The sequence below is a fragment of the Chrysemys picta genome, chromosome 1 (genome assembly GCF_011386835.1).
Source record: "Chrysemys picta bellii isolate R12L10 chromosome 1, ASM1138683v2, whole genome shotgun sequence".
NCBI classification, from domain to species: domain Eukaryota; kingdom Metazoa; phylum Chordata; order Testudines; family Emydidae; genus Chrysemys; species Chrysemys picta.
Genome location: NC_088791.1, coordinates 123,574,464 through 123,718,642, shown reverse-complemented (window position 1 = coordinate 123,718,642; position 144,179 = coordinate 123,574,464). Strand labels below are relative to the sequence as shown.

Sequence of the window (144,179 nt, the reverse complement as noted above, 5' to 3'; positions counted from 1 at the left end):
ATAACGGGCAGGGTAGGTAGCTCGGATTAGCTAACGGTCAGAGAGTAGGTTGCCTTTGGGGAGTTTGCAGAGACACATGGATTTTTATCTGTGTTCTACAGGTAAGTCTCTGTAGTCCCTTACCAGGCACCCGAGCAAACGAGCAAGACATGCCAATATACTGTTAGTGATGTTTTATTTTTAATTCTTTTCTAGTATGAAGCTAGAGCTCGTCTAGAGAGACTTTCTGCAAGTTCCTCCATAAGTTCAGCCGACTTGTTTGAAGAGCAAAAGAAGCAACCAGCAGGTACTAAAAGAAGGCAATGAGAAAAACTCCATTGTATAAATGTACTAAGAGTATTAAGTATCAGAGGGGTAGCCGTGTTAGTCTGAATCTGTAAAAAGCAACAGAGGGTCCTGTGGCACCTTTGAGACTAACAGAAGTATTGGGAGCATAAGCTTTCGTGGGTAAGAACCTCACTTCTTAGTGAGAAGTGAGGTTCTTACCCACGAAAGCTTATGCTCCCAATACTTCTGTTAGTCTCAAAGGTGCCACAGAACCCTCTGTTGCTTTCTAAGAGTATTAGTTTCCAGTTGCACTGTATCAGAAATCTAGCTCTCCCAGTTCCCCACAAGATGAAGTATATAAACTGCATTCTGTGCTTAGCACTTATTACAATAATTTTATGCCATGTGTCTATGCAAAAGATAGGCTACGACTTGTAAAGGTAAAGTCTTTTATCAATGGGAAATGATAATCTGAACAAAATAAGATTAGGAAGTCAAGTGGTCCAGTATTTTCTGATATATCAGGTAGGTTTATATGGCACATAAGTCGTACTAAGTAGATTTTAATCTTTACATTTGGTAAAAGTCATAAACATAAAATCATTATTGAGGGAGTAAGTGACTCAGGAAGACCCAGAACACTTAGATAGAGTAGTTACTAGATTTGAAATTCTTCTTCCTTAAATGCCTTGGGGCATATGTGTGTTTAACAAATACTTACTACTAGGCAATATTACTTGGCTAGTTGGGCTTCTGTGAAGAAAGCTATGCAAAAGCCTACTCTATATTATCTCAGCACTGCCCCACTTGCATTAGCAGGATGCAATAGCAGGTGGGGTTTGTCATAGGTAGGATTGGGGGAGGAGGAGAGAGGATAAAAGGGAAGGTATTGGATTGGCTGAAATTTAGGCTGGGACATAGTTGCAGCCTTAGTACGTTGTCATTCTAGTCCAGTTATTTATTTGACCAGTCAGTAGCATGGCATGAAGCTATAAAAGACAATGAGACATCAGAGCATTTTAGTGCTCGAATTAGTTGGGTTTCAGTTCTGTAGCCAGTGGGGAAAGGGAGGTAATTTAAAAAAAATTGTTTGAAGAATAGTTAAAAATCTGTAAGTTATTATAAATATAGTCTAGAAAAGTGAGATACCCAACATCCCAATTTCACTTTAAAAAACAACCACACAATTCAGTTTCAATATCTTAGTTAATTGTGGAAAATTAAAAAAAAAAAAATCATTGTTTTCATTTTGGCTCCAGTGAAAACACATTTGATATTGCATTGGCCTCACTGAATAAGATATGCACTGTTAATTTACTGGCTAATGCAGCAGTGTCACTTAGCACGAATTCTCAAATTGAATTTTAGTCAAAAGCACCTAAATTCAAGCAACTTGGAAGACTCTTGATAGGAAGGAAGCCACAGTGACTAACTTAGAACTGTGGCAGTTCACTAATATCCTCAGTAGTGTGTGTGTGTGTGTGTGTGTGTGTGCATATTTTTATATATATATAAAAATAAATAAAGGGGGACACTAGTTTAAAAACCAATTTTTTTTCCTGAATTTTTAACCTACGTATTAGTGTTACAGTTTATATCTACAATTACTATAGCAATTGGAAGGAGAAATATTTTTTTTTCAGTTTGTTTATTTTGTGCATTTAACCACACTTTGTGGAGACAATTTCATGTTTCCCCCTCTTGTCAGTTCTCTGTGTGGTTTATGTGAGCTCTCATACAGCAATGGAGGGAGGGGATGGGAAGGAAATAGAAAAATATGATTGTAAAACAAGGATTGGGGGAGGTGTACTATCTGAAACTACTTTTAACTTATATTTTAAAAATAGATTCAAATTCAGGTTGAAGCCATCCCTTTAAATATACTATCTTGTTTTAAAATGTCTTGTAGGTACCAATATTTGAGTACAGTACAAAGTATTACATCTCATGAAGACACTATATGTACTGTGAGTGCATTCATTACTGACCATTTGAAAAATCCATATGGTTTATGGTGCTCAAGGAAGTGCATCAAATAAAGATAGAATTTTGTTGCCAAAGATGAGAGACTTTTACAAACTCTTTTTGGCTGGTATCACTAAGAAAATAATAAAGGGAGGAAGATACTGTAACAAGGTAGTAGCTTTTCCTCTGCCCACAATGGATCCCCTGCCATGCCACAGTCTCTGAGGCAGCTTTATTGTGACAACAAAACAGTTCCTCTACCCACTCTGGGTTACAGTTCCTGGGGAATTTTCCCCTTTGCCTTTCAGGTGCCCACTGCCTTCCCTCCCAGGGGACTCTGGCAGTTCTACTGTGCCCAATTACTGCTTCTGTGTCCTGTTCCCTGAACACTGCCATCCAGGCTTTTCTCCCTGGAGGCCCCTTTTCAGAACAGTTCCTCTCAGGTTCCCACTTCCTCCCCTCCCAGGGGACTCTGGCAGTCCTAGCTCTCCAGGGGTCCCTATTCCCATGGAGCAGGCAGTATGAGAGCCCCATGTCTGTCCTCTCTGCCTCTTTCCTGACTGGCATTCAGCCTGACTCACACAGACTCCCTTTCAAAGGTGTCTCTCCTTCTTTCTAGTCCCAGGTGCTCTCTTTTAAAGCTCATTTGGGTCAGCAGATGAGACAGAGTGCACTGGCCCTGCACCCTCTTAAAGGGCCAGTATCACCCTGTGGTATACTGTAGTGATTTGAACTGCCATTTTTAATTCACACAGTAGTCAGTCTGTTACACACACACACCCTTCAACTATGGTGGAGAGGTAGTGTCCTTATCTTTTGAAAATTGCCTAACTTTGAAAAGCACACAGACAGTGATTCTCTATAAAATGAAGGTTTCATGAACAGCACTTAAGGTTTATCGTAAAACACTTCCAAAGTGTTTGTTCTTGTAAAAAATCTCAGGTTAAATATCTGCATCTTTTAAAAAAACAAAAAACAAATACAAAAATAAGAGCTAGGAAAGGCTACAAAAACAGTCTCTAGTGTAATTAATTTCAAGGTTATTGATTGTCAATAGCACTAACTGGTCAAGTTTTACTGACAAAAATGCAAGATGCTTCCCAGAAAGCCATGAGAAAAATTAAGTTGCTTAAGATATTAATTTACATTATTTCTGAAGTATTTATATTCTTTGGGATTTTCATTTTTATTAATTTGATTTTCAAAATTAGAAGACCAAAGGAAATCTGAAGTGACAAAGTTCATAAGAAAGTAAAAATTGCAGTTCAGAAACTTGGTTGTGTCTTTGCTACTGTTGTTTCAGATGGGTCTCACAGGTATAAGTGAAACTTGAATCCATATCACAATGTTGATTTGACTAAAGAATCTGTGGAACTCAGGTCTGGTGATACCACTGTAGAAATAGCCAATACTGACCTTAAGGGCAGTGCGGAAAACGTATTATTGAAAATGACTTTGCATCTTTCACTACAAATAAGTTCTGCTATCCTGAACAGTTTTTAATATTAAATACCAACTTGCATCACTAGTGTCTTAGAAATTATGGGTGGGAAGGTACCAATTCAAATTATGGTTGGTCACTAAAACAGCCATGTTGTAGACTTGCCATTAGAGATGACAAAGCCGTTATAATAGGAAGTTTGGCATCTTTTGCCATTTAAGAGTCTAAAATAGTGACAAATTCTTGCTGAAAAAAAAGGAGCAAGAATTTTTGCAAGTGGTCAAAATAGTTGTTTTGATTGTGGTTGTAGGAAAAAAGCTCTTCTCTTAAGGAAAGAATATAAAAAATTGGAGGGACGATATCTGACCACATTACCCGTAATGGTCTGAAAGTTTCTCTTCTAGGACTACACCTTTTTCCTTATTGCCCACAAGGTATCATTTCACTGTAGTGGAAAAGTGAGAAAAGAGTATGTTTTGCAGCCATAGGAAAAAGATAAGGAATGATTATGAGGCATGAGCCACAGATCAAGGAAATTTAAAATTGCACTTTGGCATATAACTTAATGTGCATTTACCTTAAAAAGCAACAGAGAGTCCTGTGGCACCTTTAAGACTAACAGATGTATTGGAGCATAAGCTTTCGTGGGTGAATGCCCACTTGCTCCAATACATCTGTTAGTCTTAAAGGTGCCACAGGACTCTGTTGCTTTTTACAGATCCAGACTAACACGGCTACCCCTCTGATACTTATTTACCTTATAAGTTACATGCCACAGTAGCAAGCAGATTTTTTTTGTATTTTGAGCCATGTTAGTGTATTGTGAAGCACATAACTGAAGTACCATAAAAATATTTTTAAAAGCTCAATTTGAGTTTGATATTATGCACTGAATTTACAGATTGTTCAAAAATTTTGAGTGTTCGCCCTCAGTGTTTCTAAAGTATGTTTCTGCCACTGTTTGTTTAATCACTAGGATTCTCAGTGTGACCTTTTGTAACACTATGGGTCTGACCATTAGGTTTTCTATACCAGCATCAACCCATTAATTTCTGATTGAGCTACCTGATTGTCTTGTCCCTATAACTTCTAACCTTTCCTATAAAAGGAACAGTTGTAGAAAAATTATGCCTTCTGAAGAAGCAGAGTTCAGCTCTTTGTATTGAGCACCATATGGAGCTGCCAACATCTAGAAAAGTCTTGTAATGGATGTCACATTCTGAGGTGCAGTCCAGACCAATGAAGAATTGTCACATCTTACCATGTAACCCTGAGTGCCTCACAATGCCTTGCTACCGTGGTTTTCTGCCTGGGACACTCACAGTTAGCAACAAGTATGCACTCTGTCTATGTATTGGGCAACCCTGGTCCAATACTTTGGATCCTGGAGCCTGCCTACAATGTCAGACTTCCACTGATCTCCACCAGTCTTGGTTAACAAGTAGTAAGGAAACTCCACGCTCTCCGCAGCCCCAATTTTCCCCCAAAATGTGTGTTCTGAAACTTCCAACCTGACCTTGGAACAATCAGAGGAATGTTAAGGTCCATTGCTCCTTTAAAGAGTCAGTATTCAAGAGTTTGTTACTTTAACTGGAGTTAACAAAGAGTTGAGTTTAAACACAGCACTGGACTGGTTGACATTAAAAATAAAACAAGTTTAGTTACAGTGATAGATCTTAAGTGAGTATAAGAATTAAAGTAAGAAATGGTTATAAGAGAAATAAAGATAAAATACTTTCTAGTAACTAAAATTTAAGCTAGAATAGGTACAAGGTAAAATCCTCGTCCCATGTTTCCATCAAGATTCCTGACCAAACTCCTGGGTCATGATCCTATCCCCCAAAGTCAAAGGCACCTTTTTCATCTTGGGGGAAAGACAGATAACATGGGGTTCTTCGAGGAGTGTCCCTGTGGGTGCTCCACTTTAGGTGTCTTGGCCCCCTGCATTTGTAATCGGAGATTTGTAGTAGCAGTACCCCGGTTGGCCATGCACGTGTGGCATCTGTCTTGCACCACTCCGAGTGGCCATTTAGCGTGCGCAGCCAACCGTCTCTCAGTTCCTTCTCTACCATCTTTGGCTTGAGTCGGAGCGACAGCAGCGTCTGTCTATCTTGTAAAATTGCTTATATTCCCATCTCTGTTTATCCCCTTTGCCGGTTTTCTTTTGTTTTCCCGTCCTTATTTACCGATTAAAAAAAAATTATTATTTTGTTTGCCCCCCCACCACCACCGGCGGGTCTCCGCTGATGTTGATTGAACCATGACCTTCACCTTAGGCATGCCTGGTTCCCCCCGGCTTTAAACGTTGTCTGATCTGCAGGCTATCTGTTACTGTATCGGATGGTCACACTGTCTCTGGGAAACCCATATACCACAGAAGTGTCCACCTTGCAAGAAATTATCTGCCAGGTCACTGAAAGCCAGGGACCTCCAACAAAAACTATTAATGGTGGAGAAATCCCTCAGGCCAGCCTCCGACCCAGAGTCCAGGACTCCTCCTGGCCTACGGTCTCTAGCAGCAGCCTCAGACAAGGGCTCCACACAAACCGTGTCTAAGGACCCTGCATCTAAGAAGTGAGATGAAGGATTCCCTCAAGCGGGGGATACAACCGCAAAACATTTGTTCAGGGGTCCCATTCCAACAAAAAGCTCCCACTATAACAATCACCACAGATGCCTCCCTAGTGGGATGGGGAGCCCATCTGGACAACACCACCATCCAGGGATGCTGGTCCCCAGCAGAAACCAACCTACATATATACATTCTAGAGCTCCGAGCAGTCAGAAAAGCATGCGAACACTTCCTTCCGCTTATCTGCAACAATACCGTCAAAGTCCTCATGGACAACTTAGCCCGCATGTTTTATATAAACCAACAGGGTGAAGCTCAATCATACCCTTTCTGCATCGAGGCACTCCACCTATGGCAATATAGACATTTCTGCAGCTTACCTGCCAGGACTTGAGAATACCACGGAAGACCATCTGAGCAGACACTTCTCACAAACCCACGAGTGGGAGATGGACTACCAGACCCTCGTGACCATATTCAACCAGTGGGGTTCCCTACTACAGACTTATTCGCAACAGCTCACAATACGAAATGCCCTCAATATTGCTCCCGAGCGGGGCTCGGGCACCACTTATTGGGCGATGCCCTCCTCACAAAATGGGAAGCACCACTAATGTACATGTTCCCCCTGATCCCTCTACTAAACCGGGTGCTACACAAAATCAGACAGGACAAGGCAAGGGTCATACTCATTGCACCCACATGGCCCAGACAGACATGGTTCCCATACCTAACACAGATGGTGGTGAAACCTCCTTGAACCCTTCCACAACTTCCTCACCTCCTGTCACAGGAGGCCGGCCGTGTCATTCACCCCAACCTAGCGGTTCTCCATCTCAAGGCCTGGTTACTTCATAGCTAATGGGGCTGGATCATGATTACTCTGAAGAAGTTAAAGATTTTCTCTTGAATAGTCACAAGCTGAGCACACACAAGACTTACGCTCATAAATGAATACGTTTCTGCACCAGTCTTCTCATTCTGCCCCTCTAGCCAGAGTCCTGGACTATATTCTAGGTCTTAAAAAGGCAGGCCTTTCCAATCGCTCCATAAAGGTACACTTAGCAGCAATCGCCTCACTACATGAGGTTAGATGGAACCACGATCTTTGCTCATCCAATCACTAAACGATTCTTAAAGAGCATGACCAACATCTACCTTCCCCTATATGGGACTGTGACGGAGTTCGACTCACCATCGCTGGCACCCCCTGCCGGTTGCTCTGGGAATTAGTTCTTGACCGCTCCAGGGCGTCCTTGCCATGTGGTAGCTCGCCCATTGTCTCCATTCTGCTGCCCTGTGACCCATGTTGCTCCCTGTTCGGCGGTGTCCTCTTCATCTGCTTCAGGACACTGCCCTGCGGCAGTGCCCACTACTCTGGTCTCACCCCCTTCTGGGGGTGGGGAGGGGAGGAATTGTTAACAGCAGTCCTTCTGTTTGCCCCTGCCTCGGTGGCCAACCACAACCTTAGAGTCTAGCCCCTCGTCTCAGGGGCAGGTCACGGTCTGTCTCGGCCCCTCTCCTCGGTGGCCAGGGGCGGGGGAAGGGGGGAACCCGCTACTCTGGGTCCCGACTCAGGGACCCTCTAGCGGCAGCCTCCCTCTCTCCTCCTTCTCTCCCCTCTCGTCTGCCTAGTTTCCCTGGGCCACTTCCCCTTTGGCCCTATGCACCTTCACGACCCCTTCTAGCAAGGGCCGCAGCCTGGCAGGTCTCCGCTCTACTCCCCCAAGCTTGCCCAGCACTGCTCTGTCCAAGGTGCTGCTCCATAGCTCAGGAGCCAGTCCTTCTCCCTCACTAGTCAGGGAGTGACCCCCCCTCTCCTCTGGTAGGCAGCCTTTATATAGGACCTAGCCTGGCCCTGATTGGCTGCCTCTTTCCCTGCCCTGATTGGCTCTCCCCAAGCATTGGCTGATTGGCTGCTGGTCTGCGCAGCCTCTCAGGCCTGGTTCAGCCCTTTTCCTCAGGGGGTGGGGCACCGCCCCACCACAGGGACCTTAACCTCGTGCTACGCATTCTCATGGACAAGCCATTCGAACCCCTTGCAACTTGCTCACTGCTACATCCATCAATGAAGGTCTCCTTCCTTATTGCGATCACTTCCACAAGAAGAGTAGGGGAGCAAGGGGTCCTAATGGCACACCCGCCGTATACCATAGTCTATAAAGACAAAGTCATCCTAAGACCCCACCCTAAATTTATACCTAAAGTAGCCTCTTCATTTCATTTAAACCAACCCATTTACTTACCTGTGTTTTTTTCCGAAACCTCACGCCAGTGCCGGGGAGGCATCCCTTTACACACTCGATGTCCGTAGAGCTGTGGCCTTCTACCTAGAAAGAACAAAGACATTTAGAAAATCATCACATCTCTTTCTCTCAGTCACAGAGCAATCAAAGGGTGAGGCCATCTCTAAACAAAGACTAAGTGGATTTCTGGCTGTATCCACCTATGCTATCATCAGAACAACACCCCTGCTCCACCTGGGATTCGTACGCACTCCACCAGAACACTATCCACGTCTGTTGCGTTCCTCAACAAGGTACCCATCGTAGACATTTGCAGGGCAGCTATCTGGGCCTTGGCCCACATGTTTACCAAACACTATGCCCTGGAACTTCAAACTGAGTGTTGGGAGAGGAATGAACTCTCAGTGCTATCCACAGTCAACAAAGATACTCCGAAGCCCCTCCTTCCATCAAGGGGTACTGCTCCATAGTCACCTAAAGTGGAGCACCCACAGGGACACTCCTCGAAGAAGAAGAAAAGGTTACTGCGCACGCTAAGTGATCACTCGGAGTGGCGCAGGATGGCCAACCGGGGCACCGCTACTGCAAATCTCTGATTACAAGCGCAGGGTGCCAAGACATCTAAAGTGGAGCACCCACAGTGACAACCATCTCGAAGAACCTCAGTTACTGCACAAGGTGAATAACCTTTTTTCTTGGCCCCCTTCTCTTTTATAGTCCAATGAATCTTTGAAATGGATTCTTCTGAAGGGTATCTCCAGATAAATCTATTTCCAACAGTGAAGTAGTGTAAAGGAATACACTCCTGTATTCACATGCTACACACTATTGTAATAATCTTTTGTACAAAGTATGCCTTATAAGGTATCATTTGAAAACTCATTATTTGCTGGTCCGTATTGTCCTGGTAAAATATGGATGGCAAGATTGTTTGTGAAGTTATGGGATTCCCCCTATGATGTTGTTAACACATGTTCCAAACCCTACAGTCCTGCCCAGGCAGAAGTCAGGTCTGTCCTAAACAAAGGAAGCAATGTGTGCTTGCCTTAATTTGCCTTTCCGCAGTAAACAGAGTCATCAAGTAGGAAGGGAAAACAAAAGGAAGTTCAAACAGGTGAAAAAAACATATCCTTGTCTTCCTGGGTCTCAGTTAGAAATATTTTTCAAGTGGGGGACTGAAACTATTAAAAAAAGGAGGGACAAACGCCCCAAGGGACACCCCCCCCCTCTCTCTCTCCCTGTCCACTTCATTCTCCACAACTGAGAAGACAAAAGGAGACAGCCATTGGACTCTAGGGCAGGGGTCCTGACCTGCAAGTTTGGTCAGTAATCTACTGGAACCTGTGGTGAGAAAGTTTGCAACTAAGCTAGTTTCATAAGTAGATACTAGTGAGAGTTTTCTCTTTCTTTATTTTTCTTGTAACCGTTTCTAACTTTTGTACCTCATTACTTATCCTCACTTAAAATCTCTCTTTGTTGTTAATAAGCTTGTTTTACTGTTTTATCTAATCCAGTGTTTTTAAATTGAAGTGTCTGGATAGCTATTTAAGGTACTAAACTGGCATATTATTTCTATAAAAGAATAATGGATTTAATATATTTGTATTGGCCAAGAGAGGGCTGGGCAGTACAGGACAAAGATTTCTGGGGGAAGATCTGGGACTGGGGTGGTGTTGGGGTCATCCTGCAGTATAACCAAGGCTGGTGAGAGACCAGGTGTACCTGGAAGGCTGCAGTTACACACAGACACTCCAGGTGTGGCTTGCATGCTGGAAGGCTGTTTGTGAGCAGCCCAGGTGGGAGCTACTGTAAGGCACACAAGATTGCAAGACAGGTGACACCACTACTCATTTCCCTCTGGAGTTGTCTGCTAAAATGCAAATTGTTTAGTTCTTCACGTGATGGTACCTATGTGTATTCCACATGTGGGTGTGCATGCATGCTATGAATCTGAGTCTGAAAGAAGTGTCCATTGACCCGCACATGCGTGGTGCGTCCCCTTGTGCTTCAAGCCAAGGGTATAATAGATAGCGTTGGTCAACAGCTTTTCGGTTCCCTTTTACCACCGCACGGCCTGAGTCAGAACCCCTGTTCCTTCACTCTCAGTTTTGCTAAGAGAGTGACCACTCCTTGTTCTGTGTATATAGTTGCAGATAATTGGATTTTGTTGTTTTAGTGATATATACGTTAGTGTAGTTCTTTCCCTCTTTGTTGCTACCCTCTGGAATAAATCCTGGTACTGACAATGATCATCCAGCAGAGAGAGTGAGAGAGGAATAAGTGCCTTGCCTGGCAATAATGAAGCAGCAGCGGGGACCAGCAGAGCCAGCAGAAACCGTTCAATGTCTTCCTCTTCCTCACAGACCAATAGTGTCATTGGGCGAATGTGAGACGATTGATAAGAGGCCTGCAACAGTGCCAGGGTGCCCAATGTGGCCAAAAACAAGGGTTCCTGAGATGTGGCGGGTCCCACAAGTAACAGTACCAGGCCTCCGCTCCTGGATCATATGTTTGGGAGGGTGGGGGTGGTAAAGGCAGTCTAGACCATGAGTCCGAACTTCAGCGGGACATGAGAGAAAATGAGGGTTCCAGCTCTGAGAACTCTGAAGATTGTTCCAGCAATGTGGGGGGACTGTCAGTACCAGAGGTCTGCAATGCAGCAAGCTTCTCTGGCAGCTGCAGCAGAGGTACATCCTCCTGGTTCACGGACCTCCTCAGACTCTCCACCTGCACACTGCTCTGTCTTTGAACACTCCCAGATCTACTCTCACAAGATCAGGGGAGAATCTGGCATTCCAATCCGGGCCCTCTTCACCTCACAGACTGGTATTTGGATAGGGGTTGAGGGTAGACTGGACATGCTTCACCCTGGTATGACAGATCCTTACTCAGAGCAGTAGAGAATCCACTAGGTCATGCCACCGATCAAAATGGAGTTTAGGGAAGGAAATTAGTAATATTGTATCCAATTGAAACTGCAGGAGGAATCTTATATGTTGTCAGAGTTTAATTACCCAACTTGGCATATGGAGTGTACAGTTTTAGAAAATACAGTGAAACCCCGCTATACCGCGATGTTTGGGGTCCAAAAAATTACATCGCGCTAAATGCGGGGTCGCGGTATAGCGGGGTTTCAAGCTCATCAGTGGTCCCCAAGGCGGTGCATTGATGTGCGCCGCCTAGTGCCCAGCAGGGGAGAGAAGCTGCGGCCCTGCGTCTGCCGGGGACAGTGAACACCGGCGCCGACAGCCCTGTTGTTCTCTGTCCGGGGCAGGCGCGGGGCCGCGGCTTCTCTCTGGCTTCAAGAGGAGCCGCGGCCCCACGCCTGCCGGGGACAGAGAGCTCCAGGGCTGCGGGCGCCGGTGCTCTCTGTCCCCGGCAGGCGCGGGGCCACAGCTTCTCTCCCCTGCCTGGCACTAGGCGGGGGCACATCATGGCGTTGGGGACCACTGGTACAGTACATACAGTACTGTATTACTGTGTGTCTTAAAGGGGGGCCAAATTATGATCGCGTTATATGCGATTTCGCGTTATGGCGCAGCGCCTTATTGCGGGGTTTGACTGTAGCATGTTTGGTAGGAATATGTACCAATTCTCAAATGGAAATTTGAAAATATAAAGCAAAATGAGTCTGAGTAATTTGATTAATGGTTTTAGATCTAAAGATTTCTTTTAATTTTTAGAACTTTAGTTGGTATGGACATTCAGACATTCATGGGATTGGTGTTCAATGTAGTAGATAATAGCTCTAAAAACACGCTATTTTTAATACAGTATCACTACAATGTTTTTTTATCCCCTATATAGGAAATTATAGTATTGCAAATGTCTTGCCTTCAGCTCCTGATATGGCTCAGTTTAAACAAGGAGTGAAATCAGTGGCTGGAAAACTTTCTGTTCTTGCTAATGGAGTCATGACTTCTATACAGGTTAGTAAATTAGGAAAGTAAGAAATATTAAAAAAAACAGGATAGATATTGAAGTTTTGTCATGAGGATTTAGTCACATGATTCCTGTTAATTAACTCCTTTGGGAGGAAAAGTTTATCATTTTTATGTAACGTAGCTGAACTGTCCGAGAACTTTCATAACAGATGATAAAATATTTAAGGCTTTTTATGACTTTCCAATTAATAATTCATTTTTCTTAGAGAAGTTTCCATGTGTACATTTGAGACTCTTAAAAATGACTAAAGTGTTCCTTTTCTTATAGTAATTGAATGTGCATTCTATCAAGCAAATTTGTTGCTCATATCCTATTTGAGTAACTAGTAGCAATTTAACTGTTAGGCTTTTGTCTCTGTAACTGTTGTGATAGAAAAATGTACTACAGAGTCCCTGCATGGAAGGACCAGTATTTTAAAAAATAGATGCTGAAATTTAAAATCCTAAATTCATAATTAGGCACCTAAGTAAGAGGCCTGGTTTTCAAAAGTACCAAATGCCTGTCAATTTCCATTGAGCTCAGATTAAATCAGTGAGAGCTGTTGGGTGTTTGACATTTTTGAAATTCAAGAGCCCAATATTAAGCTCTTATTTTTGAAAATCTTGGCCAATTTTCTAAATGTGGTGGCTTTAAAAAATAAACTTCACTTACTTTTAATGAATATTACCGTATTTAATTTATCTTGCTGTGGAAGACATGCCCATGAGTATTTTGTTCTTTTCCTTTTTTCTAGGATCGATATAGTTCTTAACCAATTGCATATCATCATAATTAAGTACACTAAAGAAGAATTTCTCTCCAGATATGCCAGTGATCGCATTGCTGATTGAAATGAAGGCTGCCTTAAGGCTCTAGAATATTTTGCAAGTTGTTTTGCCATTTTTGTTTACCGTGTTACTTTCTGGTTCTTGGAATTTTTTGACTGTCACTTTATTTTTATGTAGCAAAAACCTTGTAGTAACTTGTTACATCACTTATGCTTTTGTTCCTTTATAGTGTTGTATCTTCCACTGTCATTAGTGTAACATACAATACATCTTTTTTTTTTTCTCCCTCCTCCTCCCCCCCCCCAAGTTGGCTGTGGGGCAGGAAAGAAAGAGGTGGCTAGGTGGACGCTTTACATGGAAAGATGAGATTACTGATCTGAATCTCTGCATCTGTAGTCATAAACCTCAGGTGCCACATGTATACAGAGTTTGGCTGCTGACATTTTTTTGTGGCCTGTAGAAACGAAATCTTAATTTAAAAAAATCATTCATTGAGATGATATTTAGTGTATTATAGCAAAATATAGGATTTGATTTGGACCTTTGCTTGTCAGGAAATAGAAGCTCTTAAAATTCATGTTGTTCAGCATTAAAATGACAAGGGAATATTACCTTTAGAACATTATTTCCTCTAGAAAATATTTTGTTTAGGGTGAGGTATGAGATATATATAAATACTCAGAGTATGTAAGGTAACAAACTTAATTTTGTCATGGGATCTATCTATTTATTCATAACTTTGAGAATTATTAAAAAATTGCAATATAGTCTCCTTAAGTGCTTTTAAACAATCAGTATCGTGTACAAAATGAACAAAATTCAAGTATACATAATTATAGGGACAAATAGAGTAGTTTAATTGACTATTTAGTTTTGTTAAGTATTTTTAGAACAATCTTAGTTTTTTGATAAATTACGAAATATGTGAATAAGAAAATATAGTGGGGCTGTGTTTTAGACAGCCTGCAATTTGCCATTGACAAAGTATATTGCAAATTTTGTGGATCTAAAAAACCCCCCCCCCAAATGCGTTTCCAACTGATTCTGTTCTATAGCTTTATTTCTTAAACAAATCTCAAATTTGTAAACTGCTAAAACCTAATAAAAACAATTGAAATCAGTTGTATTTTTCTTACATACACGTATGCAGGAGGCCAGTCTTTAGTTTTTAACCCACCATGCATGTTTGGTCTCTTTACTAATGCTGTGCTTGCTGTTTGGAATTAGTCTTTAATTAAAATACACCAAAGTGGCCATTTCATATCAATTTGCTATATTTGTAAAGAACACCGCTGATTTGGGGTAGGGGAAGGAACCTACAGTGCCAGTAGCTTTGTATATTAAGATTTTAATGTAGTGTTCAGATGTATCTACATTTCCATCTAACTGACCAAATTTGATTCACGTTCTTCTTTAAATGTAATCTTTACTTGCTGCTATGTCTGATGCATCCTGATTTATTAATCCAAAAATCCTTTATTTTTTATAAGAGCTGTACAAAGCTGGGCTTTTGTCCTGGTTAACTACACAGCTTTACTTTATTAGACAGTGTCGTCGTCGTTGTTTCAGCCCTAATATCTAGATACAGAAGACTTGAACTGCTTCTCTAAATTCCGCCTCATGTTGTATAAGGAAATGCCATATTAGAAACATCCATGCATAAATATTGGTATTGACGAGATGTCATTTCAGAATGAGGTGATTATTCACAGTCTTGGTTCTATGGAAAGACTGGTATGTATATTGTGAGGAACATTGTTTTTCTCGCAGGTGCTCTGTTGAAAGAACAAATCACAAGTGGAAAAGGCTGATAAATTATAAATAAGCATAAATGTAGCCATAACAAATTGCAGGTAATGTCTGTCAGAATAAAACCCCTCAGTTATCTTAAAAGCAAACATACCATAGAAAAAAATCTGATTTACAGGCTTCCTGATAGTTTAAAAAAGCAAAACAAAAAAACAGTAATGTTGTGGAGGGAATATAACAGGGGTGGCCAAACTTACTGACCTGAACCACAAACATAATCTTCAGAAGTTTGAGAGCCACAAGACACACACAACCTTTATGCATGCATTTAAAAAAAAAATTAACATCCTACTTACTGTATCACGGCTAGGTACTGCTAAAGCTAGAGGTCTTGTGGGTCTCCATCCGTCATTAGGTTTGTCTTCAAGATCCAGCTCTTTGATTACATTTTTGAACTGTAGACGAGTCTTCCTATTTGAATGGATGAAATTGACAATTTCTAGGACCGTTTTTGTAACATTTTCATACTTGGAGTATCTGCCTGCGAGATGTTCATGATGGATGATACAATGAACAGGGAAAAACTCCGGATATTTGGGATCATTTTTCAAGAGTCTGATAAGGACTACTTTTTTCCCCTCACCATTGCAGGTGCTCCATCTGTTGCAACACTGACAAGTTTATCCAGCAGTACGTCAGCATTTGTCAATGCTTTGTCAAGTGCGCTCTTTACGTCAACACTGTAGGTTGTTTCTTTTAGCCCCACTAAGACCAACATTTCTTCTTTCACAATTACATCCGTAGAAACACAGCGAACAAATATTGCTAGTTGTGGTTTATCTTGTATATCTGTGGATTTGTTGACAGCTAGGCTGTATGGTGAGAATTCTTTAGATTGTTTTACATCTTGCTTGCAACATCAGCACTGATCTGGGGAGATGCGCCTTTCCAGAGTGGTGTGAAATTGGAATTTGCTTTATTTGTCATTGAAGTTTTTTGTTACTTGGATCTAAAAGTGCAACCACTTCTGCAATATTCTTCTTAACAAAGTCTTCCTCACAATATGGACGTTTAGCATGAGTGATATTCCATGACATAACAAAACTGTCTTCGGTCATTGTGTCAGCTTCCTTACTGAATGCTGAAAGTAATGTCTGTTGACTGTTTAGGCATAATTTTAATGTGGTTAGCTTGTTTTTCCTTAATTCTGTTTCAGGAGGGTATTTAGATGAAAAGTTATTGTTTCATTTCATAGTGACGTTTCAAGTTGCTCGCTTTGTTGTGAGTGAATGATGCATTGCAGATAAGGCGCCGGGGTTTGCCATCTTTAACACTGAATGCAAATTCTTCCTCCCATTCTGGCTTAGTACTGTGGTTTTCTCTTTCATACTTGCCTTTCTTACAATTTGAAGATGTCATTGTCATCCACAAAATTAACGTAAGATTAACACTTAAAGCTAAAATTATTCAAATGTGACTTATGAACAGTAAACACAGCCTGTATTCTGTGGAATGCAGGGAGATCATGAGCACACAAGGTCCGCACAGCACAACGTCTGAATACAGAATGATGTAAGTTCCTGAAATAATGTGCATGTGCGAGCTTCTCTTTCTATCAGTCTCACTCTCACACCATTTGGTTCACCAGGGCTTAAATTCTCTTGAAGTACTTCCTGGAGCCCCCCCATGCACACCCCCCTCCCATTCTCCGCCTTCCAGACTGAAGTGCCAGGGTGCAGAAGCCCTGAACCCCAGTGTGCTCCCCCCACGCAGGGCTAAAGCCCTGAGCCCCATCACACACACACACAAACACACCATGTGTAGGGCTAAAGCTCTGAGACCCTCCTTCTCATAGGGCAAAAGCCCCTACCCACACCACCCTGCCACAGGGCAGAAGCCCCAAGCTCCCCCCCAGTCTGGTAAGCAGAGAATGTGTGGGAGGGGACCCACGGGGGATTCCGTGAGCCACACTTTAACTGTAAAAGAGCTGCAGTTTGGCCATACCTGGAATATAAGCCTAGAATTTTACCAAAACCTTGTCTAATGGGCTGATAAATAGATTTAGTATTTTTAGAGAATCTTTGTCCAACTCAGTGTGTTCCAGACAGGAAGGCTTGTGTTTTTCTTTTACACATTTTGACAATTTCTGTGTATTTAAAAAAAAAAAAATCACCGCCACAACGTGTTGCAGTACACTGCACTCTGAAGACTGCCATTAATTTTTACTATCATTAGTGAGTGCAGAAACTATATGGGGATGGTATCAGGCTGGCCTTTCTCAGTTAATCAAAAAGGGCAAGTAGTAGAGACTTTCAGTTTTTCTCCTGAGAAGAGACTCAAGGATTCGGAGCAATTAAACACTTTGCTACAGGGCAATGATACATTTTTTTCCTAGATGGAGAGCGACTAGGAATTCAGGTCCTGGCACAAAAGCATGGAAGGTAATTGATGTAAGACTGAGATAAATACATTAGCATGATATTTATGCTAAAATCAGAAGTTAGGCTTAACTCCTATTGAAGTCAATGGGATTTAATCACAGAAATGTAGGGCTGGAAAGGACCTCTTTAGGTCAGCACTGGGGGCAGGAATAGATGAGGCAGAACCAAGTAAACCTGCACTATCCCTGACAGGTGTTTATCATTGGAGTTTTTTTAAGAACAGGGTAGATAGGGATTCCACAACCTCCTTTGGAAATCTATTCCAGTGCTTAACTACCCTTATAGGTAGAAAGTTTTTTCCTCATATCCAACGTAAATCTCCCTTTACTACTTGTTCTACCTTCAGTGCACATGAAGAAAAATTGATCTCCCTTCTCTTTATAACAGCCCTTAGTATACCTGAAGATTATCAGGGCCTCTCTGTCTCCTTTTCTCAAGACTAAACACACCCAGTTTTTTAAACCTTTCCTCATAGCTTACTTTTCTAAATCTTTTATCATTTTTGTTGCTGTCCTCTGGACTCTTTCCAGTTTGCCTACATCTTTCCTAAAGGGTGGCACCCAGAACTGTTCACAATACTCTAGATGATGCCTCACCAGTGCTGAGTAGAGCAGAACCATTACTTCCCTTCTCTTGCATACAACATTACTCCTGTTAATGCACCTCAGATTGACAGTTGCCTTTGTTGCACCTTCATCATGCATATTCTTGATGTCTAATGCAACATATCCTTCCCTTTTTCCTTGCCTGTCTTTCCTGAACAAGCAGTACCCCTCTGTACCAATATTCCAGTCATGAGATTTATTCCACAAAGTCTCAGTGATGCCAATTAAGTCATAATTTAGCTTATTTACTAATATGTCCAGTTCTTCCCCTTTATTCCCCATTCTCCTTGCATTTGTGTACAGTCATCTGAGATGTTGAGCAGATTCCTCCAGGGTTTTTCCCTCTTGTTGACCCTATTATAACTTTCCTGCTCCCTCCCTCCCACTCAATATTTAGCCTTCTGTTAAAGTCACCTTTTTTTTTATACTTTTGTCACTTGTCCCCCTTGAAACCTAGATTAAAGCCCTCTTCACTAAACTGGTAAGTTGGTGTGCAAAGTTGTCTTCCCCTTCTTGGTCAGGTGGACCCCATCTCTCCCCAGCAGTCTTCCTTCCTGGAGACAGCATATGCTTAAGTGCTTTCCTGAATCAGGGCCTTGAGTACTGACACAAATTGTTATCTTTAGGTTTGAGTTCATTTAGTGAAATAAGTGAAGCAGTTAACGTTTCTAAGCTATTGTTCTATACTATGCAGAGTCACTAGACAGCATTGCATCAGTTTACAATGGGGTCACATTTTTAAAATTTTCTTTACAACCTTGTAGGATAGAAAAAATTATGGATTAACAGAAATTTAGATACAGGAGCCAAACGCTGTCACAAAGGATAGATTCTGCAGCAAATTCCATAGTAAGAGAATCATAGAATACTTGGAGTTCTGTCTTTCAGAGGTTCACTAACTGTAAAAATTCTCATTTTCATTTCCCTCTGCTCAGTAGAATTCTGAGTTAATTCACAACCTTACAATATACAAATCTGTAGGATTTTTTTCAGCACCACACTTGTCTCTGTTATCCCAAGGTTGAGCCATAAACTGGCTATACGAGAAGCTGAAATATCTGAGATTTTTCTCCTCAGCACTATTCCTTCCTCTCCTCATGCCTGCCTCCATCCACCCCAAATTCTATACTATTTTGGGGGGGGAAATTCACAAAAATTAATTTCAAGTGGGGGGGGAGGGAAGGCCCCTCTATTATAGGAATCCAGCCACTGATGTATTGTCCAAAGTCACAAGAGTCCAACAGCCTGTTTCATAAACAATTTTATATAAGTCAGCAAAAGTTGAAGACAGACAGACTGATGCAAACCTGCATGTTTAACTTACTAGAACTTTAATTAGGGGTCTTCGAGGCTCCATGTATAACAAGGAGATGAAAGGTTCTAGAAATCAGAGGAGGTTTACAGTTGAAATCACTGAAATGTGCTTTGATTGGTCATTGTTAATGAAAAAAGATTGCCACCCTATTTTTTTGGATATTCGCTTGGTGGGCAGGGCATGGACTGGAAGGAGTCAGCTTTACGATCATGGCTGCCACTCCTACCATCTCCTGGAACCATGAGCTCCATTAGCCCTTCATTGGGTGCTCCTGCTCCTAAGTTACGAGCTTGACTGGATCAGGTTGGAGACCTTGCCGCCTCCAGCTGGAATGTGAGATTTGCATTTCTGCTGTAATCCCCTGTGTTGAGTGTCATTTTCACCCTCCATTCCCCTTATTTCTTTTATGCATTCTTTATAAAAAGAGTCTGGCTTAGCTAGCCAAGACAGCTCCATCTTTTGCAACACTGCTGTGAGCCTATGTTCAGAGAGGCAGCTAAGAACAATGCCTGAAACAGCCTGATGCTGGTTCAAGTTTGCTGCATTTTGGAATGGGTGATCAGACCACGTTCTGACTTGTGTTTCTCCAGCAGCAAGGTTGCAAGTGAAAGTTAACACCAGAGACAGAAGCTGTGTTTTCTGTCTTTGCAGTTCTTTTCTCTCCCCTTTGATGTGTTTGTCTTCAAGGAAGCAGGATTAAATTAAGTATCAACAAATCCCAACTACCTAAACTAACCTTTTCATTCTTCACCATGAAGGATAGTAAATACCATCTTTAATACTATCTAAAAGACTGTCAAATGAGTGTTTCTCTCTATAAAAGACTATACAGCTAAAGGGGAAAAATATTGTTAAAATAAATCCTTAATACTTAACATTTCAAATAATTTCATTTTTGTTGGTTTTTATTTCTGTCTTTAATAAAAGATTTTTAATGGTGGTAAGCCATTTTCAGCAATAACTTGATATCAAGCTCTGGACCATTCTTAACTGTCTAATGTTGTAATAGTGAACAAGGGTTTTAGTTACATTTTAGTCCATGTTGGGCCTGAGACATCCCCTTTTCAACACAACAGGTGACACTAAGAACTATCTATCTTGCCTACACTCTGTAACTCCCTCTTACCAATGCAGTTCCATGGTTTTGGCGGCAACAGTATAGCACTTCTAACTACCCAAAGGCCCAACATTTTAGAGGCCATTCTGAAGGCTTGCAAGATTTTCCAAAAGCAAATATGCACGGAGTGTAGTTGTCCCCAGGAATTTATCAACATTGCAGCCTGCTCCCTGTGCCCCCTAGCACTGCTCCATCCTACTCTTCACTAGAAGGTAAAGGGTGGGGGGAATAATGCTATAGATCAGCCTAATCTCAGCTCTGCACCTATTTTCCTTCTCCTGCCAATAAGAAGCAGAAGGGGCAAGGCTGGGGACACAGGGTTCCTCTCAGAAGGAGCTGGTAGCATCTTACAGGCTCCTGGGGCAGCAGTAAAGTCAGGTCTGAGGGTGGTGTCACCTCCTAAGGAGAGGGAGTCATTGGAGAAGGGGAACAAAGGAGGGATGATTTGGAGAAGACCCGCCACAGAGGATAGAGAAGGAATGAGGAAAGAACCAGATTGGGGGAACCACCACAATGAATTGAAAAGGAAAGAAGTGTGGGGATACTCAGTGGGAAGTGGGAGAAGGCAGAAGAAACTGGAAGGAAGATATGCTCCCATTTAGATGTAAGATGAGAGAGCAGGGCCCCCCGAAAGCTGCCTACCAAAGCTACTTACCAAAGGTGCACTAGAGCTGGTAGGCACCCATTTGGTCTGCCCAGGAATATAACTGGTATAAGGAAAGTTATGGTCCTGTTAGGCAAAAGGTTATGGTCCCTTTAGGCAAAAGGGGGAATGGTGGTTGTTGGGGAGTCATGCCATGGGGCATACTTGGCTTTAGATAAATATCTAAGATTACAGCTGGTCAAAAAAAATTCAAAATTTTTTCCATTTTACAGGATTCAAAATAGACTGGATTTCTATTTTCGGGGAAATTTTCCACATTTTAGTAGATATTTTTATTGAAAAATTATCATTAGTTTTTGAAATTGTTAAATTTTCCATTTCCCAGTTTTCTTACTGAAAACGGAGTTTTGTTAAACAATTTTTTTGATTTTGAAAACAATATTGATAAAGTCAAGGAACATTTTACAAAAGGTGTGTAACTATGAGTTGCTTTTTTTTTTTTTTAAAGGCCATTTTTCAAAACAAAAACTCTGTGGGCAAAGTATTTTGACCAGTTCTACTTAGGATCCTTCTTGGAACCAGCTGATTTGTGATCTTTTGGGATTCTCCTACCCATGACTTTACATGTATGTAACTTTGGTGCGGTTTGCATGCTGGGGCATGTTTTGCAATCCATCTGTTGTGATGGAAAACTGTAGTGCAATACAGGAGTCTGAAGGCACCGAGTACTGATTTGACAACTGGTAAGAGAGAAAGTCTTTAAGAACAGGCTGGAAACTAGTGATTTTGAAGTTGAGTTAATTTAAATGTATTAAATAATCAAGGCTGCACTTGAATTCCCCACTAATGAGGCCTAGCACAGGGAAGCCCAGCCATTATCCGATCTCTGGAGCAAGGAGGGTTCCATTTCAGGGAGGGATCTGGGGCCTGTTACTAAAGGTAAGAGACAGGGAGAGTTGGAGGATACCAGGGGTCTCACAAAAGATTTGATAAATTTGAATAAACTGGAAGCATCCAACTTTGGGAGGTTCATTGATTGCTAAATTAAGCCATCCCTCAATCAGTTAGGCGATGTGTTTGGTATGTGGTAAGTATTTTTAACTGTGTGCAACAGTTTGTAGTTGTTTGATAATTTGATTTGCTATGTACACTAGCTGCCAAATGAAAATGAACATGTTTTTCTTCTCTGTTCCCATCATGTTGATTGTTATCTATTTTGGCTTCTTTTTCTGGTAATATATAATCTATTTATAACATTTACTGTTTTCCTTGCATGTCTTTTCCTCCTGATTGTATCAAATTTACCTGAAGTTGCAATAACTCTTGAATTAATAAAAACACACACGTCAGTGCATGAAGGTCCAAAAACCCTTGGTAAAATCTGTGGTCTTTCTGATATACAGGTCAGAAATTTGATAGAATGGAAGTGAATAGAATGCATTTTGTGTGTGACAGTGGCTAATTCAGAATTCTCTATTTACCTTATAATAGTAAGCTGCATATGCTATCTTTTTATTTTCAGCAGCTGATTTTTCTAATGTTTAATGGTACCGCCCCATTCCGTCTTTTAAAAAAAAATAATCAGGAAATGCATGAAAGTAAAGCAGCAATGGAAATCAGTAACTAAAGGGTAAATTCAGACCTTTTTATAAACAGGTGCAACTCTGATAGGGTTGCAAAGGGAGTATTAATTTTCAGCATCTGATCCTGCATCAGTAAACAGCTGCTGCAGAGCGTAACACATTGAACACTTGCCTACATACAGAGGTGTACTAACCCATTCCTTAGTTTTTGGGAAGTGTAAATGCAACTTCAACTCACATAGGAAATAATCTGACAGTTTCTCAAACTTTTGGAAGGTGAGCCCCTCATCAGGAAAATGAAACCAATTCTTCCCGCTCACCTTTCCAACTTCGGATGAGTGAAATCCTGAGTCCACTGAAGTCAATGGCAAAACTGATTGATTTCAGTGGGGACAGGATTTCTCTCCAGATGATGTTAAAGGCCTATATTTTAGATCTTCGTAATATACTTCCTCTCCTTTCATATATGTTTTGCTGTGCAGTGGAATAAGTAACAGTGTTAACACAAAGTATCAGCAGTGACATCTGACTTAGAACTTATCAAAATAAATGGGAGAGTTCACACCCCAGAGATATTTTTGGGCTCTCTGCAAACTCAGGAAGATGTTGCAGTGAATATACACCCATCATGATTTTGAAGATTTTTGTCACACCCATAACAGATATAGACTTATATCTATATATATATAAAGGAAGCAGAAGTTCTAGAGAACAATTTGAGAGCTCTGTTCAGAATCTTTGAACACACTTCGAGAAATGCTAATCTAACCCAATGGATTATATACATGTATCAATAGGGCTGACTGCACTTCTGGTGCTCAAACAATAATACTCATTTGCCCAGTGGAGTTGATAGAATCTGAACGTCACTGTCCCATTTTTATAAATACATGTGAAAGTCAGATTCTCTGGTATTAAGAGTTCCCTTGGAATGCAGAGAAGATTGTACAATATCTCACTCTAAAATCATGCTGGAAGAGTTTAAAAAGGCACTGAGAGGTAGCTTATGCCCAAAATAGAAGTTCTTTGAGTGCTTGCCCACACAGATTCCAGGCTTGGTGCATATGTGCCCCACACATGCAAGATTGAATTTGTTTTGAATAGCAATGTCTGCAGGGGCCACGTCTAGGCTGTGGGAGCTTTCACAAGTGCATAAGGGTGGGAACCTCAACCACCTCTTTGTTCCTTATTACCCGTGGTGCAAGACAGAACCCCCACTGTATCCGTGTCTCTTTTCCTACAGAGAGGTTAGTTAGAGTTGTTGTTATTTAGATACGTTTAGTTAATACCTTTTAATAAAATTTTTTTTTACTTAGGTTTAGGACTTTGAAAGGGTTACTTGCCCTCTCCCCCTGTCCACAGGCTTAAATGGCCAAAGTCAAGTCTACAGGATTCAACACGGAAATGCCTATCAATGCCAGACATTCAATATGCCTCTTATGCCTAGAGAAGGACGTATACACTGCCCAGTGTACAAATCTTTCTCAAAGTGCACCCAGAAAGCTAGAGAAAAGGCAGACTTACCCTCACAGATGTCTCTAGGGGATATCTTCAGATCCTGGCAAGTAAGTTGACTGACCCAGTCACTCACACTCCTCTGGTGCCCCAGCAATCTTTTATGTCATCCCAAGCTCATGAAACACTCAGAAGTCCTGCTCCGTGCCGCTCTGGCCTCAACTCAGGAAGTGGGCCATAAGGAGCACTGCCCCAGAGGCCAGGGAATGCACAGATATCCCTCAATCAGGAGACAAAGTCCTCCTCTAGGGCTCCGTGTATATCTAACGCGAAATTGGCAGTGATGATCACTTCCACACTGCTCCGGTACTCTCATGGGGCAGACTGCTCTCTGCTACTGCATTGGATAACTTCTTACTATTGACATAGAGAAAACCAGTGTCAGGTAGCATATAAAAGTGATGTTTTTTCGTGTTAAATAGAAATGTGCTAAAATGTAAGTAGAGAACCAGTTTGGGAGCCTAAATTTAGTCTTGACAATAATGAGGCCTGTTAAGTTGTGGGTGAAATAACGTAAGACAGAGGCAAGTTAGAGATATATTAGGCTATAACCCCAGACCATTGTAAACATATTTGGGCCTAACCGGTTTTAACAGGAGTTCTAGAGGAAATGTGTATGTTTTGGAAGAACGCTTTCTATATTGATAGTTATTGAAATGGTATTTACGTGGTTAATTAAGACAATGTTTAATATAGCCAGTGAGGGAGTAGAAGGTTTTTAAATTATGGCAGGACAAGTATAGTTATGGTAAAAGTCAGCCTTAATTAATTAAGAGGTGTTATTGTAAGTGATTATAAAAAGGGTAGCATACTAATTTTAGTAGATTAGCACGCTCATCCACCATGAAGGTATCAGAAAAAGGATTACGAAGGATTATATATCCATTCTTGTCATTTGGGGACTGATCACCCCTGGCTGCACCATTTCATCTTGGAAAGAGAATATGAAATGTAGGTCATGCTTATACTGTGGTGCCTTTTTGTTTTAATTATTTTAAATAGTCTTTTGAGTGACACAATGAGTGATATAATTACAGTTCTCCACTAAAACTAAATTTATCTGTAACCGCCCTGAGGCTCAAATCTCAAGCATTTAATTTGGTTATTGGTATTATTATTCAAATTTAAAATACTAATTGAAAATATTTAAATCAAAGGTTACAATCAGCACAAACCACCATGATGTCAGTGACTCATATGGCACTGATGTACTCATTAGTACGGATGCACGCTTCTTTGGCACTGAAACAATTCTTGGCCCCAGCTATCATACCAATGAGACCAAGACTGGAATCTCTGCTATTGGACAGCCTTAGTGACGGTGTTACACAGATGATTTCTCTATAATGGCCAGAGACTTAACTAGAGAGAGGAGTCCAGACTAGTGTGCTCCGCCAATGGAAAAGGAATGCCACTTCTCAGCCTTTTCAGGGGAATGTAGCAGACCCTCTTCACCAGAAGGTGACCCATCCGCACCATGACTAACCCAGTGGGACATGGACAGACAATAGAGGAAGGAATCCCTATGAAGCACTCAAGTCTTCTGGACTGAGAACAGAACCCCTATCCTGGAACCCTCCCATATGCCCTCCTCCCCATCCGTACCCCTTCCAACCCAGCCCCTGTTAGTCTCAAGGGATATCAACCCTTTTTATCAAGAAACCAGCTCTCCAGACCAAGATCACCCTTGTCTAAACAGCAGATCCAGCCACTGGAATACTGTGTCCAGTTTTGGGCCCCACACTACAAGAAGGATGTGGAAAAATTGGAAAGAGTCCAGCGGAGGGCAACAAAAATGATTAGGGGTCTGGAGCACATGACTTATGAGGAGAGGCTGAGAGAACTGGGATTGTTTAGTCTCCAGAAGAGAAGAATGAGGGGGGATTTGATAGCAGCCTTCAACTACCTGAAGGGGAGTTCCAAAGAGGATGGAGCTCGGCTGTTCTCAGTGGTGGCAGAGGACAGAACAAGGAGCAATGGTCTCAAGTTGCGGTGGGGGAGGTCCAGGTTGGATATCAGGAAAAACTATTTCACTAGGAGGGTGGTGAAACACTGGAATGCGTTACCTAGGGAGGTGGTGGAGTCTCCTTCCTTGGAGGTTTTTAAGGCCCGGCTTGACAAAGCCCTGGCTGGGATGATTTAGCTGGGAATTGGTCCTGCTTTGAGCAGGGGGTTGGACTAGATGACCTCTTGAGGTCCCTTCCAACTCTGATATTCTATGATTCTATGACTTCTAGCACTTGCTCTGACACATCATCAACTGGTGGCAGGAGAGCAAGAGCTCTATTTGCTTTTCCTCATCCCCTGATGAGGCAGTCAACCTTTCTAGAGTCACCTCAGTTGTCAGGATCTGATGAGATTAGTGGGAACTTGGGTATCCCTTTAAAGCTAATCCAAGAAAAGCAACATAAACAATTATTTACAGTGTTGTTTTAGCCTTGTTGGTTCCAAGGTAGATGACGTAATATCTTTCATTGAACCAACTTCTGTTGGTGGAAGGGACAAGCTTTCAAGCTTCATAGACCTACTAGTCAGGTCTGGAGAAAGTAACCAGAGAGTCTGAGCTAAATACAAGTTGGGACAGATTGTTATGCATAAGGAGTTCACAAATGCTGTCGGATGCCACTTAAAATGAAGTGGGCAATTAAGGGTTTAGCAGGCAATGGGTTGTGTTACAAACTGTAATGTGCCATACAACCAGAATCTCTATTTAAGTCCATGGTTTTTAGTGTTCAGCAAAGTTATGAATTTAAGTTCCAGGCTCGTCTTTTGAAGGCCTGCAGGTTTCCTTTGCAGATGACGACTAAGAGACCAGATATGGAATGATCGTTTTGTGAAAAGTGTTCACCCATAGGTGATAGGATATTTTTGTCTTATCATTTTTCTGTGCGAGTCACACCGGCTCACTACCCACTGGTGCTTGGGTACTTCGTCCGGCTGCAGGGTCTCCCTCGGCAGCCCCTGCGGTCCTGGAAGACACAGTAAGCCCGACCCTGGCTCAGGGCGGGGCAACAATGCTACGTCAGGGGCTCAGGCCCTCAGTCAGGGCTGAGCAACCAGCAGGAGTATTTAGCCCAGGCCCTAGGTCAGGGCGGGGCAACAAACGCTGAGTCAGGAGCTCAGGTCCTCAGTCAGGGCTGAGCAACAATAGTAGGCCCAAGCCTCAAAAGGCCTGGGAGAGAGGGAGACTGCCACCCACGGGTTGGGTGGCAGGGGGGACGCAGGCCCTCCCACTCCACTGCGTCCCAGCCCGGGGCCCTAGCAGCAGCAGAACACCCGCTGCTGTCAGTGGGGATCCTGGCCGCAACACACTGACATAGGCTCTGGCAGTGCTGCAGCCAGACTGGGGTCGGCTGCCCCCGGGCTACTTCCACACTCCCCCTCGGGGCCTACCTGGGTCCTGGTGTCAGCCTCTGGGGGATCCAGGACCATGGGTTCGTCAGGGCAGGAATTGATCGGCAGGTCCGGCGGCTCCTCTGGATAGCGGGCGCAGGGCAGTCCAGCAGCTCCTCCAGATAGCGGGCGCAGGGCAGGCTTGGCCAGGCCAGTCCTGGCAGCCGCCTTGGGCCGCGGGGTCTTCGCAGTCATGAGCTAGGCTGGAGACATCTGGTCTCTCCGGCAGCTGGGGCCTGACTGAGCTGTGAGAGCGAGCTTTTATACTTCCGCCTGACCCTCTGAGAGGTGGGCTCAGAGCTCCCTAGCTCCGCCCACTCCAGGCTCTTCCCCCTCCAGGGTGGCAGAGAGCCACACCGCCTCACTACACACCCACATAATTATTGTTGACACATTTAATGCACTGGTTGAGATACACCATATGTTGTGATAGGCATATGTAGGACCCATAGATCTTGAAAGTTGCATAGTGGGGAGTACTGACCATCATAGCAGGGGAAGTTATATCTGCCCATTTTGCATCTGTTGTTCTGGCAGGGTTTGGTGCCACTTTGAGCTGATGTGCCCTGGTCTGTGGGGAGTTTGCTTCTGATGATGAGGTTGGAGGGTTGTTTGAAGGCCAGAAGAGGGGATTTGGGAAAGATTTCTTTCAGGATGTGATCCCCATTCAGTATGAGTTGTAATTGTTTAATGATACCCTGCATAGGGTCTAGTGTTGTGTGGTAAGTGGTGTGTGGTCAGTGTGGTGTGTTTTGTTTTTCTTTTTTTTTTCTGAATTGAAACAGAGTCTCTTGGGGTATTTGGGTGGCCCATTCCATGATGTGATCTACTTCTCTGTTGGAGTGTCCTTTATTTAATGAAAGTGGTCTTAAGTGTCTTTAGATGTGCATCCCAGACTTTCTCCTTGGAGCAAATTCTGTGGTATCTGAGTGCCTGGATGTGTAACAGATTTCTTGATGTGTCTAGAGTGGTTGATGGATCTGTGGAGGTAAGTGTGGTGAGACGTGGGTTTTTTTTCATATAGTCATTTGTAGGGTTCCATTGTTAAAGATAATTGTGGTGTCCAGGAAGTTGATGCTGGTGTTGGAAGCCTACATCACGTGTGAACCACTTATACTTACTAATCTGTTCTATCTTGTATTTAGCTCAGACACTCTGCTTATCTTCTCTAGACCTGAGGAAAAGCTCTGTTAAGCTCAAAAGCTTATTCCTTCCACAAGCAGAAGTTGGTCCAATAAAAGATATTACCTCACCTACCGGGTACCTTGTCCCTTACTTAAATTATTAGACATTCTCCAACCCTCATCTTAAGGCAGAATTGCCTACCTATTAATGAGGGCCTTCTGGAACTAGCAAATATCCTATGGTGAACTCCTGCATCTATCCCAGTGACTTCCAAGCATGCACACAAGAGATGCCAGGTGCTGGCTACAAATATTCCTTTCAGGAGCCCACTCCAGGTACTCTGGTTGTCCAAGATGTTCATGTGAGAGCGATAGCCCAAATCCACTCACAGAGAGAAAGATCCAAAGAGATTAGATCTTTTGGGATGAAAAGTATACTCCTCAGTGAGACTCCTACTAAGAGTTACCAAGTGGCAAGAACTTCTTTCAAAGTATGATTTCCTGCTGTGGCACAGACTCGCCACCTTGATGGACAAGCACCCCAGTGAATAGTAGGATGAGTTAAGGTCAGCTATGACAGACTGGCAGCTCACTGCTAGAACAGCACACCAGGCAGCGCTTGATGCATCAGATATGGTAGCTAGGACGATGGCTCCAGCTGTAACAATGAGGTTGTCCCCATCCTGGCTACATATGTCTGGCATCCCTCGTGAAGCCCAAGTGATCACAGAGGATCTACTCTTTCAGCGTAATAAACTGTTCCAGAGTGGCATGAACGGGGCATTGCACTCAATAAAAGTTTTGAGAGTGACCTTTTGCTCACTGGATCTATATGTTCCAGCTCTGAGACAACAACAGTCCTCGTACAGATACAGGCTGCAGTAGTAATGCTACCCTCAACAGTGTGCTTCAGGGCCACCAAGGAGCAGGAAACATTCTCACCAGTGATATTCTTTGGCCTCTTCCTTGGCTGCCATGCACCAGGGACAGACAACCAGAAAACAGCTTTGACGGGAATGTTCAAAGTCCGGCTGGATGACCTGTTGATCCATTCCCTTCTATTCAGTTTGGCAACAGCCTGTTTTATTTCAGAGAAGCCTAAGTTGCAATTGCCTCAGACCAGTCTCACTACCCAGTATACAGTCCTGCCCTTTACCACAGCATTACGTGTATTTAACCAAGGGTTTTGTTGCAGTGACAGTTCACCTAAGGAAACTGGGGGTCTAGGGTTACCCTTATCTGGACAACTGGGTAATTCAGGAATTGTCCCTGCATCAAGTCACAGACTCTATACAAAAGACTCTAGTGCTCTTCACTTCTCTGGGCCTCAGAGTCAACAAAGACAAATCCACACTAATGCTGATGCAAAGCACTGAATATATAATGGTAGTGTTACATTCCAGGCTACCAAAGGCATACCTACCTCAGAGATTCCAGATTCCAGAACCCAGACAATGACAAATGTCTTACGACAGCTCCACGCCTGTTCCACAATGCAAGTGTGAACCTGCCTCAGTCTTCTGGAACACATGGTGGTGTGCATGCCTGTCACGTAGCATGCCAGACTTCAACTTTTTCCACAGCAAGGGTGGCTGAAATCTGAGTATCTGCTCAACAGACACACCATGGACAAGGTATCCTTCCCCATAGAAGTTCTGTCATTGTTAGATTAGTTGACATAACCAAAAAAAATATGCGGAGGACTTCCATTCTCCAACATCCCTTCCATTAAAGACACTAATTATGAGTGCCTCCACTCAAAGGTGGAGACAGCGCCGTATTATTGCCTAGGCTGACAAGGCCTAGGCCTAGGGCGGCAAATTTTCAGGGACGGAAGCTCCCCTCCGCGCCCCGCCCCCCTGGTCCAGCTCACCTCCGCCTCCTCTGCAAGCGCGCTGCGGCGTCCTGTTTCTCTCCCCTCCCAGCGCTTGCACCGCGAAACAGCTGGGGAAGAGGCGGGGCCGGGGGCAGGGATTGGGGAAGGGATCCAATAGGGGAAGGGAGGGGGCGGAGTTGGGGCAGGGACTTTGGGGAGGGGGTTGGAATGGGGGCGGGAAAAGGGCAGAGTCGGGGCGGGACCAGGGTGGCAATTATTTCCCAGCCTAGGGGCGGCAACATTATTAATCCACCACTGGGTGGCGAGCAACACAGATCAACTTCAGACTCATGGAAAATGGCTGGTTCCTGACACCGCCCTCCACACCAACATGCTAGAACTCAGAGCAATTTGCATGGGAAGCATTTCTGCCTCTCCTTTGGTGGCCTCACAGTGCAAATGCTTACAGATAACACCGCGGTGATGCATTGCATCAACTGGAGGAGCCAGGACTTATCTGCTATGGTCAGTAAGCCATACGCCTAATGATTTGAAGGATTCACCATAACATCCCACCATAGCTCTCCATCTCCCAGAGCTTCAGAACTCCCAGGCTGATTGCCTCAACAGAAACGTCTCAGAGAATCACAAGTAGTCCTCAAACTCTCGGTCCCCTGCACTCTCTTCCACAGATGGGGTTGAAGGAGCCTCAGGAGGGTGGGTTATTGTTTTCATTTTCCTGAAATGGGACTTGACTTTCAAAAATTTGGGAGACAGTGTGTTAGTATATGTGAGCCAGAATGTGAAACCAGTCTCTTTCATGATCAAAGTGAGTGAAATGCAAAGAAGCAAACAAATGGTATAAAAAGGGTTAAATAAGTTAGATGTTTCTCTTGTGTCAGGTTTAATCTAAGATGCTATTACTAACACAACTAAGAATAAATGTTTTAAAATATATTGAGGAAAATGAATTCCTGGTATGACTCCATTGAATGGAGTTACAAATTTGACCCATTAACTATAGTCTCTTCTGTATCACTTTAAAATTGGTGGTAGGGTCTGTGTGAAACATGGCAAATAATCCAGACGGGCTACAAGTGGTTTGTTAGAAATAATTCATTATTATGACATGTCTGTGTCAATTTATGAGCTCCATTTTTGTTTCTGAACACCTGCTGTATTTCAACCTTCTTTTCAAGTGTAACCTTTAGTGTGGCTTCAAGCATTCATTCCGAACCAGAAACTTGGCACCATGAAAAGACTGTATCTGGGGATTAGCGACAGAGCCATCCGCATTGGACAGCTCTCCCCTTGTGGTACAGTGGGGTTGCTACAGGCGGGGCTATTGACTTTGAATGACTGCCCAGAAGCCAGTGAAGGGGTTGGAGCATGGAAAATGCCCAGCTGAAGAGCAGGAAAACGAAAGGTGTCAGAAGCTGTTTTAAAAAGAGAAACGCTCTAAGTAATTAATTTAATTACCAAAACCAGACCATCCAAAAGGAGGAGTGGAGGTAGGAGGAACTTTGCCTCCTTTAAGGACTTGGACCAAACGCAGAGACTTACAAAAGGGGGTAAGATCAGACTGAGGGGAGTTTGTAATTTATTCATGGATCTGTAACTCTTATGCTTCTCAAGAGTAAAGTGGTGGTGTATAAGATATTCCTTGGCTAAGCCTATGTTGCCACATTTCCCCTGAAGGGTGTAACTAGGAAACCAGAGCTCCAGCAGCCAGGTGGAACCTAGTTGGAATGTGTCTAAGCAACTGGGGGGCTTAGGCGCACTAAGGCACCGGTTCCACTGTGTAGGTGGCAGACTGTTTTGTTCCACGACCCAAGAAGGGTGGTGGACACAGAGTCTGCACCTGGGAGTGTGCCTTAAAAGAGTGGGCAGTCACTACCTGGATCCAGGGGGGTTAAAAGCTTACGGCCTTCAGTGGGTGAATCTACTCACGACAGACTGTCTGTTCTGAGAGCTATGTATGTAAATGGGAAACGCAATAGAAACATATTATGTGGAAAGGAAGTTCCAGTTAAAGAAAAACATCTCAGGAAAACAGGAAATGTTATTCTGGAAGAAAGATGCCTATTAATAGAGGGAAAATGTACACAATGTACTTTGCAATCAAGTCTTTACTTGATAATGTGAGGCAGAAAATCTATAGTAAATGAGGGTATCTCAGACCTGAGGTGATGGAAAAATCCCATGTTAAATGGAGCGTGCAAATAACACCCCGCCTACAAGATGACTCATTGGACAGTTGCATAATTCTTAGGAAAGCCTATGGAGGTGGCTATACCATCAGGCTTTCAGTTAAGGGCTGGATAATTTATGAGAATAATTATGGAATAATGTCCATATCATTGGCTTGAATTCAACCTGGGTTGATGGTGACTGAAAGCTCTTACTATTTGAAGGCAACACAATGGCTTACATGAAAGTAACTGAATCATCAACCTAGGTTTTTATACCACAGCCATTTCCATTGTACTTGAGTGCTTCATCTGTAGGTTGCATACTTGTTGGCAGTCTCAGTGGAGAGGGCTGAATGGAAGTGGAGACAGAATTCCCCTCTCTCTCTGAAAGGTAGCCCCTGATCTTCAGGGCTGAGCAAGTTGATGAGGGACGTTTGCATGGAGGCTACCTGTACACTGTGAATGATTATTGGAAGCTGGGAGTGGGCGATGGGAAGCTGGGAATGGGCAACAGTGGATGGATCACCAGGTGATTACCTGTTCTGTTCATTCCCTCTGGGGCACCTGGCATTAGCCACTGTCGGGAGACAGGATACTGGGCTCGATGGACCGTTGGTCTGACCCAGTATGGCCATTAGGTTCTAGAGCCAGAAAGACAGCCCCACCTAAATTTTCCCTCCCCTGCATTCCTTGGACAGCCAGGAATTACTAACATCAATGGCGTTTAGGAGGCTGTGTTAATCTCCATACTTGCAAAAGTTCAGGGCTGCCAACTGTCACGCACTCTCACATTCCTGCATGTCTCACCCATCCAGCAGAGCTGTCGGAGGGCAATGGGCTTTGCCTACAGTTCTGTCTTTTAACCAGCAGAGGCCCCAGTGGCGCATCCTCCTCTTGCTCCCCCCTCTCCCCCGCTAATGGATCAGAGCTAGAAGCAAGCAGCTGGGCCTGAGAGCAGGCAGCTGGTGCAGCAGCAGAAGACAAAGCCTGATGTTGGCCCCAGGCTCCCTCCTTGCCCAGTCCACCTGCACTAGACAAAATCCCCAGCTGCCGCAGTAAACATCCAGCCCCAGGAACCTCCTGCCCCTCAGGAGCTGCAGCACCTTCTTCTCTGAGAAGATTCAGCATCCCCTAATCTATAGGCGCCCCCACTGCTGCCCAAACACCTCCTCCCCTCACCCCGGAGTTCTGTGCTAGCTCTCATTGATACCAACAGTCCAGAAGCCACCCCACAGCTTCCTACTCCGATTCCTCCACAGACACCTTCAGGCATTCATTCAACTGCAGCAGCTTCCCCTGCCACTGCCGGGGCAGGGTGTCTTGACAGTAAGCTTAATTTATGGGGATATGCAAATTATTTGCAGATATTCAAATGATCTCTTTACATAATTTACATAAAACATCACCGCTGGAGCAGAACACAATTAGGTACAAAAGTCCTGTGTTGGATGGTTCCACTCAAGAAGCCTGCTGCGCTCTCCACATCATGGTGCATCATGACAGAAAACAGGTCACTTCGTTTTGTTTGTGTCAAAATCATTGGCTTTCTCTCTCTCCTAATCATGCCTTGTCTTCTAACACCAGGTCACTCCTGCACACACAAAGCCAGAGTACATACAGAAGTGGCCACATCAACACTTCCAATGTAGGCCTCTATATTTGCATGAATAAAAGCTCAAAAAATATGGCCACCCAAATGTTCATGGAAAATCAACATAAAAAGAGCTCTGACTGCAGATGGTTTAAATTGCTTGTTGGATTTAAGGAGCCTATTTGTAAATCAGTGATTTCACTATGTACCCAGCTCTTCTGTGGTTTGGCACAATACCTGTTTGCAGTCAGTAGAGATGGCCAGACTCCATGCATGTTGTGTTTTTAATTTTGTTCCTTTAAGGCTCTTTTTTGATCTGCTTCTAAAAAGCTTTTCCCCACCCCCACCCCTAAGGCATTGATTACAAAGGCCCAAAAGCTACCAGTGAACTAGGTCAGGTTTGCAAAGGTAGTAGGTTTAAGGGGACAGAAAATTATAATTTTTTTGTCATGGCCGCAATTAGCACCTATTTCTCTTACTGGAGTGTTGAAAACTGTATTAAAATTGTAAACTATCACTTTAAGTGCTCAGGGCTTTTTTCCCTGCTCCTGCTCAAAGGCTGCGAGGCTCAGTGGGGAAATGTGTGATCTGGGCCCAGCAGCAGTCAGTCTGCAGAAAGCCAGCCTCTAGTAAGCTAGGATGAGTTGTGCCTCTCTGCTTTAGGGAGTTTTGTGGAATGTTCTGTGGATCCCCTGCAAAGCGTGAGTGTGAACAAACAGACAGACCATGTCCAGCAGAGTGACAGTAGGGTTACCATATTTAAAAAATAAAAAAAGAGGACACTCCACAGGGCCCTGGCCCCGCCCCTTTCCCACCCCTGGCCCTGCCCCAACTCCGCCCATTCCCCAAAGTCCCCGCCCTAACTCCCCCTCCTCCTTCCCGGCCACGCGAAAAGGGCTGCCCAAGCGCTACCGGCTTCACAGTTTGCCGGGCAGGCTCCAGACCCTGCGCCCCCGGCCGGTGCTTCCCCAGCACAGCTGGAGCCCGGGAGGGGAAGAGCCCAGTCGGGGGCACAGGGTATGGAGGCTGCCTGGCAAACCATGAAGCCGGTAGCGCTCGGGCTTCGGGCAGCCCCTATGCCTCTGGACCCTGCGCCCCTGGCTGGGCACTTCCTCTCCCGGGCTCCGGCTGCTCTGCTCCTCCCCTGACTCTTCGGCTCTGTTTAAGAGCCAAGCTGCCCAAGCCAGCGCTACCGGCTTCGGGCAGCCCCCTTGCCTCCGGACCCTGCACCGCCGGAGCAGAGCAGCTGGAGCCGGGGAGGGGAAGTGCCCGGCCGGCAGCTCGGGGTCCGGAGGCAAGAGGGCTGCCCGAAGCCGGTAGCGCTGGCTCGGGCAGCTTGGCTATTAAACAGAGCCGAAGTCTGGGTCAGGGGAGGAGCAGAGCAGCCGCGGGAGAGGAAGTGCCCGTCCGTATTTTTCCCAGACATGTTCGGCTTTTTGGCAATTCCCCCCGGACGGGGGTCTGATTGCTGAAAAGCCGGACATGTCCGGGAAAAAACGGATGTAGGGTAACCCTAAGTGACAGTGAAGAGTCACAGGATGTGACTGCCACAAGGAAAAAACGGGAGAAAACAGGAAGCAAGTGAGTTTCCCTAAAATTGTAACGGTCATATGCTCACTGAAAAGTGAGAGCAAGCCCTGGAAACTAATATAAACCCTGTCTGGAAAGTCCAAGTGCAAGAAAAGTTCTTGTTAGGTATAATGGCAGTGCTACATGAAGCTCCAAAATGGCCCTGGAAAGGATCTGTAAACTCCAAACAGGAGGGAGAGGCCTGAGAATATTTTAGAGTTGGAGGAAAAAAAACCTACAGTACACTGTGTGCTATTCTGGAAAATTAATATAGAACTGTGATTTGATCAAATGTAATTGCACAGTCATTTCCTATGCCTCTGCTGAGTTACTACAGACAAATCCATAGTGAATGATCAGCAGTAGCTTGCTATCTAAAGAAAGGACCAACTCATTGTGGCTTATTTTACTTTTCTAAACATAGAAGATCCATGTAAAAATAAGGCTCAATTCTGCAAGGCGCTGAGTGCTCTCTGCTCCCATTCTCCTTCAGTGAAAGCTGGGATGTGTGGTTTTCCACCTCCTGCTGCAAAGGGCTCAAAATACCTCACATGGCAGCACCTGTCACAGGATGCCACAATGTGTAGTTGGCATGTGCGGATAGCACACAGCCACTCATCTTCCCCAGCAAGATTTTCATGGTTTGTGGCTCTTTGAGTTTTCCTACCTATGCTACTACTGGTCACTGCCACTTTTTCATCTGACCAAGGACCTGTATAAAGGACATGATGACTTCAAAGGGGCTCAGTGCAGGCATAAGGGTCTACACACTTGAGTGTGATTGCAGATGTGAGTCTAATTTTTGAAGTACACTTATGTGGATCTGCATGTCCATTTTTACTATTAAATGCAGCAGATAGCACTATATATAATTAAATGACTGCTGCTGGCTTGTGTCTAGGAGCAGCGTACAGCTGAACCAAATGCTTGTGCAGCACCTACCATGATGAAATCCTGCCCTGGTTAGCCTCTAGGTGCTATCAAAATATTAATGTTAAATTCTAATAAATATGATAATATAGTTAGTGACACAGGCCCCAACTGAGATTGGGACACCATTGAGCTACTCAGTACATACACAAATAACTAACAGTCCCTGTGTGATGGGTTGGATCACAGAAACCCCCTTGGCAGCTGCCACCTAATGTACCAAGACTACTTTTATTCCTGTTTTCCCTACCAGCTCAGGACTCCAGCACCCTGTCTTGCTGAGCCAGACACTCCCGTCTGCTCCAACACAGACCCAGGGTTTGAATCACTTGTCCCAAAGCTGCAAGTTTACCTGAAAACAGCTCACAGAAGTGTGCTTGTCTTTAGCACTCAGATGCCCAACTCCTAATGGGGTCTAAACCCAAATAAATCCGTTTTACCCTGCATAAAGCTTATGCAGGGCAAACTCACAAATTGTTCGCCCTCTATAACACTGATATGCACAGTTGTTTGCTCCCCCAGGTATTAATACATACTCTGAGTTAATGAATAAAAAGTGATTTTATTAAATACAGAAAGTAGGATTTAAGTAGTTCCAAGTAGTAACAGACCAAACAAAGTAAGTCAACAAACAAAATAAAATAAAATGCGCAAATCTATGTCTAATCAAACTAAATACAGATAAGTTCCTCACCAGTTCCAGAATGCTCCCTTTTACAGACTACTCTCCTTTTAGCCTGGGTCCAGCAATCACTCACACCCCCTGTAGTTACTGTCCTTTGTTCCAGTTTCCTTCCTTCCAGTTCCTGGGAGGGGGGGGGGAAGGCTCCTTCTTTAGCCAGCTGAAGACAAAATGGAGGGGTCTCCCACAGGTTTAAATAGACTTTCTCTTGTGGGTGGAAACCCCCCCCCTTCACTCCTATGCAAAGTCCAGCTCCAAGATGGAGTTCTGGAGTCACCTGGCAAGTCACATGTCCCTGCATGACTCAGTCTTTACAGGCCGAAGCCATTGTCCACATGGTATCTTGTATGTCTCCAGGAAGACTTCTTATGTGGATTGGAGCATTCCAAGATGCATTGTTCCTCAAGTGCTTCCTGATCAGGTTCTTAACCTTGCGAATTCCTTCCTAAAGAAGCTGACCAAATGCCTCACAAAGCTCACTTAGAAATCAAGCAAGCATACAGCCCATAGTCTTAACCTCAAGTAGAAAATGATATATATGTACAAATAGGATGAATAGATATAGTAGACCATAACCTTTATGGGGATATGTTACATGGCACAGGCAGCACAAAACATATTCCAGTTATGTCATACATACATTTATAAGCACCCCCCATAAAGCCTTTGGGGCAGGGTGTGACAGTGTACCCCATAACTACTTACAATCTACATAGCCAGAACTAATGGTGGAGAAAGGAAACATTATTCCCATTTTGTAGAACTGAGATTAAGGGTTTGATCTGAAGCCAATGGAAAAGCTCTCATTGACTTCAGTGGGCTTTGGATCAGGCCCAGTGTCAAACAAGAAGTCTGTGGCAGAGCCAATAGTCTGATGCATTTATGCAAAGTTAGTATGTGACAATCCTGCTGAAATAGAAGAAACAATTTAATCTAACATGACAAAGATGAAAGAAGAACATAGCTCTTTCTCTAATGAATGAAAACAGTGCCAAGTAACTTGTAATGGAAGATCAGTGCAATAAGTAAAAAAGCAAAACAAAACTCCACCCCGGCTTGCAAAAATCACTTCTCATCTTTTTGGATCAACATTTGTCTTACAGACTAAATAGAAATTCCCATCCCCTTATCCAAACAAATCCTTAATGTAATTAGAAAAGAAGTTTAAAAGACAACTCCAGAGATAAAAGACAGATTAAATGTATTAGCAATATACAGAGCCCAGAAAATGTATTTATGTTGGAGTCCAATTCCTGTGATTCAAACAACTCAGCTCTCTGATCCCCACGTACATTTTAGTAATTTGAAGAGAGATTTTTCTGAAGCAAAGCACCAAAGCCAGTAAAAAGAGAATAAAAGTAAAGAACAGAATGATGTGATTTTGCAGAAATTATTAGACAGATGGAGGAGTGAGGGGTGAATACTACTATAAGGGAAGTGTGAGGACCAGCTGGTAAATTTAATGTTGTTGTGAAGAGGCAAATTGGATCCTACAGTTTTCAGTACAAATTAGATTTAAAAGCAAAATTGACTTAAGCCAGATGTACGCTAGAAACTTTTGCTGGTGTACTAATATCAATTTAGGGGTGTGATTATTTTGGTGACACTTTTGTACTGGCAAAAGCCCTAGTGTAGATGCAGTTATAATGGCACAAATGTGCTTTCCCCCAATAACTTACTTAGCTTGCCAAATCAATATAAACAATACCAGCAAGAGCCCCCGCCCATTTTATTGGCCAGGATAAGTTGCATCTACGTACACTAGGAGGCTTTGCTGCTATGTTGGTTTAGCTATACTGGCAAATCTTTTCTACCACAGATGTGACCGTAGTTAAGAGAGAACCAAATCATGAGCAGGTAGAGGAATTTTATGCTGGCCACGCCTCTGTTGAAACCAGGAATAGCTTTGTTTAATGGAACTGAGCCCACGGCTCCTGAGATTCAATCTGAAGTTCTGGGAAAACTAGACCAGTGCTTTATACACTGAGAGGCTGCAAATTAGCTCCGAAAGGGGCTAATAATGAAGGCCTGATTTTCTTTGCGGTTCAGTGTGAACAAGCCACATCCACTCTGTGTGTGTACATACACGCGTTCTTGTATATGGAGACGTATGAATCTGTGGCGCTTATAAAGTAATGACTATCCTTATTTAGACATATATCAATATCCAGGTCCTAAAATTCTGGTTTGTTTTCAGCATTAACGGGCTGAAAGACACTTTCAAACTGAGATTTGACACTAGGTTCAACAGCAGGTGACACTATAGAGTAAATCTAAAAAGTATCCTGTCAAATAAAACGAAATGCTTATTCCAGTATAGTCAATTATCCAATGGTGTAGCTAGAGCATTGGTGTTTTTCAACATGTTATGGGCCAGCTTTACAGCTGTGGCTGCTGTATTTCAAGGCATAAAGCTTATCTGGATTAATTACATGTAAATTCAGACCTGTTGTTGGGTAACTCCAAAGTGATAAAAAGGAGATTTCAAGATGATAAATTGAGAATAAAGAAAACAGGAATGTTTCTGATTTTAAAGCACCATAATATAAGTCACAGAATTCATGCTGGAGGAATTCACCCCAGTTAAAAAAAAAAAAAAAAAGTAGAAGCTACAGTGCAAGAGTGTAAACATGGTCTACGACCCAGATCCAACTCCATAATGTATTTAGTTGGCCTGCAAGACACATTCCAGTTCTCCTTAATCTAAGCTTTCATTTAAAAAAATAAATACATTGCTGTCATTCATGGCTGCAGAGACTTTCCAACCGTGAACTGTGTGTAACCAATGCCATGATGTCTTCCTGAGGCTGCAGAGAACCTGAATGTATGTCTACACTGGGGCTGGAAGGTACAATTTCCAACTCAAATAGACATAGCTGTGCCAGCTCTGATCAAGCCAGCATGCTAAAAATAGAAGTATAGCCATGGCAGCATGAGTGTTGGGAGGGACTAGCTGCCCTGAGTACAATCCCATCCAAGACTGTTGGTATGTACTCGGGTGGCTAGCCCTTCTTGCTGCTCACACTGCTGTGTCTACACTACTCAATCAGAGCTAGTGCGGGTATCTCTGCTCGAGCTGGAAATTATACAAGTATAGACATGCCCTGAAACGACAGCACAGAGAGGTGAACTTCCCTGTGCTTTATTAATCTCATTGGCATTTAAACTTTTAATATGGAAGCTGTTATGAAGGCAGTTTAGAGAATGTGCTTTAATGTGCAAACTATGCTTCTTAATGATGACAAAGGGAAGAAGAGAGAGAGGAACTTGATTATAAAGGAAGGCTTTTCAAAAAACGTTCTTTGTGAGGCAACATGCTTGGTGGAAGTAAATGGAGAGAGTGTAAGAACTCATGGCTCAGATGTTAGCTAGCCATTTGGAAGACTCTGAAGGGATCTGGACAGACAGACGTGACAGAGTGAAATCTGGCCCTGTTGAAATTAATGGGAGTTTTGTCATTTACTTCAGTGGGGCCAGAACTTTACCCAAATGTCTAGTTGGGAAGTTCAAACCTTTCCAATAATAACACAAATGCAACAGGATGTGCTGTTGCTGAACACATGGTAAAACAGGCAGTGCTTAATTTGTAATGAAAGAGGCACAAATTAAGCACTGAAAACAGGACTCAGAGCATCCAGACATTAATCCCTCGTATAACTCCATTGACAAGGACCAAATTTGTCCCATGATTATTGATGATGTTATTTATGGTAGTACCTAGGGACCAACTGAGATCAGGCGCTGTTCAAAGATAGACTAGTAGACAGTCCCTACCCCCAAAGAGTTCACAATCTGAATAGACAAGACAGACACAGTCTTGCAGTTCCTCCTTCCTCTGGCTCAGCAGCTCCAGGTCAAAACTGAGGGTATGTCTACACTACGGGATTAATCCGAATTTACAGAATTCGATTTTTGGCAACTGATTGTGTAAAGTCAAGTGTATGCGGCCACACTAAGCACATTAATTCAGCGGTGTGCGTTCATGTACCGGGGCTAGCGTTGACTTCCGGAGTGATGCACTGTGGGTAGCTATCCCGTAGCTATCCCATAGTTCCCGCAGTCTCCCGCGCCCATTGGAATTCTGGGTTGAGATCCCAATGCCTGATGAGGCCAAAAACATTGTCGCGCGTGGTTCTGGGTACATCCTCCCCCTCCCTCCGGGAAAGCAACGGCAGACAACCTTTTTGCGCCTTTTTCCTGGGTGAACAGTGCAGACGCCATACCGCGGCAAGCATGGAGCCCGCTCAGCTCAAGACAGCAGTCATGACCATTGTAAACACCTTGCGCATTATCGTGAAGTTTATGCTGAACCTGAACCTGCAAAACCAGGCGACGAGGAGTAGGCTACGGCAGCGCGGCAACGAGAGTGATGAGGACATGGAATTCTATCAAACCGCGGGCCCCGGCGCTTTGGTGATCATGCTGTTAATGGAGCAGGATATAGCCGTGGAACGCCGATTCTGGGCCTGGGAAACAAGCACAGACTGGGGGGACTGCATGGTGTTGCAGGTGTGGGACGATTCCCAGTGGCTGCGAAACTTTCGCATGCGTAAGGGCACTTTCATGGAACTTTGTGACTTGCTTTCCCCTGCCCTGAAACGCCAGAATACCAGGATGAGAGCAGCCCTCACAGTTGAGAAGCGAGTGGCCCTGTGGAAGCTTGCAACGCCAGACAGCTACCGGTCAGTCGGGAATCAATTTGGAGTGGGCAAATCTACTGTGGGGGCTGCTGTGAAGCAAGTAGCCAAAGCAATCACTGAGCTGCTGCCCAGAAACCTTGTGGAGAGGCTTTTGGAGTACCTCCAGGAGAGCTTCATGGAGATGTCCCTGGAGGATTTCCGCTCCATCCCCAGACACATTAACAGACTTTTCAAGTAGCTGTACTGGCCGCGAATGCATCCCAAGTCCTCAGGGCAAATTAATCATTAAAAAAACGCTTGCTTTTAAACCATGCTTTATATTTACAAAAGTACACTCACCGGAGGTCCCTTCCATGGCCTCATTGTCTGGGGGTTGAGAGGGTACTTCAGTCAGGCTGAGAAAAAGATCCTGGCTGTTGGGGAGAACGGAGTGCTGTGTGCTCTCCGCAAGCTCATCGTCATCCTCCTCCTCCTCCTCATCTTCCCCGTCCGCAGAATCCTCAGGCATGGCTGAGATTACCCCCGCCTCGGAATCCACAGTCAGTGGTGGCGGCCTCCCGTAGAATTGCATGCAGCTCAGCGTAGAAGCGGCATGTCTGTGGCTCTGACCCGGAGCAACCGTTTGCCTCCTTTGTTTTTTGATAGGCTTGTCTGAGCTCCTTAACTTTCACGCAGCACTGATCTGAGTCCCTATTGTGGCCTCTCTCCATCATGCCCTTGGAGATTTTTTCAAAAGTTTTGGCATTTCGTCTTTTGGAATTAAGTTCTGCTAGCACTGAATCCTCTCCCCATATAGCGATCAGATCCAGTACCTCCCATACGGTCCATGCTGGTGCTCTTTTTCGATTCTCGGACTGCATGGTTACCTGTGCTGATGAGCTCTGTGTGATCACCTGTGCTCTCCACGCTGGGCAAACAGGAAATGTAATTCAAAAGTTCGCGGGGCTTTTCCTGTCTACCTGGCCAGTGCATCTGAGTTCATATTTGCTGTCCAGAGCGGTCACAATGGTGCACTGTGGGATAGGTCCCGGAGACCAATACCATCGAATTGTGGCCACACTAACCCTAATTCAAAATGGCAATGTCGATTTCAGTGCTACTCCCCTCATCGGGGAGGAGTACAGAAATTGATTTTGAGAGCACTTTATTTCGAAGTAAATGGCTCTGTTGTGTGGACAGGTACAGGGTTAATTTGATTTAACGCTGCTAAATTCGAACTAAACTCATAGTGTAGACCAGACCTGAGGCACATTAGCAGGATGCCAGGGAGTTTGCATTGGCGTCTGCTGCTGCCTGTGCTCTAGTTGTTACATGGATAAATATAGAACTTCAAACTCCAGAGCTGTCAGTCGGCTGCCTCTCCGATTTCTACACTAGTCCCCCCTCTCTGGCCAGCAATTAAAAAGAAAAAAAAAGGGGGTGGGTGGGAATCTTAAATTGACACTTTTATGTCGACAAACTGAGTGTGTCAGTGTAGCCAAAAAATTAACAGCTTAAGTCTAGATTTTATATCACACTGGGATGGGAAACCTGCTTGTTGCAGGGACAGAAGGAGGAGGGGCCCTTAAAGAAAAACTTGACACCATGTACAGTTCCCAAGGCAGCTGGGGGTACTCAGGCCATTGTTTTCACTGAGTTTGGAATTATCCTCTCTGCCAACCTGTTTCTCCAGTTTAGCTTATAACCTTCCAAGTAAACGGACGGTCAAGCTGTTCCTGTAATGCGAGACCAAGGTGGAAAAGCAGGTAAGATTTCCCTCCTCTCCTCCCCCCCCTCTCCCGCCCCCCCCCCCGGCCCGGTTTTCATGAGTTTGCTTTGGTTGTGTGGACTTGGTGTGGCACAGTTAAAAAGAACAGCTTTGGCTCTGATATTCTTGCTTGATTTTTTGATTCGATGTGGTGCCTCTTCACTTCAATGTCATTGGGGAACCTATCCAGTCAGATGTGTGTGATGAAATTTCTTGGGAGTCCCCTGGCAAGCTGCCTTTTGCAATAATTTGCAAATAAGAATTTGGAACCCCTCCCTTTTTTTCTTAACAGAGTTGCTTTTTTAAATGATCCTTTACCATACATAGCACTGTAATGTACACGGCAATTAACAGAATATTTCCCTGCCCCAAAGAGCATATACAATCAACATTCAGAGAGGAGTTTGCATATTTCTGCCTAACAGTGGGCCAAATTCTCTGCTGATGTAAATTGTCACAGACTTATCAAAGTCGATGGAGTGGCTCCAATTTGCATCAGGTGGGCTTTCCCACCAGTTTTCCTTTTCCAGTCAATCCTCAATTTGTTTAACAACATATGCACCCGTTCTTTGATCACAGAATTGGAAACAGCCTTCTTTCTCTTAGTATTTTTTTAATTTGCCACCATAAATACAAGAAACATAACAGAAGAAATATAGACAAGTAGAGAACTGGGAACTAAGACTCCTTGGTTCTGTTCCTGGCTCTGTCACTGACACTGTGAGAGGTTGTGCAGACTCCACATCTGCAGTCCTGTAAAAGTTAATAGAAAATAATATCCTTTCCATATCAGCTTAATACCTGATACAAGATACAGAATCTTGATACTGTTTAGCTAATGCTAGCTAGATGGCATTAATAACTAGCCATATAGATTGTAGGCCTGATCCCATTGTGGGTATTGGGCATGCTGGCAATGTAGAACTAGAGGGTCTATAACTAAAGCTGTATAGAACTAGGGCAGTTGTGCTTTACAGGGGTTCAAACTAGTATTTTGCTCAATCCATGTGTGTTACACACTCCACCCCCTTTTTGTTTTAAAAATGTACAAAATCATGAATTTTGATTCAATACAGTGAATTGTCCCAGATTGTACAAAAGATGTATGAAATGGAGCCAGTCTTTCAGTGAACTTGCTCTGAGTCTTGAGTTTAAAATGAAATCCTAAACCGGGTGAGTTTTGAAGTGGCTTTGCATTGCTTAGTGACTATTTCCTATTACTCAAAACTTGTTTAATTTTTAGATGAAATTTTGCAGCTCTTTAATTCATTATATCAAGTGAACTTATGGGAGAATTGCACACACAAAACAAAACTGTCACAGTTTTTCAAAGAGACATTATTAAGGACATTCTACAAATACATTAGATGCAAGAGGAAGACCCAGGACAGGGTAGGCCTGTTACTCAGTTGAGGGAAGCAATAATAGAAAATGTGGAAATGGCAGAAGTGGTAACTGACTTTTTTGTTTTTCACCAAAAATTTTAGTAGCAATTGGACGTTTAACTTAATGAACACCAGTGAAGATGAAGTAGGATCAGAGGCTAAAATAGGCAACGAACAAGTTAAAAATATCTTCTTCAATGATTTAGATATAGAGAGTACAATTATAAAGTTTGCAGATTATACTGCAAGCTGGGAGGGGTTGCAAGTGCTTTGGAGGATATGATTAAAATTCAAAATGATCTGGACAAACTGGAGAAATGGTCTGAAATAAATAGGATGAAATTCAATAAGGACACATGCAAAGTGCTCCACTTAGGAAGGGACAATCAGTTGCACACATACAAATGGGAAATGACAGCCTAGGAAGGAGTACTGTGGAAAGGGATTTAGGGGTCATAGTGGATCACAAGCTAAATATGAGTCAACAGTGTAACACTGCGTAGTGGGGCAGTTGCCCCACTCCTGGAGAACAGAGATTAAAAGCAGCCAAGCTAGGCTGATTGGGGAAGCAGCCACAGCTGGAGCCACACTCAAACAGGCCCCAGCTGGCCCTGATAAGAGGGCTGGGAGTCAGAATAGGGTTACCATACGTCCGGTTTTTCCCAGACATGTCCGGCTTTTTGGCAATCAAACCCCCGTCCAGGGGGAATTGCCAAAAAGCCGAACATGTCCGGGAAAATGCCGGCTGGGCACTTCCCCTCCCGCGGCTGCTCTGCTCCTCCCCTGACTCTTCGGCTCTGTTTAAGCCCCCATGCCTCCGGCAGCCCCCATGCCTCCGGACCCTGCGCCGCCGGAGCCCGGGAGGGGAAGTGCCCGGCCGGGGGCGCAGGATCCGGAGGCAAGGGGGCTGCCTGAAGCCCAAGTGCTACCGGCTTCACGATTTGCCGGGCAGCCTCCAGACCCTGCGCCCCCAGCTGGGCGCTTCCCCTCCCGGGCTCCAGCTGCACTGGGGAAGCGCCGGCCAGGGGCGCAGGGTCTGGAGGCTGCCCGGCAAACCGTGAAGCCGGTAGCGCTCAGGCAGCCCTTTTCGTGTGGCTGGGAGTGGGAGGGAGGAGGGGGCGGAGTTAGGGCGGAGAAGGGGGCGGAGTTGGGCGGGGCTGGGTTGGGAAATGGGCGGGGCCAGGGCCCCGTGGAGGGTCCTCTTTTTTTATTTGTTAAATATGGTAACCCTAAGTCAGAAGCTAGAGGAGTCTCACTCTAGCCCTGGAGTGGGAAGGGCTAACTGTTTGGGAGCAAGGTACCTGAGGTGGAGCAGTGCTGGGGAAGGGCAAGAGGAGCTGGGGAGCTCCAGCCTGGGAAATCCCCAGGCTGCAGGCCCTGATAAAGGCCAAAGCTGGTACAGGGGTTGCAGAGGTGCAGCCTGGGCTTAGGCAGAGGCAGCTGGTCTGACTCCCATGCTGGTGATGAGTGGTTTACAGACTGCCGTCTGCCCCAGGGAGTGGGGGCTAGATGATGTCTGGCAGTAGCCACTGAGGCAAGGTGGGTTTAGAGGGCTGGGGGGTTCCCCAGGGAGCGGAGACCCAGAGTGTGGGGTACTGCTGGGGCAGAACCCCTAGGGTAAAGAGCACTGGGGTCCGGGAGGGACACGGGGGCCAGTGGTAGGTGAGACACCGGCCTGCAGAGGGCGCTCCAGAGGCTGGCGAACTAATTCCCGAGACAACCAGCAGGAGGCGTCGCGCCGGTGAGCCATTGCCCTGCCACACACTTGCAAAAAAAGCAAACATCATTCTAGGACAGAGGTTCTCAAACTGTGGTCCGCAAGCTCCATTCAGGTGGTCCACGGAGAGTTCTCTGTAAGGTGCACGCCTTCCTCACTGTCAAGGTGGTTAAGCACTTGGAATAAATTGCCTAGGAAGGTTGTGGAATCTCCATCATTGGAGATTTTTAAGAGCAGGTTAGACAGACACCTGTCAGGGATGGTCTAGATAATACTTAGTCCTGCCATGAGTGCAGGGGACTGGACTAAAAGATCTCTCAAAGTCCCTTCCAGTCCTACGATTCTGTGGTTCCCAAAGCAAATACGTGCACGCTGAAATATGACTAGTAGACATGCAAAATAACATTTTATCAGTATTGTTGCCATGCCCTAGAGTGAAACTGTGTGAATCATGTATGTAAGTGGTGTCCCCTCTGGAACTTGAGAGAGTGGATATATTTTAGTGACATGCTGCCTTGAGTTGTTCTGTTTGTGTGACCCCTTTCTTTGTTCTTGTTATGGGGTTTGATGATGGATTGATTGCCTCTGTTATTAATAAAGACAGCTCTAGAATGCCTACAGGTAAACCTAGATCACTTGAAGACTCTCCAGTAATGGGCATACTTTGCTCACTAGTTATGCCCCACAAAAATTTAACAACAATGAGGCACCTGGTGTGCTGAGACCACTGCCTGCTATGTTGACCAATATTGTCTTTGTTTCTTTGTATTCCGCCTCCCCTCTATCTCTGTCTTCATGTGTTCTCTCTCATCTTATATAGTGATTGTGAGGGATAGGGATAGGGGCAGACTTTTTGTTCTGTGTTTGTACAGCTCCTGCTATGATGGGTGTGGAACCTCTAGGTGCTGAAATCAAAGAAACAGATAATAATGTGACCATTTCCAGATGTGGTGATGTCCTCATTGGGTAGCTGATCCATGCCTGTCAGGGCTACAGCTGAATTCCTTTGGAAAAATCTTCCTTCTGAACAGAGGTCTGGCACTTACAGATCAGGAATTCTGTGGGAGAAGTGTGTGAGGAAATAACAGGACAATCTGGTGCACTTTATACCATAGGATTGATACAACGGCTTCTTCCACTCGGTCCTGTAAGGATCCACAGATCTTGACCCTGATTCTGTGGGTCCCCAGACAACCCTCACATCCCAGCTGCCATCCAGCAGCTTGCTAGTAAGTGGTAGGCTGAGCAGCTAATGGAACTTTAGCACCACCTGTGGGGACCTGATTGGCAGAATGCCCAGCCCCAATGATCCAGCGGTGCTGTTTAAGCCTGAAGCCGGCACAAAAAGTTGTCAGTGCAATTGGGTGAATTCTTGGCTGGCTGCTACATTGGACCCTACCTTCTCACCTGAGACCTGCTTGCCTAAAACGTCTCTGGTTCTAACTTCCCTGTCTTGTTTTGGGTTCCTTCCTTGTTCCTGGCCCCGGCCACTGATCTCTGCTCTGATTCTGGCCCTCGGCTTGGCTTCCAGCTGTGGCCTTGGCTCTGCGCCTAACTCCAGCTCCGACCACTAGGTACGACTGCCCTAGCCCCAGTCATCACATTCTTTTGTATCCCTGCTTGTTAGTATTGCTATATTACTATTGTGTGCACCTTCTATTCAAAGCTAGAGATCTAAATAGTTAAAGAACCATCCTGTTTCTACAGGACCTATCCTTATATAACTCATCTCAGTTATGACATCATGATTTACTTTTGTTATGCATATCTTCTTTGCATTGGAAAGAATCCATTGGATGACATTTTTCCAGATGGTTTAATGTTCAGTGGAAGGAGGCTCACTTGGAAAGATTAGAAGCAGAAAGAAATGCAATTTGTGAACCCACACATGAATTTTCGAAATTATTTTAAAATTGTTCTGCATTGATCTTCATTAACTGGACATATGGGTGAGAGAGCAGAACGCTATTCAGCTAGTTGCCATTCCAGAAATATCATGATGCCTTAAATCAAACAGCTCTTGAGACACGTGTATTGTGAAAGTACTCTTAATGCTTCCCATGCAGCACAAAACATAGACAAAGAAAGAAATGATCACAGTCCTTGAGAAAGTACAAGCGGCACTTCAAACATATAGGGTTAGCTATTTAGATGGCTGGTGAGTCATTTTGCCTGACTTGTACAAATTATGTATGTGCATCCCTGGGAAACCAAAACAAGTTGTGTTTGAAGACTACAGTGGGTCACAGTCAGGGCCACCCAGAGGATTCAGGGGGTCTGGGGTCTTCGGCGGCGGGGGGCCAGAGCGGAAGGACCCCCCCTGCTGCCGAATTGCCGCCAAAGACCCGGAGCGGAAGAAGCTCTGAGGGCCCGGGCCCCGTGAGAGTTTTCCGGGGCCCCTGGAGCAACTGAAGGACCCTGCTCCAGGGGCCCCGAAAAACACTCGTGGGGGCCCCTGTGGGGCTTGGGGCCTAGGGCAAATTGCCCCACTTGCTCCCCCCGGGCGGCCCTGGTCACAGTGAATGTTTTAAATCTGCCTGCTTCTAAGAAGTCACTCTATTTGTCAGCTATATACTGCCAAAGGTTTCTGTGGGACTTTCTGAAGATCAGTGAGGAGTCCAGTGGCACCTTAAAGACTAACAGATTTATTTGGGCATAAATTTATGCCCAAATAAATCTGTTAGTCTTTAAGGTGCCACTGGACTCCTCGTTGTTTTTGTGGATACAGACGAACATGGCTACCCCTCTGATTTTTGAAGATCTATTACAGTCAAACATCCTCTTAACTCTTGGTCATACACTGCTTACAGGGAAGTTATTTACTAATATAATCCCGTCTTGTTGTTTTATAGAGTCTATTAGCGTACTTTGTAAAGTATGTAATCCCTAATACGAAAAACAACCAAATCACTTATGTACAGTAATTAGAGCAGTTTGGAAAATGTTCCCCCCAATATCCCATGGAAAATTTCAACATTTAATTAAAAAAAAATGTTGGTGAAAATACCTGAAAGTCAAAACATTTTGGCTGAAAACCATCAGGTAACCACCCAAAGTCATTAAAGAGGTACCGTGAGCCTAATGACCCAGGTTTACCTGGTCAGCCATGCAGCCACAAGTTAAGGATTATAAGGAATTTTCCCAGAGATCCCATATTAGGTGTTGCTTCTACGCTTTTTGAGTGGGCAGAAGCAGTTGCAGTTGCAGTGTGATTTTGAACAGAACCAGAGGCAGATAGATGATGCTTCTCAGGATGGCTGGAGTGGCTTATTTGGTTTTTAACTGAGCAAAGAAATACATCCTTGGTGTTTTTGTTTCTACCATATTCAGGGAAACAGGACTTCTTCTTTGAGTGCTGTCCCTGTGGGTGCTCCACTCCAGGTGACGGTGTGTCCTGGCGCCATTGATTGGAGATGCTGCTGTCTTGCGGTCTCGTTAGAGTCTGCCTGAGCGCGCACGTCCCACGCCCCCCTCAGTTCCTTCTCAACCATCCTTGGCTGAAGATGAGACTCGGGGCAGTGCTGATCCTCTTCCCTGGTCTCTGAAGGAAACAATTACAAAGAATATAGAAATAGTTAGTTAGTAACACCCCAGTTGTTTCCCTTCCCTTAGAATAGTTACTTAGTTTAAAAAAAAAAAAACTTTTTTCCTCAAGCTTGTGTCCTGCGAAGACACTCTCCCCCGGCATTCCTAGTTCAATAATGCCGGGGCTTCAGGATTCAAGAAATGTGCTTCCTGTCAGGACTCTATGCCAAGGTCCAATGGACCCTCATGTTGTGTGAAGTGCCTCGGCGAGACACACATCCCTGCCAAGTGTGTCCATTGCACGAGCCTCAAAACCAGGGCTCGTCGTGACAGGGACCTGCGGCTGAAAATGCTTATCATGCAGAAATCCCTGCAGCCGCCTCTCCCTCATGTTCCCCGGCCAAGTCCAAACCAATTGGGAGCATGGCTTTACCCTCTCAGGCGAAGAGGCAAGAAGCCCAACTGTCTCCAAGCAGAGACTTTCACAAGGGTAAAGGGTCTCCTGAGAGATCCTTCCCCTCAGTACTGACAGCGCCAAAAGCAGGTGCCTCCAACCATCCCAGCACCTCAGCCACGGCTCCCGTGCAGCACAGAGGCAGGGACCCAACTTCCCGTGCCAGGAAGGTCTCCTCGGCACCGGTCCCCTCGGCACAGAAAATAGACCCGGTGCTGACAGCGCGCTCTGCCCCAGTGCTGAAAAGAATGTCAGCACCGAGCCTGCCTGCCGCTCCGATAGCAGCAGCAGACCTCCCGCAGGGTGCCTCCAAGAAACCCACAGCACTGGGAAAAGCCAAACAAAAGTCTGTGCACGCCTCTGAGCACAGACCACACGCAGCGGAGTCAGAGCCTAGGGAACAGGAACAACAGTTCCTAAGTCAGGATGACCTTTCAGTGGCACCTTAGCCTAACTCTCCGCTCCTGGACACACAGTGCTCACTCTTTCACCAGCTGCTCTCCCCACCTGACCTGGCTACCTTTACTGACAGCGAGCCTGATATGCAGCAGCAGGCGGAGTTCTCCCCATCTCCCTCTCCTCCTCCACTGGAACCTTTTGCACCTCAGGTCACGGCTGACAACCACCAGCCTCAGTTTCCCTACTTTGCCCCTCCATGGGCGGCACCTAACTTTTCTTATCTGATGCCTTGGCCTCATTGGTACCCTGGGGCAGCTCCTACTGCCATTCGCCCTCATGCTTCTTCCACCAGACCACAAGCTCCTTCTGCACCTCTATCTCCAGCTCCGTCTACTTCTAGAGCGCCTGAACTCCCCTCTGAAGAGGTGGGCTATGGACCATACCCTGATTCACCGACTCCTAACTCTCCATCAGCTCCAGACGGAGCCCTCATGCCTCCACCTCCACAGAATGTGTATGACTTCAAACAGTTCCAGGAACTTTTCAACAGGGTGGCACTCAGCCAAGACATCCCTTTAGAGGAGGTCCAGGAGACACAACACAAATGCCTCAAAATCCTCCAACCCTCTGTGCCCTCAAAGATCACGCTTCTCATAAATGAAGCACTCCTAGAACCGGCTGACACACTCTGGCAGACCCCACCCTCTATCTTACCAACTTGCAAAAAGGCAGAACGTAAATATTATGTTCCTGCTAAGGACATAGACTTCTTATTGTCCCATTCACAACCAAATTCTCTTGTAGTGGATGCAGCAACTCACAGGACGAAACAGCCACGCTACCGGCCCACCCCGCAAGACAGGGACCTCAAACACCTAGACATCTTGGGCCACAAGGTTTATACCTCCTCTACTCTGCAATTCAGAATTGCAAACTATTCCACCCTACTTGCAAGCTATGACTTTGATAACTACAATAAACTCTTTGATTTTTACCTCCCATATTCCAGAGCACAGGAGAGGAGACTTTAAGTCAGTCCTTGTCGAGGGCCAGTTGGTCTCCAGAATGGCCCTACAAGCATCTCTGGACATGGCGGATAAAGCTGCCCGCATTACTGCAACTGCACTGGTTATGCGCAGAACTTCCTGGCTCTCTGCACCCGGTATCCCCAAAGACCTGCAGACCAAAGTAGAGGACCTCTCCTTTGATAAAGACAAACTCTTTTCCAAGAAAACCGACGAAGTCCTTCACACCATGAAAGACTCAAGAGCGACCCTGCGTACCCTGGGCATCTACCCATCCCTTCCCAGGAGACAACGGCCAGAGGCCACGCACACAACAGTATCACTGGCCTCAGAACAGACCATACAATATATCCAGGAATCGCCTTAGACCTCCTAGGTGCAGACAAAACCAAGCACAAACAGCTCCTCCCACCCATCGGGAAATAAACGCCAATTTTGAAGCAGGATACCAAGGGAGGAAAAATAACTTTTGAAGTGGTAAGAGAGTGGCCCGTTACAGACAGTTGACAAGAAGACTGGGAGTGATTGGGTCATTACAAAACCTAAACTTAATTTTCCCATTACTCATTTTTCCCTACTGTTACTCACACCTTCTTGTCAACTGTCTGTAATGGCCACTCTCTTACCCTTCAGAAGTTATTTTTCCTCCCTTAGTATCCTGCTGTCAATTGATTTATCTCGTTAGACTGACCTCACACTTAGTAAAGCAACCCCCATCCTTTCGTGTATTTATACCTGCTCCTGTATTTTTCCCTTCATGCATCTGATGAAGTGGGTTCTAGCCCACAAAAGCTTATGCCCAAATAAATTTGTTAGTCTCTAAGGTGCCACAAAGACTCCTTGTTGTTTTTCCTAGAAGCGAGGTATGGTGACAGATGTGGGGCTGCTGTGTAATAACTTTATGAATACTGTGTATAGCATGGTTATCGAGATGTTTACTGTATAAATATGTTGGACTAGTTTAAGAGCAGATTGATGGAAAAACGAGCAGGAAGTCAAATAATAGCTCAAGGTAAGCTACCTCCTGGTAAACAGTTCATGGTGGTTAAGAGACAATGCTATTAACTGTGAAGATCCTGTCTCCAAGTTACAAGGCTGGTTTGGCCAGTGCTGGGGGCCAGCTGATCAAAAGGACTATAAACAGTTTGTGTCCAAAGATCAAGCATTTGTTGATAAGCTGTTCAAACTGACACACACACAGATGCCATTGGGATGTCTGAAGAAGTTAGGCCTTTTTAGACGTCCATCAGGAGTCAAGAAGCTTCTAGGTAAGATAGACACAGGTATAGACTGTTTTATTATTGTTACATTTTTTTCCCCTCTCATGTTGTGCTTTGTTCCCATTGTTAAGATTAAACAATACTTTGGTTTAAGAAGGCTGTCTGGTCATTCCATCCACTGGTCACAGACTCCTGAGGGGAAAAACCCCAGGTACAAAACGCAGTCAGAGCGACAGTGTGAGCATAGTCAATACACAGGGTACTATAGCTCAGGGTGTGGTCTGAGAATGGTGAGAGACCCCAGGAGATGTGAAGGCACTAGGCATGAAACCTGAAGGGTGCACCCAGAGAGGATGCAGCTAGCTCCGTAACGGTTACAAATATTTTTTTCAACTGTTGTTCTTTAAAGCAGATCATAGGCCCCAATCGTATAAGCTATTGCAGGCAATTGGGCCTCTGCGTCCACATGAACCCCATCAAAGTCAGTGAAGTTCCCTGAGCATACACGGGTCCAATTGGCCAGGCACAGGGATCTGCCTGTAGAATCGGGACCATAAACAGAACATATTGCCCATGGGGACATATCAATGATACAGTGTCTTGTGGAGGATTGTTTGACAATATTGATTTATATACCCAAAGCTAGACATATTAAACATGTCAGGGCTGAAATATGCTATCTTTGCACCCTTGACTTCTGCGTCAATGAACTGAAGTATCCCGAGACTGCTAGCAAAATGCGGCATTCCTACTGAGTGGTTTAAAGACTGAGTTTCTGCTCCCATTTGAAGTCAATACAACAAGAGGACTGGAAAATAATATGCTTGTTAAAACTGCATCTGTCAGTGTTTGACATGTGTAAACACCTCTTCACAGGTTAGCTCTCCCCAAACAGATCAGGTTGCTGACACGGCTGCGGCATTGTAGCTGCATGTTGCTTTAATTAATTCCGCTGGCTACTCTTTGCTATGAAGCCAGGAAAAGTGAATGTTTGGAATCATTATTGAGATTGTTCTTTTAATTTCTGTGTCTTTTCAAGTGAATTGTGAGTTAGCACAGGACTGGCAGCTTCTTCAGCTTTATAAGACGCATCTGATGTGAGAGCCATGGATTGATCAGGGAGAACAGGTCAAGCTTTTAGACTGACCGGTTGATGTCCACAAAGGTCCTAAAAGATTCTGGACTCATGTTGCTTATTAAAAGAAACATGATTCAATATGAATTTTATAAGTTTAATAAAACATTTAAACAAACAAAAAATAAAGTCAAGAAAAGTCATATAATCATAGACTCGTAGGACTGGAAGGGACCTCAAGAGGTCATCTAGTCCAGTCCCCTGTACTCAAGTCACCAAAGTGAAGCTATTCTTACTAATGTTAAGCTGAGTAAAGAAATATAACTCTGAAATCAAGGTTAAATCAACAAGTTAGCATCAGTTTTGGATTAGAATTAAATGATAAACTGAATTTAATCATATTAGTTCTAAAAATAATCCTTATATATTCTCAAGAGGATTCTACGAAGGTGACTGCCCATTTAGATATAAAGCCTCATGAATGAATTTTACCAAAGTCAGTCAAATCTATAACTTGCAGCTGATTAGGGGTCTTAATATTGAAGCACAATTATTTTTGTTGTGTTCTGTGAAGGCTCTTATATTGCACTCTGTGACGTTGCACTCTGTGTTTATGGAAATATGCTTATGAGTGTAAATATGACATAACTGGAATATGCTTTATGTGCAATATGCCATGTGACATCTTTACAAAGGTTATGATCTACTGAACATATTCATCCTATTTGTATGCATGTATCAATTTGATATCTGAAGTTATGAGCATTGGCTCTGTTTGTATTTGAAGTGTTCTCTGCAGGAAACACATAAGGGAGGTTTGGCCAATATATTGCGAAGGGGCTATTCAAGTAATTGGGAGTACTTAACTAACAATGGACTTTGGCAGATGCCAATCCGCATCTGAGCTTTCCTGGGAACATTCAAACTAACATGTAAACCATGGCGTCGGCCTGCAAAAAGCTGAATCATTCATGGACACGTGACTTGCCCAGGTGGCTACAAACTCCATCTTGTTGCTGTGATTTTGCACAGAAGAACAAAGGGGTTTCTGCCACAAGAGAGGGAATATAAAAGGCCCTGGCAGCCCCTCCATTTTGTCTTCAGTTAGCTCAGAGATGGTCTCTCCCCCCCGAAGAGATGCCTGAAAGAAACTGGAACAAAGGACTGTAACTACAGGGGTGGGAGTGATTGCTGGACCCAGGCCATAAACTACAATGTTGGTCTGAAAAGGATTGTACCTGAGATAACATCTAGGGTGAGACATTAGTATTTGTAACTAGATCAGGGGTTCTCAAACTGGGGGTTGGGACCCCTCAGGGGGTCGCAAGGTTATGACCTGGGGGGTCGTGAGCTGTCAGCCTCCACTCCAAACCCCACTTCACCTCCAGCATTTATAACGTGTTTAAATATATATTAAAAAAGTGCTTTTAATTTATAAGGGGGGGTTGCATCTAGAGGCTTGCTATGTGAAAGGGGTCACCAGTACAAAAGTTTAAGAACCACTGAACTGGATCCTTAGTGTATTAAGTTAGTCTTGCGTATTTTGTTTTATTTTGCTTGGTAACTTACTTTGTTCTATCTGTTATTACTTGAAACTACTTAAATCCTACTTTTTATACTTAATAAAATCATTTTTGTTTATTAATTTACCCAGAATAAGTGATTAATACAGATTAATACATAGAGAGATATGCACAGCTGATTGCTTTGAGACACTGGTAGTGATTTTAAGTGAGTTTTAAGTGTGGTGGCTGGAGAACAGACAAAGTGGTTACTGGTTTGTTATTTTCTGTTTGTTTATTTTGGGTTAGGGAAATAAGCACAAGAAAGCAGGAAAATGGCTACTAGTGAGGCAGCTACAAAACTAGAGCTGGCCAGACTGGAAGCAGAAGAAAAGGCAAAGGACCCCAAGTTTCAAATTTGGCAGAGAGAAACGAGGCTCAAAGAAGTAGCTGCGGCCAGGGAAACCATGGAGGCTCCGACTCAGGCTCAAATTGAAACACAAAAAGCTGCTCACGAAAGAGCCATGGAAGCCCAGAGGTTAGCCCAATAAGCTACTCAAGAGAGGCAGCTAGCCCTGGAATTAAAAGACAGAGAAATACAGGCCCAAACTGAGACCCAGAAGCATGAACTGGCTGTTACAGAGTGGAAGAGACAAAACCCTTCAGCAGCTGGCTCCACTTCCCCAAAAATGCATAAATGGGAGCGATTATGCCCGCAGTATGATGAATCCAGTGATATTGTGGAATATTTCATCACCTTTGAGAGACTGTGTACTCTCCATGTGATTCCTGAAGATCAAGAAATGACTACTTTAGTTGCAAAATTGACTGGGAGAGCTCTGGACATATTTAATAAGATGCCTATTGCTGATGCTTCAAACTATGGTAAATTTAAGGAACTGGTTTTGAAACATTTTCAGATTACACCTGAAACCTACAGGGTTAGATTCAGGAGTCTTAAGAGGGGATCTGCATTGAGTAATGTGGTTTATGTAAATGAAATGAAAGATTTGTTAGACAAGTGGGTGAGGGGAAAAAGGTATTACAAACTTTGAAGAAATGTGTGATTTGGTTACTCAGGAACAGTTCCTGAATATGTGCAGTGATATAAAACAGTATTTGTGGGACAAAAAGGTGAATGCAGTGGGGGCATTAGCTGGGTTTGCAGTCTCTTACGAGCAGTCACAAGCTGCAATTAAACATAAACCACTGGCAGAGGGGTACAGAGTTGGTGGAAAGCAGAATCACCATTTTACCCCTGCGAAAAAGGAGGTGGGGTGTTCACCTCCTCATTCCCCTGTTACTCTTCCCAAATTTCCTGTAGAAGCACAGGAGCCCCAAAGGTGCTATCATTGTAAATCCACTGAGCACCTGAGGAATAAATGCACTTGGCTGAGTGGGAACAAGCAGCAGGTAACACATGAAGCTGCCGTTTCTCAGAGCACAGGGGTATTTCAGGCTACTGCCTCTTACCACACAGGATTTGTAACGGTTGCGTCTACACAACCAAGCAGTGAGCATATGCATGCTGTTAAACTTAATGGCAAAGTGCTCCAAGGTTTAAGGGACACGGCTGCAGAAATTTCTGTGGCCAGGAGAGACCTGATCCAGGAGAGAGATTTGTTACCAGGAAAAATGGTACAATTAGAATTGGTGGGAGATTGCGAAGTCCTTGCACCTTTAGCTAAGGTGCACATGGAAACTGGTGATTTGCAGGCTGAAGTAACTGTTGCAGCAGTGGCACACAATTTTGCACCATTTCTATTGGGGAACGATTTCTTCGATGTGGCAGACTCTGTCCCAGGGTTTGTTAGCAGCAAGAAGGAATCTTGTGCTAAAAGCCCCAGGGGGGAGGCTGAAGTCCAGTGGCTTCCCCAGGAATTGAAATGGGGGGGGGATGTTTGAATTTACAAGGGGGCGGGGGTTGTCAGGGCCGATGAGGGGTGAGGGGTGAAGGCGTGCTGTATGGCACCATAGTAAAAACTGAAAAATGTTTCATGACCATTTTATTAGATTTAACTCATGTTTTAAAATCATCACACAAATTAAAGTTGGCTACTCAAGCCTTCTATGAAGCACTGCATCTACATCCTTCTTGGTTTCTTGTTATAATTTTGCACAACTCTGTTAATGAACTTCTTGAATGCAATGCGTTCATCTTTGGTGGCTTCTCGTGTGTCCGGTACTTCCATTCTTTCAGTTGATATGCTCATTAGTTCATTCACATGATCAGGCAGAAGGCAACTTCTTTCAGAGCACAAAATTCTATTCAATGATTAAAAAAAACGCTCAACTGTAGCTGTTGTGACTGGGAGTAGCAAGAGATGAATTCCTACTTCTTTCATCCCAGGAAATAGAATACAAAGATCGGGTCGAGCCACTAGTGATGATAAAAAAGAAGTTGAAGTCAAATCATTCATTCATTCGTCGTATGATATTCCACTCTGTGTTCAAATTCTCAGTTCTGTCCTAATCACACGGCAGCCCCATTGCTGGTAGTGCCTCATTCCACTCAACTGTTAATGTTTTATAGGACAGGCATCTGTAAAACCTACGTAGAGGTTGAGTAGAATCTAGAAGTCGCTGTTGTAGATTTTAAAGAATCAAGTCTGTGTACTTTTTCAGTTATCTTAACAAACACTTCTTGTCCTCTTCACTTAAGGATTCAATATAAATGCCTTCATTAGTCAACTTCTGGACTGAAGTCTTTGCTTCTTCCAGTACTTTTTCAATGGATAGATCTGATTGATCCAAATGTAGCTTCTATTGCTGGACAAAGATCTACTACTGTTGTAGAGATGCCTGGATGGCATTGTTTAATGACCCAAGTGGTTTCAAGAGTAGACTTACAAGAGAGAGAATGGCAATAGTCTTCTCTGAACATAATAGCAAAAGTAATCCACCAGCCTCACTACTTAGATCCATCCCATCTTGGTAGATACTTTCCAAAGCCAGTAATAATGGCTGGAGTAATTTTAAGACAACAGCCAAGGATTGCTCATGAGAAAGCCAGCGGGTTTTCCCAGGTTGGACTAATTTGAACTTCAGTCCCAGTGTATCTTCTATATTTTCCAAGATATTCAGTCTTTTTGGACTCTTGCTGAAAAAAGAATATAACGAAGACATTAAATGTATGGCTTTTTAAATGTCTTTTGAAGATTCTGCAGCTCGTACTAGTGCTAGTTGGAGTAGATGGCCTCTGCAGTGTGTATAGGAGAGATTAGGGTTACACTTTTCTCTGAGCAAAGCTTGTACTCTACCATGTCTTCCGGAGAAGTTTGCAGCTCCATCAAATGCAAGCCATCTGTTTGGGGTCCAATTGACAAGCATTTAACTCTTCTAAGATGTGGGTTGTCACAGATGTGGCCAATGTGTCTTCTATAACTTGAACATCTAGAAATGCATCTACTGGCCTACCCCTGACATCAAGATAACGTACACAATGACTTAATACTTGATGCCCATTTGCATCGGTGCATTCATCAGCCATGTATGCAAATTTTCCAAGAGAACTTGGAGTCATTCGGGATAGTTCTCTGAAAACATCCACTCAATGTGCAGCGGCAGTCAAAAAAGCAAACAAAATGTTGGGAATCATTAAGAAAGGGATAGGTAATAAGACAGAAAATATCATATTGCCTCTATGTAAATCCATGGTACATGCACACCTTGAATACTGTGTGCAGATCTGGTCACCCCATCCCCCAAAAAGATATATTGGAATTGGAAAAGGTACAGAGATGGGCAACTAAAATGATTTGGGGTATGAAACAGGAAGAGAGATTAAAATGACTGGGAATTTTCAGTTTAGAAAAGAGACGACTAAGGGGGGATATGATAGAGGTCTATAAAATCTTGACTGGTGTGAAGAAAGTGAATAAGGAAATGTTATTTAATCCTTCACATAACACAAGAACTATCAGTCACCCAATGAAATTAATAGGCAGCGGGTTTTAAAAAAACAAAAGGAAGTACTACTTCACACAACATAAGTCAATCCGTGGAACTCCTTGCCAGGGGATGCTGTGAAGACCAAAACTATAACAGGGTTAAAAAAAAGAACTAGATAAATTCTTGGAGAATAGGTCCATCAGTGACTATTAGCCAGGATGGGGAGGGATGCAACACCATGCTCTGAGTGTCCCTAGCCTGTTTGCCAGAAGCTGGGAATGGGCAACAGGGGATGGATCACTTGATGATTACCTGTTCTGTTCATTCCCTCTGAAGCACCTGGCATTGATCACTGTCAGAAGACAGGATACTGGGCTATATGGACCATTGGTCTGACCCAGTTTGACCATTCTTATGTAAAAATTAATTATAATAATAAAAATGTTTAGTACAGAAACTCCCCAACATAATGTCAAGTATCAGGGGGTAGCCGTGTTAGTCTGTATCTACAAAAACAACAAAGAGTCTGGTGGCACCTTAAAGACTAACAGATTTATTTGGGCATAAGCTTTCGTGAGTAAAAACCTCACTGCATCCGAAGAAGTGAGGTTTTTACTCACGAAAGCTTATGCCCAAATAAATCTGTTAGTCTTTAAGGTGCCACCAGACTCTTTGTTGTTTCCCCAACATAATGATCTCTCAAGATAGCAACGACGTGAGATAACAATCTTGGCAAATAATACATTTTAAAAATCTTGGCCTACTAGGAAACGTATTTATATAAGTTTCCATTCCCAGTCACAAATCTAGCATTCTGGAGCAAAGTCACTAAAATATAGTCCAACAAACAAATGTTTATTTAACGTGCCCCTCACTTTTCCCTCCACCGCACCCCACTCACCAGTGTTGTCCTTGGTCAGTGGAACTCAGAGTTCAGAGGTGCTTTCATGTGAGTACACCTCCCAGGTGGGGGGGCAAGAAGGCACCTTGCTCGTTCCTCCAGCTGCTCACTGTTTGCTCTGGCCACTGCTGTTCGCTGTGCCACCGTTCACTCCACCACTCTGTTGCCAATGGCCCTGCGCAGTCACCTTCTGCTGCCACCTGCGACTGTGACCTTTGCGGGTTGGTCTCTTGAGGTTCCACCCAGCTCTCAGTAATTTCAGCTGAGCTCTCAGTGGGGGGAACCTCGCTGCTGGTGAAGTCCGGGCCGTCTCTTCTACAGAAACACTGGCCCCACAGCAAGACTAAGCACTTAGACCTGATTGTCAGTGATTTCAGCTGCAGCGATCCCTTAACAGAACAAAAGACTATCTATGGAGCCTAATCAGCTCTGTCTTTAAACAGTGGAGAGGGACAGGTCCCCACCCTCTCTCTTGATGCCCTCAATCAGCACAGGCTAAGTACAGTTCTACTGCCCTTTACTCATACAATAAGAACAACAATTTCACTCCCCCCCCCCTTGCATTCAAGTGATTTGTAACCCAACCCCAACCAAAATCTATCACTTGGGCAACACAGCTCTGTTTGCTGGATACCTAGTAGATTAGGTGTGAATGTAAATACAATCTGGTCCTGAAGCCTTTTTCCCCCAGCCCCAGCTCATCACTAGCTGTCAGGGAGAGCTCATTTAGACTTCGCTTACAAATCATCATTTGAAATTATTAGGTTGGCCAACATCACCAAAATGAATGCACTGACATGGTCATAAAAAACAACAGCTGTATAAGGAAGCTAGTCTATGTTCATACTTTTCAAGTCTATTATACTTTTTCAGATACACGTATTTTATCATACACTGTATATGCTTTTAAAGTGTGTATTAATGTTTCAATTTCAATTCAAATTTCCAAATGGTCACTAAATTGGCATGTAACTAGTTCACAAAACTGGGGTGGGGTGTGTGTGTAGGGAAATCACTGCTGAAGTCACGTGCTGCTGGGGGAATAGGAGAGTGTCTCTTTAATTCCTCTGTAGCAGTGGAGAATGCAGTAAATGTCTGTTTCATTGTACACATACAGACTGACAAGAAATATTTCTATCAATGATAATAGAATTTTTTAAAAAGCAAATTAAAAAATGCTGTTTGAGAATTTACGAAAGTTTGACGTAAGACAACTTGCTTTGTATATTTTAACAGTGATCTTTACAATTGGTGTTTTTAATGGTTATAAAGCTTTAACTTTTTGAATCCCAACAGCTATTATCATAATCATCTAACCCACTCCCATAATTTTGATAAAAATTGAACTACATATTGATATTAGCCATCAAACTTATTTTTAAAAATTGAATTCTGTGAAGTCTAATGATAACACTTCCTTCTTAGAATTCTTGGGTGGTCACTAACCCTTTTCTCTCCCTCCTAACACAGATATTGTATACAGACTGTAGCAGAACACTCTTGATAAGCAGAAGTTTGACAATTCTTGTTTACCAGAAATTACAAATGGCTATTTCGAGCTTCTGAGGCCTTTTAAACATAAGCACAGAACATACTTGAAAGAGTAATTTTATGAAACAATTCTAAGAGCTGTTTAAATCTGAGGAGGCCTTCCCTGTATGGACTTTATGGGAGCTCATGCACACAGCCACACTTTTACCACCTAAAAATAAAAACTCTAAAAAGGCAGGGACATCTCCAATGAGAGAGACAAATAGAAAAAATAAGTTACTTAAGGTACCAGGGAGTTAGCAAATTCTTCAGTTCTCACCGTCTTCTGGGCTTTACTGCAGCAGAAGCTGGAACAGCAGTCAAGGAACCAGCTGAGGATGCTCTGCTGGCACAACACTTTGTGGTAGCAGACATATGCCCCGACTTTCCCCTGGGTGTTCGACCCCCCCCCCATGCCCTGCCCCCATTCCACCGTTTCCATGAGGCCCTTCCCCTGCCCTGCCTCTTCCCACCTCTTCCCCCAAGTCCCCACCCCAACTCCACCCCCTGCCTGCCCCTATTCCAACTCCTTCCCCAAATCCCCACCCCGGCCCCGCCTCCTCCCTGAGCATGCCACATTCCCGCTCTTCCCACTCCCTACTAGAGTGTGCTGATGCCGCCAAACAGCTGTTTGGTGGTGGCTGGGTGGGAAACGCTGGGAGGTAGGGCAGGAGCGGGGACACGGCATGCTCGGGGGGGGGGAGGAGGAAGTGGGGAGGGGAGCTTGGCTGCCAGTGGGTGCAGAGCACCAACTAATTTTTCCCCATGGGTGCTCCAGCCCCGGAGCACCCACGGAGTTGGCGCCTATGGTAGCAGACCTTCTTTGCATGCCGCGAGTCTGGGTAAAGGCTGGCATAGCCAGTTTGTTGATGTCTTGACTTCCTCCCTCCAAGATGGCTCGTCTTGAAGAGTTATGGCATATCAGTCTCCCCTTAGCGGGTTTGCTGATCCAAAAGGTAAGGTTTCTTGGCTTTACCCTTGATTCTTATGGCCTGCGGACTACACGAACTCCACCATGCCTTTGGACAAATCAGGTGTGAAGCCTACCATGGAGCCACGCAACTTGGTCCAATTAGGTTAGAATTATGTCATTCTTAGCTAGCATCATTTTGGGGGGAAAGTCAGCAATTTAAAAAATATTCAGTGTTCTACAGACTCCAGAGACTGCATTCCCATGCCCCTTGTAAAATATGAGACCACATTTGAGGAAGCTGGCATGGTCTTATCTGGTTAAAAGATTTTGAATAACATTGTGTCTTCAATTTATGGAATGTTCAATATAAAAAATAACTAGTGCAAAACCCCCTAGTAGCAAAACCAGTAAATCAGTTCAGATCTTTTCAGCTTCATCACTTTCAATTCCTTCTTGTAAACAGGGATTTTACAGTAATCTATTTTGGAACTGGGCTATAAATCAACTAGCTTATCTTTTGGGATCTTCATCGTGATAGAGAAGTTACTTTCAATATGAAATCCTCTGGAAACATTACATTTTATAGTGGGTCTTTATTCTCATATCAGCTATTCCTTTCACCCTGTGTTGCTCAGGTATGTCACTTGCAGTTAGAGATTGATCAAAATCTGAAATGCAGGTCTAGAGCTGAACTGTGACTGTATTCAGGATTTTTGATTCCTATTGGAGATAAGAAGTACAGTGCCATATCTGGTGTTCAGATCCATGGTCTTTGGAATCATCTTGAAGCTGATCAGATTTTGTGTTTGCATTGAGATTGGATCAGTTCCCAGATCTGGAGTTTGGATCCAGGATTTAGATTTGGGTCCATCTCCACTTGAAATAATGCACATCTCAATCATTTCAGTGCTTGTAAATTAGGAGGGAAAAGATATTTGGTGGCAGGTGGTTAGGAAGAATGCACAAGGGCTTGGGAGTCAAAAAGTCTTGAATTCTTTTCCCAGGTCTATCACAGTTGCTGTGTGGGCTTGGGAAAATAATTTCAACTGTCTACCTCAATTTCCCCACTGAAAGTACTGCCAACATTTTATCTACCTACATCTCAGGGTTGTTGTGAGGATTAATTAGCTCATGCTAACAAAGTTGTGAATATGTAAAGTATGAAATAAATGCTCAGTTTAAAACATAATAATAATCCTTAGATTTAGTCCTTCTGAATAGTCCTGCATTGGGATGAACTAGCTAATTTCATAGGTCTTTCCCTTTCTAATTTCTATGACTTCTACAATCAGTTCTGGGCACCTTCTGTGCCTGTCAAATTGCAATCCGCATTTTAATCTACTCAGGTTTTTATACTATGTAGGCTACAATTCTTCCCACCTCCGTCCCCTTTCTGGCACAGATCATTATTTCCTAATTATTGGGGAATTTTTGCACTAATGTGGAAAAAAGTTCATACTTTGAAAAGGTCAGGTGAGCTGGCTGCAATGTAATTGGTTTTGTAGTGAGAACAAAATGGATGGTCTTGCAATTTCGCCAGTGGACTGAGACTCAGCAGCTCTGGATTCGAATCCTAATTTTGCTACACACTTCCTGTGTGATCTTCAGCCCATCACTTAATATCTGTGCCTGGGTTCCCCATATGTCAGATGGGAATAATGTTTGAGTGGGTTAAACCTCTCTGAAACTAGCATGTGTCTATCATTGAACATAAATGTAAAGAAGGCATTAAGCTCCTTTTGTAACTAGGTCACTATAACAACAGGAGTACTACACGAACACAGGCATGTTATCACTGAAAATGAGGCAAATGTAGGCAGAGAGGTTTCACTGGCTGTCGTTTTGTGAAGGTTTGAGTGCTTACGAGAGAAGCAGGGGAAAATGCCAGAGAGAGACAGAGAGTGTGTGCGCAGCAGGGAAGTACTAGACAAAGTCCGAATAAGCAGTGGGAACATGGCCTGGGGGAAAGCTAAGAAAGCGAGAGAGCTTTTGGGAATGTGGCCTGGGGGAAAGCTAAGAAGGCGAGAGAGCTTTTCTAAGTATTGACTGGAAAAGGGGCTTGGAATTGTGAGTGAGGAGATTGTTTCTTGTTGTTTGATTCCTTCAGTAGTTAGGGAAATAAGGCTTTATACATTTTTTGGAAATAAACAGGATTGCATCAAAGAAATACCTCCTCCAAACTGGAGCAACCCTGGGCACCTCAACTTTTTGGCAAACCACTCAGGTCGAAAGGGGGTAACAATATTTCCTTTTTCCAACTCTTCTGTCTGTTCAGTCTGTAAACTCCTCCGGGCAGGAACTGCCTCTTCCTACATGTTTAGAGCCCTCATTGTGCAGCTCCCAGCACAATCATAGTTTGGGGCATCTCGGCACTGTTGTAATGGAATATTAATATGTAGTGCTGAGGAGTAAGGGTCTGTTGCTAGAGCTCAGGATGGGATTTCTCAATCTCTCTCACGCGTTATGCCAAGTATCCCAGCCAGCTGTTCATTCTATCACTAATGAATTGTGGATTGTGATACAATCTTTCTCTGAACTTGTATATTCAGCAAAACCAGGTTGGTCTGCTGTGCATACCAGCCATTTGTTCCTTATCAACCCAGAGGCTGCTGAAACCACTGATGGAGAACATTTTAAGGGTATATTTGTGACAGATATGGCAATTTCCTGCAGTATCCATTGTATTAAATGCACAGGTTATGTATTATTGTGGGTCAGGATTGTATGCAATCTCTCTTGGGGGGAGATGGGATGCAATCCCTGGAAAGTGCTATAAACTTCCAAGGACTACAGGTGAACAATGTGCCAGACAAGTGTCGACTTTCGGGACAAACAGTGTAAAGTGGTATCCCTGGAGAATCTCTAGGGGGAGGTGAATGCAAACGCTCCATCTCTGCTTATGCAAAAACCTATCCTTGGTGGGGTGGGGGGCATTGTCTGCTCATTACCTGTTCCCAGAGTCTCAAGATCAAAGGCCCAGGCTGTATAAATGAAAGACTGACCTAGTCATGGGGGTGCTAATTCTGAGCTAAGGCAGTTGTGAATGTGTAACCACAGAAAAACTCCATGGTGAGGTTTGAAGGACTGCTCAGAGCCCTTGTTGGAGTTGAGGAGTGATCTCTGGTAAGCTTATTAGCACATGTGTAGGTTCTTTTAATGTTTTCTCTGTAATGTTTTCACCTAAAGAATAAATGTGCTTGCCTACTAAGGGCTGTGTGGTAGCTTATAATTGCTGTGGGCAATTATACTGATCAGATCCTTTGGAGAGAAAGCAAAGAGTGGATGCTGTTCTGTTTAGGCAGTCAGGCTTGCTGGGGATATCACAGCACAGAGGTGCCAACTTCTCTAGTTCCCCAGGGGGTGCTCGGCCCCCGCTCCACCTCTGGCCCCAAGCCCCACCCACACCCTGCCCCTTCCTGCCCTGTTCCACCCATCCCCCTGCCTCTTCTTGCTCCCTGTACCCAGCAGTGCCTCCTGCACACTGCTAAATAGCAGATTGTGGTGGGCTGGAGGCACTGGAAGGGAAGGGCAGGAGCTGATTGGCAGGGCCCACTGGTGTGCGGGAGGGTTGGGGGGGGAGGAGGAGGAGCTGATCTGTGAGGCTGCCGGTGGGTGCTGAGCACCTATTATTTTTTTTCCATGGGTGCTCCAGCCCTGGAGCACTCACAGAGTCAGCGCCTATGTCACAGCAGAGCCAGGGAACTGTGCAGCCTGAAAAACAACAACCCCAAAATGGTCACACGGAACATTGAGACAGCTCTCCACCCATCAAAGGTGAAGGTTCAGGTGCGGGGAGCAAAGAATAGGAGCTCTCAAGGGCCTACGGAGGGAAAATATGTGCAGTTGCTTTGAACTGTGACAATACTATCCATTCTATTTGTTGGGGTAAAAAGACACATCCAACACAAGGCACATAGGGATAAATGGAAGACCCTTAAGACTTAGCAGGGGAACGGTGAACCAGCTGCAGAAGAGTTGGTAAATGAGGAACGGGAATATTCATACAGTGCTGAAGGCAAGAAAAGCTCCACAATAAGGATATTGCTGGAAATACACAAAGGAATGACTCGTTATAAAGTAGCAGCCGTGTTAGTCTGTATCCGCAAAAAGAACAGGAGTACTCGTGGCACCTTAGAGTTAGTTTCTAAGGTGCCACAAGTACTCCTGTTCTTTTTAAAGGAATGACTCCTATTTCGTCCCCGCAGTAATCCCTGAATTACACCTTATAAATGTTCCATGTTGACAATAGCTGCAGTGAGATGGTTCTGTGAGTATTAGTCATGATGATATAGTCCTGTGCTATTACACTTGGTCTGTGACCCATGATAGATCTCCACTACAGATCTCTCTCTCTCTCTCTCTCTCTCTCTCTCTCTCTCTCTCTCTCTCTCTCTCTCTCTCTCTCTCTCTGTGTGTATTGTAGCTGGAACACATATCTGCCATGAGTCTTATTTGCAAGGTCTGGAGTGCTCTTCCAGCTGCTGCTCCAACTCTGCCTGGCCAGCTCCTGCAGGCCAGCTCCTCCTCCTCGGACTGAGGCACTACTGTTTGAGAAATTGGAGAGGGAAGAAAAGACAGACACAACAGGAGGAGACGATGGGTGATTAGAGAAATGTGATGACAATACAGGGAGATCGTAGAAAGGGGCGCAGGGGTGACAGTACAAAAAGAAAATTGAAGAAAGCTGGAGAAAATCCATCTTGCTTGGAAGAGCACTTTTGTCGGGAGAGCCAATTCAGGCACGGGGAAGTAAAGGTGCAACAGGGAAGCAAAGCGCTTGAAAGGCCCTGCAGAGTTGGGAGAGCCAAAGAGGACACATTTTGGGATGGCAAAATGCTTTCACTTTGCATCAGTGTCTCAAAAGACTTATAATTTCCCGACACCCAGCTTTAGGATTCAAGGCCCCCAGGAAAGTCTTTCTTCTGCCTATCAGTTCTTTCCCTACATTTTGATTCTCAGTAGGCTGCAGATCCTGTTTCTGTCTTAACTCACCTCTCCCTAATGAGGTCCTGTTGAAGGGGAGGGGCCTAGTGTAATTACATTCCCTTTGCCATTTCAACACAATACCGCATTCTTCTTTCCCTTCTTTCTTTGTATAGAGTTGCTGTTTACTTTTAAAGAGCTGTTGTCCTCCCCCCAAGAGGTGGATGCATTTCAATAGAGATTCCTGTATTTTTAGTTTATAAAGCACTTTGGCATCTATCCAGCAAAGCATGTAAGCACATGCTTAATTTTAAGAATGTGAATAGCTCCAGAGAAGTCAACTGAACTAACCACACGCTCAAAGTAAAGTACATACTTAGGTGCTATGCTGAATCTGGATCATTGTGCTAAGCAAAGCTATATGAAAGAGTTGAACAGCTCTTGTACTCAGGAACGGCGCCAGGGTTTTTGGCGCCCTAGGTGGGGGTCCTTCCGCGCTCCCGGTCATCGTCAGCAATTCTGCGGCAGGGGGGTCCTTCCACGCTCCTGATATTCCGTGCACTTCGGCGGCAGGTCCCGGAGCGAGTGAAGGACCCGCCGCAGAATTGCCGCCGAAGACCCGGAGCGCGGAAGGACCCCCCGCCGCCGAATTGCTGCTGAGGGCGGCAAAATGCCGTCCTCCCCCCCCGCCCCCAAATCCTGGTGCCCTAGGCGACTGCCTAGGTCACCTAAATGGAAGCGCCAGCCCTGCTTGTTCTATACGTCCATAGTTATCCTATACAACTCTCAAGCTCTCTGAGATACATAAAGATGTGAAATATTTTTGTGATGTGTGATTCAGGATATTTGTGAGCTGTCTGATATAGGGTACATCTGTGTGGTATCTGTTCCATGGATGAATGCTTCTGTTTCTCAAATTAAGCTTGGCAACTAAATTATCTTGTACAATTCTATAGTTTATCCAACTAGTCAAATACTATTTTCAAAATGGTACAAATTATTTTCACTTTGCATTCATAGATAGTTCAAATGAACAAGAAATATTTTATTGAATAATCTCTGAGCTCCCTAAAACTCTAGGGCTAAGAACAGACCATTTGGATGCTCTCTGGAAGGTACATTAGCAGTGCACCTTGAAAAGATGGCAGGGAATCAATAAAGATCCGGACAGTTTTTGAAAATGGATTTTCTTGATTCAATTAGGAGTGTTTGCCTATGTGTAACATAACAAAAAACCCCTAAGTTAACTTTGTTTCCCACTAGTCTCAAAAACGTCTTTCCAGTTTAATGATATTTGCTTTCCAAAGACTGTGTGGGACAGATTATTTTCCTCCGGTAGCTGGCGGGTCACATTGTTCAAGTATATTATTAACTCAACATATGTTTATGAAGAAAGGACTGAACGAAGCAGTGGTAGCAATGAAGCCCCACAACGAAAATCACCTAGTCACTCACTGGGAGCACCTTAAAACCTGGTCAGATTTAAGGGGGCGGGGGTATTGGAACCAGTGGACAACCTGTCATTGGAGTAGAGATCAAACCTGAGAGGAAGGATGGGCCAGTGTTTAGGTCATTGGCTGAGGGACTTAGGCAACTTGGCTTCAATTCCAGCCTCCACCACAGACTTCCTGTCTGACCGAGGGCAGGTCTGTGCTTCTATTCCCCATCCTTACAATGGGAATAATAGCACTTTTCTACCTCGCGGGGCTGTTGTGAGGAGAAATACATTAAAACTTGGGAAGTGCTTTGGGAATCTACTGATCAAAGCTCTACATAAGAGCAAGGTATTGTTTGGCTTGTCCTGGGCACTTAAGAAGTTTGTTCCCCAGATAAGTGTGTTGTGTCATGAGCAAAAGACATGGTTTTTAATCATATTTTTCTTCATTTTGCATTGTCAGGTCTGAGGTAGAGAATCATTGCAATATACCATGGTGTGGTAACCTGTTGGTAAAAGCTGGAGCCAAAATTTTCGAACCTGGGGGCCTAAAGTTAGGCTCCTAAAACCATGTTTAGGGGTCTGATTTTCAGGCATTTACAACTTCCATTTGCACTATAAACTTTAATCAGCAATTGCTGGCTTGGGGCCCAACTATTTGGTACAAAATTTGTCCTTCCAGACCGTGATTGCCAGAGTCAATTTTAAAACTGGTCAGGAACTTTGTGATAAAAGACTTTTTTCATGAGCAAATATCCATTTGTTGAAACTGTCTAGGAAGGTTGATTTTGATGAGTCTCCTAACTCAAAAGAAAATTTTGGAAAAAAGACATTTCAGGTTTGTTGAAATGTCCCATTTTGACACTTTCAAAATGAAAAGTTTCATTTTTTTTTATTCAAAATAACTTTGCTTTGAAATTTTTACTTAATTTATACTATAAATGGTGTTTAAAATTCAAAATCAAAATGAAACATGATCAAAACTAAACATTGTGATTGATCTACTCTGATTTTTTTTTCCGGATTATCAAGTCACAGAAGTTTTCAAGATGGTGACTTTTCATCCCATTTCAGGATGGTGGCAAAACAGTGACATCTCAAAAACTCTTATGCAACAGGAAAACTGTTTGCTGCTGAGGCCTAGTCAACATTGCATGCTATGAGCCTTCCCAATATCAAAATAGCAACCTCCAATCCAACGCAATGTACTTTGCATCAGGATATCAATTTGAGTAGCCTTTGGGGCTGCTCTAATTTACACTGGGGATTACTCCCGTCCTCTGCCGATGTCATGATAAGGGAGATGTAAAGTTGGAGTAAAGCCACCTTTGACCATCCCTACACCACATTGCTGCACTGAATAGATGAACTGGAGACTTTGTTCTGGCCACATGAAAGCACTTTCTGTGCAATAATATTTCTCCTTTTGGGGTTCATAATTTTCTAGCATTCTGGGCAGATAGCCAGGTTGTCACCTTGTGCGATTCCCCCTCTATCTCATTTCATTTTTGATTAAAGAGACTCTACTTGGTAAACAAATTATTTTTAATCCTTGTTGCCACTGACGGGCAAAATCTATCACTGCACTCCCCTACGTGCTGAATATTAATCAATACCCAGAACGTTGGGTTAATGTTTTTAAAAGGTTTTATTCATAGCTGCCAACTTCCTCATTTTAAAAAAAACCCTGTCTGGATAGCGGCTGATCATCCTTATTTCTGGCTGCCAGCAAAACCATTTTGTGGATAATCCCTGCCTCCCACCTACAGAAATTAGATCAGGAAAATGTTGAGGCATGAATCCTCTCCAATTTCAATTAAATTGTGTCTGAACAGGAATACAATCTTCCTAGCAACATAATACTCAGATTTTGTACTTTAAGAGTCTCATTCTCACATCCAGCTCATGCTGGAAGTGGGGTGGGGAAGAGTTCATGCCCCAACTCCTGAGATGGAAAGATGTATTATTAAAAAAATGCAGTTGGTCTCACTCTCAGAGGCTGAGAGGTAGGTGTGTATGGGGGAAGAGCAGCTCTGAGCCACCTTTGAATCTGCTGCCACCTGCTAGCTGAATGCATGTGGTGACAAGCTACCTCGATCCCATCAGCTGAGACACAAGGAGCAGCGATGAGTTGGTGGCAGTGGACAGCACTGGTGCACCTTGAAGCTCCTGTTCTCTGCCTGTGGCACACAATAGCTTCATCTCTTGAAGGCTGTAGTACTTTGGTCTAATTCTGGTGGTTTGAGCTTGGTGTGGAAAGCCTGTGATATACAGGAGGTCAAACTAGATGATTTGTTGGTCCCTTCTGGCCTTAAACTCTGTGACCTTGGGCCCAAATGGCTCCCAGCAGTTCAAAGGTTGGAACATGTGCGGGAGAGAAAAGCTACACCAAGGCCATGGTTACACTAGGAAAATCAGGTGTGTTTTCGCAATGAAATAGCTATCATGTTATAAAATCCTAATGTAGTTAGGGCAAGCTGAATATTCACCTTGATGTAGTTGGTTGAGGGAACTCTAGGCCAGGGCCGCTCCCTAGGCCAAATGGTGCCCCAGGCGAGGAGAAGCTTTGGCGTTCCCTCTCCCCCATTTTTAAACTTTTGAATACCTTATGTAACAATGCTGGTTCTGGAGCAGGGCTGGCTCTAGGTTTTTTGCTGCCCCAAGCAAAAAAAATTTTGGCTGCCTCCCACCCCAGCCCTGGGCTCTCTTCTCCCTCCCTCTCCCCCCAACTGCAACCTCCTTCTGCCACAGCCCTGGGTCACTGGTAACTCGCTCCCAGGGCGGGTCATTCAGCAAGAATTTTGGATGTGCACAGAACACACACGGGATTGGTTCCCATATGGTTACAGAACTGCAGTGAAGTGGAACAATTTTCACCTTGTGTGATTGGAGGATATCTGGATGCATATTATAAGACTGTCCTACATAAATGAGGAAAAGTTGAGGTGCCTTTATTATTATTTTGTTCCATTCTTTGTTTCTATGGGGAATTTGCCAATGCAATATCACGGTCTTCCTTTTAAACAAATAAAACAAACAAACAAACAAACAAAAAAGCAATGGCTGTTGAAAATAGCAATTCCAGTCCTAATAACCACTGGGAAGCATTTCTTGCTCAATTTATTCTACTTTTTCTACAGCAAGTTACAGTGGATCAGTATATTTGATTTGGGAGAAATGAAGTAACAGCTGCCCAAACTGAGCTTGAGGACTCCTGAATTTTGAGGTGTTCAAAACTGGAAAAGAAAACTCAATTTCTGCTTCCATGGCTCAGAAGTGGAAATCCTGCTACGTGCCTGGTACTGTATTTAAAACTGCCCAGTCTAGTAGAGCCTCCCCTCCCTTACTTTTCATTTTAAATTCTAGTGGGATCCATGTACCTCCCTTGCTAGGCTTCAGCTAGAGAGGGGCACTGTCCATTTAGTCAGGGCCGGCTCCAGCATTTCTGCTGCCCCAAGCAAAAAAAAAAACCAACCGCGATCGCCGGCGGCAATTGGGGAAAAAAAAAAAGCCGCAATCGGCGGCGGCAGTTCAGCAGCAGGTCCTTCGCTCCTAGAGGGAGTGAGGGACCTGCTGCCCTGAATTGCCGCAGGTGCCGCCCCTCTCCCTTGGCCGCCCCAAGCACCTGCTTGTTAAGCTGGTGCCTGGAGCCCGCCCTGCATTTAGTCCACCCAATTCTTTCTTTGGGGGAGAGCCCAGGACTGGGGCGGCAAGAGGTGCGGGTGTGGGTGTGGGGGGGAAGAGCCCAGGGCTAGGGTGGCAGGAGGTGCGGGAAGAGCCCAGAGCTGGGACGGCAGAGGGTGCGGGAAGAGCCCAGAGCTGGGGCAACATAGGGGTGAGGGAGGAGCCCAGGGCTGAGGTGGGGGCGGCAAAAAACCTAGAGCTGGCTCTGTCCCTACCATTCACAGCAAGCTGCAGGTTTCAGTTCCATACTCCTTCCCCCTCCCTTTCCTATTGCTAGTGGCTGAGGGAATGCTGGGAAATGTAGTTCTTTCCCTGCTCCAGGCTGGCTCTATAGGTAGGGAGCTAACCAAGGAACTACGGCTCCCAGGGCTCCCTGTTGGTTCTCAGCTCCCATGCTGGATTCTTGCGCCCCTGCAAATATGCCGCCCAAAGCAACTGCTTGCTTTGCTGGTGCCTAGAGCCGGCCCTTTTCTGGAGGGACCCAACTGAGAGTGCCAATTCAGGACAAATCGCTTAAAGCAGGGCAGTTACAGCTCAAGGCTGGGGGTTTTCCACCTCTAAGGCAAACCAAACCAGCCAGACAGAGAGGACTTTGTTTTATCCCACTGGCTAACCACAAGTCACACAAGCAATTCCCTTAGACACTCCAATTTCCCAATATCACCACCAGTGCCGCTCATGATGGGGACAAATGGTTATGAAAACCAATACCCCAGTAAAAGAAAAAGGGTTCTCTTGATCCCAAAGGACCAAGCCCCAGACCCAGGTCAATATACAAATCAGATCTTACCCAGAAATCACACTGTCGCCAATCCTTTAGAATCTAAAATCTAAAGGTTTATTCATAAAAGGAGAAAGATATAGATGAGAGCTAGAATTGGTTAAATGGAATCAATTACATACAGTAATGGCAAAGTCCTTGGTTCAGGCTTGTAGCAGTGATAGAATAAACTGCAGGCTCAAATCAAGTGTCTGGAGTACATCCACAGCTGGGATAGATCATTTAGTCCTTTGTTTAGAGCTTCCAGTTGTAGCAAAGTCCCTCCAGAGGTAAGAAGCGGGATTGAAGACGATGGAAATGAGACATCAGTCTTTTATAGTCTCTTGCCCATGGGAGGACACCTCTTTGTTCTTACTGTGGAAATTCACAGCAGCAAGATGGAGTCTGGAGTCACATGGTCAAGTTACATATCCATGCATGACTCAGTTTACGGGCCTACGCCATGCCATTGTGGATGGGCATCTCCCAAAATCCATTGTCAGTTAAGTGTTTCTTGATTGGGCACTTAACTTGTGAATTCCTTTCTGAAGAAGCTGACCAAATGCTTTACTAAGACTTCTTAGAATCAAAACACATTGAGATACAAGTACATAGCCAATCTTCATAACTTTAACTACAAAAATGGTACACACCTACAGATAGCATCATCATAACCAGCATATCATAACCTTTCCATAGACACCTTACTCAACAACCTTCATACAATATTTGTTGCAAATATATGACAGTGGTTGCAACAATGATCTATACGTTACAGATTATGTCACTAATGTCACACCTTATTTTTTTATTGCATGTGTAGCCCATTTCACAACTTTTTTTTGCATGATTTGCATGCATGATTTATCTCTCTCAGATAAGATGATAAATTTGCATGCTAAGATCTGTAAATCTGTATTTATTCATGCCATATATAAGCAAATAAAAAAATAGTTTCCTCTAAGCTTATAGAAACTTTTTAATTTTAAGACTAACTGAAATGTGCTAACATCAAGAAATTGAACTGTGCACCAACATTGGATGGACCAGTATTAAATAGTGTTACAGTAGGTGACAGCCTTAGAATGTTAACCCTAGTCCTGTAGTTCAAAAGGTTGCTTTTCTTGCCTTTGCCCTCATGAACTGAAGCACAGCATCAGAGAGATCCAAAGACTGGCCAATGGCATTTTCAAGCAATAAAATAGCAAGCGATGTTGGTCTCTTGTCCGCCATTGTCGATTGAAGATATGTTCTAATGAGCCTGAGCTTTGAAATGAAAAGCTGCACTCACCACTTGTGACTGTGACTAGCAGCATGAGCAGAATCCTCAAAGCTATCCACAGCTAGGAAAAGTGTCCTTCAGCTCTTCATCATAAATGAGTTGAAGAACTTGAAGTGGAGAGTGCTTCCCATGTAGCAAAATGTAATGGATGTTGTCCAATTTGACATAAAGGTTGTTATCATTGATGTTCGAACATTCCCCATGTGTCAGCATCCAGTGAAGGTCTGTATAATTGTTCAAGAGTATTTTCCTGTCCACTGGCAGCTTACTAAGGTCATGCAAAAACTTCCAGGTCTTTTCATGGTGCTTCATCTGTCTGAACCTTTCTTCAGTGGACAACGGAGCAGTGTCAACGAATGAGCAAAAAACCTCCCTCTTGAATTTTTCTTCCGAGCTTCCCATCACCTCATCTCTGCCCTCATAACCAAACTGTCTCTTCTTCCAATGAATCTGAGTTTCCTTGAAGACAGGCTCAACTCCTAAGTTATCTGCCATTTCTTTGGCAGCAGTGATGGCATCTTCAAATCTGTTGTCTCTGTAAGCCACAATGAAATCAAGGCAGCTTCTCATCGAAGTAGTGTCGGTCATGATGTCCATCAAATGAGTTTGTATTGCCTTGCTTACCATGTTTACTTAGAACAGGATATCATGCCAAACCACAATTGAGACTAGAAATTTGAAGTTAGGGATCTGGTTTGCCAGGCATTGAGCCTGGTGTCAGATTCTGGCCTCGACTTTACTTGATTGCGCCAGTTCCATCAGGGCATCGTAAACCTCAGTCACTTGGTACCTCACTGGCCTTATGCTGTCAATAGGGCTCTCCAGCAAGTGTCACTTAGCAGCTTCACAGTCAGATTTATAACATTGTCCGTAAGGATCTTCTGCCTGATAGTTGATGCTGAAAACAGGACGTATATCCTTTGCAATAGTCTGAAGAGAGAGACTGAATCTAAAGATGCTGCTGCTGCATCTGACACAACCATGTTGAGGGAATGGCGGCCACAAGGCACAAAGAAAGCTCTCAGATTCAGTGCAAGGGTCCTTGCCTGGACACCACTGTTTCTTCCAATCATGTTCACACTGTTGTCATAGCCTTGGCCGCAGCAGTCCTAACACTTTATTTTATTCTCATTCAAAATGTTCATAAACAGTTCTGTTTAGGCCTTTTCCAGTAGAGTTGTCCACAGACTGGAAACAGATAAAGTGTTCCTTTACTTGGATATAGCCATCCTCATAGTCAACAAATCTTACTGTAAATGACATCTTTTCACTGTGACTAATGGTAGGAGTGCAGTCCATTATTACAGCGTAGTACTTCGCTTTGCCGAGCCACATCAATATGTCATCAAACATTACATGTTAAGCATGGCAAAAGAAGGAACAGTATTTCTGTTATATTATTGCATAGATAGAGGTTTGATAGATATCTCTGGTGTCTTATTAAATATGTCCTTTATTAGTCGCTACGTATGACTCTTCAAGTCTTAAAACACAAGTACATTTTCACAATTACACAGTAAAACAAGGTTCACGATATCGCAGGTGGGCTTTCACTTCAGTTCATTCTTATATCTCACTGACTGACTGGCAACCCTCTGTCCCTTATATACCCATGAAGACATGGCTGACAACATTCTAAGAGGTTCGAGGAAAATGTAGTTCTCAGAAAGTCTGGAAGGTTCCATGAGATTCTACAAAGGTCCAGCATATTCTAGGAGGCTAGTGAAAAATGAATCCACCCATGGAATACATGAAACATGTTACTTCGAAAATTCTATTTTCCCTTTTGTCGCTAACAAAAACAGCATTCCAAGCCCAGTGCCCCTAAAGCCTGGCATCCCAGGTGGTCGCCTGGGTTGCTTGCCCCTAAATCCAGCCCTGTCGTAGGCTCCTTGCTAGGGTCATCTTGTGTCTCTGAGCTGCTGCTGGTCCTGAGCCCACAAGCCAGTTCAAATCAAAATTTCCCTACCAGCTGACAGGAAGGAGCAGAGTAGGGAGTTATAAGAAAAGGAGGAATGGGCTGGGAGTGTTTACAAATGGTCTCTTGCACTCATTGATTGGGAATGTGGCATTGGCACATGGGGAATTTTTAAACACAGAAGTGGTTCTGCCCTTTTTCTGGGTCATTCCTTGAAGGATTATTTGCATAGTGCTAAAGGGCCAATTTCTTTATGGTTGTGGTGGTGGCTAAATATACTTAGTGTGCATTCATCAGCCCAGATACATGCACCTTGGGTGTGCTATAAAACAGATATATCAGAAAAAGTGACTGTAAAAATGGCAACTTCCCAGAAAACACCCTGGTTCACTGCATTTTAGTTTAGTGACAAAAAATAAGCTTTTATTTGTTCTATGAATACAGCTCCTTATGCAGTGCTCTGACATTGTAAATACTTTAAAGCTGTGTCTCTAGTCTTCCATCTTCTCTTCCCTTTTGTATCTCCTAGCTTGCACTGATTTCTATTGGCATCCTAGTTATCAGGATCATTCCACCAGTTTTCACTAATTGAATTTTTTTTCATCATCCCAATCACATGTTTTAGGGCCCTATTCTGTTCTCCATTATACTGTTATAAATCTACAGTAGCTCCAGTTTGGCCCACTAGTTCTCAGAGAGAACTGTGTCCATGCAAGTTTCAGACTTTAGCCTTTTTGATTGCCTTTGCTTATATAGATCCACTTTTATGTAACAGAATGAAACAAAGTCTCTTGGGCTGATAATATAAGGTGTTTCCCTAGGGTTTTGTGTTCATGTGTGTTTAAAATTTCAGGAAAATATCTCCAGCCATTTTTGAATTAAGGAAAAGTGGGAGAAAACCCCACTTTCCCATTGTAAAAATCTAACCACTTTGTATAAGCCATATAGCGCTTGTATAGAAAATATCAGCTGAAAAGGTGTTCCAAAAAAACCTGTGTTTAAAACATTCCAAACTCTAGTGGGAATCTTTAATTATGTTTTCTAATAAACTGCACACCCTCTTTTTTGGGAGGGCGGTGCTCTAAATTAATTGGTACAGTCTCTTTAATAGGAGGTTGATTTGAGATTTTTTTTGAGGTTGAGATATTTTTTTCATAATTTGCATGACTTTGGATCTAAACTTTATCAATAACTCTCTTATGACTCTGGAAATCACTGCTGGAGAATATCAGGATGAGTGTGAATCTCAACAACTTCAAAACAAAATGCAAATCCAGCCTTCCCACAATAGCACTGCAAAAAATAAAATAAAACCAAAATCTGGGTTCTGCTGACTGGAGGGAACAGCAAAACATCTTATGTGCACTCTTCATAATTTTTGGGTGGCACTCAGATACTAAGGTGATAGGGATCATATAAGATCCAAGACAGCCAGACAAATGGAAGATTCTCTAGAGTGACAATTGAAAATAATTTTAATTCTAAAGCCCTATTTTTGCCTTCTGTAGTTTCCGCTTGGAAAATCACTTTGGCCTGAAAATTACTGATGACAAAACAAAACAGAACCTGCAAAGTTTGAAGAAAATTCATCAAATGTTAGTTTGAGCTATTGGCCATTTTAAAAAGAATTACCCTGATTTGATATTGTCTTTTGCCTCCCCCAGGCTCAATGAAACCTGTGTTACTATCCCTTCAAACTTTCCTTACTCTCAAAAGCAATAGAGCAGGCCATAGTTGAAGAAAAACTGTGATCAAGCAATGTTGTTGTGTTAATTGTTTTGGGAGGTGAATTGATGAAAGTTTTGGGCCCAATCCTGTTCCCATTTTTTTTTAACCATTGATTGCAGTGGGATCGGTATTGGGTACTCTAGATTTCTCAGAGCACACTGTGTGGTAGAGATTAAAAAGAGCAAAGGGATATTCAGGGTTCCAGTCCCAGTTCTGCAAGTATTTAGTTTATGAAGTGGTGGTAGCCTCTCCATAGTTAATGGTGCAGCTCTGGTAACATTAAAAAGGCAAATTCTGATCCCCTTTGTTATTCAAGAAATCCTCATGATCTCAGATTTAGGGTTAAATCTACCTGACAAATAGAATTTGTTCTGATAACTTGGAATAAATGAGAGCACATAATTCTTGTGATTAAACCTTCACACACTTTTTTGTGAAGTGTGTAACATTTCTTTATCTTCCTGTTTCAGTCCAGTGCCATCAAATTATATTACTATGTTGTTATCAGGTGCTTAGTGTTTACAAGATCACTATTCATATACCTAAGATGTGGTCTACCCTTATGAATATGACGGGGTGTGATTCTTTGCTGACATGGTTATACTGGTAAAACCACTAGTGTAGATGCTTTTACAGCAGGGGTCTCAAACACGCGGCCCGTGGGGTGATTTTCTGTGGCCCGCGAGCCCCTCGCAGCCCCCCCGCCCTCCCCCAGTGTTTACCAGAGTGGCGGCCGGACGTGCACTGGGAGCAGGGCATGCTCCCTGCCTGCCTGCCCTGCGCAGCTCCGGGAAGAGGCTGGAACGTGGGGAAGGGGGGGCGGAGGGGCTGTGTGTGGCTGTTGCTTTAGGCAGTGCCCCCAGCGGCTCCCATTGGCCGGGAACGGGGAACCGTGGACAATGGGAGCTGCTGGAGGCGGTGCCTCAAGCAACAGAAACACACAGCCCCTCCGCCCCCCCTTCCCCACGTTCCAGCCTCTTGCAGGGGCAGGGCAGACAGGCAGGCAGGGAGCCTGCCCTGCCCCCAGTGCACGTCAAGCCAGATCCTGCCCCCTGAACTCCTCCTGCAGCCGAACCCCCTGCCCTAAGCCCCCTGCCGTACCCAGCACCCCGACCCCCTGCCCTTCACCCCCTGCCACACCCCACACTCCTCTTGCACCCCAATCCACTGCCCTGATCCCCCTGCCGCACCCTGCACCCCTCCTGCACCCCGACCCCCTGCCTCACCCCTCACCCCTCCTGCATCCCAACCAACTGCCCTGAGCCCCATGCCGCGCCCTTCCTGCACCTCAACCCGCCGTACCCTGCACCCTGACCCCTGCCCTGAGCCTCCTGCTGCACCCTGCACCCCGACCCCCTGCCCTTCACCCCCTGCCGCACCCCGTACTCCTCTTGCACCCCAACCCACGGCCCTGAGCCCCCTGCTGCACCCCACACTCCTCTTGCACCCCAACCCACTGCCCTGAACCCCCTCTGCACTTCTCTTACACCCCAACCCCCTGCCATACCCTGCACCCCTCCTGTACCCCAACCACCCCGCACCCCTCCTGCATCCCAACCCACTGCCCTGAGCCCCATGCCGCACCCCTCCTGCACCCCAACCGCCTGCTGTACCCTGCACCCCTCCTGCATCCTGACCCCTGCCCTGAGCCCCCCGCCGCACCCTGCCCCCCAACCCCCTGCCCTTAACCCCCTGCCACACCCTGCACTCCTCTTGCACCCCAACCCACTTCCCTGAGCCCCCTGCCACACTCCACACTCCTCTTGCATCCCAACTCCCTGCCCTGAGCCCCCACCATATCCTGCACCCCTCTTGCACCCTCTGGGGGCAGGGAGAGTGCAGAGCTGGGGTGGGGATTTCAGGGAAGGGGTTGGAAGAGGTGGGGCAGGGGCGGGGCCTCATGGAAGGGGTGGAGTGGTGGGGCGGGGAGGAAGGTGTCGGTAATGCGGCCCTCGGGCCAATGTACTAGTCCCCATGTGGCCCTCATAGTCATTTGAGTTTGAGTCCCCTGTTTTAGAGGGATGTAAAATTGAGTTTTTCACCCCCTCAAGTACCATAGCTATGTTGACCTAAATTCCAAGCCAAGACCAGCCCTTGTAATTTATTTAGATTACTGGACAGGAATAAGCTATATTGGTATAAGCACTTTTATGCTGGTGCAGCTACATTTATTTTTGATACGTCAACCCTACCAGTCTGGTCGAGAAGTTTAGTTCAAGTGACAAAGCTTTTAAGTGTTGACAAGCTCTTGGGGTTTCCAGGATCAGGTCCTTAAAGCTAGACAGACCTGACCCCCTGTTCATGTGCTCTCACATAGGAATTCACTTCTTGGCATTACAGAGCTGAATTTTTAGGAAGTTATCCAGGCTCTATTAATATCCGCCAGCTAACTTCTTTCCATGACTGGTGGGGGAGAAGAGGAAGATGTCAGGAATATTCATTCCAGCTGCAGTTCATGCCAGGGGAACAAGCTGATTAATATGCGAAGGTGTTCACAACACTGACAACACCGTCCCTGCTGCTCTAGTCCCTTCAATAGAGTTATTCGAATTATGAATTTGGCCCAGGCTGCCCAGCAGCTATAGAGTCTGGCTAAAGCTGCTGGTGTGTTGCTGTGATTTTCCAAAGAGCTAATCAGGGAGGAAGTGAAATCCAAAAAAGATAGGCGAGGAGAGACGCCTCTCCCGATGAGCAAGAGTGAAGCCAATTTAGGATGTAGAACAGGGGTAGTCAATTATTTTTTTGTCAGGGCCCTAATTGCATGGCCAAGGTATAGTGAAGGTCTAGACTCCAGATAAAAGAATAATAAAAAACCCAATAATAATGATAAGTAAATAAAGAGATTGTGGGGTCCTTTCAAAAGCATCTGGCAGTCTGGATTTGGCCCATGATCTGCATATTTACTACCCCTGCTGTAGGCCTTTCCCCCTAGTAAGGAGGCAGTAAGCATTAGAGGAGGGGACATTTGCCTTTGCTACCTGCAACTAACAGAGGCAGAAACAACAAGGAGTCTGGTGGCACCTTAAAGACTAACAGATTTATTTGGGCATAAGCTTTCGTGAGTTAAAACCTCACTTCTTCGAATGCATAGAGTGAAAGTTACAGATGCAGGCATTATATACTGAGGCAGCTAATTGCCAATTAACTCACCATCCCTTGGTTCCTGGGCTGAGCCGGAGAGAGAGAGATTACTGGCCTGGGGGCTGGGAAGGCGGCTGTTTGCCAGGCTCCAGCCCTAAAGGTGGTGATGGGTTAAAGAACTGTGTGTGCTGCTGCAGCCGTGTGTTAGGCATTGTTTCTGGCAAGCGGGACTTGGTCCTGGGAGAGAGATGGGGCCGCAGCAGCTGAGAGCGAGCAGGGGTGTAGGAGCTGCGATAGCAGCAATTGGGAAGCTGAGTGGTTGAAGAGGAGGGGAAAGGGACCGTCGGGGAGGTGGATCCTCCTTTCAGAAGCCGCCTCTCTCCTTCTGCGCTTAGCCCTCCGCTCCCAGCAGGGAGTGGCCGCCTCGGGAGGGGCCCCGTGGGACAGCAGCGGTGCAAGTGGCTGAAGGTAGGTTCTCCCTTCCCGCCTAGCTGGGGGGGAGGCGGGGGCAGCTAAGGGGCACTAGGGGGCTGCCGGTGCGACATTGAGGCTGAAGGAAGGTCAGGGGGTGGGGGAGAAAAACGACACCACCCCCCGCGCCACCTTTCCCCCCCTCCTGCGGGCTCTCCTCTCTGCGCCGCTGGGGCTGGGCGAAGGGGGCGCGAGTGGAGGGACCCGTCCCCGCGCGCCCCTGCCCGGAGAGGGGAGAACTCAAAGGCTGGGAACTTGACCTGAGACGGGAAGCGGCACAGCTCCGGGACTGCGTTCCCGGGGGATCGCCTGCTCCTGGGGGGCTGGCTGAAGTTCTCTTTCCCGATCATGGGGTCTGCGATTTCCCCCCAGCTCCATTAGGAAGGTGAAGGGCAATGGGAGTGTTTCTAGCCTCCTGTGTAGCCCCCCGGGGGAGGGGGGGGGAAGGAGCTGGAGAAGGGGATGTGCCCTTGCATCTCTGCATCATGAAATAGATCACACTGGTGCAGTACGAGTTCCACTCTTGCTTTGGCTTCAGGGGTAATTAACGGGGGAGAAGGCACCCCATCATCCACAAGATGGGCACCACCAAGGCTCAGGTATGTCTTGCGAGAGCGAGACGCACAGAAATGGCAAACTTAAGGCAGTGTCGCTGGGTTTTGTAAGGAAAACAGCATTCAACGCACAGATCACTGTGGCAAAATAGTGTTTCCAATACAGCTGTGTGAAGTGTTGCTTTATGAGAATTTGGGTCCATTGTCTTCAACATCTGGAACGCACTTGAATTTTGGAGCAACAGATGGAAATTTCCATACTGTGTCTGGGCGTGTGTTGGGGGCGGGAGGACAGGGAAGGAAGGGATGGGCAGAGGAGTGTGCACCTAAGGGGCATGGAAGAGATGTAGGTTTCCAGTGATTAGCCCGTGAGCCCACTGTACTTGCAATACTATTCAGGTGACTACATATGGACACTTGAATGTAATTTTTCTGAGTGGGGTGTATAGGAAGGAATGAGAAGGACTTGATGAAAGAACTGGTAACATTCTTGTATTTAATCATGAAGATGGGCAGAAACCACAAAATTAGATCCAGATCTTGAACACCCATAGCCCGGCGGGAATTTGAATCCAAAGTTTTGGTTTGTGCCTGTCCCAGTTAATATTAGACTAATTTTGTATAGCAGCCAGCTCAGACTCTTAAAAATGTGTTTTCCCCCCAACAAGCTGTATTATTAATAAAAACATTTTCCTATCCCTGGGCTTGAAAGACATCCGCTGTTTCTAGACAGTTCTTTTTTTTTTTTTTTAACGGACTTGCCTAGTGAAAGCAAATCCTTTAATTTCACAAATGTTAGTAATATACTCCTGCCACTGTATCTACTATTTGGTGCTCAGACACTAACATGGACATAATCAATAAGCAGACTAGGCCAATCTGTGGCTGGACTGACTTCATACTCCTATGTGCATTATGGGAACCTTCTGGTCTGTAGGCAGCAGCTCTACCAGGCGAGTCAAAAGGAAGCCTTCCCTGGTGTAGACAGTAAACGCCGTGTAACTCCTTGGTTGGAAGCTTCTCTTTGTCTGTCTGTCTGTCTCTCAGTTGCATTCTAAGAAGTTCTATAAGGGTAGGGTCTGATTCTGCAAATCCATACACATGTGCATCCTCCCATAGAGGTAATAAGGACCACTTGGATAAGGGTTTGCAAGATTGAGCCTGTAAGGTGAGAATCACCCCACTGCAGAAAGCCAGCATCACTGCTTATGCACCGTATTTTGAGCAAAAGGCTGGTATTTCCTGGGAACTTAAAGGAGATAGGTGGAAGAATCTCACTGAGTTTGAGTGGGAGTTGGGTGCTTAAATTCCTTAAACTCCTTTGGTAATCTCAACCCTAAGTGGTGTATTGGCTTTGTGGAGGCTCTGTGCACAGGTGTGAATTATACCCCAGAGAGTTAGCTTTTTCACTACAGAGAGACTCTTTCCTTTTCCTTTGTTTTGTTGTTTCTGTGAGCTGGTTCTGTTTTACATTTTATCACATAGTGAGTGAACTCATTGTGCCTGTCAATATGGAACCTTCACATATTTGGCTTTGATTGTAGTTTTGTCTGCATTTGGAAGAGCCTATGATGCAAATAGGTTGTTTAGTCCATTGAGGTTATTTGGCATACATGCTTTAAAATAACATGAAATAAGCTCAGTATTGGTGGTGAAATTCTGGTCCTTTGGAAGACAGTAGCAAAACTTCCATTGACTTCAGTGGGACAGGGTGTACAAACACCTCAAAATGTGCAGGTGCATGGAATGTTCTATTGGTACAATGGTACATCCACGGTTAAGGAATCTTGAACTGGTCTGTCTAGATATAGGCAAAATTCTGAAGGGTTCATCTGCTTTGTGTGAAACTTGTAGATAATACAGTGAAATAATTATTGTTACCAAATAATTATAAGTTACCAAAGGAACTGAAATGTGAAGATGTGTGTTCTCTGTTATGAATCCTGATGGTCTAAACAGGGCACAGCAAACTCCTTTCATTTTATCTAAAGAGAAAGAGCAGGCACAAAGTTAGGCCCTGATCCCCCAACCCTTCCTCAGATAGAATTATTGCTGTGAGTGAGGGTTTGCAAGATGGGCCCTTAATACCTGCTCTTGCGAGGTGCAATACGCCATCAACTCGCACTGAACTGAGGATGCACAAAAGTGAACTGGGTCAGGGCTTTAGTCCCCCTTAGCCCTACTGAGTAGGTAGAAGAGTTAACAGATGTTTGGAACTGATTAACATCTTCACTGGGCACAAGAGATTGTGCTGATGTGGCTGGATTGAGCAATGCTTATTCCTGTTTAATTTTTTTAATTCAGGTTTACCGTTCAAAGATACACATGGGCAGTAGTGCCTATCTGATTCCTGTAAGCAATAGGTGCACAAAAAAGCAATGACAGTAAGACCGGACAGCCTGAAGTCATAAAAATCAAGCCAAAAGTAAGAGTGTATTTAAGAAATTTTCATAGTGGAAGCAAACGCTGTGGTGGTCATCATTTGTATTACAGCAGTGCCTGGAGGCCTTCACCGAGGTCAGGGTCTAATTGTGTTGGGCATCTCACTCCTAATAAGAGACAGTCCCTGTTCTGATCAGCTTGCAAACTAAATAGAAAAGCCACACACAAGATGGGAGAAGGGGATTTATTATCATCCCCATTTTACAGAGGCACACAGAGACTGACTTCCCCTGTATCACAAAGGAAGTGTGTTAAAGCAAAGAATTGAAATTAATCTCCTGTCACAACCCAGTTCATTAAGCCACAAGTATGGTTTCCTCTTGACATGCACAGATGTCCACAAAGGGTACATCTACACCGCAGCTGGGAGATGTACACTTCCTCATTCTGCTCAAGCTAGCAGGCCGAAATAGCAGTGGCTGCACTGGCTCAGGCTAGCCTTCCAAGTACGTACTTCGGATTTTGGCCGGAGTTGTATCTGAGCAGCTAGTCTGAGTCACCACACATACCACACTGCTGGTTTTAGCATGCTAGCTCGAGCACAGCTAATGCACATATGCCTACCCAAGTGCACTGTGTACACCTCCCAGCTGCACTGTAGACGTAAGTGAAGTGTAGTTTGTTGGACTGCAAGTTCTACGAAGTTCTTGTTCTTGGAATGTACCTCTACACAGCCCGCAGGAGAGAGACTCAGGCTAGTGGTCTAAAACAGCTGTGTAGACACTGAGGTTTTGACTAGGACCCAGGGCTGGATTTCCAGTTAGGCACAGTAGGCATGTGCCTAGGGGCGCTAACTTTTAGGCAGCCCTAGAATTCCAAGAGGGCTCCTGGCAGGGGTTGGTGGCTACCCAATGTACGGGGGGTGGAGCAGGATGAGCATCCGAGTCAGCCCACCTGGGAGTGCTGTGAAGCGGGCAGCTGCTGAAGGTGCTGGGAGCATCCACACCCCTTCCCACTCTCGGCAGCCCTGCTGCCTCTGTCCTGTGCTGGGAAGGGAGAGGGAGAGACATGGCCAATGCCCCGTTCACTTGCACGGGCAGAGTCGGAGTGTGGCTGCCATGCCAGGCTGTGGGAGGGATGGAAGACACCCGGGGACCACTAGCCGTGGGGAGAAGTACAGTTCCACCCTTGCACCTCACCTGGGGCGGGTGGGCTGTGCCCCGGGCTGGGAGGCCATGCATGGCAGAGGGTCTCATGCCTTCCCAGGAAGGCTGTGTCCTGGCCTCCCCTGCTGCTCTTGGGCTACTTCATTGGCAGAGAGGGGGGGCTAGGGGTGGGCGGGGCTGCTGCGGGGAGGAATGGGGCTGGTATATTGCGGCCAGCACAGATTTAATACAATACAAAATAAGTTTCACATTCATATTGGTGCAGGGTCAGCTGTAGGCGGGGTGGGGAGATGCTGAAGTTGCTGTGCCTAAGGGCATGTAAGGTGTAAATCTGGCCCTGCTAGGACCCCCTCTTTCCCTGTGCTTTAGAGCCGGAGCTCCAGTCAGAGTCACGATTGCAAAGCACTATCTACACAGCTATTTTTAGACTGCTACTGCAAGCCCCACTAGCCCAAGACTTCTGACCCGGGTTGGGAGCTTTACTGCCACAGGCGGTGCAGACAAACCCAGAATGAAACCAAGCAGTGCTTAGAGGGGAGGAGGCAGTGGTGGTGTTTGTCCCATAGAGGTACCCTGCAAAGCTCAATTCTGGGTTCCCTACCTGGGACTGTGAGGAAGATGGGGGGCCAGTGGGGGTGCTGGGAAAGGCCCAGGGAAGCTCTCTAGACCCATCCCACTTCTCCCTGCCTGGCTCCTGCTCCAAGCTGTGGGCTCTGCTATCCAGGTGGCCACAAAACTCCGCTCTGGCTCCACCTCTGGGTTTGCCCTAGGCTTCCAGCAGCTCTGGCCCCTGCCTGGTCCCAGGCTGCAACCTCCCTGTGCTGACCTGCCTGACCCCCTGTCCAGGAGCAGTGCTGGCACCTGCTGGTGTGGAGGGTGCTCTGCAGGGGAGGGAAAGGGGCCACCTGGCAGGGGAGCACAGCTGCTGGTGAGGGTCTTCTGTTTGGCCCATTGGGCATCAGCTTTTCCTTCCTGCTCCCCACTGGGGGCTCTGCTGTAAAGGTGGCCCCACTAGCTGGCTCTGGCTGGCACTAGGCTCCTGGCTGCTGTGGCCCTTTCCCTCCTGGCTGCAGAGCATCCTGTGAGCGAGAGGGGTGGAGATGCTCAGAGGCAGGTCAGTGTGGAAATGCTGCAGTCGGGGTGGGTTGCAGGGGCCTGAGAGGGTCTTTCCCTTATGAAAAGGTCTGCAGAATGGAAAAGTTGGAGAATCCCTCATGTACAACATTCAGCCTCTACTGGATTTCATACTGTGGAAAGTCCTTGCTATTAGTTGCTTGCCAAGGTTTGCATGACTTGTCTTTGCATAGCTGCAGGAGCTGAGCAAACTGCTCAGTGAATAATTTATTGGTTAAATGTAGCCTCTCCTCCCTTCTTTTGTTGTTGATGTTTTTATGAGTTGTCTGTGAATAGATCACAACTTCTGCCAACCGTGTAGTCGATTAGAATTATTTGCTTGTATTATGTGACCATGTAGCTGTGGGTATAGCTTCAGATAGATTTTGAATAGCTAATATTGACTATGCTGTTTTGAGTGAGCATATATGTTGCATGATGTTGGTTCTGGTCCCCAATAAGCCACTGTGGTTTTAGGAGCTACTAGGGCCCTATTTTTTTTTCAATTTTTTTTTTTTTTCAATCTTGGCCTGTATATGTGTGTTTCCCTAATTATGAAAGTTGTTGTTGTTGTTTAAATTTTACCCTATGCTGTGTTTGTTCTAAAATAATCCATATATAATTGTCAGAATAGAAAGGAAAAATAACATTAGATTAAATTTAAGATATGTTATACAGCAATAACAAGAGCATTAAGGGGAAAAATGTATTAATACTTGTACAAAGTAAATATGAGAGAAACTAAGGCCCCAAATCTGCAAAGACTTAAGTAATGTGTGTAACTTTAAACACATGAGCAGTCCCACCACAGCCATATTCTTATGGGTAAAGTTACATATGGGCTTAAATCTTTACAGATCAGGGCACTTCTGAATAGTACTTATAGTCTTATGAAAAAGTAAACAATAGTGGTTTTGAGTTTCTTAAGTTTACACTTTTTTTTTTTCTCCAAACCAGTCTCCAACAATAATGAAAATGAATGCACTAACCCCACCACCCCCCAAAAACTGACAAACACCACTAAGTATATTCATCTCTTGTTAGAGTTATTTCTACAGGGATGCAGGAGGACTGGTTGAAGTGAAAGAACTTCATCCCACAAGATAATGGAAAATGTTAGACACTGTGTGGTTTTAAAATGCAGAGGAAAGAAAAGGAGGTTCTTCAGTTCTTATACTATGCCTAAATAAGGTACATAACAAGTGGTTTTTCAAGTTGTTTTGAATTGAAAAAAACCGGTTTTGACAACTTCAAAAATGCTTCAAGGTGTGACTATATACAGGAAAGAATACAAAATCAGTTTGTACTGTTGAAGAATCCCAACTTTATTGAAAGTAGTTGATCTTTTTGAAAAGATCTCTGCTTTTTGCATTAACTAGAATAAGTCGCATGCAATGGATATATCTAAAAGACCAGATTCTTCTCAGTTTCAGTATTTTCAGTTGCAAATATGCAAAGAAATAACTTCTTGAGGTGTTGAAATTTGTCCTGATCTTCCCAAAATATTGTCTATAAATATGGTCTCTCTCTCTCTCTTTTTTATATATATATTTATATTCAAAGACATTTTCAAAGATGTATAGAGGGGGCATCTCCTCCCTCTGTCCCTATTGGGGAGAATAGAAAATAATCAATATGAATATCTGCCCAAGAATGACTTATATCATTAGCCTATTGCCTTTCAAGTTATCTCCTTTGCTCTTTGCTCTCATAAATAGGCTTATCATCCAATTTATATGGGATTTAAAAAAAAGCCTTGCTTGTCACACAAGGCACTTAAAAACTCCTGGGCAACTCGAGGCATGGGGTTGCCAGATTTGTCTACCATATAGTATTTAGATTTCTAAATACATTCTATTTTAAGGTGGGTCCCTTCCAATAGCTTTGTATACATACCAGTCTGGTTTGAGATTAAAAAAAAAAAAAAACAACTTAGCTATGCCATTTGGTTCCCTCTCTTCTTTTGCATATCTTAAGAAAATCCAATCTTTGCATCTACTACGTCTGAGGGAATTCTGCACCAAACAAATAAAAATTCTGCAAATTTTATTTGTTAAAATAACACCACATAATCATGCCAGCTTCAATTATTTTGGTAATTTACTTCAAAATACCTGTCAGCAAGTATGTGTGTAACAATACAGATGCACACACAAATTCTCCCAGGAGAAGAGAGTTAAAGAAACCCCTATGACAACCCAGTTCTTATTTCTCTGCCCCTCCCCACCCTGCAAGCTCAGCCAGGGGGCTAGACACCCATAATCCCTCCCCCCAGAGCCCAGCCATGCTCCCCAGCCAATACACCTGAAACCCCTATCCCCCAGAGCCCAACTGCAGGCCCCTCCCTTGCCCAGACACCCGCTCCCTACCCCTTAGAGCCCAGGGATCCAGAGGGAGAAACAGCCCAATGCTTGGTCTCAGGCTTGTGTGGAGTTTCCTGCGCGCCGCCGCCGCCGCCTCCTTCCCTCACGGTGTGTGGGGAACTGCAGCTGCTGGGAACCCTCTAGCTCCGTCCTCTTTCCCCCACACACCCGACAGTGTTTTCTATGTGTGAGTTGGGCTCTGCTGGGTCCAGTGGCCCCTAGTGAAGGTCAGCAGTACTGCAGCTCATTTCTGTAGGGGGAAAGGAAATGCTGCGCGCACAACATTAATTTCTGCAAAACTCTGCGTTGCACAGAATTCCTCCAGGAGTAATCTACATAGGCATCCTGCAGTGTGTTAAGATGATTACAGCATCCTATTTTACTCATTCTCTTCTCATACCACTATGGAATAACCCGTGCCTCAGAATCCAGATCAACTCCACAGTTAAGACAATATGGATAGAAAAATGATTAGCAAAAATTAAAGATGTAATAGGGGATGATAGACTTGTCTCCTTGGTTTACGTGTGTAACAAATATCAGCCACCACTATCTTGGAGTTCCTTCTTTCAGTGGCTATCCTCAAGGATTCAGGCAAGACTAGGGGATAATTGGTCTGTTTCAACTCTCTCACCTCTAGAGGAGCATGTTAAAAAATATGTAAACAAAAGTCAGTTTGTAGGAATTAGTTATAAGTGGCTTAATGCTTTGCATTACCATCTCAGTCTCCAAGAAAAATAGGAAAAAGAACTTAGCCTTACTTTCACAACAGAAACCTGGGAGGATATCTGGCTTAATGTGTAAGATACTTCAAGTTCCTTATCCTTGTGATTCTTCCAGAACAAGTTATTAAACAGGCACTACTGGACTCCAGAACGATTGTTTAAGGTTAGCTTGGCAACAAACTATGAATGCTGGAGATGCAAACAGCCACATGCCAACCTTTCACGCATCCTCTATACCTGCCAAAATATGCATATGTTCTGGAACGCCATGTTAAGTGCTCTCTCAAAAAATGTGTTACTATCTTTCCTTCACCAAGCCTGTGTATTTTAGGGGTGCTGAGTGAGTTGGTATTACCAGTGAATACTAAGAAATGGATTGCAGTAACTATTTTACTGGTCAAAAGTTATTTTGAGAAAATGGAAATCTGCAATTCCTCTCTCATACACAAACTGCCTTAGTGAGTTCTTTACTACTGCATTAATGGAAAATTGACTGTAATAGAAAAAATTATTGCATACTTTTGCAGTTTAATATATATTAGTACTCGATACTCATAGGTTATGTCTTACTTATTTATCTATTTAGTCACTGTAATAATTATGCTCTGCACGACCTCTACCGGTTCAGTTTTTGTTGTTGTTTTCCTCCAAGCTTTACAAGGAATGAATACTGAATTTTGTTATTTATAAGGTATTTCCATCGTGTGTGTGTGTGTATTTATATATGCTTTGTTTTGTTGTGTTTATATTTTCTATAAAAATAAAGCTTATAAAGAAAAGCTTCAAAAATTGTTTGGAAATGGGAAATTTTGTCAAAACCAGCATTTCCTGAAGAGGTTTTGAGAAATTGGCTTTTTTTTTTTTTTTTTTTTTTTTGGACAGCTCTAATTTAAATAACTATGATAAAGAAAATGTCTCATGCGAAACAACATTTTTAAAGTGTTTAATCTTGTTATCATTAGCAAGATTTAAACACTGATGTACATTAATCACTTGTATGCTGCAAAGTGTAACTTGTATGTGTCCTCAACAAAAAAAAATTTAAGTACACTATACTATTTGGTATTTTTGATAAGCTCATTAAAATGTAATTTATAAGTTACATTTTTTCTTTTGCATGAAATAAAACATGGCATCAGTCCTACTATTTGATATTTTTAATGATACTGTTCGTAATCTAGGATCTGATCGAAAGTCCACTGAAGTCAATGGAAAGCCTCCTGTCGACTTCCCTCTGACATTTTCTTTTTCATAACTGAAACGGCAATCCTCCAAAACTGGTTCAACTAATAGTTAATAACAATGTATAAAGTACAACTAGGAACAGTCCTTCAGCAAAAAAATTGAAAGGGTACTTTTTAGATATACCATTAAGCAGAAAAGTCTGAAGTGAGTGACTTTAGAAGAGGAGAGAGTGGAGTACATATCTCCAAAAAAGGAGACCTGTTCCCTTCCTTCATGGAGTTTAAAATCAGGGATGAATAGCAAAACCAAAACCACCTCTGTGTGTCGTTAAGACTCTCCAGTACATGGAAAGGCATCCTAAAATGTCGGACATTCACATGTTGGGATTTGTAATGTAGGTGAACAGGGCCGGCTTTAGCAGGTGTGGTGCCCCATGCCGGGACATGAATTGTCTCGCGCCCCCCTGCCCCAACCCTGGCCCCGCCCCCTCCCTGCCCCATTGGATCCCTCCCCAAATCCCAGCCCTGGCCCCGCATCTTCCCCAAGCACGCCGGATTCCTCCTCCTCACCCCTCCCTTCCAGGCTTGCGCTGATCAGCTGTATGGCAGCGCAAGCGCTGGAGGGAGGAGGGAGAAGCAGCCCCGGACGTTGTGGGGCCCCATTCCAGGGAATCGGCCGAATCGGCTTAAAGCCACCCCTGTAGGTGAAAGGAGAGGCTCAGGATTTATAATACACTGTTGATGCAGTTCCTGAATAGCAGTATGAAGGAGGAAGCACTTCTATACTGTTACCAGATCCATGTGCACAAAGACATTGGTAACGGGTCAGAAGAAGAAATATCTTTCTTGTAGTCTCAAGGATATCATAGACAGGAGAGCTGGTAGAAATGTTTCATATTTGCAACAACATATTTTCATGAACATTTTTGAACAATTTTCATCATTTATCGACCAGTTCTATTAGACAGGGACTGATTCTTAAGCTCCAAAACAATTCTTTTTTTTTTTTTTTTATTTGAAATAATAGTCCTTGAGCTGAGGCTGGAAATTCAGAGCGGGTCTGAAAAGAAACCATAGGAGATAGACTCCAGTGTCAGAGAAAACATAGAGGCAGCTATTTTACTTAGTTCATCCCAATTTGTCAGAATTAGCCAAGAAGATATGATGTATATCTTTGGGGAAGGACCTGCTAGAAAGCTATTCAAAATGAGGGCAGAAAATGATGGTGACTTCTCTGACAGCACAGGATGAGGTCTGCAAGTGTCACCCAGTGAGTGGCAGTAACTCACACAATATAGCTACCGAATGCTATGTATAAATTCAGTTTTATATTAAGTTACATCAATTAAGGTGGTAGGATTATGATTATTTTAAGGGCTGACAGTGTTTTTGATGGTGTAAACCAGAAAAAGGTTTTGTTTCTTACAATCTAAATAGAGAAAACAATTCAGACACACAATGTCCTGGATGATCAGAGGATAGGGAGGCCTGTGAATTATGGGCCAGATCCTCTGCTGGTGTAAATTGGCATAGCCCCATTGACTTCAATAGAGCTATGCAGGGTTCAAACTGGGACAGATCAGTGCGGAGATATAGGAAGAAGGGGACACACATCAGCGTCCAAATGGGGCTCTGGGTGATCACTACTTCCCACCACCCAACACAGATGTAATGAGGTTAAGTGGTGTCCATATAAAGAAATGAAAACTACTGATTATTCTTCAGGAAAGGCTTTTAATGACTTACAGCTATAAATGCAACGCAGAAGACACAGCACAAGTAAACTTTTACTACTATTTTTAATACTGCAGTATTAATATAATCTGAGATCAAATTATTCCGACACTATTATTTTTTAATACTATAGTGTTAGTACAACTTGAGATCAAAACAGCTCGAGCAACCCAGACTTCTTTACTCTGTTACCTTATTTTGCATGCAACCAGACTATTTTAATTTAAAACCTTACCCTGCCGAGAATACGTTACCCTTTAGTCGACCGCTCTTTGCATTGGCCAGGTGCAGATAGTCGGTGCAGTTCAGGTTTCCTCGGTTTAGGGGGTGCGGGTCAGACCGATCAAAGAGAATAACTTCTTAGACCAAGACACACACACACCCTCCTGAGGTTTTACGCATTTAATCTCATCTGCCCGCCATGCTTTGAAGCAGGTTAACCAATCAGGTTAGGCCAAATTTAGTGTTCTCGCTTTGGCTGTATAATTCATGCTTACTTATTTTCTTGTAGCCAATTATTGTTTTAATTTTATAAGTTATGCTCAAGGAGATAGCTTATGTTTATATAGCCCACTGTCTCGACTGTGGTTTCCCTTAGTTTTCTAGGTAACTTAACTCTAAATGGGCTATTGGCTTGATTGTGGGTAAGGTTATTTTGATGACCTATGCCTAATGGCCTAGCCCATCAAACCCACTTAGGAATCAGTTCTTTGGTTGCAGCGTCTCTTAACCACAAATTTTAAAGGTGGTTTCAATAAGCCGTACCTAGGGGCATAACCTATTATACCATATAGGAGTCAGAATAAAATGTTTCTGGTTGTAGGCGTTTTTTGACAGCAAGTTGTAGCTTAAGTTTGCAAAGCTTGCTTTTTAAAGATAATTTTGCAAAGCCCATTCTATAAAGCTTCCGGAAGTTTAGGCTTAACACTGGCAATACTGGTGTTCATTTTAAGCTTGACAACAATCTTGCTCAAATTAATCACAATCAGCAATACAACACTTTTTTTTTTTTAAAGGATATCATCTTGTTCTCCAGAGTCTCCTCTTTCATTTAAAAACAAAGCAGAAGTATCTAGCTTTCATAGCAGCAAAGACAACCTTCAGAATACGAACCTGGTATAAAATGATGCAGAACTGTCTGGCTGAGTCTGCAGGGAGCCTGAAACACTAGCTCTGGAAGCTGCCCCATTCATTTCAGTGGGGTGTTAACTCATAAGCTCGATGATGATAAGTTAACTGTTGTTGACCTTGGCTTGTAGAGTGAGCCTGTATTGAATACTATGACATTTTCCCTCTTCCAAATCAAGTCTTGGAGTTATGCCATTGATAACAGTTGAGTATTAGGTCCTATATCTTTTTATTAATGAGCTGTGGATAGAAATTCTTTTTAATATGGATTCATCCTGCTGGGTGTCATTGAAGAAGTGAGTTTTTAAAAGGGATTTGAATGAAAAAGGGTGGTCACTGGATGCACTAGGAAGTTCCAAGCCATGGGGCACTGTGGACAGAAACTCAAATATAAGTAGGTGATGGATAAAAAAGGAGCAGGGAGATAGGAGGCTTGTATGGTGTGAAGAGAGTAGGAGGAAAGGCAAGGAGAGAGGTAGGCAGGCAAGGATGGAGTTGCCCAGTGTCTTCTAGGACAAGAGGCTTGAGCTTGATGTGGAGGGCAAGGAGAGAAAGTCACTGAAAGCATTTAAAGGAAGGAGGGAGACAATCTGTTTCATGGATGAGAGATGATTTTAGTCGCATTGTTTTTGCTTAAATTGGATGAGCACATAGATGGGAATCAGGGAGGCCAGCAAAGAGTGAGTTGCACAAGTAAAAGAGGGAGATGACTAAAACATGGACATGTATTAGCCATATGAGTGGAAAAAGTGACAGCTGACCTATTGTGGAGAAAGAACCAGCAAGATTTGGCAATAGCCTGACTGTGAATGGAGAAAGAGAGGGATGAGTCAAATATAACAGAATTATGAGAGCCTGGGTCATTGGGGAGGTTATGATTTCAACAGCAGGGAAGAAGGAAAGAAGAGGAGAGAGGGTTTAGAAGGAAAGATGGAAGCTCAAATTAACCCCCTTGATTTCTAAGTCTTTTTCAGAGTCACTGCTTCCCAGAATAGAGTCCCCCATTCTGTAAGTATGGCCTACATTCTTTGTCCCTAGATGGATGCCTTCCCCATGTGGCCATATTGAAATGCATATTGTTTGATTACACCAAGCTTACTAAGTGATTCAGATCACTCTGTATAAATGACCTGTCCTGTTTATTATTTATCTCCCCCACCACCACCTTTTTCACCTGTAAGCTTTATCATATGCTGTGACCATGTCATATAGTTTTTTCCCAAACAGAACAGAAATATGTATTGAACACTTCTGTCTTTACTGCATTATTATTGATAATTCCACCATTTTGTAATAGACCAATACAATTTTTAGGATTATTTTTGTTCCTAATATACTTAAACTCCTCCTCATTGTCCTTAACTCAGCTGGCCATAGATTTCTCCTTGTGTCCTTTTGTTTCCCTTATCAGTTTTCTGCAATACCTAGCTTCTGATTTATATTCTTTTCTTTCATTTGAGATATATATATATATATATATATATTTCTTATGTTACTTTCACTTCCTCTCTAAGGCAGGTTTTTCTTTTTTTAACCAGTACATCTTTCTTGATTGTGGAATTGTGGCTTCTTGGGCATCTAGTAAAATGTTTTTAAATAGTTCCCAATTATCCTTCACATTTTACTATTTAAATTCTCTCTCCCAACTGATCTGGCTCACTTGTTTTCAGATTTGGCCCTTTTAAAGCACCATATATATGTTAAAGAATTGTACTTGATTCTGTTTCCACATAACATATATGATCAAGTCATGACCACTTGTACGTAAGCCACCACTAACTTTTGGTTTTGTGATCAGTTCCTTTTTATCTGTCAAGATGAGGTCTAATAAAGATTTCCCCCCTGGTGGATACAATGCTTTTTCAGTTAAGATATTGTCATCTGAAATATTTAGAAATTCTGATAATGTTTTAAATACTGACAGCATGCAACCATAAGAAGAGCTCTGTGTAAGCTTGAAAGTTTGTCTCTCTTGCCAACAGAAGTTGGTAGAATAAAAGATATTACCTCATCCACCTTGTCACTCTAATAGTCTGATACCAACATGGCTACAACAACACTGCATACCTTTACCATATGTTACTCAAAGACTGATGTACCCTATGATAATGCAGCTTTTTTTCTGGACACATTGTAGATAACTGCTTAAGGAGTCAGTCATCCTTTTCTCTGGTGTGATTTAGAAGTCTGTAGCAAACAGTGGAGACAGTAGCAGGACAGTCCTGATGAGATGTTGGAAAGATAGCAGTCAGAGAGGCATGGCAGGATTGCAGGAGAGAACTTGTTCTCCTCTTTACATCATGAGATTCCTAGGCTGAGATGATATGAAGCCATGTGAATGGATGAGATCACTCAGGAATAAGATCTAAAGGGTTAGAGGAGAAGAAAGGGCCAAGTACAAAACCATGAGGGACAGTGACAGAAACTTTGAAAGGAAAGGAGTTGCAGAAGAAGTGAGAGGACAACTTGGGGCCATGGTAGCCGTGGAATGACAGTGAAATCAATGGTGCCTATGGCAGCAGATAGATTGAGAAGGATGAGTTAAGAAAAGTTGTCTCTGATCTTGGCCAAGAGCAGGTCATTAGTTTCAAATCTACTAAACAAAGTTTGTTCTTCTTTAATATAGGTGAGCACCTTTCTGGTAATTGAATATTTAGATGAGTCAAAATGGAAACACTTTCTCCAATCCTGACCAGGTCCATTCCCTTTGGACCTTCAATGGCTTGCATTTGTATAATTATTTGTATCACAGTAGTGCTTCAGGAAGCAAATCTTAGTTGAAGTTTTTCAGAGCCAAAATTCAGCTTTCTTTGGCCATCTCTAGTGTCCATTGCAACTTAGTCTCTCAATAATAATATTTTTCACTTCTATAGCACCTCAGAGTGTTTAAGTCACTGAACATCCCTATGCAAGGGTTAAGCATTATACCCATTGTCGGAGAATAACACAGTTTTCACTCTGTTTGGGTACAGCAAAGTCAGATACTTTATTCTCTTTAACAGCTGTGTAAAGGAAGAGAGTGCACTAGGACACAGGGTCTCCCTTTCCTAGGCAGGTCTCTTCTCAGGTAAACAATTACAGCAAGCATTTATACCTTTTGTTAGACAATGAAAAGCAACCGCAGCATTTTGTGTTTACATAAGTCATTCTAATATCTTGTTTTTCTCATTAATGTAGACAGTCTACATTCCATATTGTTTGCACATTATCTACACAAGATCGCAACAACTTCTCACACCATTCTTTCCCACTTGCCTCACACATTCCTCACTTCTTCAAATCTCACGTTATTAGGGTTACAGTTAGCCTGACTCTTGCTAACAAACTGTCATGCATTGCAATCCCCTTCCTGTCAGTTCTTTCTCTGCTTCCACACCATTTTACAGAGAGATTGTGATTTGCCCCAGCTCACACAGGGAGTAAGTGACAGAGCCATATAAAGAACTCAAAAGTTATAGCACACAATCCCCTGATCTAACAACTAGATTAATGCTGTTCCATGGTAGAGTAAAAGGAAGTGGCTATAAAGTGTCTGAGCTAAATAAAGCTGTATCCTAGGGTGTTAGTTCATCTTTTCATGTATTTGTGTATGCTATGGTTATACAAAATGCCCCAGGCACACATACATTATTTCAAAGTGGTCTCTGTACTGTGATCTCTTAATAAATCTCTTAATTACTAAAAGGGACCACTATGGTCCTCTAGTCTGCAATAATGCATATTACAGGGGTTCTCAAACAGGGGGACGTGAGGTTATTGCATGGGGGGTTGCAAGCTATCACTCTCCACCCTAAACCCCACTTTGCGTCCAGCATTTATAATGGTGTTAAATATATAAACAAGTGTTTTTAATTTATAAGGGAGGGGAGATCGCCCTCAGAGGTTTGCTGTGTGAAAGGGGTCCCCAGTACAAAACTTTGAGAAACACACTAGCATATTGCATAACACCTGCTATAGAACTTCTCTCAGTGGTGGGTAGCAATGATGGTTTTTCACAGTGAAAGTCAAGAAACACCCAGGCAATTTTTTTCTTCTGCTGTGTAGTGAAGCAGTTGTCAATGATACTGGTTTGCGGTCTTTTGCTAGCATTTCAAGAAGGAATAGCAAATAAGGAGAAGGTGGTTACAGCGGCGTCTGTGTTTGGATAGCAGACGCTGTATACATTTAAATCACCTTTTGATCTGTGAAGGAAGATGGATTTAAAAAAAACATTTTGAAATGCAATAAGGAAAGGATGTAACCTTGCTAATGATGGTTTGAGTGCTGCAGTGCTGAGCATTACCAGAGACGACCACTCTAAAATAAGGGAAACTAAAAATAGACTTTGAACTGGGAATTGGAAGAATACAGAGGAGGACAGTAATCTAATGAGAATGAAGATGAATAAAGATGTACTAAAGGAACAGAGCGTATGACCGTGGGAGGAGGGAAGGAGAATATTTAGTATTATAAATGAAGAAAATAGGCTAGGAGATTTAAAAACACAAATCGCAAAACAAGGGACATGATTAGATGTGCTTCACTGAGGGGTAAAAGAAAGCAGTACAGATGTATTGATCCTGCTTCTCTTGAAGTCAATGAGAAGTTTGCCTCTGATTATTTCATTGGGCCCACTGGAAAGCATGGCCAGAAACCAAATTTTGTACTGTAAAGAGTTCTGGGAGGTAAAGAGATGCTATTGATAACATGAGCAGCATCACATTTTAGACGGCCTTGCTGTCTAGAAAGTGGAAGGCACATTAGAATCAAATCTTACTGGGATTTATTATTAAATAAATATTGTTTTTGTTGTAAATAACAGGTGAATTCCCAGTCCTACCCTCCACTTGAGTGAGGCAAGCATAGGGATGCTGTTACTCTGATGGTTCTTAGAGCAGGAAATCAAAGCAGTGTCACTCAGAAGGTAGAGTGCCACATGCTCTTCTAGGACACTGAATGGGACAAGTTGACATTTTAACCCTGTATCCCTCTATGAGGAAAAAGCCCCAGACTCCTCAGATTATTTGGGTGAGGTGAGCTCCAAGCCAGCAGAAGTGTGTAGAGAGTCACTGGTACAAGCTCTGTAGGGGAAGCCGTGGATGTAAAATTTTCATCTCTGAAGTCCTTTACTGTCCCGTTGGGGGGGTTCATGAACAGCACAATGGCTGTAGTTTTAGTTTCTACATGAATGTATAAGTTATAGAAGGTTAAGGGTCTGCTGGTGAGTTTATTTAAGTCCACCTGTCAGTAATTACTTTATGCTCATGACATAATGTAGGTGTGGGATTCAGGCCCCTCAGCCTGGTCACTGCTGGCAGTCATGATGACCACTGACATAGACTTTTAACTTCTCAGGACATTTTCCCACCTATACAACAGTTATGAATTCTGTCTCACAGGAGTATTTGAGGCCTAATTAATTAGTGTGAGAATGTGATTTGAGCAGTTACGCATGAGTAGTCCCACTGATTTAAATAGTACCTTCCTCCAAAAATAGGCCTATTCACTATGAGTGAAATCCTGACCCTATAGAAGTCCATGAGAATTTTGCCACTCCTTCAGTGGAGCCAAGTTTTCATTCCCTTAATCAGAGTATCAGAATCTGGCTCTTAGTATTTATAAGGCTCTTTGAGATCCCCAGATTACAGGTGCTATAGATATGCAATTTATATTTATTACTGTGCAGCTGAAGTCACCAATTTAGCGAACAGCAATGTGGTTTAATCTCTGGAGAAAGTTATATTCTCCTATACCAGCCAGCGTGCTTTCTTTAATCAATTTGAGCTTGTACAGCTCAATTCAGGATTGAGACTGGGCAGCTCTATCCATTAATCTACTTAATCTTGCCAGTTACTTTAGTTCTGACATGAGACTTTCCTGTTCACCATATAGAACATGCCAATAGTCAATCTGATTCTGGGGGTGGGTGTTGGTAACTACTCTAAATGTTGCCCTCACAAAGCCATATTTTTAAATGTTAAATATTTTGGAGCATGATTAGAACTCATGAAATGACCTTTATATAAAAGGTCATTTCAATTTTTTGATAGCATTTGGTGGGTAGTACAGAGACATGTAATTTATGACATGCCAGTCACAGGGCAGCTGTGTCATGAGAAGCTGTGCATTGATGACAGAATCATTCTGTGTGTGTGTTTTTTAAGGGTTGGGGCTGTGGTCTGAAGTACGCTGAAGTCTTTCCATCAATGTCAGTGTGCTTGGATCAGGCCCTGGAATTTGTATTTTGTTTTTATTTTAGGGTGAAACTTACCTCAGTGCAGAGCCTACATGAGGCCTATGTACCACTCAAGCCTTACATTGAGATATTTAAGTGGTGCAACAGGCCATATGCTGCATCTCTGCACAGGGTGAATTTCACCGTGTGTGAATAAAATTCCTCTCTTGTGATGGATTCTCACAACAGCATTATTCTCCCTTATCTGGCCCACAATGCCATGTTTAAATAAAATCACATACAGTGTAATGGGATTTTGAATTATGTTAAACTTATTTTGCTAGATAGAAAAGTACAAAAGGTGAGAGGGAAAATTTATTTGCTATGGCCATAGGTGCTGACTCTGTGGGTGCTCCAGGGCTGGAGCACCAATGGAAAAAAAAATAGTGGGTGCTAAGCACCCACCAGCCACAACTGTTGGGCAGTCTGCACCAATCAGCTGTTTGGTGGCTGGGGAAGGGGCTTGCAGAGGGCAGAGAGCAGCAAGCAGCGGGTGGGCAGGGGCCTCTGCGAGGGGGCGTAGTGGAGGCGGAAAGAGGGTGGGGCCTCAGGGGAGGGAATGAAGTGGGGGCAGAGCACCCCCCAGTGAAAAATAAAAGTTGGCATCGATGGCTATGGCCAAGAATACTAAAATACTGAGACCTATAAACCCATAGGCCAGACTGTCAGTATGTGTGGTACTTATACGGCTCTCATTACTTTAGTGTCAGAGTGACACACCATCTTTAATCTATTTATCCTTGCAACACATCTGTCAGGTAGGGAAGTACTATCCCATTTTTATGGATGGGAAACTGAGGCACAGAGAGACTAATGCTCAGATCCTCATGGGTATTAAATACCTTTTGAGGATCTGGGCTTAAGTCATTTGCCCAAGGTCACAGAGAGCCTGTGATGGAGCAGGGTATTGCATGCAGGTGTCCTAAGTCTGAAGCAAGTGTCCTCCTCCTATTAGACCATCTGTCCTCTCCAGCATATCTTCAGATTTTACAAGTAGGAAAATAGAAATCAATTCCTTTTACCAGACTAGAGAGGGAAGGAAAAAAAGAGAGAGAAATCCCTAGAAGTACGTTGGTAGTAATATTTATTTAAGACTAAGTATTCTTTGTATTCTAAAGTATTTAAGACTTTAAAATTCTTTGCAGTGCCTAATTCCAAAGAGCTCTAGGCACTTGTGCACTTGTTAAAATACACAGGCTACTGATCTGCTACTTGATGCTCAATTACATATAAAATAACAAAGAAGAAAAGCCTTCCACTACAGAAGTTCAGTAAGAACAGGACAAACTCTAAATTGCCCCTTTCCATGCTGCAGTCCCTATTATGTAAGTTTATGAAACGGGGTTAGACAGTTGCTTTTCCTAAATAGCTCAGATTAATATTGCCATACTTTTGTCCAATGTATTAATTTCCAAAATGACCACAAATCATGGTAATAGCAACTGAAAGACAGATATGTTCCCAATATCCTGGCGCATATCCTTCCAAAAAGGTTGGTTCTTCTCATGCTTCACCTTTCTGATTAAACTCAGGAACATCTAATTGTGAGGGCTAAAATGTTGCTCATACTTAATGTCCCCACTAGACTTAATTAGTTGTGCAATGACTATGCTCAGCATTGTACAAACACATACCATCTTTGCCACCAAGAGCTTACAATTCAGTTCCATATTACATATTACTAGTATCAATTTACTCACCTACGCATGTAGCTATTGCTACAATATCAAATTACTGTATTTCCATCCTTTTTCTCCATTGTCTCTCCCAGCACTTACCCTACATTCCATTTTAGTGTAAATATTGGCAAGGATTTGTAAATTCTGCTTGTCTATGCCTTTCAGAGTCTAAGAGCTGTAAACAATAGTTTTTCCAGTTAAGGGGGACTAAAGGCCAAAGTCTACAGTCCTTTCCTGGACAAAATTCTGATCTATTCTATAATGCTTAGAATCAGGACACTTACTGGTATATTCTATGGCAACATCTTTTACTCACTAATTCTGGTCTTGGAATTTATTAAGGGACCATTGTGGTCATCTAGTCTGACGTCCTGTTTAACACCGAACTTCCCCAAAATAATTCCTAGAGCAGAAATTTTAGAAAAACATCCAATCTTGATTTAAAAATTGTCAGTGAGGGAGAATCCACCATGACCCTTGGTAAATTGTTCCAAGAATTAGGCTATGGCTACACTACACATCTTTTAGCAACACGGCTGTGCCTCTATAGCCGTGCCACTAAAAGGCACGCAGTGTAGCCGCTGTGTGTCAGCAGGAGAGCGCTCTCCTGATGACAAAAAACTTCCACTCCCAACAAGCAGCATTGGTGTTTTCGGCAGGAGGGCTTGCCTGCTGACAAGTCGCTGTTCACACCAGTGTTTGTCAACAAAACGTTTGTCTTTTGGGTGGTGTTTTTTTAACACCTCTGAACGACAAAAGTTTTGCAAGTATAGACAAAGCCTTAATTACACTCACTGTTAAAAATGTACAAGTCTGAATTTGTCTGGTTTCTACTTCCAGCCATTGGATTGTATTATACCTTTGTTAGTCTGAAGAGCCCATTATTAAATATTTGTTCCCCATGTAGGTACTTATAGAATGTAATCAAGTCACCCCTTAACCTTCTCTTTGTTAAGCTAAATAGATTAAGCTGTCTGTCTATCACTATGAGGCATGTTCTCTAGGTCTTTAATCATTCTCATGGCTCTTCTCTGAACCCTTTCCACTTGATCAACCTCCTTCTTGAATTGTTGCCACCAGAACGGGACACAGTATTCCAGCAGTGGATGCACCAGTGCCAAATACCCATCTGTAAAATGGGAATAAGACTTGCTTCACAAGAGTACTGAGGATTCATTAATAAATATGAGTAAATTAGGCCTTGTCTACACTACGAGAGTAGTTCGATTTTACTTGCATCGAATTTTTGTAATCGATATTGCAAATTCGAACGTGTGTGTCCACACTAAGGACAGTAATTCGACTTTGTGCGTCCACACTAATGGTGAAAGCGTCGACATTCGAAGCGGTGCACTGTGGTCAGCTATCCCACAGTTCCCGCAGTCCCCTCTGCCCATTGGAATTCTGGGTGTAGCCGGCAATGCCTTCTGGGTAACAAAATGTGTCGAGGGTGCTTTTGGGTAACTGTCGTCATCCGTCCATCACTCCTGCCCTCCCTCCCTGAAAGCGCCGGCGGGAAATCATTTCGCGCACTTTTCCAGTCATTGACAGCGCGGACGCCACAGCACTGCGAGCATGGAGCACGCTGCGACCATCGCTGCAGTTGTGGCCGCTCTCAACGCCTCGCAGCTTATCATACAGGTTTCCCTGAGGCAGATGCAGAAAAGTCAGGCAAGGAGGCTACGGCACCGCGGTGATGTCCTGAAGTCTGAGAGTAGCACGGACCTGTCAGAAAGCAGGGGACCCAGCGCCGAGGACATCGCGGTGGCAATGGGTCATGTTGATGCCGTGGAACGGCGATTCTGGGCACGGGAAACAAGCACTGAGTGGTGGGACCGCATAGTGCTGCAGGTCTGGGATGAATCCCAGTGGCTGCGAAACTTTCGCATGCGGAAGGGAACTTTCCTTGAACTTTGTGAGTTGCTGTCCCCTGCCCTGAAGCGCAGTGACACCCGGTTGCGAGCTGCACTGAGTGTACAGAAGCGAGTGGCCATAGCCCTCTGGAAGCTTGCAACGCCAGACAGCTACCGGTCAGTCGCGAACCAGTTTGGGGTGGGCAAATCTACCGTGGGGGTTGTTGTGATGCAAGTAGCCAAGGCAATCGTTGATGTACTGCTGCCAAAGGTAGTGACCCTGGGAAACGTGGAGGCGATCATAGATGGCTTCGCAGCGATGGGATTCCCAAACTGCGGTGGGGCCATAGATGGAACTCACATCCCTATCCTGGCACCGGACCACCAGGCCACCCAGTACATTAACCGAAAGGGCTACTTTTCCATGGTGCTGCAAGCACTGGTGGACCACAGGGGACGTTTTACCAACATCTACGTGGGATGGCCGGGCAAGGTTCATGACGCTCGTGTTTTCAGGAACTCTGGTCTGTTTAGACGGCTGCAACAAGGTATTTACTTCCCGGACCACAAAATAACTGTTGGGGATGTGGAGATGCCTATAGTCATCCTCGGGGACCCAGCCTACCCGCTAATGCCCTGGCTCATGAAGCCCTATACTGGCGCCCTGGACACTGAAAAAGAACTCTTCAACTACCGGCTGAGCAAGTGCAGAATGGTGGTGGAGTGTGCTTTTGGCCGTCTCAAGGGGAGATGGAGAAGCTTACTGACTCGCTGTGATCTCAGCGAAACCAATATCCCCATTGTTATAGCAGCTTGCTGTGTGCTCCACAATCTCTGTGAGAGCAAGGGGGAGACCTTTATGGCGGGGTGGGAGGTTGAGGAAAATAGCCTGGCTGCTGATTACTCACAGCCAGACAGCCGGGCGATTAGAAGAGACCAGCGGGACGCGCTGTGCATCCGGGAGGCTTTGAAAGCAAAGTTCCTCAGTGAGCAGGGTAACCTGTGACTTTAAAGTTTGTGTACTGAGAAGCTAAACCTGCCCCCGTTTCTTTACCCAGGTAATGTTGACTATCCTATCCAGTTACATACCCCCTTCACCCCCCTTCCAACACACGTTGCGAAATAAAAATAGTTCAACTTTTTGTTAAAGCACACCGTTTTCTTTAATACTGTTTTCGCGGGAATTTTTTAAAACTGGGACGCAGACTGTGGTGCGGAGCGGGTGTAGTGTAGTGACGCGAATGCAGCTTCTAAACTCAAGGATTGACAGGCTCCGCTGCAGTGGGATGGTTGTTTCAACGGAGCCTGTCACCCCTCCTGATCGGGACTGTGTGTATGGGGGGGTCTATGTGACTTTGTGGCAGGGGGAGGACGGTTACAGATCCCCTGCTGTGTGGCTCTGTGATCCTGCCTAAGGACCGCCGCTTAAGATCTGTAACTGCCCTCCCCTGCCACAAAGTCACAGAGCAACCCACCCCCCACCACATAACATGAAAACAACCTCCCAGACTAACCAGGGTAACTAGTCACTGCATCAATGCACTGTGTATGTGCCCTGCTGCTGTGCCTGCCCCCGACTATGTACCCTGCCAAAGGTGACTGTCCTGTCCAATTACCAACCCCCTTTCCCATCCTCCTCCAAAAGAACATGATTGAAACAGTAGTTTACAGAAACATATTTTTTATTATCAACTACACATGGCATTGGGAGGTGAAACTTGGACGGGGGCTTGTGTCAGGCGGGAAGGAAAGAACTGTTCAAATTTTGGGAAATTAGTAGCAGAAGGCTCTCGAGCTCTCTGCAGGGGTGGAGTGAGAGTTAGCAGGGACTCTGCCGCCTCTCCTTCTTTGCACTTTGGGTGAGGTGGGTATGGGACTTGGTGGCAGGGGAGGGCGGTTATAGATGGACTGCAGCGGGGCTCTGTCCTCCTGCCTCCGTTCCTGCAGAACATCCACAAGGCGCCGGAGCGTGTCCGTTTGCTCCCTCAGTAGTCCAAGCAGCGTTTGAGTCGCCTGCTGGTCTTCCTGCCGCCACCTCTCCTCCCGATCCATGTTGGCTTGGTGCATTCGGGTCAAGTTCTCCCGCCACTGGGTCTGCTGTGCTGCCTGGGCTTGGGAACAGGCCATAAGCTCAGAGAACATGTCCTCCCGTGTCCTCCTCTTCCTACGCCTAATCCGCGCTAGCCTCTGGGAGTGTGATTCCAGGCTAGGTTGTGAGACAGTCACAGATGGGGCTGTGGAAATGGGAAAAAGGGAGTGAATTCCTCAGAAAGAAAAATGTAGTTGTGAACAAAGAACATAGTCTTTCTCTGTGAACAAGACCATGCACAGCACCTATCACATGCGCACTCAGCACAAGGTCGAATTTTCGGCCTTCGCATTCAGTGCCTGGGGTCTTGCACAGCACATTTGAGAAGCGGGGCAGCACAACGGAATTTCTGTTGCAGGCAGACATGGTAAGCCGTACACTTGTGGCAGTTTAAAACTTTTAGATTACCACTGGCCTCATTTCACATTTAAAGCTATGTCAGTTCCTGCAGCCAGCAATCCGGCAAGCGGGAACTCTGCCCCTGTCCCACCCCCTCGCGGCTGTCCCCGGGAACGATCCCTTTCGGCTGCCCCTCTCCCGCCTCCACCGCGTGGCTAAAAACCAGCGGTTACAGTTCTGTCAAGGAACGGGAAAGCAGTCCCAACACTAACATTCCCCTACCTAATTAAAAGCAGGTCACCATGGGCGACATCACCCTGATGAGGATCTCTGAGAGCGACAGACAGAGAATGCTCCGGGAAAGCCTCCAAAGACCAGGGCCGTATGCCGCCCTGCTATGCAGAGCAATGATTCCCGAGTACGTGATAGTCTCGTGGCGCGGCAACGTCTCGTACTTCGGAGGACCCAATAAGGCCGCTCTCCCCAGGAACCTCATGGAACGGCTTTCAAGTTACCTCCAGGAGAGCTTCGTGGAGATATCCCAGGAGGACTACTGCTCTATCCCCGGACATATAGACCGCATTTTACTGTAGCTGCAGTAGCAGGGAATAAACAGTAGAGCGGCTTGTGCAGGACAATCACTGAAAACCGGACATTGCTAGATTTTTTTTCAAAACTTGCACTGCCCATGACTAAACCGTTAAGCGCATAGGGCACACTAATCATGAACAACCCATTCTTTAAATTGTTAATATTCCTGTTTTGTTAAAAATAAATGTTTAGATGTTTACAACACTTACTGGCTGATCCTTCACCAGATTCTGTGTCCGGGGTAACGGCTGGGGACGCTTCGTAGGGGATCTCTGTAAGGGTGATGAAGAGATCCTGGCTGTCGGGGAAATCAGCGTTGTGAGCGCTGCCGACTGCCTCGCCCTCCTCATCTCCTTCCTCATCTTCCACGTCCCCTAACGTGTCCGAGGAACCGGCCGTGGACACTACCCCATCCTCAGAGTCCACGGTCACTGGTGGGGTAGTGGTGGCGGCCGCACCGAGGATGGAATGCAGTGCCTCATAGAAACGGGATGTCTGGGGATGGGATCCGGAGCGTCCGTTTGCCTCTTTGGTCTTCTGGTAGCCTTGTCTCAGCTCCTTGATTTTCACGCGGCACTGCGTTGCATCCCGGCTGTATCCTCTCTCTGCCATGTCTTTAGAGATCTTGTCGTAGATCTTTGCATTCCGTCTTTTGGATCGCAGCTCGGAAAGCACGGACTCATCGCCCCACACAGCGATGAGATCCAAGACTTCCCGATCAGTCCATGCTGGGGCCCTCTTTCTATTCACAGACTGCACGGCCATCACTGCTGGAGAGCTCTGCATCGTTGCCAGTGCTGCTGTGCTCGCCACGATGTCCAGACAGGAAATGAGATTCAAACTGGCCAGACAGGAAAAGGAATTCCAATTCAAATTTTCCCGGGGCTTTTCCTGTGTGGCTGGTCAGAGCATACGAGCTCGCACTGCTGTCCAGAGCGTCAACAGAGTGGTGCACTGTGGGATAGCTCCCGGAGCTATTAGCGTCGATTTCCATCCACACCTAGCCTAATTCGACATGGCCATGTCGAATTTGGCGCTACTCCCCTCGTCGGGGAGGAGTACAGAAGTCGAATTAAAGAGACCTCTATGTCGAACTAAATAGCATCGCAGTGTGGACGGGTGCAGGGTTAATTCGATGTAACGGCGCTAACTTCGACATAAACGCCTAGTGTAGACCAGGCCTTAGTCCAGTCTCCTTGCCCAGCTAGTCTTCCCCACTGGCTCCTTGTCTGATCTCAGTTCCTTCCTGGTTCCCAATTTGTCTCCTTGCCCAGCCAGGAGCACAGGAGAGTCTCCTGCTCTTAGTTCCTGTGTTCAATACCACAGTTACCAACTCCAGCCAGAATAAAAATAATTCACCAAATTTAGTCATGCAGACAGCTGCTTTTTAGAGCATCATAGGCAGAGAGGTATATAAATCATATACAAAAAGAAGAACAGGGTGCCACAAGTACTCCTGTTCTTCTTTTTGCGGATACAGACTAACACGGCTGTTACTCTGAAATCATATACAGTTATCCCAGTTTTAGTTCAACTGAGGACCTCTTAAGAAAATCAGACCGTGAAAGATTTTCTTGTCTCTGGACTAGCTCGCAATCAGTGCTATCAGTGGCCATGCAGCACTTGCACTTTCAAGACTTAGTCTTTCACACTGAGAACAGAAATCAGGCTAGATCAAGGTATGTATCAGAACATAAAAATGGCCATAAGGGTTCAGACCAATGGTCCTGTGAGCCCAGTATCCTGTCTTCCAACAGTGGCTGGCTTCAGAGGGAATGAACAGAATTAGTGATTGATCCATCCCCTGTCGTCCATTCACAGCTTCTGGCAGTCAGAGATTTAGGGGCAGTCAGAGCATTGGGTTGTATCTCTGACCATCTTGGCTCATAGTCATTGATGGACGTATCCTCCATGAACTTATCTAATTCTTGTTTGAACCCAGTTATACTTTTAGCCATCACAATATCCCCTCGCAATGAGTTCCACAGGTTGACTGCATTGTGTGAAGAAGTACTTCCTTATGTTTGTTTTTAAACTGCTGCCTATTAATTTCATTGGGTGACCCCTGGGTCTTATATTATGTGAAGGGGTAAATAACGCTTCCTTATTTGCTGTCTCCACTCCAAACATGATTATATAGACCTCTATCATATTTCCCCTTAGTCATCTCTTTTCTAAGGTGAACCTTCCCAGTCTTTTTAATCTCTCCTCATATGGAAGCGGTTTCATACCCCTAATCATTTTTGTTGACCTTCTTTGTACTTTTTCCAATTCAATATATCTTTTTTTTTTTTTTTGAGATGGGGTGACCAGAACTGCACGCAGTATTCAAGGTGTGGGTGTATCATGGACTTGTATAATGGCACTATATTTTTCTGCCTTATTATCTATCCCTTTCCTAATGGTTCCTAACATTCTGTTAGCTTTTTTGACTGCTGCTGCACATTGAGTAGGTGTTTTCAGAGAGCTATCCATGATGACTCCAATATCTCTCTTGAGTGGTAACGGCTAATTTAGACCCCATTATTTTGTCTGTATGGTTGGGATTGTTTTCCAATGTGCATTACGTTATATGATGACATAAGCCTCAGCTCAGCCAAATAACAGATGAGCAGTAAATTGTCGAACCAGAGCTCTTTTCCCTGCTTCCAACCAAGCAGAGTGAACAATCAATCCAACTCTTGCGAGGGCTACAGAACGGAGATATTGGTAGTAAATAATATAATATATGGAGATATCTCTATGTCATAGAGCTGGAAGGTCATCGAGTCCAGCCCCCTGCCTTCACTAGCAGGACCAAGTACTGATTTTTGCCCCAGATCCCTAAGTGGCCCCCTCAAGGATTGAACTCACAACCCTGGGTTTAGCAGGCCAATGCTCAAAACACTGAGCTATCCCTCCCCCCGAGTAATTATTTCCTTGTGTGCTACCGATTTAAAAACAGCAATGAAGGCATTGTTTGTTAGCTGGGACACGTGGAAATCTAGCAACCTAACAGAAATATTTACAAGGGTGGCAAGAAATGGACTGTAGATTGCTCTGGCAGGAGTCGGTGTGTAATGATCTATTGCTGTACTATAAACCTAGAAACCAGTTAGCAACAGCAAAAGACCATGGGAGCGGGAACCCTGGGGCATTATTTCCCCAAAGGTTTTATGTGCTATGTGGTTTTTCATTTGAGATACATACAAATAGAAACCTATCCCCAGGTACCTTAAAGACATTGAGAGTAGCTGCTAAGCCTTGTAACCAGGCCACTCAAGGTAGACATGCAGCATCATGTCCTGTCCATATCATGTCCTAAGTGGGGGATTGAGTTAGGAGACCAACTGTATGTGGGTGTGGGGGGGGAGGGATGAGAAGCCAAAGAGAAAGGGAGAGTTTTTCTCACTGTTGTGGGAGAGAAATAGATGGTGAAAGTCTGCAAAAGGTTCATATAAGAATCCAGACATATTGCTTATCAGGAACAACTGAACCATTCTGGTTTGCTCGTCACAAGCATAGCTATAATTCCTCTCAAATTCACACTGCAGTTATGCCAGCGCGGACTTGGTAAAAGTCCTGTTTTAGAAACAAATCCTCAGCTGGCATACACTGTCTGCAGATCAATTGAGGATCTGGCTTGCAGTTCACTGCCCTGTTTTCAATATATCTTGGTGGTTTTCTTTTAAAAGATCAGAAAAGTAAGAGGCTGATGTATTGAGCAAAGGCAGGAAGGAAGATGCTTTTTCTCACCCTTCCAAAATGTTATGGAGAGGTGGTCTTTCCAGAATAGAGATTTTGCTGTTCTCTCTCAAATCATCAGGAGATTAAGGCCTTGTTTACACTACAGTTTTGTCGAAAAAGTTATATCAACACTCCAAAAAGCGCTATAATAAAAATTGGTATTGCATGTTCACACTCGCTCCCTCTGTCGGCAGAGCATGTCCGCAGTTGGGGTACTATCAACAGTGTGAGCAATACACTGTGGGTACCTATCCCACAGTCCAGCTCAACACCTTCTGCCACTAGGTCTTGTGGGAAGGCGGAGCAGATTGCCGCACATCTTGGGACTGGGCTCAATGTCCCAGCATTCCATGGGCTTCCGGCTTTTTCACTACATTTTTCAATGGCCCTGTTTGCTGTGCACCCCGGCATCTTTGTGAGAAGGGGTGGATCCCGCATTGCTCTGCTATGCTCTGATAACTGTCATGAAGACATCATGGATGGCAGTGCAGTTAATCATGAAGTTCCTAACTGACGAAGACTCCCAGTTGCCTGACATGCTGAGTGATGTGAATAGGAGCAACTTTAGATTGCTTATGGCATTCACGGAACAGCTGCAGACAGTGGACCATTGCTTTTGGGCTCGGGAAATAAGCACTGAATGGTGGGATTGTATCGTCATGCAGGTCTGGGATGACGAGCAGTGGCTACAGAACTTTTGGATGCAGAAAGCCACCTTCCTGGAACTGTGCGGCGCTCGCCCCAGCTCTGTGGTGCAAGGACACCAGAACGAGAGCTGCCCTATCGGTAGAGAAAGGCGTGGCAATCGCTGTGTGGAAGCTGTCAACTCCAGACTGCTACCAGTTGGTCGTGAATCAATTTGGAGTCGGGAAGTCGACCGTTGGGGCTGCGTTAATACAATTGTGCAGGGCAATTAATTGCATCCTGCTACCAAGGACCGTGACTCTGGGACATGTGCGTGAAATAGTGGAAGGCTTTGCAGAAATTAGTTTCCCTAACCGTGGAGGGGCGATAGATGGCACAACATGTTCCAATTTTGGCACCAGACCACTTTGACAGAATACATCAATAGGAAGGGGTACTTCTCTATGGTGTTGCTTGTGGAGCACTGTGGTCGTTTCAATGCAGGGTGGTCCGGGAAGGTGCGTGACGCATGCATCTTCATGAACACCGGCCTGTATAGAAATCTACAAGCAGGGACTTTCTTTCCAGACCAGAAGATTACAGTGGGGGATGTTGAAATGACCATATTGATCCTGGGAGACCCAGCATACCCCTTACCGTCCTAGCTCATGAAACCTTACACGGGAAACGTGAACAGCAGTAAGGAGCGGTTCAACAGGCTGAGTAGATGCTGGATGACAGTGGAATGTGCCTTTGGCAAATTAAAGGTGTGCTGGTGAGGTCTTTATGGCAGGTTAGACCTCCATGAGGATAATATTCCCATGGTCATAGCTGTGTGTTGTATGTTGCATAATCTTTGTGAATCTAAGGGTGAAAGGTTTGCTCAGGGATGAAGTGTTGAGGAAGACTGCTTGGCTGCTGATTTTGAGCAGCCAGATACCAGGGCTATTAGAAGGACACAGAGGGGGGCAATTCGAATCAGGGCGGCTTTGAAGCAACACTTTGAAAATGAGAACCAGTGATGTATATCTCTGTGATTGGTCCTACAATGTTACGTTACATGTAGTTTTCCTAGGAAGCAATGGTGAAATTTGGGGCCTTACGTTCCAGTAATCAAATGATTAAACTGCCTGTGTATGTATTGGTAGTGCCTGCTATCTCAATTTGTAGGAAACAAATAAAGATGAGTTATCATTCAAAAACTTTGCTTTTCTTTCACAAGAAACAACACGCATGCACGCAAAGACACTTGGTGGGAAAGGAGGTACCAGGCAAGGGCAGACTTTCAGAGCTGTGTGTAGGTCCAGCTATCATTTTGAAAGTTGTCCGAGGGAGTGAAGGGGAAAGTGGGAAGGACTGTGGAGGCGGAATTTGGGAGAGGGACATGGAAGAGAGTCCTGAATGTGCTGCAGGGGAGGGTGGGTACGCATCTGCTCCGTCTGCAACATTATTAAGGACTTCAGAATCTGCGTTTGCTCCTCCATGACTTTAATCATCCGCTCAATAGCGTCCTTAACAAACTCCTGACTCTTTTCTGTCCTGCCTTTCGGCTTCCCTCCACTCTTTGTGTTCCCTTTTCTCTGCATTGGAGAAGTGCAGCACCTCCCGGAACATGTCTTCTTGCTCCGTGTTGGGCACTTTCTTATCTGGTGGAGACACTCAGTGCGTGGGGTGTTCCTCAAGGCCACATCTGCCGAAGCACAAGGAACAATGCACAGAAGCATGGTTGTTAAATTCGTGCACAGCATTGAAACATTTCAGTAAAATACACCTCTGGTAACATAACAATCACTTTCCCTTGGCAAGTACACATCTCGGAGAACACCCAAAGCATGGTGAGTGTTGGCTGAGGGTGGGGAGGGGCAATACACGGGGAAGAGAGGATTCAACAAAGTTGCGCTGCAGCCAACTAGGGGAAAAATTCAAAAATTCTCCAACACTTTTCCACAGGCAGGGGTCATTGTAGCAGATGCCTCACTCCTGAGGGTAAGCAGGGAAGCAAGGGCACATCTACTACACACTTGTGGCTTCTGCCCTGGTCCCTATGCTGCTTGCCTGTGTGCTGCTTTGGTCCCTGCACAAGTGATTGCTAAATGGTGTGGGAAAGTTTTCTTCCTCCATTGTAGGAACAAAGCAACTCTGCCAAGGAACTCTCGGCAGAGGATTGCAGAGTACCTCCAGGAAATTTTCCTAGAGATCTCTCTGGAGGATTCCCGTAAGATCGCATTGTGCATCAACACCCTGTTCTGCTGTACTGATTAGCTGTACAGGGGATTGTCCAGCAAGCAGAAACAAGGCCAGACTTGTATCTATATTCTGAACCCACCTCTGCACTACACAAACCACAGCGTCTCCTCTCCTGGCGTCTCCTCTCCTGCTTCTTGCTAGACACTCCTGGAGTGGTGAACAGTTCCTGGCTGCCTTCCCCATTGGGTGACCCCGCTAGGAGCTCCACATTTGTCATCTAACTCCACCTCTTCATCAATGACTTCATCCTCCAGGTTAGGTCCTCTTTCCACCGCCTCCAGGCTCGCCAAAGTATCCACAGGGCTTTTGGTGATGGAGGTGGGGTTGCCACTGAGGCTAGAACTGGCGGTCTTAGGTGCAGCACCGGAGCGACTATTTGCCTCCCTTGCTTTATGGTGCACCTGCCTCAGCTCCTTTATCTTCACTCTGCACTGCAGCATGTCCCGATCATAGCCCTTTTCGCACAAGCCTTGAGAAATCTGCCCGTAGGTATCAAAATTCCTATGACTCTAGTGTAGCTGGGACTGCACAGCCTCCTCTCCCCATATACCAAGCAGATCCAGCAGCTCCGCAGTGGTCCAAGCGGGAGAGCATTTTCTGCGATAAGCCGCCATGGTCACCTGGGAAGATACAATGAGACCTCTCCACGCTGAGCCAACAGGAAATGGAATTTCAAAAATTCCCAGGGCTTCTAAGGGGGAGGGGCAGATGGTTGTTACCTGGCTGTGGGGCAGTGGAGTTCAAACTGCTGACCAGAGCGGTCAGGATGGACATTGTGGGACACCTCCTGGAGGCCAATTAAAGTGAAAAAATCAAGCGCCGTGTCTACACTGGCATTTTGTCAATGAAAATTTTGCACAAAAAGCCTTATGTCTCTCGTCAGGGTGGTTTTATTTTGTTGCTGAAACAGGGCATGTTTGCCGCCAAAAGTCATATCGCAGTGTGTACACCTTTACTGTTTTGTTTGACAAAAGCTGCCTTTTTGTCAACAAAACTCTGTAGTGTAGACTGAATTTGGATGGTGTGTGTGTGAGAGAGAGAGAGAGAGAGAGAGAGAGAGAGTGAGAGAGCGCGCAATGGATCAGAATCAACCTCTGTGCCATATTGCTAATTCTCACTTAAATTGTAAACGCTGTGAGGAAGGGATTGTCCTCTCATCACATGTTCTTTGCTAGATTTTGGGTCACTGAGTCTTGTTGGGATTGTTTCCAGTGCCATTTTGATATGGACACTGAGAACCTGTGGGGCTGACTCCTCCATCTAGCGGAAGGAGAAAAATCTCCTGGCCCTGTGTGGAACTGAAATTACCCTCTCTTTCTCTCTTCCCCTCCCCCCCATAGGTTTAATTTATGGAGTCCTGCTTGGCACTCCTCACACAGTGGTGGCTCCTGCAGCTCCTGTGCTGTGGGGCTGGCTCTCCACTCTAAGTTAGGGTTACCATACGTCCGGATTTTCCTGGACATGTCCGGCTTTTTGGGCTCCAAATCCCCATCCGGGGGGAAATCCCAAAAAGCCGGACATGTCCGGGAAAATCGGGACCGGAGGGGCGGGGCCGGGGGGTGCCGGGCGGGCCGGGGGCCGGGGGGTGCTGGGTGGGCCGGGGGTCCGGGGACCAGCAGTGCTGAGCGGGCCGGGGGTGCCCGGGGCCGGCACCCCAGGGCCCAAGCGACCCAAGCTGGAGAGGCCGGGGGGGCCAGACTGGGCCGCGCCTCCTCCCCCCACACCTCCCTTACCTGCTTCAGGCTTCCCGCGAATCAAATGTTCGCGGGAAGCAGGGGAGGGGGCGGGGACTTTGGGGAAGGGGCGGAGTTGGTGTGTGGGCGGGGCTGGGGGTGGGGCCGGGGGCTGTGGACTGTCCTCCTTTTGGAGGCTGAAAATATGGTAACCCTACTCTAAGTGTTGCAGCCTCCGGGGTTGCAGTGTCGCTCAGGTTTGGCCCCGCCCCCCTGACTTGATCAAATTTGTGTGAGTGGAGTTGTGACCTGGCTCATGGAGTTGCAATGCCGCTCACTCAAATTTGTCCTACCTGGACTTCCATCATCATGACAGCTGGGCTAAACCTGAGTGGTGCTGGGACCCCAGAGGTTGCAGTTTCTGGAGCAGGGAGGCGAGTCCAGCCAGCCCCATGGGATAGGAGCCACAAGGAGTTGCCACATGACCCTTCGAAACATTTTGGCAACCCAATTTTGAGTCCTGACCCACTGATTGAGAAACCCTGCTATAGGCTATAGTCTGTAAACCTGCCTTTATTTGTCAAACACTGTGTTCCTGCCATTCAGAAAATCATGCTGATAAATTCCCATAGATTTTTTTTTAAATGTGTTTGCAGTTCTCTAATTGTACATGAGGTACATGATTAGCTTTTGCTTGTCATTATTACTGATGCTGTTATAAGCAGAACTGTATGCATCAGAGATTACCTGTCATGATGATGATTCCTTGTGAATGTTTCATAATGCACCAGTGAAAAACATAAGCTAATGCAGTATGAAATACAAAAGTTGTTGTTCACGGGACTAATTGTGTGGTGCAGGGGAAGAGAAGATTGCAGGTAATAGAGCTTGTGATCAAAATGTAAAAGATGCCAAGAGACACATGCAAGCACCATCATTTTAGACTAGCAGCTAACGATTTCAAATGTACAAAACGGGATGAAAGTGGAGGGGCTACTCTAACCTTTAGAGACTTGTATCAACTTAACTACGTTCCCCCTATTGTTTAGGTGACTACGGTAATTTTTTCACTTTCTGCCTTTGATTGTTATGTAGTTTTGCTGGACACTGTCAGTGTGCTTGTACTCTGAATAATGACGTTGTAAAAACCACATTTGTGGAGTACCATGTTTATTGTCTCTCACTGTCTTCTGCCTGCAATACAACAAAATAGAGGACAGACTCCCATTGACTTCAAAGTGCTTTGGATCAGGCCCCAAAGGAAAAAAGGAGCAGTAGTATGTTTAGTTTTTCAAATTTGTAATGGCAAGCAACCTTTCTCTGATCTAATTTTGTCCCAAATGATTCCTTTTGTTAACTGTTCAGATTCATAGGGTGTGGCTATACAAAGTAGGTCAGAATTATAATGGTCAACAGTCTCCCCTAGCCGTTAGTTTATTGTAAAGGAAATCTGCCCTCCCCAAGTGACATTTTTGCTGGGTTCACAGTAGGCTTGACACATTTTAATGAGTTTTGTCTAGCAGATTGCACTTCACGTCATGCTCATGTGTGGTCAGTTTCCACCACCTGTAGGCCTGATACCTAATACTGAGGAAAATATGACCCTTGCTATGGCTGAGTGACAATTTTTCAGCAAATAATAAATTCACCCCCCAAAAAAGTTGTTTTTTGGTTGCTCCAAAATGCATTGGTGAATTTGGGTCACATTTGGCAAATAGCTTCAGCCAAATAAAAAAAATGAGGGGTGGGGGGGGTTTAAAAAAACAATCAAAACTGTTCATTTTGACATTTTCAAAATAGCCCTTTTTGACATTTTTGTCTGGAAAGAAATGGTTCTGCTCCCCAAATGTGAGTTCTAATCAAATTTCACTTGGAAAATGTCATTTTGCTCAACCCGAATGAAATCTTTTGTTTTTATTTCAGCCAGGGGAAAAATCTAAGCTGCAGTTGATCCAAACCAACCTTTTTTATTTGTCTTTTGGCTTTGTATTCACTCAGCTCTAACAACTTGCCTATTTCTCAACAATATCAAATGCTTCTGGGAAAAATGGGGAAACACTAAGGCCTGATTGTCCAGTTCTGACTGGTTCCTTTCTAGACTGAAGAATTTGGGTGAGTTAATTTTGCTCCATTTCTGCGATGGTTTACTCATTTCATCTTATAGTACAGATGTGAGCATAAGATCTCTGAGAGCTGTCTTTGGACCTGTCTACATTACCCGCTGGATTGACCGGCCGCGATAAATCGCCCCCGCTGGATCAATCGCATCTAGTCTAGACGCGATAAATCGACCACCGAGTGCTCTCCCGTCGACTCCGGTATTCCACCAGGGTGAGAGACTGAGTTGACGGGAGAGCGTCAGCTGTCGACTTACCACAGTGAAGACAACGTAACTTAGATCTTGGATAATTCCCCTCCCCCCTTCCCCCCTGCGTAGACCAGGCCTTAATCACCAGCCTATAAAGTCACTTTTTCTGGCCCAGTGGATATGTAATTATTTGTACAAAGTGGAATAGATCCAACAGGAGAAACTGAAAATGGCCTGCTGACTAGGGCGGGTCCCTGCTCCAAATCAGGCTGAGGTGGAAGCTGACCGTGGGTCTTCTCCATCCCGGGTGAGTGCCCTAATCACTGGGCTATTGGCCACTTTGGGGCCTGGGTGGTGTCTTTCACTCTCTCTTTAAAGATTTCAAAAATTTCTGCAAAACAAAATTGTTGTTTTCTAGCCAGCCATAGTAATGAGGAGTCCCCTCGAGTGTTACTGACTAAAATGATTTCTTCAGAATGGAAAGTTTAAAAGAGAACTGAAGCCAACTGTTACCAATGATACATTTTTTTGGCAAGAAGGCAGCGCTGAAAACAACACGTTGCTTCTCACAGCACTGCCAGTTCCTGTTAGCTGTTGTTCTCTTTACTCAGATACCATAGCTATCTGTCTCCACCACCCTGCCCCCCAAATCTGGCTACTTCAGCAACACTTCAATTCTGAGGCAAAAGTGCACTGCTTTGTTGGGATTTATTAGATGCTGCTACATGCAATAGGTAGAGCTGGGTGCTTCGAATTCCTGAAGAGTTTCCATCTGCCTATTGTGACAGACCCAGACTGGCTGGGTGCAGGAGTCTGGTAGAAGGAAAACATACTGGACACTGGATGAATAGTTTTTTCTTCCCTGAGTGACCAGGGCAGGGGCTGCCCCATAGCAGTCAGGAAGGAGCTAGAAGCAGTTAAGTCAGGCAGACTCCATAAGACACCTGGAAACAATTAAGAACTGATTAGAAGCAATTAAGGGAAACAGGCTAATCAGATCACCTGAAGCCCATTTAGAACCCTGCTGGGACTAGTTTAAAAGGAAGCCCCTTCAGAGAGGCCAGCTGGTAGGAGCTGGGAGTAAGAAGGTGTGTTGTGGGAAGACTGGGAGAAAGAAGGTGCGCGGTGAAAGAGCTGGGAGGACAAGTATGGTCAGGTACCAAGGAGGGTGCTAGGAGGGGCCGTTTGGGGAAGTAGCCCAGGGAAGGGCTATAGCTCCGGTAGTATAGGAAAACTACCCATTGCGGTGCCATTAGGGTCCCTGGGCTGGAACCCGGCAAAGAGGGCAGGCCCGGATTCCCCCCAACCTCTACAAAAACGCTCCCTGAGAAGGAAGACTGGGACTGAAGTGGCCAGTCAATAGGTTTGGTGTAAGATGCCTATCATGAAGGTGGATCAGTAAGCTGTAACCCTTGCCTCTAGGAGGGGAGAGAGGCTACACTGAGGGTCACAGCAAACCTCTGAGGCAAGCCCTACCCGCCTAGAAGTGCAGGACCGCCCAAGGCAAAGCCAGAGCTCTGCCACACTATGTAAATCAGAAGAGGGTAAAATAAACTGCCTAGTAGAATGGTCTGGGCAGATCAAATACCTTCACTTGCTGAATGGAAGGAAATCCTGTCCAGTGAACTCTGAGGAATGACTCAGCCCCAGGTCAGAACATTACGGGGCTAGTAACAGCAGGACAGCAGTAATGTACCCTGGTCCAACTGCAGACTGTGATGGTAGACAGGCTTCCCCCACACTTGTGGAGTTACTCCAGGGGGAGGCATAGACCCTGATAGGGTGCAGGGAATGGGAAAAGGGCACTGGTTGTTTCCTCTTCCATCCCGGAGGATGGTCTTGGTATACGGGAGCATAGGCCTGTGTTGTGAAGGGGGAGGTGATATTCCAATTTAGATATTTTCATTGTAAAGGTCTAAATATTAAATCAGGGAGCAGACGAGAGTGGAGCAGAGCCAGAAGTGCGAGGGCAATCTGGATAATGCTCTGACATTGTGTGCAGGGGTGCTGGAACAATTTGTATAGTGGGGGCTATTGAGAGCCATAGAACCAACCTGTAAGTCCTGCAGCAGCACCCCCAGCATCCCTAGTTCCAGCACCTTTGCTTGTAGGACTTTGTAACAACAAAACAGCACAGTGGGGTGTCACAAGGGAATGAGAAAGCAGAGTAAGATCAGCAAAGATCATTGCATGTTTTGCCAGACTAGCAGTTGAGTTCGTGTGAGAAGAAACATGTGACCATCCTGGCTGGCTTCACTTGAGCAATCAGAGTCAGAAAATGACTGTCCTTACTAAGTAATCAACATCCTGTCCTAACAATTGCAGCCTTTCCACACCAGGGCTTTTCCCAGGGTTCTAGGATTGTTTGGATGGCAGCCCTACAGAGACAGTAGCTCCCAATCCCCAGCTCTCTAGAATCATTACTACGTTAGTCTGGTGAAGAATGTGGCTTGAAGTGAAAGAAAAAGCTAGTTTGGGGCCAAATTCTGCTCCAAGCAACCCCATTGAAATCCACATAGTTGCATGGGTGTAAACAGAGGGCAGAATTTGGCTGCATGGTGTTAAGGGGAGCATGGACTGTCCTCTGTTTACATGTTTTGTAAAGCGCCTACCACAATAGGGCTGCAGTTTCTGATTGGGGGCCCTGGCTGCTTCTACAATACAAATAAATAATAATGGTGATTAATAAAATAACCAGTGTAGTGTGAAAGTCAAAAATATATAATTGCATAAGGTTACAAAATATGGATTAATGTTCACTGTTTCTATTGTCTTTTTTGTGTTTAATAATTTCCTTTATTTTTTTCCAGATCACCCTATTTTTTATTGGAAGAACAAGGCCCTGGGGTAGAGGCAAAAATGTACAAAACGCCCATCTGCGTGCTACAGCTAAGCAGGGTGGTGATGAACCACAAGCTCTGGGCTGTGTTTATCATCACCTTCAAGTTCATGTCCTTTGTCTCCATAATGTTTTACTGGAAAATCACCGAGGATGCCAAAGGCAAGAGTCTGCTCTATGGCTTGCCTCTGGATGTCAAATGTCCTCGATCTGTGCCTTCTCCTCCCCCAGCTGTATCTGGCAGGCCACCTCCACCGCCTGGGGATATATTTTTTGTGGAGACCTCAGAAAAAACCAACCCAAGTTTTCTCTTTATGTGCTCTGTCGAATCAGCAGCCAGGGCTCACCCTGAGACCAAAGTCGTCATCCTTATGAAGGGCTTGGCAAACAGAAATTTCACTCTTCCAAAACACTGGGGCTTCTCCCTGCTGAGTTGCTTCCCCAATGTGGAAATCCGGCCACTGGACTTGAATGACCTTTTCTCTGGTACCCCTCTAGCTGACTGGTATTTGGTGGCCCAGCACAGATGGGAGCCTTATTTCTTACCCATACTTTCTGATGCCTGTAGAATTGCTATCATGTGGAAATTTGGGGGTATCTACTTAGACACAGACTTCATAGTCCTTAAGAACTTAAAGAACCTCACCAATGCACTTGGAACCCAGTCCAAATATGTATTGAATGGAGCTTTTCTCTCTTTTGAAGCCAAACACAAGTTCATAGAGCTTTGCATGCAGGACTATGTGGATAATTACAATGGCTGGATCTGGGGGCACCAGGGCCCACAGCTTTTAACACGTGTTTTCAAAAAATGGTGCTCGATCAGGAGTCTCCAGAGCAGTAAAAGCTGTAAAGGAGTCAGTACTCTTCCCAGAGAAGCCTTTTATCCCATCCGCTGGCAGGACTGGAAGAAGTACTTTGAAGTGGTCAGCTCTTCGGAGCTTCACAGACTCTTCAAGAATACCTACGCGGTGCATATTTGGAATAAAAAGAGCCAAGGGACAAGATTTGAGATCACCTCAAAAGCTTTACTGGCTCAGCTGCATTCCCATTACTGCCCTTCAACGTATGGGATAATGAAGAAATATTTTTGAAAGGAATTGATTGACCCACCTGTCACCTAACTGAACAAAGGAAGTAGCCAAAACTGTTCAGCCTTCCAAGCAAAAATGTACATTTGAAAGTGCTTCTATCTCTGTGAATCATCAATCACCAGGCAGTGTGATGTAGTGAAATTCAAAGATAAATGTAGGGTAGGCTGAATGTAGGTTGAACACAGGAGTTAACTAAAGACTGAGCAGTGCTTGCCTCGTTTTCCTTCCTTTCCTTACACTCGGGTCCCTTTACACTACTCTGGCTGTGTAAAGGGACCTTAAGATGGGAGTAAATGTTGCAACACTCTGGCAGCATAAAGAGGTTTTAAAGTGAGAGTAAACAGTCTTTATTCTGCCAACAGGGCATAAAGGGGCCTTAGTATAAATGAAAAGCTGGACCCAGGTCATTGGTTGATTCTTGTGAGCTCCCAAATATCTTCAAAGAAATAGTGAGGGAAGCAGAGGGAAGATAAATTGAGGAAGAAGTTAAAAGGAGGATCAGAAAAGGCAGCAAGGGAAGGGAATAAGGAAGACGAGAAAAGAAAAAAAGAGGGCGATTTTTTTTTTACCCTTTTTTTTTCTTCTTTTCCTTACTGCAGAAACCAGTAGCTGAATGGAACTTCCACATGTTCCAGCTTTTATTTTACAAACCTTTAACGGGACACTTCTGTGTGTACAAGGAGCCATGTGCTATATAGTCCTTGGTCGGTTCTTAATGGGGCAAATACCCATTGTCTCCAGCGTGAGGTTTGACTGCGTAAGGAATTCAGGGTTGGTCCAAAGGTGGGTTGTTTTTTTGTTTTTTTGTTTGTTTTTAAATTAAAACTTCTAAGCAGACATGGGACAAACTTTATTTTAAACGAGGGTCAGAATTAATATGCTATGAAGATGCAAGTGATGGGTGTGTCCAGATTGTGTTGCCTGTCTTCTGATTGGAGAGCTGTAAAATGTCACTTCCTTTTATTGGAATGATCTGTGGATTTATGTGTGTATACCCACTGCAACTCTCCCCACCCCTCTCCGTCACTGTAGTATCTGAGCAACTATTAATCATTTTATTCTCACAACACCACGGGAAGGCAGAGAAGTACCACTCTCCTATTTTACAGATGGACAACTGAGAGACCGAGAGATTAAGGATGGGAGTTAGTTGCCTAAATACCTCTGAGGATCTGGGCCTAAGCTCCTTGCCCAAGATCACATAGGAAATGCATGGCAGAACTGGAAGTTGAACTTAGATTTTTCTGAACCTCACTTTAGCACCGGAACTGAAAGACCCTGCTTCTTACACTTTCAAATCTTCTGTGGCATTCTGCTGCTATTTCTGGCACAGAAAGTAGCCTGGAGGTGCAGGGGTCATCTTTGAGCCCTGAATAAATGCTACTGAAAGCATCTGTGGCTCTCAGACTCTTCCTAACTGATGTGTGGGGGAGACAGTTTCTGTTGTGGAAAAAGTTGTCTTTGCAGACTCCCAGCACTGACATGAGCCCAAGGAGAGACCATAAAAGCTTTGAGACAGGAAATTCCAGTTTCCATAAACTCAGTGTAAAATAAATGACGAAATCCATATTTCCTTTCTTACACAACAGATTGTAGCTGTGTGCTGTTACTAATGGGATTGGGTAAGCATTACATCATCCGTGAACTACCTGCTCTGTGTGAAGGCAAAGATGAGCTGCCAACAGACCTGTCGGGGGAGTGTAGCAGTGATGGAGGGCAATGAATGGGATGGCTTTTTGCAGCATTGAAGGGACTTGTTGCTGAAAGGGTCAGGTAGAATAAAGTGGTGATATACTTTGGAAAGGAGGGGGAAGCATTGGGCGGGAGAGAAATTTTACTGCTCCATCTCCCAGCTTTCGAGCCTTCATTTGAAGCTTCTGCTGCTGCCACCACAGGGCACCTCTCCTGTCTTTAATTCACCACCCTCCCATCTGTCTGTCTCCGATCTTGAGACCTGACACTGCAAGAGACTAAACATCTCCTGTGAAGTGAAGGGGAGCTGAAAAAACTTAGAATCTCACAGGAGGCACTCAACACCTTGCATTAATGGGCTCTTACTGGTTAAATTGGATTCAACTGTAGCCTCCACAATGGGGAAAAAATGTGCTGCCTTCCTCTGTCTTGACCACCACTTCTTCCTGCTTTTTGATTCAGCTGTGAGTCTATAGCACGATTTGGAGCACAGCTGAACTGACAAAGAAGCATTAGTAGCTATAAGGGAGGCAGGCTGCCAGTTAACGCATCAGTCTCAGTGCACACACACTCTCTAAAACAAGATTTATAGTAAGAGGGGTCACCCAGGGCCACAGACATGTGCTGAGATGGTTGTCATGGGCGAGTGGAGCATCATCCATCTCCTACCCTGTACTCTGTAAAGGAAACCATAGTACTATAAAATATTAAACACCTTGTCTGAGCCTTAAACAGTTGGTTTTCTTATGAATAAAGATGGGCTTGAGCTATTAACTTCAGATCTAAAAATAAGCTTTTCTGATGTTCAGGGACAGTGGCTGATCCAGCGCTCCATTTCATGAACATGACTAATGCTGCATCCTAATAGGATGGTATCATCTGGCACTTCTGGAAAACTGCTCGAAGTCGTGATCCGACCAACACCGCTGGCTGCTCTGGCTCTATCTGACCTTCAAGTCTGCAGCTGCTTCAGGGCTTTTTCTGCTTCCCAGCTCAACCACAAGCAAGCTCAGATTTGCTCAGCTGAGCCAAGGATATGTATAAAACAAAAGACGGCCTGAAGCATAGCAGGACAAAATCTCTTTCTTTCTTTCTCTCTGTTTATTTGCAACCACCCAAATGACCCAAACAGCAGAGCAAAAGAATCCTAACCTACTATGGAACTCATCCCTCTCACTTCACAAGGCTATGAGTAGTCAGGTGTGGCTTATTTTCCCTCTAAACCTTAGGTCACGCTCTTAGTTTTACTCTCCTTTTCCTATGTGTCCTACAGTCATTTTGATCTTGTTGGTTTCCTCACAGTCCCCACCCTGAGCACTTCAAAATACAGAATACACACTTTTCAAAAACAAGTGTACTTACCAAAAACCAACAATGTCTAAGAGCATAGGAACTGTGTTCTTACACAGACCATGGGGCTGCTGTATGTCAGTATCCCGTCTCCATCCACTGGAGCCAATGTTGGCTATTTCAGAGGAAGGCAAACTGTGTACCCATTGTAACTTTGCAACACTATACGCTGGGGATCTTCCTGAGCCCTACCTCATGAACATTTTATATCTGAGACATTAGCATTGATAGCCCTTGTATGTTTTTTCCAGCTTGTGTCAGTGCAGCTGCTATTCCTGTCTATATAAATGGATAGAAATGCAAGAAATTGCCAGGCTGGGACAGATCCCTGGTCTGGGTAGTATGGTATCCTATTTCTGGTATTTCTCTTTTACTTGGCCTCAGTCCAGCTGAGCAATGAAATGTTAGTTGAGCCAAGGACAGCCTAATGGTCAAGGCATGGACTTAATTTGGTCAGGCTGCATCACAGTGTGCACTTTATTTGGTCACACTCTTTGCCTCTGAATTTCATGTAAAATCTAGCACTGCTTATGTGAAAAAGTGCCTTTTCATAGAATGGCCTATTTCTCTGCAACTTGCAACCTGCATAAAGAGCTTTGCACTAATCCCGTGTTCTCTCCACTGCTGTAAATAGACTAGAGGTCAGTTGTTAAATTGGGAGGAAGTCCCTCTGTCCTAGTGGAACATAGGAAGTTGGGTCAGTTGTGTCCTGGCAGATTAGCTTGCAATATGTTAGGAAAATTCTAAATTTAGGATTTGGGTGGGACATTGTTGATTCATGGCAGCTTAATATCCGGCTAAAGGAAGAGGCCAATCTAGTCTGCAGTGAAATGCATAATAAAGGCCTTTGCACATTAAGGATCATGTGCCTTGAATATCTCCATTCTGACTGCTGCCTTAGTGATCCTGATCACACAGATAAAAAGGGTGCCCAGTGGAATTCAAATGTTTCATTTGCCTGGTGTTTCCTTTTCCATTTTCAGGGAAATGAATACAGCATCTCTCTCTCACCCATGCACGAGGAAACAGACTTGAGCCAGTAGTGGTTGTATTTGAGTCATTTGCCCCTATGGTCCCACCTCAAGGGTTAAATAGATCTGGTTTTAAAAAAAAATTGGATAGAACACTTTTCTGTCATAATGCAGTTTTGACTAAATCAAAACTTTTTGCAGGAACATACAGATTTTTGACTAAATTTTGCAATGGGTAAAAGTCAAAACATTTTGTGTTCAGAGTAATTTTGATTTTTGTTTGGCTTTTGGTATTAAACATGTATGTAATATTTTAATATGGTATAAGTCACAACAAAATGAATTGAAATGACACTTTTGAAATGAAATGTTTTTACATTGATGAAACATTTCAAAGCTATTGAAATTAAATGTTTAGATGGTCACAAGTTGATTTTTCTTTTTTCCCCTCTTAATTTTTGGTTCACAGGAAACTACAACATTTTGGCTTTTCGTTCTGGTTTGGAGCAATTTTTTTTGTCAGACTCTCCTGCAGAATGGAAATTGTGGCTCCCAACCAGCTCTAATAAGCTGTAATGTTGTCTGAAGCACCAGCCAAATGCAGTTCAATGTGGAAGAATCATTATCGAGAAGGGAAAGGGAAAATTTGGTTGTGTTTTAAAAAAAAAAAAAAAAAAAAGTTCAAAAGAAGCTGGAAGAGATCCACGGTGACCTTTTGTTAGTCAGATAAGCAAGCATCTAGGTCTTTCCCTGAAGACTGTCAAAATTTAACTGGTGCTTCTGTTACTTAGCTTGCACTGAGATATGGAAACTGGTGGGAACTTCCTTTAAGCTGTAGCCAGGACTTGCACTGATAATCGAAGGTAGAGATGAATAGTTCACTGTGATCTTTTCTCATCTTTTTCATGGTACTGTCTTTACGAGGCAACCTGGGTCAGGATTTTAGCTTCTAGGCAAAGGAAGCTCCTGCAATATTGCAGCACCCTTTGGGGTGAAAAAGCTTTAATTTTTTTTTTTTTTTTGGTATGAATAGAGACCACAGGCATCATTTTTATTGCCAGAGGTCCTAAGTAGAAATCCTGGCATATTTTAAAATCAAGAATTAGTGCTGCTGTTGTCTGGATTTATGCCATTTGATGCCTTTTCAGAGATGCTCTCTTTTAAGAAGAGGATGAAACCAAAGCAGCCTTTGGCCTTTTCCTACTGTTCAATGTTTATGGAGGGGGGGGGGAATAAATGTAATTTTTACCTTTTTATTTCATGTTTCTAAAAAAAAAAATTGTTGGAACTTCATGTAATCTGCATTAGTTAGTCTAGACAAGAAATTTTCATCTTATCACTAGAAACAACTTGATTAAATTTAGCAGTGTTGAAATAGCATTAGACTAGCTGAGTTTAAGCAATTTTTAAAATACAAATTACGGCATGCAGGCTGGATGCGTAGGCAGTTGGTAATGTCAGTGCAAAATATTCAGTTCCTGTTCTCTTTCCAGGGTTATGGTGACCATACAAAATGACTATTTGGTAACCTATGTAAAATAAGCTTGGTGATCTTGGTCCGGAAAATGGACAGATATCCACACCATAAGAAATTGTATTGCAATTTACACTACTCTTATCAGTGAGGTCAATAATCAAGGCCCTAAATTAGCACCAACCACCCTCTTAGTCTTAATAGCGGAAAGTTTGCACTTTCATTGCCCTACCTATATTTGTGGACCTGATCCAAAGCCTGTTGAAGTCAAGGGGAGTCTTTCCAGTGACTTCAATGTTTTTTGAGTAAGGCAATGGATGAATAAAGGACCTTGTGCACCAGTACTGTCATTTTGATCCCCAAACTGACTTATTTGCAAAATGAAATATGTAGCTCCCAGGTTTGTCTTGTATCCTGTTGAGGTTTAGATAGGCAGTGAAATTGGCAGGTTTATAAACACCCAACCCTGCGCCAATATACAAATACCTGATAAGTTTTCAATTATTAAATACTAGCTCAGCTTTATTTCTATAGCTTTGTAATGGCAGTTTGTGTGTTCTATTGTTCCCGAAAGTGTATCTGATGATAAAATCATTTCCAGTATGTTCAAATCATGTTAATAATAGCAAAGTGACTGAAGTTTTACTGTGACCACACTGAATCATGAATGAAGGGAACAGATTTCATTTTTAATGTGCAAATATTAAACATGTTGTTTAAATACTAAATAGTAATGTTCTTCTTTTAATTGTATGCCGTGGTGGTGTAGCTGTGTGTCCCAGGATATTAGAGAGACAAGATGGGTGAGATAATGTCTTTTATTGGACCAACTTCTGTAGGGGAGAGAATGACAAGCTTTCAAGTGACACAGAGCTCTTCTCAGACCTGAGGAAGAGCTCTGTGTCACTTGAAAGCTTGCTTCTCTCACCAACAGAAGTTGATCCAGTAAAAAAAAATATTACCTCACCTCCTTGTCTCTTCTTTTAATTGTTAACCCAATTTCAAGGAAGGATAGGAAGCAGTGGATCATCTGACTGTTGCTTGATTGAGGTCTTGTGGTTCTGACATTATAGACAGTGACCTTTTTAACAAGGTGAAACTGCTGCCCACGGAGGACTGAGGAAAATCCAAGTGAGGAAATATAATGGGGAAATGATCCATATCACAAATTTTGTTTACTTTTATGATGGAGCTGTATCCCTTGTCAAATTAACCCCATGTAAGCTTTAAAGGAGATGAGACCATTGCGGAGAAGCTAAATGAACTCTACACATCTGTCCTCACTGAAGAAAATGTGGGGGAGATGCACACAGCAGAGCTATGTCTTTTGGGTTGACAAATAGGGTTGCCAACTTTCTAATGGCACAAAACCGTACACCCCTGTCCCGCCCCTTCCCTGAGGCCCCATCCCTTCTCAAAGGCCTTGCCCCTGCTCACTCCATTTCCCCCCCCCCCCCACTTTCACCAAGCTCGGGCAGGGGGTTGGGGTGCAGGGTCCCAGCAACACTTACTGTGGCTCCCAAGAAGCAGCCCCCAGCCCCCCTAGGCGCATGGGTGGCCAGGGAGGCTCTGCATGCTATCCTCATGCCCACAGGCACCATTCCCACAGCTCCCATTGGTTGCAATTCCCAGCCAATGGGAGCTGTGGAGCCAGCACTGGGGCGGGGACAGTACGCAGAACCTCCCTAGCCACCCATGCAGCCGCTTCCAAGAGCCATGTGGAGCTGGTCAGGCAAGAAGCCTATCTTAGCCACGGGCCCCCACTGCCCTGCCAACCGGACTTTTGATGGCCCGGTCAGTGGTGCCAACTGAAGCCACCAGGTTCTCTTTTCAACTGGGCATTCTGGTCGAAAACTGGTCACCTGGCAACCCTAGTGACAAATCTGAAGTATTGTACCGCATTGATGTGTCAGTAGAAGAGGTTTTAGAACAAATTGATAAATTCAACAGCAATAAATCACCAGGACCAGATGGTATTCACCCAAGAGTTCTGAAGGACCTCAAATATGAAATTGCAAAGCTAGTAATAGGAGTATATAACTTATTGCTGAAATGAACCTCTGTACCAGATGATTGGAAGGTAGCTAATGCAACACCAATTTTTAAAAAATGGGCTCCAGAGGCAAACCTGGCATTTATAGGACAGTAAGCCTAACTTTAATACTGGACAAATTGGTAGAAACTATCATGGACTGGAAGGGACCTCAATAGGTCATTTAGTCAAGTTCTCCACACTCAAGGCAGGACTACATAATAACTAGACCGTTCGCGACAGGTGTTTGTCTAGCGTGTTCCTAAAAACCTCCAATGATGGAGATTCCACAGCCTCCCTGGGCAATTTGTTCCAGTGCTTAGTTACCCTGACAGGAAGATTTTCCTAAGGTCCAATCTAAACCTCCCTTGCTGCAGTTTAAGCCCATTGATTCTTGCCTATCCTCAGAAGCTAAGGAGAACAATTTTTCATCCTCCTCCTTGTAACAATCATGTATTTACTTTTATGAACTATTTTTTTCAATCTTTCCTCATCGGTCACGTTTTCTAGACCTTTAATCATTTTTGTAGCTCTCCTCTGGACTTTCTCCAATTTCTCCACATCTTTCCTGAAATGGTGGTGCCCAGACCTGGACACAATATTCCAGTTGAGGCCCAATCTGTGTGCAGTACAGGGCAAGAATTACGTCTCATGTCTTGCTTACAACACTCCTGTTAATATGTCCAAGAATGATGTTCGCTTAATTTGCAACAGTGTTACACAGTAGATACTCATTTAGCTTGTGATCCACTATAGCCCCCAGCTTCCTTTCTGCAAGACTCCTAGCTATGCAGTCCTTTCCCATTTTGTATGTATGCAACCAGGGGCGGATTCATGGGGCCTGGGCTAGAGCAAGTGGGGGCTCCCTCCCCACCCATTCCACCTGTGGTCCTGCCCCTGTTCCACCCCTCCACATGTGACCCTGTCCATGGCCCTGCCCCTGTTCCACCCAGGCCCCCCCCATTCTGCACCCCCACTGTGGCCCAAAGATGCTCTGTCCCCCTGCCGCAGCGAGGAGTGAGAACTTCCCCAACCCTAAGGCCTTAGCAGGTAGCGAAAGCTCCTCCAGGCCCAGGGCCACAGTGGGGGTCCCAGTGCTGGTGCTTTCCCTGCTGCCCCCTGGCAGATGGGGTGTGAGGCGCCAGGGGCTTCCCCTGCTGCCCCCCCGGCTTCTGCTGGGGATGGGGTCAGGGGGCACTTGGGGCTTCTCCTGTGCCCCCCCGGCTTCTGCCAAGGACAGGGTTGGGGAGGGCAGGGGGCTTCCCTTGCTTCCTGCTGGCTTCTGCCAAGATTGGAGGGTGCTGGGGGCTTCCCCCACCACCAAGCCCACCCCACCCATCTGGCGTTGCTGCCCAGGAGCAGGGTCTGGGCGTGGGGGCTATCCCCACCCACCCGGGGCCCCTGGCCATGGGCCTTGTAGGCCCAGTGGCTAATCCGCCACTGTATGTTACTAATTGTTCCTTCCTAAGTGCAGAACTTTGCATTTGTCCTTATTGAATTTCATCCTAGACCATTTCTCCAGTTCATCCAAATCATTTTGAATTTTAATCCTGCACTTGCAACCCCCTCTCCCAGCTTGGTATCGCCTGCAAACTTAATAATTCTATTCTCTATGCCACTATCGTAATCATTAATGAAGTTATTGAACAGAACTGGACCCCGAACTGATCTCTGCGGAACCCCACTCAATATCCCTTTCTAGCTTGACTGTGAACCACTGAAAACTACTCTCTGGGAACAGTTTTCCAACCAGTTATGGACCTACCTTATAGTAGCTCCATCTAGGCTATATGTCCCTAGTTTGTTTATGAGAAGGTCATGCAAGACAGTGTCAAACACCTTACTAAAGTCATGTTATATCACATCTACTGCTTCCCTCCCATCCACAAGGCTTGTTAAGCTATCAAAGAAAGCTATCAGGTTGGTTTGACACGATTTGTTCTTGATAAATCCATGTTGACCGTTGTTACTTATCAACTTATTATCTTCTAGGTGTTTGCAAATTGATTGCTTAATTATTTGCTCCATTATCTTCCTGGTAGTTAAGATGACTGGTCGGTATTCCCCGGGTTATACTTAATCCCCTTTTTATAGATGGGCATTATATTTGCTCTCTGCCAGTCCTCAGCAATCTCTCCCATTTTCCGTGAGTTTTCAAAGATAATTGCTAATGGCTCAGATATCACCCTAGTCAGCTCCTTGGCTATTCTAGGATGTATTTCATCAGGTCCTGTCGACTTGAAGACATCTAACTTGGCTAAGTAATTTTTAACTTGTTCTTTTCTTATTCTAGCTACTGTGCAGGAGGGACATCCCACTTACACTCTGGGAGCACTAGGACACAGGTGTGAGTTTGGTGAAAAGGGACAGAAAGGAGCGAACCAGAGACTCCACCCAGTAGAAATACATAAAAACGGCCATATTGGGTCAGATCACAGGTCCATCTAGCCCAGTATCCTGCCTTCTGTCAGTGGCCAATGCCAGGTGCCCCAGAGGGAATGAACAGAACAGGTAATCATCAAGTGATCCATCCCATCGCCCACTCCCAGCTTCTGGCAAACAGAGGCTAGGGGCACTTCAGAGCATGGTTTTGCATGGTAGCAAGTAACAGCCAAAGCAAGGGTCTTTGGACATTCAGAGACCTTTCTATAATTTTGACTGGACTTTCTCTGCCCTGTGCTGATTGGCTGTTTCCTCCAATCCTCTCCCACCCACTCCCTCACACACTCTTCATCTCACTTTCACTCCACAGCTGTCCCTCTTACTATGTTCTCCCCATTGTTTTCCCCCACACCACCCTTCCCTTCCATGTCCCCTCTCTGTTCCCTTTTCTTTCCATTTAGCTGATCCTCTCCTAAATATCCCCCAAAACATGCAGCTAACATGATGTTTGCCACCATCACATTGTTCACTCTACTTGTGTGTTCTACCCCTTCCCCGACTCTGTGTCTGTTTTGTCTAGTACATTATAAGATCTCCAGGACAGGGACCTCTACTACTCTTCATTGGCACCACACCTAACACACTGGGGCCCCATTCTTGGTTGGCCTTAAGCACTAATGTAATACACAAATAATAACAGTGCTTGCATAATTACAATATAAACCAGACATCTGAGAATGCCTCTGTGGTGTCCTTTGCTCTGTTATATATGTAAGCAGAGTCTGAATGAGCTCTCCCCTGACATTTAGTGGTGAGCTGTGGAAAAAGATTTCAGGAACTGATCTCGTTTGCATGGACACACCCACCCTTCCTAGGTGCTCAGCATGTTGGGATTGCTTGCCCAAATGATCACTTGTGGCTGGTGTTGGATCCCCAGTCTTCTTGTTATTGAGGAAGCAGTAATAAAGGGTTGTTACCCTTGTGTGAACCGAGGGCAGCAGAACTGTACCTGGCATACCCCAATGGAGGGGGGACTCCTCAATTGAATGCCACTGGCTAGGCAGGGGGCATGGGTTTCAAAGCCCAGTGAGTTGAGAGAGAGTGGGGATAGGTATTTGTACTTGGTGGTGTGGGTCCTAGATACCAGTTGACCCTTCCTTTCTTTACAGTATTTAAAAAAAAATAAAAATAAAAAAAAAGTTAATTTAGACTTAATTGAGAGTCTTGTTACACACTGAAGATCTGAAATCACTGATGTCTACGTATTAGATCTACTTTGGGACAGTATCTCTATGGCAAGAGACTACCCAGTATGCACCAGCAGTGAGGTTCCCCCACTAACAGCTGAAATCACTGAGAGCTGTGTTAGGTGTGGGGCCTGAAGACATCCTGGCGTGGGCAGCTGGTGGAGAGGGCCAGACCAGAGAAGAACCCCACAGAGAGGCACAGCAATCAGCCGTTGGGGTGATGAGCAAGTGCCCAAGCAGTGCAGTATGTAAGGTGCCTCCTTACCCTCCCCCTCCCCACCCCCCCCCCCCCCGCGCCCCGCCTTCCACACAGGGTGGGAGACAAACTCTGCGGATGAACCTCTGGATTCTGGGGCTGCACTGGCCAAGGACAGCAACTGTGCGTGGGGTGCAAAGAAGGGACAGGCACATTAAAGGGACTCTTGGATTGCTGGACTTTAGAACCTAAGGGTAAACGGACACCGCCCAACTTACGGGGTGGGTGGGGGGGAGGGTGGTCTTTTGCTCATGGTTTATGTTTATTAATCCTGTTTGTGGTGTTTTCCCAAATTAATGCTGAGTTACTTCCCTCCTTTTATTACAAGTTTTGCTACACTCAGACTCTGTGCTTGTGAGAGGGGAAGTATTACTTCCTAGAGGTGCCTGGGGGAGGTGTGTAATTGTCCCAGTCACTGGAGCCAGTTTTGTGTTGTATTGTTGTATTACTGAACCCGGCCCTTGTTGCTGGTGGCTCCACCTGGCAGAAGGGTTACATATAAATAACTTAAAGCTGAGCAAGGTGGATTTATGCTATGTACATAGGAGTCCTATACCTGGAGAATACAGGTTTAGGGTCAGCAAAAGGAGTGAGGAGTATTTCCTAGCAGGAAATAATTTCACAACAGAAAATAGGGAGGCATAATAGGACAAACTCAAGTGTAATATGAATTTTGTGCAGATGAGGGGGAAAGGGAAAGTGGATTTTATCAGAATATTGGCCTCACCAAGTATCATTAACTTTTTATGTCTGGAGAGGCAGTTAACTTTAGTGGGGGTGGGGAAAAGGTGGCTGCATACATAGATAATGAGTATGATCAAAACTAAATGAAACCCCAAATAGAAAAGGAGTAAGCAAACAGCTGCAGGATGCTTGGTTGATGACTCCTCTGAAGATTAGGTTCCAGTCAGCGTGGGGCAAAGTTGGTGGTCAGAGTTCCATGAAATGCTCTAATCAGAGCCATTTGAGACATGCACAGTGACACAATTTGTAATCAAAATTGTGAATAACCCACATAAGACTTGGGATAGTGTGCAGGGCTTAGACCTGAACCGACACTAGGAACACCATCAAAATTGCCGGTCACTGGTGGCAACAAACAAGGTTCCATTGTCCTTTACACCCTTTATACCCCCTAACTGCACATGGTGAGCACACTGGAAAATAAGAAGTCATAGCCACAGGCGAATACCCAGGTAGTATTTCGCATAAACATGGTTAAAACTCTTTTCCAGAGAAAGACAAACAGCACAGTCATCTGCCATCACAGCAATGACTGTTATGAGGAAATGAGGGTGAGGCCTCACACAGCAATGACTCATTAGAAGAGACCATTAAAAGGGTGAGGTTGGAGGAAAGCTGTTTTCTCTTGGTGAAACCATGGCACTGAGTAGGATGTGAATTCTGACTTCGGTGAGAGCTAAATAAACTAGTGCTGACTCCATGAGGGCTATGCGAGCTGCAGAACAAATTTAGGCTACAGAAAGATTAGGCATTTTAGGTTAAGGCAGTTACGCTTTCTCTCTCTCTCTCTCTCTCTTACAGTGAAGCATATTGTCTCTTCCTCACAACCCAGGGTAAAGCCTTTTGTTGTCTTTAGTCTCTGTGCTGTTGCTAGGAGGGGAAGTAGCCTCCAGTTACTGCCCTCGGTGAAACCAGCTACACAGTCAAATGTGTGTAAAACAATTTATAGAAATGCTCTTATTTATGACACGGTTGAGAGCAGATCAAGTGGGAATCTGGGTCCCTGAGCCCCTCTCTTTTCCACAGTCAAAAATCCTCTTTAGCGATTGGCACCAGAACCTCATGCAGAAAAGTAGCAACTGTGGCTCCAAAATGAACACACTAGTCTTACTATTATTGCTGCTTGATCTATAATTTCTAGAACTAGTGCTGCCACTGCTTAAGGTCTGCTATCCCCATTATGGCTACTGGCACTGACAATGTTACTTAGGCATGGTCTAGTGAGAGTTAGAAGACCTGCACCCTATTCCCAACTCTGGTTTTATTTCGCTGAATAACCTTGGATAACCAAACTGGTTTTATGCCCGAGCTTTCCCCATTTGTATAGTGATACCTTTATAATCCTGAGAAAAAAGTAGCTATATAAATTCAAATTATTACTGTTACTCATGGAGGGAATGGCAATATCACGTTCTTCGGCCCTTTCTTGATGGAGATCGCAGATTCGCACTCTAAGGGTGAGATCCTGCCTATGTGAATGGAGATCCACAGGTTTGAGTTGTTTCAGTACAAACTGCTCTAGAACATCAAGAGAAGCCAACGAGGGATTAAAAATACTGGGGATGATAGAAGTTCAGTGTGTTCATTTGTTCAGCAAAGAGTGAGAGAAATGAGCTGCAGCCGCTTTCTGCTGAGCATTTATCACAGACACACTTTGCTAAGCTCATTCAGCTTTAGGCAGAAGTTACTCTCCACCCAGAAGTTACATTCCTGTCCTGTATTAGCACAGCTTGCCTGGCAGTGCTTCTCTTGGCTCAGTCTCCATACAGTTCCACAGGATTTATTAAATAGCATTTTAAAAGAGGCCTGGCCTGATTTTCAGAGGTCCTGGACATCCACAGCTTTCACTGACATCACCTCTGAAAATCAATCCAGCAGGCTCGTCTCCTATTTCCATTTAGGACTCTGAACCTGGGCATTAGCTGATGTTTCTAGAAGTTCATCTTCTTGAAGGTAATCTTATTGCCTTTTAAGGTGAGCTGGGCTCCAATCGTAAAATTCTGATCAGGGCCCAGAACTGGATTTTAACAATTCCAATTTCAGGGATAGCAGCAAAGAGTCCTGTGGCACCTTATAGACTAACAGACGTATTGGAGCATGAGCTTTCGTGTGTGAATACATGCACATGCATCCGAAGAAGTGGGTATTCACCCACGAAAGCTCATGCTCCAATACGTCTGTTAGTCTATAAGGTGCCACAGGACTCTTTGCTGCTTTTACAGATCCAGACTAACACTGCTACCCCTTTGATACTTAATTTCAGGGATGTATGGAGTTAGGGCTTGGCCCATTGTAAAATCATGGACCATTTACAAAATTAATATTTTCTAAGCCTTTAATCATTTTTGTTGCACTTCTCTGGACTTTCTCCAATTTGTCCACATCTTTCCTGAAAAGTGGTACCCAGAACTGGACACAATACTGCAGTTGTGGCTTTAGTGTGGAGTAGAGTGGAAGAATTACTTCTCGTGTCTTGCTTAGTACGCTGCTACTGATACATCCCAGAATGATATTCACATTTTTTTGCAGCACCGTTAAGTTCTTGATTCATATTTAGTTTGTGATCAACTATAAGCCCCAGATCCTTTTCTGCAGTAGTCCTTCCTAAGCAGTCATTTCCCATTTTGTATTGATTGTACAATTGATTATTTCTTCTTAAATGTAGTATTTTGCATTTATCCTTACTGAATTTCATTCTATTTATTTCAGACCATTTCTCCAGTTTGTCAAGGTCATTTTGAATTCTAATCCTGTCCTCCAAAGTGCTTGCAACCCCCCCCCACCACCACCACCACCCTCAGCTTGGTATCGTCTCCAAACTTTGTGTACTCTGTGCTATTATCCAAATCATTTAAGAAGCTATTGATCAGAACTGGCCCAAGGACAGGCCCCTGTGGGACCCCACTCGATATGCCCTTCTGGGTTGACTGTGAAATTTTGACAACTAGTCTCTGAGGGCATGGCTACACTTGCAGATGTAGAGTGCTTTGAGTTAAACCAGCCTTCGGAGAGCACAGTAGGGAAAGTGCTGCAGTCTGTCCACACTGACAGCTGCAAGCATGCTGGCATGGCCACATTTGCAGCACTTGCAGCAGCATTGGGAGCGGTGCATTATGGGCAGCTATCCCAGAAAGCACCTCTTCCCATTCTGGCACTGTGGCTTGTGGGAAGAGGGTGGAGGGCATTCTGGGTCCTGTCCCAATGCCCCGTTATGCATCAGTTCGCATCCCAGCAATCCCTGTGCTTCCATCCACATTTGGCGCCAACTTTCAACGTTTTTTGTGCTGCGCGCTCTGTCTTCCCTTTCGGGTCTGCGGAAATGGAGCCCAAACTGCTGAGGAATATGCTGACGAGTCTCGCCAGCACGTCACGTTTGGCAGTCGAGTTACTCCTTAAGATCCAAACTGACAGTGAGGACTCAAACGATGATATCGACTCGAGTAACGCATACAACATGAGATTGCATGTGGCATTGATGGACATGCTCACCACCTTGGAATGCTGCTTTTGGGCTCGGGAAACAAGCACTGAGTGGTGGGATCACATCGTCATGGAAGTCTGGGATGACGAGCAGTGGCTGCAGAACTTTCAGATGAGAAAAGCCACTTTCATAGGACTGTGTGATGAGCTTGCACCCACCCTGCAGCACAACTCCAGACAGCTACTGATCGGTCGCTAACCAGTTTGGAGTGGGAAAGTCGACCGTTGGAATCGTGTTGATGCAAGTTTGCAGGGCCATTAATCGCATCCTGCTCAGAAGAACCGTGACTCTGGGTAACGTGCATGACATTGTGGCTGGCTTTGCACAAATGGATTTCCCTAACTGCAGAGGGGTGATAGATGGGAAGCATATTCCATTTCTGGCACCAGCCCACCTAGCTTCCGAGTACGTTAATCGGAAGGGGTATTTCTCTATGGTTCTCCAGGCACTTGTGGATCACCGTGGGCATTTCATTGACATTAACACAGGCCGGCCAGGAAAGGTGCATGACGCACACATCTTTCAGAACACTGGCCTGTTCAGGAAGCTGCAAGCCGTGACTTTTTTCCCAGACCAGAAGATCACCATAGGGAAAGTCGAAATGCCCATTGTGATCCTTGGAGACCCTTGAATGCCGTGGCTCATGAAACCCTCACAGGGAGCTTTGATAACAGCAAGGAGCGGTTCAACAACAAGCTGAGCCAGTGCAGAATGACTGTGGAGCAGAGGTGAAAGTAAGCCGGTACGGAGGACCAGTAAGAAAAGGTGCAGTCTGACTCCTCCTCCAGCCAGGCTGACAACGCTAGGCTCCGTGCTTTCCCCCTGCCTGGCACTCAGCAGCGGCTGCAGAGGCTCCCCTCTAGCTTGCAGCAGGGAGCAGGGAGACTGGCTGAGAGGGAGAAGTAAGCCTACCCCCTGCATAAGAATAGTTTAAACTCAGCTGTTCCCTGCGCCATTCAGCTCCCGGGGTTAGGAGCCGTTTCTGGCATCCTTGTTAATTTCACTCACAGTTGCTGGGGGGAGGAGGGGCCCGGGGGGAGGGTGTGTTTGACCATGGCAGGGGCAGTTCTTTTCTGCCCCTAGGATGAGGGGATCTCTCCAATACTAATATACACAACAAATACAAGTATTTGGCTGCACAGCTTAAATCCAGAGCTAATAAAAGCAAGTGGAAGGGGAAAACTCACTGTCATCTTGGTTTCTCGTCTCCTCCCCCCTCCTCCAGCCAGGCTGCAGATGGTTAGGCTCTGCGTTCCTCCCCAACCCCCACTCAACAGGGGCTCTCCCCTCTAGATTGCAGCAGGGAGACTGGCTAAGGGAGTCCAAGAAGCCTGCCTAGGATGCCTGCTGCTGCTGCCTGCTTAAGAACAGTTTAAACTCAGCTGTTCCCTGAGCAGTTCAGCCCCGGGGTTAGGAGCCGTTTCTGGCATCCTTGTTAATTTCACTCACAGTTGTTTGGGGGGGAGGGAGGAAAGGGTGTGTGTGACCATGGAAGGGGCAGTTCTTTTCTGCCCCCTGGATGAGGGGATCTCCAATACTACTATAATACAATAGTAGGGGCCGGTTGCTGGGGTCGGGGTAGTTGGCGGCAGGTTGCAGCTGCATTGTTTGTGACACACACATTCATACACTTACATACTGTATGTATTACTGTCCTGTGGGGAAGGTGCCAGTGCCCTTTTTGGGGGTGGGGGGGTGAGAGAAGTGTTTCTGGGCTAACACCTCAGGAACTTCTGCTTAATGTGTGCTGCTTAATGGAGTCCATCCTTCCCCAGGGGGCTGTTGGTCCAACTCCTACACTGAAGAGCTATCTTTTTTGAGCGATCCATCCATACTGTATTGTGGAGGAAAAATGGTCTAAGGCCTAAAATTTTGGTTAAAAATCATTTCACTGCTCCAATGGGTTTTGCACAGTCCTGCCATGGAAATGTTGTATTGGTTCAATTCACATGGCAAGAAGGTAGGCGCACCAATAGTTTTTAGGGTGAGTATGTTCCAAACAGCAACTCTACATTGTGCACGAAGGTCCAAAAATCATGAGTCCATCATTTCTATTTGTTCTGGGTTCCAGATCAAGTAATGTTTTGTGTGCAGTTCATACCAGCAAAGACCTGCACCGCTTCCCCACGGACAGCAGGCGATTCTGATTTGTCAGCTAGCCGGGCCTGTGCCACCCGAGGCAGACTAAGATTAGTAGAAGAGTTAGAAAGCATAACTGGGGAAAATCATGCTCCATGAAATGCAATCTGCAACAGGGGTCCACAAGAAGGATGTCCATCGCCACCCCCACGAGTAGGGGCATGGATTGGTGGAAAATATTGTTATGCAAGTTAAGCACTAAACAGCTGAGGGCAAGGAGGCTTATCAGGAACCTCCAGAAAGTAGAAATCTCCCATCAGAAAGTGGAAATCTGTATAAGTCAGAAGCTTGTGGCAGACGTTGAATTGTAGAGCACTCCTGTGCCAGATATGGATGAAAACAAAACAGAAGGCTTAATCTTGTTTAATGTAAACCCCCCACACCTGCCATACTGCACAGTCAAGCTGAAATCCAATGCACAATGGATGCCAAAGGCACCCGATCACACCCTTCATGAAGCAGCAGGGGAAGGCTAACAGAGCAGCTATACAAAAATAAAAGTAAAAGGAGCACAGCATGAAAACAAAGGAAAAGAAATATTTTCTGGGTGCACAATGGAACGTGTCACGCAACATGTGCAAGAACTGTACAAAACTGTCTCATCTATGCAGGATGCAGCCTGAAGCCTGCCATAGTCCTCATGCAAAGAAAAGAAGTTGTCCACACTCTGCAAATAAAGTGAAGTTTAGTATACTCTGCACACAGAGAAAAGCATCAAGATTGTAGTAAAGTGGCCATGATAGGGTTAACTGGGTTCCTCAGAGTGTTACTTGTTACTGGAAGGTAAATTCTCTGTGAGAATATAATTAAAGTTATAATGAGCTCCCAGTGAGATGTTGTAACTGAGAGGGCCAAGATGATGTATAAGGAAGGGATATATCAAGTAGGAGTAGAAAGAGGTATTTCCTATGTATATGGCATTAGTGAAACTATTACTGGAATAGTGTGTCCAGTTCTGTTGTTCACACTTCAGTTAAGGTGTTGAAAAACTGGAAAGGGTTCAGAAAAAAGCTAGACGAATGATTTGAGGTCTAGAAGGATGCCTTATAGTGAGAGACTTAATAAAATCAATCTACTTAGTATTTGGGGACTGTGATTAAGTCACCTTTTAACCTCTCTTGAATAAACTAACATGGGGAAGATACTTCTGATAGTAGATGCCTCTTTAATCTAGCAGAAAAAGGGATAACGAGGTCCATTGATTACTGGTTTGATGCTGAAGCTAGACATGCTTTAGTTAACTAGAAATGTTTTGAGAAAAGTTTATTGGTCTCAGTATGGAGTAACTGGATGAAGTTCTGTGGCCTGAGTTAAACTGGAAGTCTGACTAGATCAGTGGTTCTCAAAGCCGGGCCGCCGATTGTTCAGGGAAAGCCCCTGGTGGGCCGGGCAGGTTTGTTTACCTGTCGTGTCCGCACGTTTGGCCGATCGTGGCTCCCACTGGCCGCGGTTCGCCACTCCAGGCCAATTGGGGCTGCGGGAAGCGGCGCAGGCGGAGGGATGTGCTGGCTGCCCTTCCCGCGGCCTCCATTGGCCTGGAGCGGCAAACCGCGGCCATTGGGAGCCGCAATCAGCTGAACCTCTGGATGCGGCAGGTAAACAAACTGGCCCGGCCCACCAGGGGCTTTCCCTGAACAAGCGGTGGATCGGCTTTGAGAACCACTGGACTAGATGACCTAATAGTTCCTTCTGGCCTTAAAAAAATTAAGATTCTAAACTAACTGAGACTAGAAAGACAGTTCCAATATAAAAAAAATTGCAGACTTTGCCTTGAGAGATGGTAGATTCTTTACATCAAGGCTGGATATCTTTTCAAAAACTATGCTAGGGCTCAAACAGAAGTTTGGGCTTAATGCAGAAATTGCTAGGTGAAGTTCTATGGCCTGTGCTAGGCAAGAGGCCAGACTAGATGATCACAATAGTGCCTTCTGGTCTTAATATCTCTGACATTTTTTAATTAGGTCTACATGCCTACATCTCTTAGAGATGGAAACAGACCAGTGTTGTCAGTTGGCAGCATTTTTATCTCAGTCCCAGTAATCCAGAATGGTGAATGGGAATGCCAACATGGAGAACTCGAGAGAGTTCTATTGATTGGTGATCACTTAATACGAATATATAAATAAGAAAGTAGGACAAGCCACTAATAGGTGTATGGCTTGGTGGAAAATATTGTTATGCTAAAGTTAAGCACTAAGCAGGTTCAAGGGATGGGGAGGGAAAGAAGCCTATCAGGACCTGTTCTCCCAGCTGAAAGTAGACATCTATATGAATCAGAAGCTTGCAGTAGTCTTTGATTAGGAGAACAGTCCTGTACTGAATATGGACTAAAACAACAAAGGAGGCTTATTCTTGTTTAATTTGGAAACCCCAAGCCTGCTGTACACATAGGTTGAATTCCAACATACAATGTATTTCAAAGGCAGCCCGTCACACCATTCACAAAGCAGTAGGAGAAAGCCCACAAACCAGCTACACGTAGTAGTGTAGAATTAAAAGGAGTGTGCTAGGTACAGAATAAAGACAGAGATACAAAGGAAAAGACATACTTTTCTGGGGGGTGCATAATGGCACCAGTTGTCCAACATGTGCATCAACTGTACAGAAAGTCTCCTCCACACAGGATGTAGCTGGCAGCCTGCCATAGTCCCCATGCAGAGAAGGAATGTTTGCCACACTCTGCAAATAAAATGAAACTTAGCATATCTTGCACACAGAAAAAAACATTGAGGTGAAACACATTACATTCTGAAGCTAGAAAGCAAGTATGGCTCTATTGGCCACCAAGGATTATCCCACCCTGTGAAGCAATGAGCAGGCAGGGCCTGGGGGAGTGGAACTTTAATAAGGGGAACCTGAATGCAGAGACACATAAGACAATTTAGTAAAAGGTGATACAGAGAAAAAAGTAGACATTCCTATATGAACAGTTCATCTTAATGTAAAAACCAAGATCCACCCGTTCAGGGAGGCTAAGTAGCATTTGTTTCCTATATTGTGTTGTACCTGCAAAATGGAGGAAGATGTTAATGCATCCAAGGTACCTTCATCCTGAATGGACTCCAGGAATTTGCAGCAGGTCATCTGTGATAGCTCAGAATAATCCTAAAGTAGTCTGGAAAATAGTGAGGGAGCAGCATTGGCTGTGATAATCCAACTCACCAGAAAGTACAATGACATTATTTTGATAGATGTAACACCATTTATTCTGAGCCCACTGATTTAATGACTTAATTTGTTGGTTCTCGCTAAGCAACCAATGCATTGTTGGATTTCAGGCACAGAATTGTCCACTTCAGAGACTCATTCATCGAAAAGCGCTCACTGTCATGTGACTATGGTAAACTCACTGGAAGAGCTTTACTCTAACGCTGAACATGGAACTTTATTAGAATAAGGAATATGGCATTATCTTTAAAGCTACTTTCTCAGTGCTTCACGTGTGTGTGAGAGAGGGCGTCACAAGAGAGCTCAGTCCCGGTTTAAAAAAAGATTTAAAAAGGAGCTGGGTCACTGAGGGGTCAGAGAAGTGGGGGAAGTGGAGCCAGGTTGCTGAGGTGCTCACCTTACGTACTGTTTTACCAAAACAGCTGCTCCCAGATTGTTTTACCAGAGCTGCTCCCTCACTACTTTCCCCATTATTTTAAACACTGAAACTCATAATATGTATAAGTGATAGAATAACCTCCAAAAGCTAGTCTGGCACATACTGTTGCTGTACACATATCTATACCGTGAGTTCTAGCCTCAGGTGCACTGACTGTAAACACAGCTCTAAGTCAGCTGACCATCTCTCTTGATACTGGGGCCAAACTTATCTCTGACACAAGTTAGAATAATCACTGGGCTGTTCTAATTTCCATCGCATAGAACAGTCCCATAGGGACCATTCTGCTGACCCAAGATTGCTGGAACACAGCATGCTCTGGCTGCACCCCAGTCTACCCCCAGAATGTCCTTATAGATTCTAGGACTGGAAGGGACCTCGAGAGGTCATCGAGTCCAGTCCCCTGCCCGCATGGCAGGACCAAATACTGTCTAGACCATCCCTGATAGACATTTATCTAACCTACTCTTAAATATCTCCAGAGATGGAGATTCCACAACCTCCCTAGGCAATTTATTCCAGTGTTTAACCACCCTGACAGTTA

General features: G+C 44.6%; 3 protein-coding genes and 1 long non-coding RNA gene across 8 annotated transcripts in view; 2 read left to right on the top strand and 2 right to left on the bottom strand.

Annotated features, from left to right (window-relative positions):
* The window catches only part of ARFGAP3 (ADP ribosylation factor GTPase activating protein 3), an 80,643-nt gene extending 66,320 nt beyond the window's left edge, over positions 1 to 14,323 (top strand). For both annotated transcript variants that reach the window (XM_005296689.4, XM_005296690.4), the window contains 3 exons: positions 196 to 286; positions 12,299 to 12,420; positions 13,170 to 14,323. In XM_005296689.4, the coding sequence (XP_005296746.1) occupies positions 196 to 286; positions 12,299 to 12,420; positions 13,170 to 13,187 (231 nt within the window). In that variant the 3' untranslated portion in view covers positions 13,188 to 14,323. The remainder of the gene's footprint in view (positions 1 to 195; positions 287 to 12,298; positions 12,421 to 13,169) is intronic.
* Positions 14,324 to 49,881: 35,558 nt separating this feature from the next.
* On the bottom strand, positions 49,882 to 82,362 carry LOC135975928 (uncharacterized). Its single transcript, XR_010593138.1, has 2 exons — positions 82,234 to 82,362; positions 49,882 to 50,459 (listed from the first exon to the last, which is right to left on the bottom strand). It is a non-coding gene; the product is annotated as an uncharacterized LOC135975928 (long non-coding RNA).
* A 13-nt stretch (positions 82,363 to 82,375) lies between these two features.
* A4GALT (alpha 1,4-galactosyltransferase (P1PK blood group)) lies at positions 82,376 to 128,475 on the top strand. Of its 4 annotated transcripts, none has more exons than XM_005296685.5 (3): positions 82,389 to 82,632; positions 117,943 to 118,131; positions 121,138 to 128,475. In XM_005296685.5, the coding sequence occupies exon 3, from the start codon at positions 121,187 to 121,189 to the stop codon at positions 122,258 to 122,260; it is 1,074 nt and encodes a 357-aa protein (XP_005296742.1). In that variant the 5' UTR covers positions 82,389 to 82,632; positions 117,943 to 118,131; positions 121,138 to 121,186; the 3' UTR covers positions 122,261 to 128,475. The 4 variants fall into 4 exon arrangements, with proteins under 4 accessions (XP_005296744.1, XP_005296742.1, XP_042704299.1 ...); XM_005296686.4 differs by lacking the exon at positions 82,389 to 82,632 and adding an exon at positions 83,212 to 83,234; XM_005296687.5 differs by lacking the exon at positions 117,943 to 118,131 and having other exon boundaries at positions 82,376 to 82,632.
* On the bottom strand, positions 106,398 to 108,931 carry LOC135975926 (uncharacterized). Its single transcript, XM_065569618.1, has 2 exons — positions 107,959 to 108,931; positions 106,398 to 106,964 (listed from the first exon to the last, which is right to left on the bottom strand). The coding sequence occupies exons 1-2, from the start codon at positions 108,533 to 108,535 to the stop codon at positions 106,504 to 106,506; spliced, it is 1,038 nt and encodes a 345-aa protein (XP_065425690.1). The 5' UTR covers positions 108,536 to 108,931; the 3' UTR covers positions 106,398 to 106,503.
* Positions 128,476 to 144,179: the final 15,704 nt, after the last annotated feature.

Coding starts and splice junctions, on each gene's coding strand:
- LOC135975926 (XM_065569618.1), bottom strand. CDS start 108,535: ATGCAGAGCTCTCCAGCAGTGATGGCCGTGCAGTCTGTGAATAGAAAG. Junction 106,965..107,958: donor ATCTGGTGAAGGATCAGCCA/GTAAGTGTTGTA, acceptor CCATTTCCACAG/CCCCATCTGTGACTGTCTCA.
- A4GALT (XM_005296687.5), top strand. CDS start 121,187: ATGTACAAAACGCCCATCTGCGTGCTACAGCTAAGCAGGGTGGTGATG.